Source organism: Tyto alba, unplaced genomic scaffold (genome assembly GCF_018691265.1).
Source record: "Tyto alba isolate M040663 unplaced genomic scaffold, T.alba_DEE_v4.0 Super-Scaffold_13, whole genome shotgun sequence".
In the NCBI taxonomy this organism is placed as follows: domain Eukaryota; kingdom Metazoa; phylum Chordata; class Aves; order Strigiformes; family Tytonidae; genus Tyto; species Tyto alba.
This window is the reverse complement of record NW_024881275.1, coordinates 8,261,106-8,395,658: the sequence shown is the minus strand read 5'-3', so window position 1 is coordinate 8,395,658 and position 134,553 is coordinate 8,261,106. Positions and strand designations below refer to the sequence as shown.

At 42.0% G+C, this 134,553-nt stretch overlaps 6 protein-coding genes across 22 annotated transcripts; 4 read left to right on the top strand and 2 right to left on the bottom strand.

Annotated features, from left to right (window-relative positions):
* Nucleotides 1-34,598: 34,598 nt before the first annotated feature.
* On the bottom strand, nt 34,599-52,446 carry RAD17 (RAD17 checkpoint clamp loader component). 6 transcript variants are annotated; one of them, XM_042787917.1, is made up of 17 exons: nt 52,223-52,446; nt 50,618-50,893; nt 49,789-49,830; nt 49,317-49,400; nt 48,477-48,633; nt 47,819-47,955; nt 46,649-46,701; nt 46,430-46,555; nt 46,273-46,342; nt 45,547-45,658; nt 43,049-43,243; nt 41,792-41,877; nt 41,073-41,219; nt 40,456-40,602; nt 38,635-38,755; nt 37,768-37,825; nt 34,599-35,402 (listed from the first exon to the last, which is right to left on the bottom strand). In XM_042787917.1, exons 1-17 carry the CDS (start codon nt 52,286-52,288, stop codon nt 35,135-35,137), a joined length of 2,145 nt encoding a protein of 714 aa, XP_042643851.1. In that variant the 5' UTR covers nt 52,289-52,446; the 3' UTR covers nt 34,599-35,134. The 6 variants fall into 6 exon arrangements, with proteins under 6 accessions (XP_042643851.1, XP_032851356.1, XP_032851359.1 ...); XM_032995465.2 differs by lacking the exon at nt 49,789-49,830; XM_032995468.2 differs by lacking the exon at nt 49,789-49,830 and having other exon boundaries at nt 52,326-52,446.
* A 52-nt stretch (nt 52,447-52,498) lies between these two features.
* On the top strand, nt 52,499-54,474 carry AK6 (adenylate kinase 6). 3 transcript variants are annotated; one of them, XM_042787560.1, is made up of 5 exons: nt 52,499-52,620; nt 53,164-53,256; nt 53,602-53,660; nt 53,773-53,918; nt 54,070-54,474. In XM_042787560.1, exons 1-5 carry the CDS (start codon nt 52,593-52,595, stop codon nt 54,257-54,259), a joined length of 516 nt encoding a protein of 171 aa, XP_042643494.1. In that variant the 5' UTR covers nt 52,499-52,592; the 3' UTR covers nt 54,260-54,474. The 3 variants fall into 3 exon arrangements, with proteins under 3 accessions (XP_042643494.1, XP_042643495.1, XP_032851383.1); XM_042787561.1 differs by having other exon boundaries at nt 52,587-52,688; nt 53,165-53,256; XM_032995492.2 differs by lacking the exon at nt 52,499-52,620 and adding an exon at nt 52,816-52,963.
* Nucleotides 54,475-55,433: 959 nt separating this feature from the next.
* CCDC125 (coiled-coil domain containing 125) lies at nt 55,434-68,692 on the top strand. 2 transcript variants are annotated; one of them, XM_042787559.1, is made up of 12 exons: nt 55,434-56,237; nt 56,464-56,861; nt 58,429-58,487; nt 59,841-59,927; nt 60,824-60,901; nt 61,627-61,712; nt 63,784-63,866; nt 64,765-64,880; nt 65,455-65,562; nt 66,571-66,742; nt 68,082-68,215; nt 68,345-68,692. In XM_042787559.1, exons 2-12 carry the CDS (start codon nt 56,603-56,605, stop codon nt 68,654-68,656), a joined length of 1,494 nt encoding a protein of 497 aa, XP_042643493.1. In that variant the 5' UTR covers nt 55,434-56,237; nt 56,464-56,602; the 3' UTR covers nt 68,657-68,692. The 2 variants fall into 2 exon arrangements, with proteins under 2 accessions (XP_042643493.1, XP_032851366.2); XM_032995475.2 differs by lacking the exon at nt 55,434-56,237 and having other exon boundaries at nt 56,248-56,861.
* A 511-nt stretch (nt 68,693-69,203) lies between these two features.
* ZFYVE16 (zinc finger FYVE-type containing 16) lies at nt 69,204-103,335 on the top strand. 4 transcript variants are annotated; one of them, XR_004407449.2, is made up of 19 exons: nt 69,204-69,367; nt 76,743-76,845; nt 77,033-79,206; nt 84,265-84,361; nt 85,242-85,349; nt 87,258-87,409; nt 89,434-89,812; nt 90,337-90,459; nt 90,554-90,709; nt 91,319-91,543; nt 94,127-94,209; nt 96,180-96,284; nt 97,129-97,279; nt 98,420-98,500; nt 99,049-99,211; nt 100,034-100,139; nt 100,521-100,685; nt 101,571-102,256; nt 102,979-103,335. XR_004407449.2 is itself a non-coding variant. In XM_032995470.2 (18 exons), exons 2-18 carry the CDS (start codon nt 76,776-76,778, stop codon nt 101,730-101,732), a joined length of 4,500 nt encoding a protein of 1,499 aa, XP_032851361.2. In that variant the 5' UTR covers nt 69,204-69,367; nt 76,743-76,775; the 3' UTR covers nt 101,733-103,335. The 4 variants fall into 4 exon arrangements, 3 of the variants coding, with proteins under 3 accessions (XP_032851361.2, XP_032851362.2, XP_032851363.2); XM_032995470.2 differs by having other exon boundaries at nt 101,571-103,335; XM_032995471.2 differs by having other exon boundaries at nt 69,204-69,368; nt 76,738-76,845; nt 101,571-103,335.
* Nucleotides 103,336-103,473: 138 nt separating this feature from the next.
* Nucleotides 103,474-117,427, top strand: FAM151B (family with sequence similarity 151 member B). Of its 5 annotated transcripts, XM_042787713.1 has the most exons (6): nt 103,476-103,700; nt 103,826-103,951; nt 105,697-105,862; nt 109,301-109,518; nt 111,243-111,378; nt 113,591-117,427. In XM_042787713.1, the coding sequence occupies exons 1-6, from the start codon at nt 103,682-103,684 to the stop codon at nt 113,739-113,741; spliced, it is 816 nt and encodes a 271-aa protein (XP_042643647.1). In that variant the 5' UTR covers nt 103,476-103,681; the 3' UTR covers nt 113,742-117,427. The 5 variants fall into 5 exon arrangements, with proteins under 5 accessions (XP_032851376.1, XP_032851377.1, XP_042643647.1 ...); XM_032995485.2 differs by lacking the exon at nt 113,591-117,427 and adding an exon at nt 112,847-113,548 and having other exon boundaries at nt 103,474-103,951; XM_032995486.2 differs by lacking the exon at nt 113,591-117,427 and adding an exon at nt 111,504-111,904 and having other exon boundaries at nt 103,474-103,951.
* A 4,260-nt stretch (nt 117,428-121,687) lies between these two features.
* ANKRD34B (ankyrin repeat domain 34B) lies at nt 121,688-131,515 on the bottom strand. Of its 2 annotated transcripts, XM_042787712.1 has the most exons (4): nt 131,359-131,515; nt 127,317-127,436; nt 126,895-126,948; nt 121,688-126,233 (listed from the first exon to the last, which is right to left on the bottom strand). In XM_042787712.1, the coding sequence occupies exon 4, from the start codon at nt 126,166-126,168 to the stop codon at nt 124,615-124,617; it is 1,554 nt and encodes a 517-aa protein (XP_042643646.1). In that variant the 5' UTR covers nt 126,169-126,233; nt 126,895-126,948; nt 127,317-127,436; nt 131,359-131,515; the 3' UTR covers nt 121,688-124,614. The 2 variants fall into 2 exon arrangements, with proteins under 2 accessions (XP_042643646.1, XP_042643645.1); XM_042787711.1 differs by lacking the exons at nt 127,317-127,436; nt 131,359-131,515 and having other exon boundaries at nt 126,895-127,016.
* Between the last annotated feature and the right edge of the window lie 3,038 nt (nt 131,516-134,553).

The following is a 134,553-nucleotide window of genomic DNA, read 5'->3' as shown; positions in this document are numbered from 1 at the left end:
ATAAAGACTAGTTTTTGTTTTAAAAACTTAAGAGGGTTTTGGTTTTGTTTTACTTTGGTTTGGGGTGTGTTGCTTTTTTCACTTTTCAAAACTATAATTCACATGATTGAATTCTCTCCTTGATTTCAGTTAAACCCTTGAAAGTGCTGAGCTGTTACGTGGTTGTTTTGGTTAAAATTGCTACCTTACACTTCCAACAGTCACTGATTTTTCTCCCATACAGCAGATTAAAAGTGTTTTACAATTCTTTGTGGTGAAAATAGCAATATAAAGAAATTTCTTAATTCCCTTGTTTCTGTTCAGTGAAAGAAACCCATTTTAATTACAGTGTGATTCATTCCAATACCCCGTGTGTGAAATGAAAAGGAAGATCAATGCCTCACAGTCAGATTTTATTGCTTGAATATTATACCGACAACACTCTAAAGAAGCACACTTTTGAAAGATTTTTTTAAGATTCGTACTAAAAGCAACAGCAGGAAAAGCAAAACAAAAAACCCCCCTACTTACAAGAGAACAAAGGGGTTTAAGTTAATCCTGTTTTCTATATTGGTTGTTCTATAGACAGGCTCTGTCACATGTGACAGTGATTGGAGATGACAAACACCTTAACGCTGAACTTCCTCCTTCTTCCCACAGCCTTTATTGCTGAGCACAACACCATATGGTCTGGGGTATCCACCTGGTCAGTTGGGGTCAGGTCTCTTGGCTCTGTCCTCTTGGCTCTGTCCTCTCCCACATTGCCGAGCACCCCCAGCCTCCTCGCTGGCTGGGTGGTGTGAGATGCAGAGAAGGCCTGGGCACTGTGCAAGCACCGCTCAGCAACAGCTAAAACATCCCTGTGGTATCCACACCGTTTTGGCCACACAGCCAAAGCATAGCACCATGCGAGCTACTGAGAAGAAAATTAACTCAGCCAAACCAGTGCACTCTGTTAGCACTGTTCCATCTTGAATAAAAAGGATCAGGTGAAGTGTTGTGTCTCTTTTCCGTATGTGTATCTTAACTTTATAACCTCCAAGACTGGTTAATCTAATGTGTTAATTTGCTCTTAGGGCATATGCGAAGGAGGTTTACAGTGGCTCAATTGCTAGATGAGGGCAGGTAAAATTCATACTTAGTCATGATCATACCAGGAGGATCAGGTGAATTTGCTAGTTATTTGAAATTAAACTTCTGTGAAGATTATATTTTACTTTTATTTCGTGCTCCAGTCATCCTCTTTACCAATGCATTTGCCTGGTGAAATGTTTACAGAAAAATGCAATTATGTACATGTTTTTCTACCATCAACAATGTCTGGTTATAAACATCACAGTCTGCAGGAACATTAAGAAGAATTAGAAGTGTTCCCTTTGAAGTAAATGGCTTTACGGTAGTTTGCCTGATTCAAACAGCTTGGCTAAACCTGATCAAAATCTCATTATAACTACTCATTATTTTAGTTAACAAAGATGCAGCCAACAGCTTTATTAAGGATACTAAAAACTCTTTTAGGATTTCTGTTTGCCTTTTACTGCCACTGTTTGATATGCTAAAAACATTATACTTCAGAGCTGACATTCAGACTTTTCATAGAGCGTACAAGCATCTGACAGCAATTTAATAAATAATAACTGACAAATGTGACAACAATAAACTTCATATATGAACAATGAGTAAACTAAAATACTATTTTAGAAATATGCTGGAACTGAAAAACTGATTTTCTTAATTTGATGCTTGTGTATACATGATGAAATAAGCCTCAGTAAATAGTGAGACAAGACTATATCTGAGAATATCTGTCAGCTGATAGAGTACACTACAAACTCATAACTATTTTATACTTAAAATTTACATGCATTTTCTGAGGAAACTGAAAGTTTCTTTAGAATTTAGCAACAAAATCAGGGCAAGTGTCGTGGTTTAGGCCTGATTGACAGCCAACCACAACGCAGCACCTCTCTCTCCCTTCCCCTCCGGCAATGAGAAGGGACAGAGAGCCAGGCTTGGGGTTCAAGATAGGACTGGGATGGGGGAAAATCCCCCTTTCATGATCACGAGCAAAAGGCAGACTCGTTAGGGGAAGAAAAAAGAACATTTATTATAGACACTAACAACACATAACAGAGTAGGACAGTGAGAAGCATTGCCACATCTTGAGAACACCTTCCCCCCACCCCTCCCTTCTTCCCGGGCTCAGCTCTGCTCCCGATATCTCTACCTCCTCCCCCAGTGGCGCAGGGGCAGGGAATGGGGGGTGCAGTCAGTGCTGCCACTTCCTTCATCTTTGGTGAGTTGAGTGTCCTAAACTTGTTCCCCCTGCTCCATCGTGGTCCCCCTCTCACAGGAGACAGTCCTCCACAAACTTTCTCTGACTTGAATTCCTCCCATGGGCCGCAGCGTTCCCCACACTGCTCCGTCATGGGTCACTAACTTCCTCCGACTGGATTCTCTCCCACGGCTGCAGCCCTTCCCGAGCTGCTCCGGCGTGGGACTCCCCCGCATGCTGCAATCCTCCCAGCACTGAATTACAGCAGCGGGGCTACCTTTTTCCATGAGACCCCGGCCTTCTTCGGGCACAGAACCTTGATCAGCCAAGCAGGAACAACAGGCTGTAAATCAATGTCTGCTCCACCGTAGATCTTCATGGGTGGCGGGGGGGGGGGGGCGCCCTGCCGTCTCACCACAGGATACAGGGGGGTCTCTGCTCCGGCACTCCTCCCCCCTCCTTTCTTCCTCCGTTCCTCCACTGACCTTGGTGTTCATGCAGCTGCAGCAACTCCTCCTCACAAGTCCGACTGCCCGTCACCACGTCCCTTCTTAAATACGTTGTCGCAGAGGCGCAGCCGATTGGCTCAATTTCCCAAACAGAAGTGGAGCTGACGTGGAGCTGGGGGAGCTTCGAGAAGCTTCTCACAGGGGGCCGCCCCGATAGCCCCCTCCCCTGCCACCAAAAAACTCCACCACTCACTCAACCCAGGACAGCAAGAAAAATAATTCAGGTGTCCAATAAACACTAAAATTGTACCTAAATGCTTGGGTCATCATTATTCGACAGGCAACAACTCCTACTTTAAAACATGGTAGTTCTTCAAAAACAAGTAGCATTTCAAGGAGATACTGAATCATAGCCGATCATCCTATAATCCGAAGGCCACCAGAGTGTTCAAGCCAGTTCCAAGGATGTCCACAAAGGACATTCTTTCAGAAAAGGAAAAAAATTAGATGGTCCTAAAACAACTGTTTGAAGTGAAATTGTCCAAGAGTCCAGAGAATCATGAAATCCAGGAGAGTCATTATCACTTGGAACTCCAAGTTTATATCTTCTCTGAAAAATACTGACTTCATCAGTATCATTAATGCAGGCCAGATCCGAAGGTGAATAGTAAATACTTTCAATCCAATGTTGTAAAGATTAATGCTTATGATGAATTTTATATTGTGAATAAGAAACCCCTGGCGGGTTCAGAGGAACCACTGTCAATTAATAAGCATAAACAGATACACTCATCGTATAAACTTTCTTTTCTGAAATGAAAAGATGGGTTTTTTAAACAGTTGAAGTTTTTCAAAACATTTCTCATTCATATACTAGCCCAATTTACATAATGGGTTTTTAGGATTTTAAGATAGATTGCATTATGGAATAAGTATGTTGATGACTTTTAGCTGTCGTTCATCCTACCATAAAAGGGATCTGAATTTGATCATGTTTTTCATACAGCAGCATTCTACAATCTTGATTTACTTTCCTGTTTAAAAAACTATATTGTAAATACACACTAAAGGAATGGAGAAAGAGTGCGGTAGCGATGAACAAAGAAACTTTTCTGCTTTCCCACTTATTCAAAGGTGAATTCAATTCAGTTTCCCTGTGTTTCACCTATGATTACCTGAAAAATAGAGTCGTAGAATTAGATTCATATGTCTCACATCAAAACATACTTTCTTAACCCAAAGGGCAAGTATACTTTCTATGCAAAGAGAGTGAGTTAGAATTATCTCCTTCTGATCGCATAGACACGGTGTCTCTCATTTTAAGCACATACTTGGGAGAAGCTTTATGTAGAATATACTCAGCTTAGACAGTCATCATGTGGCAGCAATTAGATGCAAAAAAATAGTTTTCAGATAAGTCAGACATTCTTCCTCATCGTATCATATGGTAGGATTTGAATGCCTAGGTGTGATCTGCTTTTATCTTTCTCTTTTAATTCTTTATGACAGAGGTACGGAAAATTTTTCTGGATGATTCACAACTATTTTTCTCATAAGTCAAAAGCGTTGGAGAATTTTCTTAGCAAAGTGGTTGTAGTGGCCACACTATGGGACTTTTTGCCTTTTTAGCTTATTTATTACACTACTGAACAAATAAAAGTGAGATTTGTAGTTGAAACTTTTCTCCACCAGCATGATATGTTGCCTTTTCTATGGAAGTGTGCATTGGCCGTCCTGGTATAATAATTTCCACTGTCTCCCTGTGTTGTGGTTTAACCCCGCGTGACAGATAAGCACCATACTGCTCCTAGACCTAATCAAGCTACTATGAAGAAATTATAATTCCATCCTGGCCAAAACCAGTACACCCTTGTACTTCTTCACTTTGCATTCAGTGCACAAACAGCTATTTATTTTTAAACAGACAAAGACACAAATATGTATACATATTGACCCAAGCTGCATAGTTCATGTGGTATCCCATTCATACAAGACTGTTCCTTCCCTTTGGCTTCAAAGTTTATCCACCTGACAACTGGCTTATTGCTTCGTCAAAGACTGCAGTGGCACTGTTACATTCACTTTATTTAACAGAATGAACGTTTAGTAAATTGTATGGGTTAGGTACACATAACATTACATTATACAAAATATCCAGTTTGTATTTGACATAACCATGTTAACCTTCCCTTTAAAAAGGTGTTTCCACGAGTGCAGCCCATAAAACCATTCATGAGGAAATTGAAATGTGACAATTGTTGGTAACTCTCTGTAAATACTTTTTTTCCGCTTCATTTTTTTTTAAAAAAAGACATGCAACACATTTCAATGCAGATATTATATTATTCGCCTCCACTACCCAAAACTGTAAATTTATGTCTGTGCATGATTTAGCTCTACATTCTAGCAGTTATTTTCAGTGATATCTCCCCAGCCTGCTCGTCAGAGCCAGCGGATAAAACTTGATTTCCTCTTGAAGCTGGATAGCTCGAAACATTCTCATAAAAACCCGTTATCTGTACCCACTACTTTAAACTTACTAAACTGCAGTACTGTCACTTGTTAAGTCTCAGGTTCTCTTTCTTTTGCCATCCGAAAACCCCAGCGGAAAAGTTCCAAAAAAACCCAGTGGAAACACCTTCACATGGACCATAAGGTAAGGGCTGAAGTGCATGGCAAGTCTACAGACCACCACGGGATGTGAGAGGAAAAGAGGAAGCCACTCTGCCTCCTAGGTCTTGTTTACAGACAAAAGATGCTGTCACTGAACCAGTATTACGTTTGGGCTGCCACATACTGTGTACACCATGCCACACTACCACTAATACTGTATTCATATTCCAATAACCGTGTTCACACCACTAAAACTGCATCCTCCTTCTTTGTTTCTGTTGTGTAAAATCTGCAAGTCACACATGTATAAATGCAGTTGTCCACTCAGACTTTCCAGTAAACAAACAACAAGACACAGACTACCCTGGAAAAGCCCGCAGACAAGAATTTTCACTCTGGAAAAAGGAAGCTGCACGTTTAATGGAAAGCTTACAACCGTGAGAAGTGGCAAAAAAAAAATGAGTACTGAGCTGCCTCTTCCAATCGCGGCAGTGCTGAAAGGAAGTGGTTGGCAGCTGCTGTTTAAAATGGTGCGCACTGAAAAAGGGCTGGGAAAAAAATCTCTGGAAAGAAAAACCCATAGGGCTGTGGGATCGTTTTTGGAGGACGATGGCAACGCTGGACAAGAGCAAGTCTTTGGCTACATCGCCAAAGGGACGCGAAAAGAGGAAGAAGAACTGAGCGCGCTGTACAGCTGGTGCATGATGAGGACATCTGGACCTTCGTCGGCCAGAAGCCTCGGGACTAGCAAACAGGAATGCAGAAAAACAAGACAAGGATGCCGAGCTTTGTCTGAGGAAAACATGCAAGGCGACGGTTAATGGAAAACATCTGGCCGTTTCTTAAACAGTGGAGAGTTTTCTACCTTGAGCTAAAGGTGCATAGAACATTGTGTTTGTGCGTGTGAGATTTAATGAACCAATAGGCCTAGGATAGCAGTAACGGACTTGTAGCCGATGAGCTGTCTGGTGTATTACGGACAGAGGGTAGTGACCAATCAGATGTTAGCCTTAGGCGCATGGACAGCGTGTGAAGAATGCATGTAACCCATCAAGCTTTTTGTTTATGTGTGATCAGTTGCTAGGAGGATATATAAACAGCGCGCTTGTATCGGCAACAAACGTCTTGGATTTATGACTCTTACAGAGTTGCCGGAGTCCATTATTCTCCTCACAGGGCACGGCTGGCAGAAAAAATCTCTCTTGCTCTGGGACAACCTGAACAGCAGGGCCCCACGTTGTCGGAGGGCATTCAGGGGACGGCTGTCATGCTCACTCAACTTACCATTTTTCCCAGGGGTGAGGTGTTGGTCACAGTGGGCAACAGGCCCCTGAGCTCACCTGTCTTTAACAGGACCCTGTTCAGCTGCTGCTTTCTCCCTGCGGAGTCACAAAGAGCAGGCAACTTGCGGCAGCTTCACGTTCTAACAAGGAGTTGGTAAAGCGACTGCTTCCCCCCACTTCCCTCAGAGCAAGCTTTCTGGATGTACAAATAGGAATTGGCAGTGGCGGAGAAGACCTTACGGATCTTACACTATCATACAGAACCAGGTGGCACTGGGACGGTATGCTATTTTCCAGCTTTCCGTTCTCCCTGAGACAGGTTAAAGGAATGCTGCGTATCTGATGACTACACCTATGTTTGGACACCTTTCCTCAAAGTATTTTAAAATCATGGAGAGGGTTAAATGCAATTGGTTAGGTACAAGCACTGCATATCTGTGGCTGAAAGGAAAAGGCTTCCTTCATTTGACTATTTTTTCTCCTTCATAAAAGTTCCTGCCTGCTCCCTACCAGTACTCCCTGCCCGAATGCTTCTTGCTCTCCAGAGGCTCTGGTTCATGATTTTCACATTTGCAGTCATTCGGTCTCTCCGCAGGCATGTGTTGTTTCCTCTTATAAGAGTCAAATTAAGGCAGCACAATGTGTGGGAGTTGGCTCGTGTGCAGGTCTTTATGGTACTGAAACCACTGACATACTGTACCACTGGATTGCCAGTTATGCATATGAACATAGCGATGAAGAAGTTGGTCTGTTTTGTTTTGGTTTGTTTTTCTTCTTTTTTCTAACTGTAAATGAATTGAAGCACTTTGGCAATGAGTGTAAATGATGCCAAGTTTTGGTTTTCTTCTTTTTTCTAACCGTAAATGAATTGAAGCACTTTGGCGATGAATGTAAATGATGCCAAGTTTCAAGCAAAGCTTTGGAAAAGTACCCAGCATTTTGTCAATATCCTAAAACATCACACCACAGCAAGGCAGAATAACGTTGACTTCCGACAATACATGTGCACTAAAAATGGTAATTTTCCTCTACCCTGAAGTGATCTAAGGATATCACTTTCATATTTTACCATGCATTAAAAACCTTCTTCATCCCTGAGAACGCAACAGGCCCTTAACTCAAGACTGAGATTTCACATGGCAAGCGAAAGATTTCTCTACACATCATCCATTAACTTAGAATTTTGCTTTGAATGTTCATTCTCATGACAAAGAAAGGGAAAGTCAAAGTTTTAAAAGAAAACGCTGGGTTTTCCTATAGAACTTCCTTGGTCTGTGCATTTTCTGGCCCCTGAGAAAACTGATGGGATTCTTCCCAACCAAACTCCAAAGTGAAAAAGGATGTACAGTTTATTGTAGTTTGTCGACAGACATTTTCTCCTAAACAGGCCTTTGTGCAACCTCAGCTTCCCTGGGAATTCCTAACAAAGTTTTGATGCAATATTACTTACACGCGTGTTCAGAAACAACTGGAGTTTCCCAGGACTCTCCCTCCAGTTCTTTGATTGCTCATTTTGTTGGCCACTAAGAGTCACAACTCCACGCATCTCAGCATCCTTAAAGCCTCAGCTCCCAAGGCAGAGCCCCATCCCACATCCAGGGAAAAGCAAGGAAACAGTCAATGATCAAATTAAGTAATGATTTCACTTGCTGAGTAAATGAATGTCTGAGTTTTGTGCTGCATGAGAAATACATCCAACACACACACACAGAGCTTTAAAAGACAGTTTGTCTCTCAGCATTTCCTATGAAAGTCTAATTCCCGGTAACATCCATTTACTTTCCCTGCTCAGATTTAAAGCTGTCTTGTGACCTAAAAGAGGAAGGTAAGGTAAGAACCAATGCAGAGGCAACACTCTTCAGCCCAAGCTAAAAAAGCTGAACTAGTTCCCCTGCATGTTATTTTGCTTTGTCTTGCCTGACTGGACACCAACTGTGACAAAATAAATTCTTCTATCATGTTTTTGCTTGGCTAAATCAAGCCAACTCAAGAACAAATTTATTAAAAGGGAAAAACCATGGGAATGATAGAAAGGAGGAAAATCTCCTTTCCGTTATCTGGGTAACTTGCAGTGCTTTATGTGTGAATGAACAAATCTTCTTTCAAGCTTGACAAGCTGCCAGCAATTTGGATTTGTTCTCATAATATACCTAAAAGAAAACTTCTTATTTCTGCTTCTAATTCATCTCTTCGGCCACAGACACGTATATGTGTAGTTTAATTCACAAGTTAGTATTCAATAAGTTTAGAAGAGCCATTTGCTGTGATTTGGAAGGCCTTAAACAAAACCTCAGGAATAGCTTCAAGACAAACAGGAAGTTATGTCCCTGCTAGCACTGCTGAGACAGATGAACAGCTCACATAATAGCGTAGAATATCTGAACTTTAAAAAGTTTCACTTTCTGCCAAGCTTCTGCGCAACACTCGGTAGTGAGGATCCCAGTTAAAAGACCCAATAAGGTAATGGTCCATAAAACAGAAGACAGCACAATACTGAAGGACCTCTTCAAGCTGGGCCAAGTATTAAAGTAGGTCTCGAAGGGGACTAGAACTGAAGCCCCTGTTGTTTTCTTCTGTGCAGATCACCTCCATGGAGTGTTGATGGAGAAAGTGAAATGCTGAGCCTTAAGCCAGTTTCAAACAGATTTAATAAGGATTTGGAATTGCTCTGCAAATGGCCTGACAGATGGTGAAAAAAGTTTAATGTTGACAAATGGACAGTAATACACAGCAGGTTCTAAAAACCCCAGACGTGCTGGGGTACACATGAATGAAACAGGATTCATTCTCAAGGCCTTAACAGTTGACTTCTTGTTAGCAAGCAAACCATGTATAATTATAAAGCTGCATAACCAAGCTGGTGTGAGGTGTTTAACAGCTCAAACTAAGAAGTCTGGAATACCAGCACACAAAGCTTCACTGCAGCAGCTTGTCATGAACAGAGCTCTCACATGCTTGGAATAGTTTGTTTAATCTGACATGCTGCAATCAATGCACCCAAGAAGAGACTCTTCTTGTGATCTCTCCTGTTGTGCAACCGCATAGCAAGAGCAGCCGCTCACGCTCTCTAGTGTAACAGGGCGAGGAAGGACTTTGCAGCTCTGTTGCTGCAACTCAGGCCAAGGTGCTGCAGAGGACTTTCACGTATAACTTCAACATAACTTCCAGGAGGATCTGTTCCATGATCTTACCAGGCACTGAGGTGAGGCTGAGTGCTCAGCAGTTCCCAGGGGCCTCCTTATTACCTCGTTTGAAAATGTGTGCAGTTTCCCTTTTTCCAGTCACCGGGGTCTTTGCCTGACTGCCGTGACATTTCAGAGGCTGGCGTGGAAATGACATCTGCCTGTTCGCTCAGGACCACGGGAGGCCTATTCCAGGGTCCCATGGACTTGTGCATACTCTATTCAATCCAGTCTACCGCTTCCTTCACGACACTCATCCCAACTTTCCAGCAATTCCGCTTGTGTTGTAGTTTTCTGAGGATGCCAGAAGACACATTTTGGAATTTGCTCCCTTTTGTGAGGTTGGTCTGAGCTCCAAAGAACATGCAGGCTGAATACTGCTAACACTGCAGTAGCAGCAGAGCACTTATACTGCTCAGTGCTCAGTACAAGGGTTCAGAGCGGCTGTTGCCAAGGCCTGAGCAAACAGTGGACAAATTGGGAGGCAAGAGTCACCTCATGTTCCAGACATGTCCGGCTTAGTTGCACATACTGCTCCTAGTGCTCTTTTACCCTTTCAAATCATGGTTTTCTCCTGTGTGCAGTGCTTTACCTGGCAAAAAAAGGGCTTTTTCAAAAGTTATGCTCCTTCCTAAATGAATAAACATTCTGCAAAGGTCATTGGACAGTTCTTGACGGTCAGCCAAGGGCTCATCTAAGGAGTGTAGCCCTTCAAGGAGCATCAGGCCCAACAGTTAGCCAAGGGCTCATCTAAGGAGTGTAGCCTTTCAAGGAGCATCAGGCCCACCATTTTCTTTTGGCAGTGTGAATCTGCTCTAAGAGTGATGTGACCAGCCACGGAGCTCTGGTCATCCATGAAAAGTGGTGTTTAGATGCAGAGAAGCTGTGCTCTGAAGACCTTGAGGCCCATGTCCTGGAAGGGACACCGCGCTCCTGGTCGCATGGCCTGTGGTGACCGGCTGGCAGGACCAGTCCTCTGGCCATTTGCCCAGAGACCCCTCCGAGCAGGGGGCTGCGGGGCCCCTCCCGTGCCCGTGGCCGCAGAGAAAGGCAAGGCAGGCAGCAGCACGGCCACGCTGGCTGGGCCCAGGCACCAGCAGCCTTAATTTGGCACGTTCCCCTTGGAAAGGCGCTCCTCGCCCCTGCCACCCGTTGATACAGGGCCTAGATAGGAACAGGGGATGTAAGGGTTAATATGGGAATAGCAAGAAGGGGATGACGAGGGAAATAGTCGAGATAAGAGTTTGCTTAGCTTGTGCGAGACAGATATTGCTGTGTTTGTGTTGCTCGACCACTATCTCCTGTTTAAGTACAAAGCCTCCTCCACCCCTGAGTAAGTGGGTGTCAGTAGAAGATTACCCCACAACCGGCACAAACCTGCTCTGCGGGTCCAGGGGTTGACAGAGACTGCGCAGGAATTCGGGGTGAAAAGTTCAGCACTGAGGAAGAGGAGATACTTCCTCCCACGACCACCGCCCAGTCCTTCACGACCCCTGCCCAGGACCAAAGGAACTCACTGCGCAGACTCAACTGGGAGGAGATCATGGAAATGCTAATTTTAATACGAAGCGGGGATAGGTGATGCATATGTATAGGCGTATTGCGAAATATTATGAATATGTAATCATTTGCTCTATAAATCTAAGGCAACGGTGCCACATGGCAGCACACACATTAGGAGGAGCGATCCCCTGTGTGCCCAGCGCTGAATAAACTTACCTACTTTACAATCTATCAGATTGTGGAATCTGTTTTCCACACGTCACCGTTGCTGGCAGCTCTCCGGCTGGAAAGGGTGGGCGCCGTGACAGCTCTTCGGGGCTGCTCGCAGCTCCTTGGCATGGCGGGCAGTCCCTGGGCCCTCCCGCGGCGCTCCAGCAGCCTCGTCTTCTCCCCTTGCTAAAGGACACAGCAGAAAAGGGCCTCAGCTCTGTGGCCGGGGAGAAGGGCCCCCAGCGCCCCAGCGCCGGGCTCAGGCCCGTAGCTCTCAGAGGAGCGGCCGAGCCCAGCCCGCTGCTCCGGGTGGCGTCTCGTGGGCCCTCGTGCCCCAACCAGTCTGCAGCGAGAAGAGCGCAGAGCAGCCGGGGGTGAAGCCGGGCAGGGCCGAGACCCGGGACAGGGCGGGCGCGGCAGCTGAGGGCTGGCTGCCTGCGAGTCACTGCGCGGCGAGGGCAAGCACGGGCTGCCGCCGTTGGGAAGGCAGAGCCCAGCCAGCCGAGCCAGCCTTTCGTGGCCAGCCCGGCCACCTCCAGCGCTGGGAGCTGCCCAAGGCTTTCCTCGGCCTCTGCAGGACCTGTCAGATTATCGTCCCTCTGAGTTACATACAAACTTGGGGTAGTATTTATCTGGATGTGTATGTGCGAGTGGGTGGGACTGTGGTCAATCCGTTGTTTCTGGAATAAAGATACAGCACATTCCTTGGCACAATGTGCACGCAGTTACGGTAGGAAAAGCGGAAGCATGGGAGAGAGTGTCTGCGGAGTTGTGCAAAACATTCCTTGAGAAAAGGGGAAGAGCAGGAGATAAACCTGTATAATTCTGTCAAATATTCCTTGAGAAAAGTGGGAGAATAGGACCACGTGGCCTCCAATTCACATTCTTCCGTGGCGCCATGACAACACAAAACACTGGATCTTCTCACTGTCCTGTGCTTGTTTGGGGCACCAAGTGTTAAGGAAATACGCATTTTACAGTTTTTTCACTCTTTCGCTTCTCCCACACTTCACAGCAATGCATGAAGAAAACCAATGCCCACAGGTGGCAGGAGCCAGGCTCTGCACTGGCAGGTGTTCAGAAATGCCGAAATTGGGATGTCTTGCTGTAATGTGAGAATTCCATCACAGGAACTGTATTTTTCCATTTACTGACAAGGCAAACACCGAACTGTGGTACGGACACGCGTGCTTTGCGAATACAAACTGTCACTTGGCACTCGCACTGACTCGGGATGTTTAGATAGAGAAAGCCCAGAAGAGCCTTTGCCGCATGAAAACAGCAATAATGATAACGATAAACCCTTCCACCCTTGTGATGCCTATGTCGCGTACCGATGCAGCCCAAACTCCCAATAGGCTTGGGCTAAAAGTAGTTCTGAGGTCATACGAAAAGCCCAGGAGACCGGGGCTAGCCTGGTACTTGGGCCGTCTGGATGTGCCTCCTCCTCTGGGGGCCCAGATCCCTCAAGGGGAACTGCGCTTATTCATGGCACAGAGTCCACTGTGCACGTCCACTGAACTGCTAGGAAAGCAGCGGCAAGACAGAAACAGGGATTACCTGGATCACTAAATCTCATCTCCTGCAGGCGCATCAGCCATGAAATGAGCACGTATTCCAGAAGGGCTCAGGGCACTTCCTCCAGCCACCACAGAGGGTGCCTTCGGCACTCAGTAGCAAATGGATGGCCTGTCATAAAGTACAAGCTGCCAGGTCTTAGTGAGCGTTCCCCAGGCAGCAGCCAAGAGGAGAACCCTCAGCAGATCTGAAACAAGGGTCAGTGTGAAATGGGATATTAGCCAAATTTGGTATCATGCTTGCACGAGACAAGACACATTGCTTGTATCGCTCTGCCTCTATTTCCTGTTCAAAACAGGGCCCCCCTTTCCTTTCCTTAAATAAGTGTGTATCAGCAAAATATCACCTCCCAACCGGCACAAACCCGCTCTGCGGTTTAGCCCGGGTCCAGGAGGCGACAGAGACTGCGCAGGAATTCAGGATGAAAAGTCCAGCAGTGAGGTAGAGGAGATACTTCCTGCCCCGACCACTGCCCAGCTCTTCACGACCCCTGCCCCGGACCAAAGGAGCTCACTGCGCAGCCGCAAGGAGGAGGAGACCTAATTATAATAAGAAGCGAGGGTAGGCGGGAATAGGTTATGAATATGTATACGCGTCTCATGAATACGCAACACACTGTAACATATAAGCAAGACTAGAACGGCAGGGGGGCGCGCACGCTTGTTGCGGGGGAGCGTTCCGCCGTGCGCCCGGCGCCGAATAAGCATACCTGCTTTACAACCCTGAGTTGCGAAGTCTTTCATCCGTAAATCAAGTGCTCGGAGAGAAAGGGGAAACAAGGGAATTCTGAAAGCCTCGGAGCCGTCACGCCCCCACAACTCGTGCACTCAGGTCACTGTTGGGCGCTGTGCTGGAAACAGCCGCCAGCGCCCCCGACATGAGCCCCCTCAGGGCACCCTGGGGCCGGCAGCCGCCGCCGCTCCGACCGGCGGGGCCCGCGCGCTCCGCAGCGCCGGCCGTACCGATCGGCCCGGCCGCCCGGGAGCCCCCTCAGGAGAAGGGGGACGTGACCGGCGCGCCCGCGGCTAATGGCCGCCTGCCCACAAGATGGCGCCCGCGGGCCGCGTCGCGGCGGTAACGGTCGCCCGAAGGCGGGTTTTGTCCCGCTTCCATCAGGGTCTAGTTCTCGTTCTCTCGACTGGTCTTCCCGGTTTCAACCCTGCGGTCTGAAATGAGGGTTACCTCTCGGTACCTGCCTCAACTGATGCCATGGCTGAGAGATCGCACTAAGAAGATGCAGCTTCCATTTGGGTACAAAAAATTCTGTTCCTGAACGTCTGTATTGGTTTTGTCCTTGGACAACACTGCAAGCATAAACTTTTCTTCCAGGACGAGGAGCGGAAAACTGTTCGAGGATGAGTCTTCCTGCATCACATTAGCGATCCCTGCCAATAGCGGACTGTATCTGCTAGGTTCCTGCATGAGAAAGGAGGTGTTCTGTGGCTTTGTACAGATGAACTCGCATGAACCTGTAATTCCTGGTTGCCTCAGCAGGGAGACGCGAAGAAATCCGAACAGCGTCGGAGTAAAGGAAGAGGGTATTGCAGGCTGGAATGCCTTTACCGGGGCTCAGTGTCAGATCAGTCACGCGACATGAACTACCCTATGGCCTAAGCCACAGCACTGCAGGGACAACCGGTCCCCGCAAACCAGAAGCCAACAACCTGACTAACTGCCAGTGGTTCAAATTTGCCGTACATTTATGACATAAATTGTGCCTCACGTGTTTGATTTTGCCACCTATTTTTCATGGCCTGTGTGAGTGGAAGAACGCTGTGTCCTTCACAAAATGATGTCACCTCTGTTTTCACAGTGGTTTCTCAAGGATGGGGGGGGGGTCATGTCCGTCAAACCGTGGGCCTCGTGCTTGCCTCTGCTCTGCAACCAAGACAAAGGCACGGGGGGCGTGCAGAAGCCGTTTCCTGAGATCCTGACACTCTGTTACTGTGGGCCAATCTGGAGCGTACCGCCTCAGCATCCACACAGTTTATAAGACTAATCTTATCAAGAGCTTTATTTTAGGTGGATGAGACATTTTATACTGAAAAAGACCCCAGCGTGATGGTGACTGAGGCTGAGATGACTTGGCAAAGGTACCCGCCGTGAGCTGGAGGTGTCTTGGGAAGGAATTAAGAGTATGGAAACAGTGACGCCCTGCAGCCCGTCATCGCTGTTCAGGTGCACGTGGGCAGTTAGGGGAGGTCGGTGCCTGCGCACAGAAGACACGGAGGCAAAGGGCAGGGTCGGGAGGTGGTCCTGTCCCACTGTGATGGGAGGGAGGTGGTGCAAGTGACAGCCCTGTGTGTGGCAAGCAGTGGGGAAAGGGCCGGTGTTCGTTGTGAAAATGTATCCCTAAGTCGTGTTTTGGGGAGCCAGGCAGTAATCTAGCCATCGCCTCTTTCCTCCCTGCCGCGGACACAGGTTCTGCTTATGCAGCTTAAGCCACAGCCGGTCCCGCGGACAGGGGAGGGCACCGGGGGCACTTTGCACCGGGAGCCTTCCCAAGACCCCGATGATGTGCATTTGTAACGGCACCTGGAGGCATTGCCAAAGCGACGGAGTTGGGCTTAAGGGCACACACACGGCTCCTTGTCCAACCTTGCTTGCTGGCACAGCCAGCACCCCCAGCGTGATAACTCTGACGAGACCCGTGTGCGTTCGTGTCCACTGCTGAGCTGCTCCGTGGCACAGAGACGCTGCAGCCGGGGCAGCCATCAGTTCCTCGGCTGGCAATGCGGAAGTGGGAGAGCTGTGGAAGAAGCTCTCACCCTCAGGTCTGGCCTTTGCTGAAACCAGTCCCCTGCATTCCCCAAAACACAGCAAGAAGTTGTTTCTCACGCAGTTCAGGGCACTGAGGGAGGTTGAGGCTGGGTTCAACGTTAAGAAAGTCCATCCCTGTCAGAACCAATGACCGTCCTCTGGATTCCAGGTCACCCCTCTCCTAAAGCAAAGCCTCCGGGAGAGACCCGGGCAGAAAGCTGACGAGGCATTTCCCAGGGCATAAGCACCAGTTCGCCTCAGGCACTGCTTCTCTGCGCCCTGCAGGGATGAGATCTGTCAAGAGGCACCTTCCGCATCTGTGTCTGTTCTCACGCCTCCCGTGACAGCAGCTGGGCTCCTCTGGATGCCAGGGCACAGCCAAGGGAGGCAGGAGCCTGTTGTTATAAAGCAGAGTTCCGAGGGCTCTTTTCTGGGGGAGAAGCAATGGGGCATCTACAAAGGAGCCCGCTGCCGTGATTCCTACTGCCACGCGACACGGCAGCTGCTGAAGCCAGCAGCAGAAAGATCAGGTCTCTGCACCCTCTTGTGAACGTTCTCCACAATTACAGCGGCGCAAATCCACGGGCCGTCTGCGGCAGGGAGAGCGGCTGTGACACTCGCTCCTCCAGCACACCAGCAGGCCAGATGCCGGCGCTGAAGCGCTGGTGCTGTCAGCAGCTGTTGAACAAGCCACGCGAGAAACAGCGGAACTCGGGGGATTATCCAGCCCCTTCGCTGGCGGGTCACTCCTTTCCACACCGGGCTGCCTCACCGACTCCAAAGACGCCTGAACCTGAGCTCTGCACGCACAGACCCGAAGCCCAAACCCCGGCGCAGGCGCAGACACCTCCAGCAGCACAGACATCAGCCCACCTGGAGAGCTTCCTGCTTCGTCACCCGCTGTGGGGTGCAGAGGCACGTGCTGGAGGGGGCAGGGTTGCAGCTCATCGCGACCGGTTCCACTGACCGCCAGCAGAGACCGGGGGTGATGCCCAGTTGGGTCCCCGTCGGCCCTGCGGCCAAGCCACCTTCCCCCCTGCCCGCTCTGCCCTGGGCCTCCGCTGCGCTGCGGGCGGGCGGCTGCAGCAGGGTTCCCAGCGGGAGGAGGCGCCGCCGACACGGCCCTGGGGCTGCGGGGGCCCACGGCCGTGCCCCCCAGCAGGCGGGCGCCACTGTCGTGGTTTAGGCCTGATTGACAGCCAACCACAATGCAGCACCTCTCTCTCACTTCCCCTCCGGCAATGAGAAGGGACAGGGAGCCAGGCTTGGGGTTCAAGATAGGACTGGGATGGGGGAAAATCCCCCTTTTATGATCATGAGCAAAAGGCAGACTCGTTAGGGGAAGAAAAAAAAGAACATACATTTATTACAGACACTAACAACACATAACAGAGTAGGACAGTGAGAAGCATTGCCACATCTTGAGAACACCTTCCCCCCACCCCTCCCTTCTTCCCGGGCTCAGCTCTGCTCCCGATATCTCTACCTCCTCCCCCAGTGGCGCAGGGGCAGGGAATGGGGGGGTGCAGTCAGTGCTGCCACTTTCTTCATCTTCGGTGAGGGGAGTGTCCAAAACTTGTTACCCCCTGCTCCATCGTGGTCCCCCTCTCACAGGAGACAGTCCTCCACAAACTTTCTCTGACTTGAATTCCTCCTATGGGCCGCAGCGTTCCCCACACTGCTCCGTCATGGGTCACTAACTTCCTCCGACTGGATTCTCTCCCACGGCTGCAGCCCTTCCCGAGCTGCTCCGGCGTGGGACTCCCCCGCATGCTGCAATCCTCCCAGCACTGAATTACAGCAGCGGGGCTACCTTTTTCCATGAGACCCCGGCCTTCTTCGGGCACAGAACCTTGATCAACCAAGCAGGAACAACAGGCTGTAAATCAATGTCTGCTCCACCGTAGATCTTCACGGGTGGCGGGGGGGGGGGGGCCGCCCTGCTGTCTCACCACAGGATACAGGGGGGTCTCTGCTCCGGCACTCCTCCCCCCTCCTTTCTTCCTCCGTTCCTCCACTGACCTTGGTGTTCATGCAGCTGCAGCAACTCCTCCTCACAAGTCCGACTGCCCGTCACCACGTCCCTTCTTAAATACGTTGTCGCACAGGCGCAGCCGATTGGCTCAATTTCCCAAACAGAAGTGGAGCTGACGTGGAGCTGGGGGAGCTTCGAGAAGCTTCTCACAGGGGGCCGCCCCGATAGCCCCCTCCCCTGCCACCAAAAAACTCCACCACTCACTCAACCCAGGACAGCCACCTTCGGTGGGGCGCGGGGGGCAGGAAGAAGCACTCAGAGACGGGGTCATGGAAAAAGGAGTTTATTTCCCCTTCCTGGGAAAGGGGACACGCGGCAGCCCTGCTCTCAGCGCCGGCGGGGCGGCCTCTTGCCGGGCTGGGGACCGTCCCGGGGGCCGGGGGCCCTCCTCTTCGGGGGGCGCCGGGGCCCCCCAGGCGAGCGGTCCCTGCCCCGGCCGGGAGCGGAGGGGCTGCGGCTGCAGCCCCGGGCAGAGGGACCTGCCGCCGCCGCCTCCCCCGGCTTCTGCCGGGGCGGGCGCGGCCGGGGGGCGGCCGGGAGCCCCGCGGAGGGCGGCCCCCGACGTGCCGCCTTCCTCCTCCCCGGCGGAGCCTGCAGGGCTGCTGGAGGCGGCCGGGCCGGGGCCGGGGCCGGGGCCGGGGCCGGGGCCGGGGCCGGGGCCGGGGCCGGGGCCGGGGGTGACCCCCGGGAGGCGCTGGGGCTGGGAGTTCCCGCCCTGGAGCTGGTGCTGCTGCAAGTGGTGGAGCTGGAGCTGCTGGCGCTGCTGGAGCTGGTGCAGCTGCAAGTGGTGGAGCTGGAGCTGGAGCTGGCCGCAGGGCTGTCTTCCCCCTGCCCCGCAGCCTCGGAGCGCAGCAGCCTCTCAGCCTCCTCGCTGCACAGGCCCACAATGATATTGATGATGCCATCGACCAGCGGTGCTGTATGTTCCTCAAGGACAGGCTGCAACAGCTGGACCATGACCACACGATCTGGACCACGGAGGCACAGGGCGTGCAGGATGCGGCTCTCGGCCCTGTGTGCCAGCCGCCACCGGGACCCATATATTGCCTGCAGCTCCCGGCGCAGCCAGGGCAGCACAGGGTCCAGGAGATGCTGTTCTCTTTGGAAGAGTTCTGCCCAGACCTGGGGCAGGAGGCCACCCACAGCTTCTGTCCCTGCAGACCCCTGCTCAGCTGGAGATGTCACAGCACGATGGGGGCTGTTTTCAGCCAGGTGGCTGGGAGCTGTGGCTGCCTGGCTGCTGTCACCTGATGACTCTTCAGGGTCTGTGACGACACACTGTAGATAGTCATTTTCTGCCCGCACAGAAAACCAGATAATATTTACTGGTCCTCTGCAGAGTGGACACACTGGTTTCACCCTTGCCCACCGCAGGATGCAGCCCAGGCAGAACTGGTGTTGGCAGGGCCTGACATATGCCACATCTGTATGAGTGTCGCGGCAGATGGGGCAGCACCACTCTGTCTCCGTGGCCATGTTTGCTTCGTGCGGCGGGCTGGGGAGAGCCAAGGACGGGGAGCTGCTCCCCTCCACTGGGGTCACACGCTGCAAAAGGGAGAGAGGCCGCGGTCACTCGCTGTGCCGGGGAGGGGAAGGGAGGCAGGAGCGGCCAGGCCCCTCGCGAAGGACGCCCTCCCGGCTCCCCGAGCCCCACGGCCGCCCCACGGCCGCCCCGTGGGGACGCTTCCCCCCACAGCTCACCTCCGCTGCCGCAAGCGCGCCCGGCGGTGCCCGGCTGCCTGAACCAGGCAGGGCCGGGGAAACGCAGGGGATGGCTCCGGGACGGGCACCGAGAGCTGCCGACGGCAGCCCCCAAAGCGCCGCCCAGCACCAGGAGCAGCCTCGCTCGACCCTCCAGACCTCGCAGGCACGCTCGGCAGGAGTCCAGGCACGAGCCAGGCTGGGCCAGCGGCTGCCGGCGCCTGAATATAAGCAGCGAGGGACGCGAGGTCACAGTCCATCGCTCGCTGACGTCACAGTCCACTGCTCGGCAATGTCACGCCAGGCCTTCCGACCCCATAGGCCCATGGCATCAAGAGAGGAAGGAAAATACCCTTTCTTGGGTTTGTCTTCTACGTTGCCGTGTGCGTGACTGCTGCACGGGACGCTGTTCTTGTTTAGCTACACGTCAGGTAACAACTGAAGGTTAAAGATCAGAGGAAGGAAGCAGCAAAACGGACCTCTACCCACGCTTACCCACGCTATGAAACTGGGCTGCATGCCACTAAGACCACAAGGGACATTGCTGGGTAGGCGATGCAGAGGAGGGAGGATGAAGTCACGACCTTCGAGGGGCCAAGACAACCACCTTTTCTGTTACAGCGCAAGCGCATGCGGTGCTTTGACAGTACACCAGTCAGGACGTGCTTTGCCCGCCTCCTGGCACGTCCTGGCCCTACGTGACGGGATGCAGAGGGTGTAGAATTCACCCGGAGCTGCGACACGGCGCGGCAACCAAGTCCGGCCAACGCTGTCGTCGCGGAGACGTCCGCTCAGTATTGGTGCCTTGCCGTCTCGAAGTCCGGACTCTGCTGCACCATGTGCTGCCACAGCTAGTGGGGCTGATGGCACGTGTGCAAGTGTGCTTTTGCTGTGCTAAGTCACAACTGGTTTCTGCTATTTTAGTATAACTAAGAAATCATTTATATATATATATATATAAAACAGTGTACATAGGTATATTTTTTCTACCGCACCTTATCCTTTACGAACCTGTAACGGGAACTATAGTGTCCACGTAGCCGCCGTTCATCTCCAGAGGGCTCCCTCCAGGCCGGAGACATGTGGCACCAGCGGCTGCTGCTTGGGGGTAGGCATGCAGCAAGTCCCCGCAAGCAGGAAACCCTTTGCTCCGGAGCTGGCCTGGCTGGTGCCTGGATTCCTGGAGTGAGGACTTCAATGCCTTTGGGCAAATGCGGGCATTTGCACTCATTCCAGTTCCTCTGCCAAAGCCTTTGAAATTCTTCGGGGTGGGGGGTGGTGTGGGGGGCGGGTGTGTGTGTGTGTGTGTGTGTGTGTGTGTGTGTGTAGGTATGGGGGGGTGGAGTGGGGAAGGGCTGTGGGATAGCAGTAATCCTTATGCAAATTAAAAGAAGTGGTTACAGCTCAGCAGAGCAGCACTTCTTAGATACCCAAGTTGTGCAGAGTAGCCAGAAATTGTGTATGTTCTCACTCTGGCAGCGGGCAAGGGGAAGGGTTTGCCTCCTGGTTCATCACTGGACTACTGACTTTCATTGACATAATGCCAGCGTTTCTCAGGAGCTCAGCAAGAAGTGGCTGGAAAGGACAACCCAGGGTCAGCCAGTTGTCCAGACAGGACAATGTTCGGACCGACCCCCCCACCACTGGAGAACCAGAGACACCAGGCTCATTCACCAAAGGAGGAGGAGCTGTGCTGTAGAAGTTTCCATTCATAGTGTGATAAGTAATATAAGAATTTTGCTTTCGCTAAAAAGTAATTAAACAATTACTTCTTAGGCTAAAGCTATTATTAGTACAATGATCCAAATTTTAAGAAAAGTAAAAGACTTTACTACTGGGAAAAGGGGGGAATTGATCTGAGGAAACACCAACCCAACAGCCCCCCCTCTTGGGATGCTCACCAAATGGTCCATATCAAAGGGTGGTAACTCCTTTGCAATGGATTGAGAAATAACAGAATGGGCCATCTCTGGTATCCCTTGTCCTTGAGATAAGAGGGGAACTGAAACCACTGAGCCATAAAAGACAAAGGAGCTGCAAATTGACCCAGACTTGAAGGACTAGGTGTACAGGACCACAGGACTGAAGAAAGAAGATAAGATTGTAGAAGAAGCCAGGAGGTGTGCCGAAGGTGAAGGTGTTGAAACCGGCAGCTGGGTGGATAAAAGGGGGTTTGAAACTTAAACAATTTGGTGAGCCTGGACGGAGCTGCGACTCCTCGGCCACCCCAGCGCTGCATTTGCTCTCTTACCTTAATAAAGATTCATTAATCCATATTTGGATGTGATTGGCCTTAATCTACCTATAACAATAGCGAGTAGGAACTGAGCCACTGCTCAGCCAGCGCTGATTGAGATCAGGTCTTTAGGGCTGAAGAAGGTGGGGTTGTTCAGACTCGTGTGATGTGCCCAGGGCTTTCTCCCTCGGAGATACTCCTGAGGAGATGGTAAAGGAGAGGTAGGGAAACCCTCCTGTTGCTTAAGAAGCCCCCTTCTCTGACACCCCAGTTTCAAGCTGTAGTTCTCCTGATCGCTTCCCACTAACTGCACTACAGCAACTCAAGGAGGCAGACAGTGCCCCGCCATGAGCCTGGCTGGAGAGATTTACAGCTCCCTGCAAACTGCAGGCAAAGCGCCTTCGGGAGCACGGCGAGAAGAGCAGATAGACTTGCCCTGGCTCGGGTGGCCCAGCCAGTGGCCCACACCAGCACAGAGGGGATGATTGCACCTGCCTGACAGGACGGGTTTGCTCTGCATTTCTCGTGGATCTGCCCAGGATTTTGCTCGTGCGCCTCTTCTTCCGCTGCCTGAGCAGCCTCAGCATTCCTTTGGAACGGGAGGGGAGCAGCAGAAGGCTTCAGTGAAGGCACCGAGCTACTGACTACACCATTAACATGTTGCTGTATAGGAACATACAGCTAATTCTGGAAAAGTTAAAGAACCTCAGCTAGGATTTCTTTTGCTTTTGACACAGTCCACAGGAATCTGGGATGTGTATAATTCATAGGCACTTTTATTAATTCAAATCGTTCTGTAGCTTGAACGATCCGGAAGCAGCTTCCATTTGGTCAGAAATGAAGGTGCAGACGACTGAAGCTGGCTAGCGCAGCACCCTTCGACTTCGTAAGTCTTCACATGCTTAGGACAACTTTTCAACAAAATGATGGGGGACAGAAGGCAAGTGTAGCTGCACACCCAGAACCAGGGGGACCGTTGGGAAATCTGCAGCTTTACTTTATTCGGGGGCCCGGATGCTGTAAATGTGTGCATGTCCTTGTCACTTGAGGCGTGTTCTCAGGACACAAGCCTGTCCTTGTAAACATGCAGATGAGAGAACCGCTGCAAAAAGAAACTGCAGAGAGAACTCCACCCCTCAGCACGAGATAGAAACAAGAGCACCATTTCAGTGGGCAAGCAATGCAGAAAACTCGTGCAGCCCTACAACTTGAACCAAAGCATCCTTGTGCCCATCACCCCCAATCCAGTGGGGCTGTGGAGAGGAAAAACTCTGATTTCTAAACCAACCTGGCAAAAAATCGGTGCAGAGGCTGGCCCGAGACACCTCCGTGAGTTTGCCTCTCCCACTGATGCAGACAAGAAGTACTGTGAATAGAAAGCAGGGGCCGCCGCCTCACGAGATTTTCACGGGCAGACCCACGTGGCTGACTTACACACAGCACCCTCCACTCTCACGCAGTCGAACTAACAGACGATGCTCGTCTAAAATACAAACCGAGTGCTTGGACTAATGACTCTAAATGATTGATTAATTAATTATAGAAGCCAGAGAGGCAGCAGTGGGGGGTGGGAATTGACGGCCCACGCAGTGATGGATCCTGGGCTCCCCGAACTCGGGAGCAGGGTGCCTGCGGCCCTTGCACCGTCCTCTGGAGGGACGGCACCTACGGCTGCTTCCCGCGTGTATGGGATCAGGCCCCACTACTGGCGCTTTTGAGCACCACCAACGCAGCGGTCGGCCAGGAGCACCAGCCAGCTTGGTGAGCGGAGAGGGCCCTGGCCCTGCGAGGCGTCAGGAGTGGGGATGAGACAGTCACGGGCACGTGCTGCCGGTGACCAAGCTGGACGAACACGGCAACGTAGAAGACAAACCCAAGAAAGGGTATTTTCCTTCCTCTCTTGATGCCATGGGCCTATGGGGTCGGAAGGCCTGGCGTGACATCGCCGAGCAGTGGACTGTGACGTCAGCGAGCGATGGACTGTGACCTCGCGTCCCTCGCTGCTTATATTCGGGCGCCGGCAGCCGCTGGCCCAGCCTGGCTCGTGCCTGGACTCCTGCCGAGCGTGCCTGCGAGGTCTGGAGGGTCGAGCGAGGCTGCTCCTGGTGCTGGGCGGCGCTTTGGGGGCTGCCGTCGGCAGCTCTCGGTGCCCGTCCCGGAGCCATCCCCTGCGTTTCCCCGGCCCTGCCTGGTTCAGGCAGCCGGGCACCGCCGGGCGCGCTTGCGGCAGCGGAGGTGAGCTGTGGGGGGAAGCGTCCCCACGGGGCGGCCGTGGGGCGGCCGTGGGGCTCGGGGAGCCGGGAGGGCGTCCTTCGCGAGGGGCCTGGCCGCTCCTGCCTCCCTTCCCCTCCCCGGCACAGCGAGTGACCGCGGCCTCTCTCCCTTTTGCAGCGTGTGACGCCAGTGGAGGGGAGCAGCTCCCCGTCCTTGGCTCTCCCCAGCCCGCCGCACGAAGCAAACATGGCCACGGAGACAGAGTGGTGCTGCCCCATCTGCCACGACGCTCACAGAGATGCGGTTTATGTCAGCCCCTGTGACCACCAGTTCTGCCTGGGCTGCATCCTGCGGTGGGCAGACGTGAAACCAGAGTGTCCAGTCTGCAGAGGACCATTAGATATTATCTGGTTTTCTGTGGGGGCAGGAAATGACTATCTACAGTGTATCGGCACACACCTCCTAGCAACAGCTCCCAGCCATCTGCCAGAAAACAGCCCCCTGGCTGAAAACAGCCCCCATCGTGCCGTGACATCTCCAGCTGAGCAGGGGTCTGCAGGGACAGAAGCTGTGGGTGGCCTCCTGCCCCAGGTCTGGGCAGAACTCTTCCAAAGAGAAGAGCATCTCCTGGACCCCGTGCTGCCCTGGCTGCGCCAGGAGCTGCAGGCAATATATGGGTCCCGGTGGTGGCTGGCACACAGGGCCGAGAGCCGCATCCTGCACGCCCTGTGCCTCCGTGGTCCAGATCGTGTGGTCATGGTCCAGCTGTTGCAGCCTGTCCTTGCGGAACATACAGCACCGCTGGTCGATGGCATCATCGATATCATTGTGGGCCAGTGCAGCGAGGAGGCCGAGAGGCTGCTGCGCTCCGAGGCTGCGGGGCAGGGGGAAGACAGCCCTGCGGCCAGCTCCAGCTCCAGCTCCACCACTTGCAGCAGCACCAGCTCCAGGGCGGGAACTCCCAGCCCCAGCGCCTCCCGGGGGTCACCCCCGGCCCCGGCCCCGGCCCCGGCCCCGGCCCCGGCCCCGGCCCCGGCCCGGCCGCCTCCAGCAGCCCTGCAGGCTCCGCCGGGGAGGAGGAAGGCGGCACGTCGGGGGCCGCCCTCCGCGGGGCTCCCGGCCGCCCCCCGGCCGCGCCCGCCCCGGCAGAAGCCGGGGGAGGCGGCGGCGGCAGGTCCCTCTGCCCGGGGCTGCAGCCGCAGCCCCTCCGCTCCCGGCCGGGGCAGGGACCGCTCGCCTGGGGGGCCCCGGCGCCCCCCGAAGAGGAGGGCCCCCGGCCCCCGGGACGGTCCCCAGCCCGGCAAGAGGCCGCCCCGCCGGCGCTGAGAGCAGGGCCGCCGCAACACCTTGCTGAGGAGATAGGAAATAAATTGTTATTTCCCTGAGACGATCTCTTGGTGCCCCAATGCCATGTTGGTAGCGCTTCCTCCCGCTGGGAAACCTGCTGCCGCCACGGCAATGGAAGATACTCTGAAAAAGCACTAGTGTGGTGCTTATAGGGGGGTACTGAGTGAAAGATTGACCAGACATTCCTCAAGCAAGAAGAGGAAAACTCTCACAGTGCCTAACACAATTTCTGCATAAAGCATTAGTGGAAAATGTAGTTTACTGATGTAGAATCAGAGGAAATATGAAGACCAATTAGTTAATTTAGAAAAGACCTACGCATTTATGTATTAGGAGGCCAGAAAGAAAGAGAAAGGTACAGCAAATTAGTGATAGGGAAAGGAGATAATACTAGAAGTAGTGTTCATATGAACACTAATAATGCATATGAGTCTTGCAGGTATGTTTAAAGTAACTGAATAAACAACAAAACAAAATCAAACCAACCAACCCAAAAAGAACAACAGAAAAAAATCCCAAACCCAGGAAAAAAATGAGGTGGTCTTTAAACATTTGGAAACTTTTCACGCACATCCAGTGTGTATTTTGGGTGATCCTTTTGTCAAAGATCAGGAAGAAATCACTAAAGGCAGTCAAAGAAGGAAGGAAAAAGTATTAACATTTAGCACATCACCTTTTTGTTTCTGATGTTTCTCTGAAATCTCTAATGCAGGTAATTCCAAACACAAAAGTTAGTTTATGGGATACAGTGGAAAAGTTGTAGCTTTGAGACCTATGTGTAGCAAGCAGCAAGCACAGTAACTAAACAGGTAGTCACTGTCCTGCCACCTGCTCCTGGCAGTAGACCCAGTGTTAGTGAAAAGACCTCTAATCTTGGTCTTGTAAAAATGAATTAGAAGCCCCTTCAAGAGGAATCAAATTAAGGTCAGCCCTTCTACTCTGGGGAATTGCCCACTGGAAACTGAAGCAGCATTTTTCCTGGAAGAATCCCCTTGTGTGACTTTTTCCTGGCAACTTACGTACCCACTCTTAGAGGATCAAAGTAGGTTTTCCATGCCAGTTCTTCATGTCCTCTCCTTGGTCACGGAGGTAAAAACACAGGGTACTCCATGGTGTGATCCTTCTATCTTCTCTCCCTTGAGCAGAGGCACGCTTACTCCTAATATTTGAGACACTGGTCCGTACATTTGGGGGCAGAACTTATCCTTGAATCACTGGAACTATTGGGATAAATTCTTGGTTAGTATGTCTGGCAGTTTCTCCACAGCCAAGAGAAGGGAGGAAGAGAGGCTGTGCTGTCATGGTTTGAGCCTGGTCAGCAGCCAATATCTCTTTATCAGTTGGAGTATAATGGACTTCGGACCCAGGACAGACTTTCTTTGTATTGCCTAAGCTGGCCAGCCAGTTCATGGCCAGCCAGTTCATCCACCATTTGTCGCTCTTCACATTTCCAGTCCATTACTGCCAATTTGTTGACACGCAATGATGGTGCACTCAGCACAAAATTCCACTGCGTAGGCCATGTATATTGGACTTTATCTGGTGCTGAGGGTAACTGCACATTGTCTGGGTCATAATAAACTATTTCCTGCACAGCTAATTCCTCCAAGTACCGGATACCTCTTTCCATGGTGGTCCACGTGCCTGGATGACATACAGCTGCTTCCTTGAAGGGATACCTTTCCCTCACACCTGACAGGAGTCGCCTCCAGAGGCTGAGGGCAATGCCCCCTTCCCTAGAAAGGGATCCCAGCAGCCTGGCTTCCTTACCCTCGAATTCCAAGGCACCAGCCCCGTTCTCCCAGCATCAGAGCAGCCAGGTGATAATATGCTCATCCTGACAATGGCTGAAATCTTTTTGCGTATCTCACGGGTGACTCAGGCATAGGGGTCAGGTGATTACCTCTGGTTCTGCCTCTTCCTCTTGTTCTCATGATGGCCATGGTTCACTGTCATCCCTTACCAAGCTATCCGATCTTTTCTGTATTTCTTCTGTATAGGGGCAACAGATAATGGCATGGGTTGGTTCTCTGGTTCAGCTGTGGCCCCTGACACTGGGGTTGGGAGTAGCTGCAGTGCCTCTCGGTCTGTTTTCCCTCCCTTCCCTCTGAGGCTGCTGCATAATACCAGCTGTGTTTAGCAGGTGCCGGCCAGGGCCCAGCACAGTGCAGTAAGTTGTGCCTCTTTGGAATAGCAACAGCAATTTCCTTTCAAATATTCTACCATTTTATCAGGGGCCTGTAGTTTTTGGGGAGTGAATTTCCAAACCACTGGAGGTGAGAAGCTGTCTAGCTACCTGCCCATATTGTCCCACATGCCATGCCACCCATGATTATCCAGCCTCGGGGCAGATCTCTGGGTGGTACCCTTAAAGAGTTCTTTAACCCCAAAACTTGAACCACAGTCAGGAACACGCTGGTTCCTAGTAATAGAGTTGTGCTGGTTTCACCATCCCAAAGGTATTCACAGTTCTCAATAGCTACTCTAACTAGCCTGGAGGAGAAGGGGAAGGTGAAGGAAGGTGTCTCCCCCATAGATCGGCTCTCTGAGGAGTAAAGGTAAAGAGTGTAATTATTAATAGTTTCTGAGAGATGGCTCCCAAAGTATGGAGATGACGGCAGTGCTGAGTACAAATACCAGATTAGTCCTGCGACCAATAATTTTATCATACCATAAACCAGAGTTACATAGTACAGCAAAGCAAAAAGCTTAATCCACCTCCCACAGGTGACAAGCAGCAGCACAGGGAATATATACGGCAGGTGAGGTGATATATAACAACTCTTAAGAATGAGCACCACAATTCTGAGATCCAATAAATCAACATTGTGACCAGCAAGTATTAAACTAATATAATGAATGCTTATAACAAATTTGTTTTAAGATGCTCTGGTCAGATCTGTCATTATCTCAACTCTTCAGGCCCCATGTTGGGTGTCAAAAGGGACTGTTGTGCTTTAACCCCAGCCGACAATTCAATACCACGCAGCTGCTTGCTCACCCCCCCTGCCCTGTCCTGTCAGTGGGGTGGGGGAGAGAATCGAAAACAAAAAGTAAAACTCATGGGTTGAGATAAAGACAGTTTAATAGGACAGAAAAGGAAGGGATGATGACAGTAATAATGATAATAACTGAAAGATACATTTTCTAAGAGAAAATAGACCATTCACACAGTTTCAAACAGTGTGCAATAAAATCAGGGAAGACAACGAAACGAGATTTTAACATGCTGACGGTGCATCAGAAAAGCCATTATACAAGATTTTCTTCGGCCAGAAGGAGGGCTCAAGGATGTTTAGAACGAATTGAATGTGTCTGAGGACCTAAAAATAATAAACTGCAGGTAAAGAAAAATATTCTTGTTAGCTTGCATAAGACACAGAAGGAACTGAAAAGGTTGATGCCTTCATTACTGGCTGTTCAGGACAATATTTCCTGTCTGGCTTATGACGATGAATGCTCATTCACCGCAGCTTCTACTTCAGTGGAGTAACTGATCTTATCAGTAGGGCTGTACTGGCACCAAAAGCTTCACGTACTGAAAGGATATATTTACTTGATAAATATGGTAGAAATTGTGTCTCAGGCCACCCAATTCCTTAAAGCTAAGTAGTCATATACAGTTAAAAAGCTGCTGCATTCCAGATACCAGTTACCTGACGCCTAATGTTAGACTCACTTCTTACAGCTCAGGAGGAACTGCGTGTCTCCATATGATAATACTTCATAGAAACTGAGACAGAAAGCCCCTTATTGAAAATGCTTAATCAAATTTCTCATCTTCAGGTTTTATCAGGAGAACATTTAGCATTCAAGAGTGCAAAATAAACATGGGTGTCTCCACCTCATTCCAACCTAAAAATTAAATTAACCCCCATTTACCTTGATATTACTGATTGTAGCAAAATGGCCTAACCATTTCACAGATTAAAAAGTTTTTTCTTCTGTTTCATTGAGTCAATCTTTCTTCTCCTGATCTCTCTAAACTTGGATAGAAATGGCATTTTCTTAGCTATATTATAATAACCATCCCATCAATTGGTGTGTGAAGGTATAAGTCCAGCTGGCTTACATCAGCTCAGAGCACCATGCAGTCTGATCCAGTATCTCTGACACAGCCAGTTGGAGATGCCTATGGAAGAAATTAATAAAGAGAACATATAGTAATATACTCCTCACCCCTCCCCAGCATTCTTCTATCTGCCAGGGATTTCAGTTTCATGGTTGTCCTGAGCAAGAAAAGTTATGCTGTGTCCAGTGATACCTGAGGTCATTTTTCCCGTGCATTTTTCTGGTTATCTTTTGAATCACTTTAACATCTGCACCATAGCATCTCCTGGCAAAGAATCTCAGAGCTGAACATTCTGCTGAGTGGAAATAAATAATTTAATGTGTTTTTCACTGAATGGCTTAAATGGAAGTGGCTACATTCTTACACAAAGAATCATTGAGTAACTGAACCCCATTCATTTTTCCACATTTACTGTTCTGCCCACACACCCTTTCATACCCTTCATACCCTTTCAGGAATTACTGGAAGCTGACAGAAATTAATGATCACTTAAAGTTATATTCTCTGCACTACAAGTAAGGTTTCTGAAGGCTTTTTAACCTTACTTTCCTATTTTCAAGATTTCTTTCTGTCTGAGATCAGCCAAGAAAACACGTCACGTATAGGTTCTGAAGCATCTAGATTTAATTGTTAAAACTGTGGACATTCAGTCCTCAGAACTGGGTCTAACAATTGAACCCAATCAGCCTGTGCCTGTACACCACAAAGAAAGTGCTCTTCTTCTTTTTTGCAAATACTGAGGAACAAACACAGTTCTCTGGAGTTCTCTGCTAAGAGCCATGAACAATGTACAAGACATGCCCAATCCTTTACTGCAGCGTGCTGAGAAGACAGCTCTACCCATCTACCTCATACACACTCTTGGCTAAGGTTGACACTGGCAGTGTGTGCTGAGCCCATTTATCTCCTCTGGATTTGAACTCTGTCCTTGAGCGTGAGCTTCACATTCTATTATCACAGCTGGTGAACGAGAGGCATGGATACTCTTCAGCCAGCTCCAGCCCGCCCTGGGTTTGAACGCCTGACCCCTGTGCTCCTTGCTGCAGCCAGTCGGCAGCTGGAAACATGTTACTGTACAGAGAAATAGATATATTAATGTCCTCCTTCAATAAAGGATATGTTCCTCAAAGGAGCCTCAAAGGCTGCTTCACGGAAGGAGGCATAACTCAAAGAATGCTTGCTGCTTTGCCTTATAACGAGCTAGTCACCTTTGGCAGCAATTTAAATACCTAACAGGCCAAAGATACTCATTATGCCTGAGCACATCTGACAAGTTACAGCTCCTGAAAGGTCCCATTCCTCTTTCCCTCTCTTCTGCCCGTCCCTGATCCAATCTCATGGTTCCTTCTCTTTCTATCCCCCCTCCTTGTTTCTCATTTAATTTTTTACTGAGGTGAATCAGCCGCTGTTCCCTAATTGTTGCTTTTGTTAGGTTAGTTTAGAGGGAATTTTATGACTTTTCTCAGACCAGCAAAGGATCCAAAGGCTACCAAAATCAGTGCAAGGCATACATGTGGCAGTGTCGTGGTTTAGGCCTGATTGACAGCCAACCACAATGCAGCACCTCTCTCTCCCTTCCCCTCCGGCAATGAGAAGGGACAGAGAGCCAGGCTTGGGGTTCAAGATAGGACTGGGATGGGGGAAAATCCCCCTTTTATGATCATGAGCAAAAGGCAGACTCGTTAGGGGAAGAAAAAAAGAACATACATTTATTACAGACACTAACAACACATAACAGAGTAGGACAGTGAGAAGCACTGCCACATTTTGAGAACACCTTCCCCCCACCCCTCCCTTCTTCCCGGGCTCAGCTCTGCTCCCGATATCTCTACCTCCTCCCCCAGTGGCGCAGGGGCAGGGAATGGGGGGTGCAGGCAGTGCTGCCACTTCCTTCATCTTCGGTGAGGGGAGTGTCCAAAACTTGTTACCCCCTGCTCCATCGTGGTCCCCCTCTCACAGCAGACAGTCCTCCACAAACTTTCTCTGACTTGAATTCCTCCCATGGGCCGCAGCGTTCCCCACACTGCTCCGTCATGGGTCACTAACTTCCTCCGACTGGATTCTCTCCCACGGCTGCAGCCCTTCCCGAGCTGCTCCGGCGTGGGACTCCCCCGCATGCTGCAATCCTCCCAGCACTGAATTACAGCAGCGGGGCTACCTTTTTCCATGAGACCCCGGCCTTCTTCGGGCACAGAACCTTGATCAGCCAAGCAGGAACAACAGGCTGTAAATCAATGTCTGCTCCACCGTAGATCTTCATGGGTGGCGGGGGGGGGGGGGCCGCCCTGCCGTCTCACCACAGGATACAGGGGGGTCTCTGCTCCGGCACTCCTCCCCCCTCCTTTCTTCCTCCGTTCCTCCACTGACCTTGGTGTTCATGCAGCTGCAGCAACTCCTCCTCACAAGTCCCCCTGCCCGTCACCACGTCCCTTCTTAAATACGTTGTCGCAGAGGCGCAGCCAATGGGCTCAGTTTCCCAAACAGAAGTGGAGCTGACGTGGAGCTGGGGGAGCTTCGAGAAGCTTCTCACAGGGGGCCGCCCCGATAGCCCCCTCCCCTGCCACCAAAAAACTCCACCACTCACTCAACCCAGGACAGGCAGAAGGAGGGGGAAAGAGAGAGAAGAGCCTCTTGCTTTTCAGCTGGTAGATTGTCTTCAGAATTACTAGTTACCCTCTCCATAAATGTCGTATCTAACATGTCAAATGCTAGATGTGGTTGTAACTGCAGCACCTACAAGTGTTGTGGCTGCTTAGAAGCAGCAAGGCTGCAATATCTGTTGTGAAGACTGAATTACCAGCTGTGGTGTGATACAACACACATTTTGTTGTACCACCACTTAACAACAAATGGGGTTTTCACAGTCTTCCTCTGTGCAATTTCCTGCCTGTGTTCCTTTGAGTATTCATCCTATTCTTGTTATTTTAAAATAGAACAAAAAGCGTGTATTTCTACAGACAGAACCTCCCCAGTTTATCATCCTGCATCTATAAGTAAAGCTCACGGCAAACCTCAAGCAATAATTTTAATCGTGTTACAGTACAATTATTTCTCTGAATATATGGTTAATTAAAAGAAAATTAAAAGAGGGTAACTCTTCATTAAACTACTTGCAGATGTTTTCTGGGATGGACAATTATTCACTGACTTTGTGTCTGCCTGCAACTCTGAGTTGCACTGTTGCTACCAAATTTGTGTGCAAGGATTTGAAGTATGCTGGAAGGAAAGAGTAAAGTTAGACAGCATGTTTTTTTTTTCTGTACCGTTCACACATTTTGCACGCCACTGCAATTTAGAGGCAATAGCATAGACATTCAAGCAGAAGAGATTACTAAGGAGAATAATGTTGGGAGGTTTTTTGTGATGTTTTCATGTAAAAGAGGTTTTGCACAGATTATTATGAACACTGTAATTGATAGTGAAAGGTGTCTACTATTACAAGTTATAATTAGCCAGGTGAGTATTGAATACTGCCCTAGTAAGGGCAAGGCCAACAGTAATGCAAAGTAGTTGATGTGAAAGGTACACTGTTATTGCTATTAAGGAAAGCTGCAAAGATATAAAGTAGCAGCTTGGAGTTCTGCTTGCAAAGTAAAAATCAGTATTTCCTGCCTTATTGTCATTTGCAGTAGAGGCTCCCACAGGAGCACAGGAGAGGTCAGGCGGTGTTTCAGTGACACGCAACTGCAGGAGGCCCAAGAGAAGTGAGCTACCACTTAAATCGAGCAAGGCTCACCACATCCAAAGCACCCTAGAGGAGAAAGGTGTTAAGGGGCACCAATGGCCAAAAACATTTAGACTTTGCTCTAGTGAGTATAGTTGTAACAGAATTTGAGAATTAAGGGAGACATTTTCCCCTTCAAAATTAAGCAATAGCTATAGATGGACAGACTACACATGTCCCTTGAGAGAGGACAAATTTGAATTTTTTAACAGTGGCATTAATTGCAAGGTTATGGTGGATGAACATGTATTTTCTTCTACTTAAACTCTGGATGTCAGCAATACAGAAATGCGGACATACATTACACCTTCAAAATTATTTGGTTTGATTTTTTTTCTTATACCTATTGGTGGTATCACTAACCACAATAACACATTAGATTTATTTTAATGGACCAATCCCAGCTGCAGAAAAGTACTGAAATCTTAAAACAGTCTATTCAGACAACCACAACACACTTCTTATTTGTCAGTTACCAACCACAGGATTGTTCTTGCCCTCGGCACAACTGTAATTTAGGGACAAGAGCTGCACACTGCACCATTAACTTCCTACAGAATATAAAGGACAAGAATCTTAGAATGGTTTGGGTTGGAAGGGACCTTAAAGCTCATCCAGTCCCCACCCCCCTGCCCCGGGCAGGGCCCCCTTCCCCCAGCCCAGGGGGCTCCCAGCCCCGTCCAACCTGGCCTTGAACCCTTCCAGGGAGGGGGCAGCCACAGCTGCTCTGGGCACCCTGGGCCAGCGCCTCACCCCCCACACAGGGAACAATTTCTGCCTTACATCTCATCTACATCTGCCCTCTTGCGGTTTAAAACCATTACCCCTCGTTCTATCCCCACACCCCCTGACCCAGAGTCCCCCCCCCACCTCTCCTGCCCCCCCTTTAAGCCCTGGGAGGCCACTCTCAGGGTCCCCCCGGAGCCTTCTCTTCTCCAGGCTGAACCCCCCCAACTCTCTCAGCCCGGCCCCCCAGGGGAGCTGCTCCAGCCCCCCCAGCATCTCCGTGGCCTCCTCTGGCCCCGCTCGAGCAGCTCCGTGTCCTTCTGCTGTTGGGGGCCCCCGAGCTGGCCCCAGCACTGCAGGGGGGTCTCCCCAGAGCGGAGCAGAGGGGGAGAATCCCCTCCCTGGCCCTGCTGCCCCCCCTGCTCTGGCTGCAGCCCAGGGCACGGGGGGGTTCTGGGCTGCCAGCGCACGGGGCTGCCTCACGGGCAGTTTTCCCCCCCCCAGCCCCCCCAGCCCCTCTCCTTGGGGCTGCTCTCCAGCCGCTCCTCGAGGGCCCAGCCTGGATGTGGCTAAGAAGCAAAAGGACATATGCCTGATTGTTATATTTTCCCCTCCATAAGTTATGAAAACATCTTTCAAAAAGGACTCTGGTGTTCAACACACGTTCAACTTGCAAACACACCAAAATCTGTGGCAGTGTACAAAACAGTATTAATAGAGTAGGAGTTTTATTTATATCATCAGTATGGGATATCAAACTTTTTACATATACACTTCAATTTCTTCTTTGAGAAGGGCCAACGTTCCAAACAGTAACTTTTTTTGAAGGTATGAATTTTAATAGAACCTTCAACTTATCAAATGTGTACTCAGGAAACACTGCAAAACTTCGAAGCAAATTAAAATGTGTAACAAAAAAAAAATAACTTAACAGTGGCACTACTTATCTACAGTCTCTTTTAAACTAATTTCAGTCATCATTTATTATTCTCTTTTTATCAATAAAGATTATTTCATGGCTCAGGAAAGGCAGGGAATAGCTTGTAGTTTAGTATTCAGTTCAGGTCTGATCCTGCAAAGTTAGGAGGAAGCTGAGGAAAGGTATCTCAATGCTGACACAGCATGTTTAGACTTGGTCTCCTAGCTCACCCACACAGCTGAAGCAGTACTTTTGTGCAGACCATACTCTCTTTAGCAAAGGCCTTTGTAGAGTATTAATCTATTCAGGCAAGTCAATTTTGTTCTACTCAGTCGCTATCATATTCCTCTATTTTTACTTCATCTTCCTCCATGATTGCTTGAGCTGCAACAGGCTGAGGCTGGCTGCAAGGTAGTTCACTTCCACTGCACTGGCTAGAAGACAGAGGGAATCCATCCAATTCATTTTCATTCGTTCCATTTTTCTCCGTTTGTGCATCTGTCTCCATAGCATGCACATTGGCACAGTCCCTCTCTGAGCTACCAAATAAGTCTGGTATCCCTGGATCTTCATCAGTAAGTGTTTCAAGCTTTAATCTGTAAAATTATCATTACAACAGTAAATTACCACAAAAAAAACCCATATGCTCACACAGAAGCTGCAATGGAAAAGACTGCTCATGTACCACGCAGGTCACCCTTCTCCACTGGTGCTTAACAGCTCTCACATTTTCTGACAGTAATGCCTTCCATCAATCACAGTTAATTCACACTATACACATTCTGTGCTTACATCACCTTCGGTATTATGTTTTTACAGCTCTGCACGTGTCTTCCAGGTATAGATACTTGTGTCCAGAACTCAACACCACACAGCTGACATGACGGCCTACAGAAGGCACAGGAGCTTCTCTCGGGGAAAGGACTGCCCTGCACAGCCTCAAACCACAGCAACTGCAGGATACCAGATTATGTCACTTTCCCAGTACCCACTGTTGCTTCAGCTTTCCTCCTTATGGTGACAGTGGTTTTGCTGAGCTTTCCTCACACGCATGAACTGCCAACAAGTTATTGACAACAGCCCATGGTACCTTAGACTCTCTCCAAGCAAAACCAAAATCCTTTACGACAGGAAGTAATTTAACTTGAAACAGGCAAATTAAAAAAGAGTGGAAAGGTAACATTTTATATTTTATAATTTATTATTTGGACTTCTCAATCTTTCTAGCATCCACGTATCAGTATGTTACCAATGTTCCTTTATTATTTTCCCACTCTACATGGGAATCATAAAAACTTAGTTACTGACAAAAAACTCATTCTGACACCAATTCCAGATGATCAAATACCATGCGCTCTCCGCGACGCCAGTTTTCTTACTACAATACCATTTCCACTCCATTAATACGTAATAGAAAATAAATAAAACGTTCTTATTTTCATTGAAACATCTGCACATAAGTTATTTTAAGGATAATAACTTAATAACTTAATTTTGTGCTTAATAACACAAAATAAAATATTTTCAATTAGGATTCCTGAAGGAAGCAAATGCTTGCTAAGATACCTACACTTCTCTATACTTCCTTCCCAAAATAGTAAAAAGATGAAAAAGGATTACCATGTTTTCAGCAGAAAGTTACTTCTGAGATAAAACTTTAAGTGACACACAGACAACTTATTAATGCAGATCCAAAACATTTATCAATATTTAAAAGTACACTGCATACAAAATTAATGGAATAAGTAAGTCTACAATTAAGTTGTAAAGTTATGAACATCTAGATGAGGGAGACTGCAAAGAAATACACCCACTAAGGACACTTCCCTTTCTTCCCAACTAGCAACTGAAGTGGCTTTTAATACAACCGTTGCAGAACAGGGTGGTTCTTGGGTAATACAGTCTTTACCTCAATGGCCAGTATTCCATAAAGTCAGACAGCAATACCACAGGGATAAACAAGATGCTTTGTCAGATGCCCTAACAAACTCTCAGGAGGAAAGAGTTAGTCTCATTCCAGCTGTGATGTTGATCCTTTATTAGATAGAGACCATCACAATTAAAACTCTTTTTAAATTTTGGAGCTATGAAAGTTATAGAAATGTAACTGAGTCTCTACTAGTATAAATGATGTCTATGATTCAGAAGGCTCACTAGAGTCACAATATAACATGTCATGCCATGTCACCCTGTAAGTACTACATGATCTGTAAGTAGAGCACTACAGTCTCTCTGTTGAAAAAAAAAAGTATTTTTTCAGTATTTAACATTTAAGACAGAGGAACTTCAGTAGCTATAGCTTTATTAAAAAAAAAAAAATATGCATTCTAAACAAAGGTTTACTCTAAGTAGTCCAGTAGGCAAATTTCCATAAAATAAAAACCAGTGCCAATAAATAATTTCAGAGGAAGCACTCATTAAAATATTTTATAATTCCACACATATACAACTGCTTCAAAGGAAATAAGAATGATTCCCCATTACACTTCCTTACACCTCCAACATGCATGTAACACAGAATGTCTTATCGAGCTTCCTGATTAATGTTTTATGTCATGACAAACAATAAGCAAAGAGCACTATACCCTTTGCATCAATTCAGTTTTATTCTCACATAAATGTTTTTGGTTGTAAAAAAATCATTTTGTTCAGATCATGTACTAGAGAAATACAGATGTGTCTAGGACAGAGATAATGTTTGATACAATGGAAAAGAAAGCTAAAAAAGGATCAAAAGCAGAACTATAGTAAAAATGTTGCTACTAACATTGTAGTGATAAATAGATTTGAACTAGAAAAAGTTTCAACAGGCAAAATACAAAATTATCATGCTGCAAGTGAGGGAAAATGTGACATCACAGATGTACAGTGAAGATGTTTGTCTATGAAAGGGTTCTTTTCCTCAATATATTAAGAAAGACAGAAAGTCTTACTTTAAGATAAGACAGAAGTCAAGTTTACCTTCCAAAATGTCTTTTCAGTGGTAGTCTCCCAATGTCTTGGATAAAAGCAATCTGAGCTAAGAACAAAGAATCACCCATATCATATTAGGGAGATCACAATGCACATACAGTTAAACATACTGGAAAATAAGTAATCCATAACTTTAGTCTAGTATTCCTTTTGCAGTATTTTTGATACCAAACCACTGCGCACACATGTATGTTTTGTTTGGTTTGTTGTTTTTTTTTTTTTTTTTTCAAACTGTTTACCATGTTACCATAATATATTTACAATTGTCTACACATTAAAAAAAATTCCCTGACATTCATCAACTGTGTATTTATCACATATGAGTTATTATTCCATAGCCTACAAAATTAATTCATCCTGATGTGAAGGCTGTGTGCAAGGACCTTAAGAGACTGAGTGAGAGGGCATCATGATGAAATACCAGAAATCCATGCAGTGAAAAAGGAAAAAATTATTTCACATACTCTAACATGAGGACCCCATCTTACACACTTATAAAGTATCATATATACCTCACTTCTGCCAAGAGAATCACAGAATGGTTTGGGTTAGAAGGGACCTTAAAGATCACCTAGTTCCAATCTTATTGGAAATATTTTTATATTCAACTTATTCTAATTCTTTCAGCTATGTAAGTTTTAAAAATGTTCTTGATGCTGTCTCAAACCCACCAGGACAACTTTAATTTTGGCTAAGTTACTAGAAATATTTTTGGTTATCAGCTATATGCATTTACCGTAAGCTTTTTTTTTTTCTACTGAGAAAGCACATAGTATTGACATTTTGGGTGACAAAATTTTTCAGTATGCTTTAATTAAAAAAAGAGTCCAAGATCAAGAGTTACACCCATCTTACCTTGGTTTCTCATTGGATTTGCTAACATAGCAAGATAAGGCAACAGCTCTGTCTGAAGACACTTGGGTGGTAAACAGAAGCTTGAAAAGAGAGATTTGGCAGCAAGGCAATTTTCTTGATACTGTAAGAGTTAGAGTAAAAAAAACAAACAGAAGTTAAAAACCTGGTAAATCATTATTAATGTACATATTCCATAATATGTACATATACATACATATATACAATATGTATGTAACTATATATATACACATATATATACTTTATATAGATACCATAAAAAACAGACTCTTTGCTTGCCTGCTGGATGACTACATGCAAGCTACTGAAGAATAAGACCAGAAAAAAAGATAAGATACTAGAGTTAACATATACAGATCATAAAATTCCTTCATTTTTGCCTTTTGCTGGGCATTAAAATTTCTAGAAAATATTTATCCCTTGATTATAGAATTCCCCACCTATCCAGGCCAATATTTTTTGCCAGATACAGCAAGAGAAGTATAAGTACAAATGTAAAAATTGCCAAGAGCTTTGGTATCTCATGAACAAGCTATTTCTGATAAACACATAAAACATAATTACAGCAATTTGTTTAACTTCCACAACAGTTTAACGTGACATAAATTGCACAAAAACTTAGTTCTACTTTTAGGAATACTTTACAGTATTTCAACACTAATTGTGTCTCCATTAATTTAGGATTAAGACTCCCCTAGCAGTATGCCAAATTGGACACAAGAATCAGACTCTGTCAGAGGCCTCCAATTTATTCTTCCATTAAAGGAATAATACAAATGTAACTATTAAAGCAAGTGCTTTTTAGAAGTAGTTTATATCAAAATAGGATATTTGACAAGTTTAGCACTGTGAGTAAATCACAGAATCACAGACTGGTTTGGGTTGGAAGGGACCTTAAAGCCCCCCCAGTCCCACCCCCCTGCCCCGGTCAGGGCCCCCTTCCCCCAGCCCAGGGGGCTCCCAGCCCCGTCCAACCTGGCCTTGAACCCTTCCAGGGAGGGGGCACCCACAGCTGCTCTGGGCACCCTGGGCCAGCGCCTCACCCCCCGCACAGGGGAGAATTTCTGCCTTATATATAACCTAAACCTACTCTCTTTCAGGTTAAACCCATCCCTCCCTCGTCCCATCCCCACACCCCCTGACGCAGAGTCCCCCCCCCCTCTCCTGTCCCCCCTTTAAGCCCTGGGAGGCCACTCTCAGGGTCTCCCCGGAGCCTTCTCTTCTCCAGGCTGAACCCCCCCAACTCTCTCAGCCCGGCCCCCCAGGGGAGCTGCTCCAGCCCCCCCAGCATCTCCGTGGCCTCCTCTGGCCCCGCTCGAGCAGCTCCGGGTCCTTCTGCTGTTGGGGGCCCCCGAGCTGGCCCCAGCACTGCAGGGGGGTCTCCCCAGAGCGGAGCAGAGGGGGAGAATCCCCTCCCTGGCCCTGCTGCCCCCCCTGCTCTGGCTGCAGCCCCGGGCACGGGTGGGTTCTGGGCTGCCAGCGCACGGGGCTGCCTCACGGGCAGTTTCCCCCCCCCAGCCCCCCCAGCCCCTCTCCTCGGGGCTGCTCTCCAGCCGCTCCTCGAGGGCCCAGCCTGGGTCTGTGCTGGGGATTGCCCCGACCCACGGGCAGGACCTTGCCCTTGGCCTTGTTGAACCCCATGAGGTTTCCACGGTCCCCCCGCTCCAGCCTGCCCAGGTCCCTCTGGATGCCATCCCTGCCCTCCAGCGTGTCACTGCACCACACAGCTTGTTGGTATCTCTACTACTCAACTGCCATTCCTTACAACAACAAAACTGAATAAATAAATAATCAAGCATTTACCTTTTTATTGATAAATAACCATTGGGGTTTATGTAAAGGCCGGAATCCCATCCCTCCTTGGTGGTGGGCAAAGGCTCTGGATGTATTTGAATGTATTACCCCTCGGGTTGCCACAGATGCACTGTATTTTTCCATCACAAGACGTATCTAAGAATGAAATTGGGCATTATGTGCCCTCAAGGACACATAACTCAAGGTCTCTGTACATTGTATATCATTTGAACTAAAGCACACTCTGTAATTGCAGTGACACAACAAGCCCAGACATGTTTAGATTTCTGTGAAACTTATAGCAGCTGAATAAAAAAGCTAGCTCAATTACTTCAGGAAAATGGCATACAGACTCCAATACATTTTAAGCATAAATATGTTTTACTTAAAAATATGGAATATTTTACAAACATTATAACCCACTATAATAAAATACTGACAGAATTTAGACAAAAAGTTGGGCCTCCATCTTTTCTGCAGTTGATGTACTTTAGCAATCATTAACAATTCACTGTCACCTACACTGTAGGTTTGAAGTAAACATTCATAAATACTTAAGAGAATAGTCTGGAAGCTCAGAGAATTTTTAAAAAAAAAGTATGTGTGTGTAAAAACACGACACTTACATTCCAATTACTACAGAGGACATCAGCTGTGCTCAGATATTCACTGGCTCTCACTACATCATCTATATCAGAAAAAAAGTCTACATAGTTCTGGTGAAGGTATAGATTAAACATGCTTCCAGACATATGCGACTTTTCCACAATAACCTATTAGGAAAAAAAAAAGAAAAAGTTTGTTTTACACAGTGTATAAGGAAAAGCATCCTATAAAAGTTATGATACATTTGGATGGTTATGGAACTGGCACACATGATCAACAGAGTGACACCTGTATACAAAAGGGAGCTCCGCTCCCAGAGAAGGCTAATGGTGGGGATGGAGCAGGTAGACGCTACTGCTGTTTTCAACTCTCTTAACGAGCGGTAACGGGAAGGTGAACTCAGACTCCTCGTGGCAATGCACAGCAAAAGGATCAGAGGTAACAATCACAGGCTGGAGCAACGGAAAGTGCACCTTCTACTACAAGTCCATCAGTGAGGTGAGAGAATTTCTGTTCCTGGAGATATTCAAAACTTGACAGATCAAGAGCCTGGGAACCTAATCTACTTTTGAAGTTAGCCTCCAAGGTCCCTTCCAGATTATTCTAATTTAGACAGACTGAACACACATATATTAAGATCAGTGACAAAACCACTGTGCTTGAGAATTAGCATCAGAGTTTGTTTTGGTTTGTTTTTTTTTCAAACCAAACTGGAATCAAATAGTTATTGCAGGTGTACCTCAGGCTGTATAAGCAATGTGTCTCGACGGTATTCTGATAAGTGAGCAGGCAGCTGTGGAAATTCTGATTCTGACACTGGTTCTCCTACAAAGGATTTTACAGTTTTTAGTCTTTTAGCATCAGAAATGTTGTTACATTTCTGCACATAATCAAAAAAGTCAGAAGACACACATTTCAGATTTAATATTCAAAATTAGAATAAAAATTAGACAGGAGCAAGAACAGGGTAACTGCATGAATAGTACTTTTTGCATATATTGAGCATCATTTTTAGCAACTGTCAACTCTACCAGCAACTAGATTACACCATTTTCAGTTCCCAGAAAGCTCCTGATTAAGTACTTAATTATATAGTCAATATTATATAGTCAACAATATGTAATAAATTATATTACACTTCACATAACAAGATTTAATTATTTTCATAATACCTCATCTCCCTATTTCTCCTCAGATGATTTTGGAACCGATATTGTGAATTTTTACCAAAATGTGGACAGCCAATGGCATTATGGATCCTGATTTAGCTGAGTACAGATGGTACTAGTTTAGTAAGTACCAAGTTCTTATGAATTATAGTTTTTAAACATTCAAAACCCAGTACTGTATTCACACACAGGGACCAGAGAGATTCTGTAAATTTACAGAACCTGAGTGTTTAAAAAGTAGAACTTTTAGTAATAGTAAGATAGAAAGTATTTGGAGAGCTGGAAAGAGAGAGGGTATGACAGAGAAGTGTAAGTTTTCACATCAGAAAGGAGAGAGCCCATATGTCTATTAAAGCGAAACACAGCGTTAAGATGAAAGGTAGGGAGGAAGAAACAGTCAATACACAAATAGGAGAGGCAGTAGCTATGAGGCTGCAGGGATGTTCTGTAACCTTCAGGAATACAGATGACTACAGAACATAACTGTACAACAATGTATAATTCTGCACAAAAGCAACAAATTCTGTAGAAAGCAACAAATGTGCTAACTATCTATATAGCTTTGTGTACGTGACAGCACATGGACATAATGCAACTAGAATTATGTAATTTTATTACATACATGTAGTACATCTTAATGAAACATTTTATTTACCTAATAGATACAGACAGCTGCAATCTCAGCTACCACAAACTTTTATTCCCGTTTTTATACTGTTATTAATGACCAGACATGCAAATGAGAGGTCACCCTAGGCCTTACTTTAGCAAATCTATCTATTAGCAGCTGACATGCTTTGCCCATTGAAAGGAAGAAGTTTTCTTACTTTTGCAGTAAATTATTTTCCCCAGAGCATGGAAAAGAAAGATGGAAGCATCTTTGCCACCAATAGCTTGTATCTCCTGGTCTTCTGAAGTATCAGATTTACTTTTCTTTCCTACTTTAGATACTGCCACTGCTTCATGTTTTAGTCTGGAACTCCTTTTCTTCTTTGACCAAAACTCTTTCTCCAGTGAGCAATCTATCAATAAAAGCAAAAATACAATCAGGAATTAAAAAAATTTTCTATTATATTGCTACTGTTAATGTTCTAAACAAACAAATAAAATAAAAAAAACCTTACAGGTTATATAAATAGGGGCACTAAGATAAAACACATTTATTAGGAAGACAACCCAGTCACCTAAGCTAGCATGTTTCATTCCACTTCTGCCCCTTAAGCCACAGCTGAGGTGCCAAGTACTTTCTTGAATAATAAGTATCTGTCTTTAAGAAAACCTAGCATTCTTGCTTATAGATTCTAGTTCTGATGCATCCCCAACTTGCCTTTCTTAAAAATGTATTGCTTTAAAGCACAAGTGCAAATATATTTAAATTATATTTCAGTTACGTTCTGTTCACTTATCAATTTACCTTCTATATGCATTATCTGTATAACACCCTCAGGCAGCAAAGAAAACCTTTTGTTTAGGTGATCCTTCCAATGGCCTACTAATTTCCATTATGTTTTGAGATCCAAGGAATAAAACCCTTCTACTCCAATTTAAAACTCAATTTTTCACCCACAATTTGATTAAGTGGCAGGTAAACGTTCTTTATTAAGCACTGAGAACTTACCCTTTAAATATTTGCCATTCTTTTCTCCCACAATTACCATGGTTCCATTTTACCCACTAATACTACTACAAAGTGAATGTATAGCTTGTGTTTACACAACTACACAAGTGAAGAAAAAAAATACAAATGTAAAAACTAATACTGCATTCTCAGATCAACAAGGAGGTGAGGTGCCTCCACAATTTACAAAATATCACTGGCTGACAGACATTTACCTAACAAATACCCGAACTAAGAAATGTCTATTCAACACGAAGGAGGCTCTTCTCGATCTGTTAGTGAAAATGCAAGAGATCATACAGTGTGGTATGACTTGAGTACATGATTCTGAGATGTCATGCGCAGAAGCTGTCAAGCCATGAGTTTGTCTTCTCCCAAGTCCTCTTTATAACTCTCATGTTTTTACATTTCCAAGTTTATTTATTCAAAATTATATAAACTGGTAATTTTAAAACTATTTAGTTTTTCTTAAGTATGTAGAAGCTACTCAGTGAGCCACTGCAAACCCTCCTCAGGTATCACCAACATATGATTTATTAACTTAATGGCATTGTTATCAAAATGGTTTTCTGAGAGGAATTTTTTATTTTTCTGATTAACAGAACAATACAAATTTAGCATACTACGAGACAACATCAGAATTTTGTTTCCACGTCTGCAAGTTAAACATAGAAACTTTACTCCTTCCCTCATGTAATTTAACACAAGTAAGTTAATTTCAGTATACTCTAAATAAACTCATCAAGCTACAACACTCCCTCTTACAAGAACCTGAAACTACATTTAATCCCGTATTCCATGAGCACATTTTCTGTTTGCAAGGTGGATGGGAGAGAAAATGAGTAAAAGCAACAAGATCATTGCTAGCTTAATGACTTACAGCAGAAGACAACTGTTTAATTCACTTCCTTATTTCTAGATCAAACATGAATGCTGGCACCATCTAACGGTTCTTAGAATGAACTACCATGCCAGAGTACTGCTTTTAGAAAATCATAATTATGTAACTCGCATACATTGGTTTCTTAACAATTATTGAGTTCCAATGCTTATAAAACACATGACAATAAGCCTCTTGTTTTCTTTTGATGTTGGAACATTTAAGATAATCCCAAACTAAGTCTGATTTGAGCATTGTCCAACCAAGTACTCTGAAGACTACTAAAACACTCAACTTTGAAGTTATTCTATAATAAACTCAGTAACTTCATAGTAGTTCATGCCACTTCACAGCTTTTCAGTTTACCAACAGCCGTAGGAATGCCAAAGCAAAAATCAATCATTACATAAATGCTGTCTACAAAGTCAATGGGCTATTTCAAAAATGGTTCAAGGGTAGAGATAGGGACATGGAGAAGTATAAGAACAAAGTAATGAAAATATCCCTTTCAAACTGAGGTTGTATCATTAAAGCTTTGAACAGTAAATACACACCAGTAGCAAAGATACCAAGAAGAGAGCATTTCATTAAATTACATCAACACATACATAGGAGATGTTACTCAGTTTTAAGACTACAGTTAACAGTCATGAAGAGGAACATTTTCAGCCTCAAGAAACAACCCCACAACTTTGTGCCTTTTATTCCTGCTCGAGCAGCATGTCAGAAATGTTCTGCACAGCTCACCTAGCTGTGCATGCAAGAGTAAACATATCTTTACAGCAGAAATGGTCAAATGTCATACACTTAAAATCACAGGTATTTACCTTTCATAGACAAAAACTGAAGACTGTTTATTGCACTTCTTATATCACCTGAACAACCTCTGCAGAGCAACTCCAGAGAAGTTTTATCAAGCGCATAGTTCTTTTCTCTGTTCTACAAGGAAAAGTAATATTCAAAGTAATAAGAAAAAGTAGAAAAATTAGTATTTGAATATTATTCTGGCTATGGGGACCTACCTCTGATACACACCACAGAGACTGCATGACCATCCACCATATGCTCAAACCATGTAATACTGCTAACTTCAAAACATTTAAACCATTTAAGCACGTTGCCATATTTTATATAGCAATATTAAAGAGAATAATGCACATAATTATTTGCAAGGTGTCACTCAATATTAGACTTGGTTGTAATCAGTTCAGGAATAATACAGGATTTAGGCCTTACTGCATACAACTAAAATTACTTCTATTCCTATTGTTTGTTTCATATATAGTTTCTGTAATAGGCAGGAGAATTTTCAGAAGTAACTTTGAAGACTTAGACCATAGATCAAGCGGAACTAATCTTAAAAAAAGACATCTTTCCAGTTTGTTCCCTGTTTTCTGTTGGGTAGGACTGGTGCTTTTTTTGGGTGGTGTGGGACTCTCCTATCAAAGATCAAACAAATACAGTAACAAGTATAAACAACATATTTCAGACATAAAAGTCTGGAAACTTTTGGTCCTAGCACTGCACAGAAGTTATCAGTTTTGACAACTTACCGTAAGAGCTTCTGCTGCAGCTATTCGATTAAGAACTTTCATCATATTTGTTGGTGCAACAGGCTTGAAACTGTTCAATTTCATTTAAAAAAAAAATTAGTTAGTTTCTGACTTCTCATTTATTTCACTCAAGTTTTAATGAGATAAAAGATCTTACCTAATATTGGATATACACAACTCCTCTAGAATTTCCACTGGGAATAGTGACCTCTGGTTGCTGTCTCCATGGAAGTTATCAGAGATTATAAATATAAGGGGACATCTACTTGTACGAACAAATCTCCTAAATTGAAAAATAAGCAAGTATGGTAAGAATCAAACTCCAGTTTACAGCAAGTGGCTAAAGCTAATCATTAAAAACTTATTTGCAACTGACCTGAGGATTTCATGTAGACTGCTAGGGTCTCGATAGAATTGGTTAGGTATGTCCTATTCAAAACAAACAAACTGCCATCATTACATTCAGATGTAAATATTCTCTCCCACAGACTGACTGTTATGGCACACTATGCTGCTACACATTTTTCCTTCTAGTTAGCTTGCTTTCAACTAAATTTGAATGCAGCTAACTCTTAATGTTACAAAGGTAAAGATAAAAAAAGACAAAGGTAAAAAACCACAGCATGTATTTCTTTCTTTCATTATGGAAAACAATTATCTAAAAAGAAAAATCTTCTTTATGTCCTTGCTTCCTAAGAAATAGCCTTGCGTGATTACACTGCCTGCCAGACAGATTTTTACTCAGAGGATAAATACTCAAAGTAGCAGCTCCACTGAGGAAGAGGGCAGGATATACTACCTGAGATATAAAAGGACCTACACAAGCAAGTGACTTTATGAAGGGAAGTCACAGAAGACTATGCTTCCTAAATTCTACAGTATGCCACATTACTCAGATCAGAATTTTTGTCTCGTTCTTTTTCTTGAAAGTTTACAGACAACTTGATTATCAAAACTTATAAAATTCCTCTCAGAAAAAAAGTGAAAAACTCAGAAAGAAAATGCTATTGAAACACACTCCTGAATAAGTAAAAATAAAGTCCCTATGGCTTACAAACCTTCACAGTTCACAACTATGCCCAAAATACTGTCCCCTGCTTAAGACCAAGGAATGAAAAATTTCAAACACCTTCCGATTGTGTTAATTCTCATGTGTCTTCTACACTCTCCTGCATCTTTAAGTAAGAGGAATAGTGTGTTCCCCTCTTCCTGTTTATACACATATATATTTCTAGAGAGCTAATCATACAGAAACATGGTTATGACTTTTCAATATTGTTTTGATCTACTTTCTGATATTCTATTACTTATTTCTGTACACAAACTAGTCTCAAATTTCTGCCTGACTATTAGCTTATATAGTTTAACTACAGGTAGAACTTGGTTCTAGACTGCTGTAGAGACTCAACAAGTAATAAAGAACTCACCTGCAGTAAAGCAGATTAACTTTTTGCAAAACCAATCTACTAGCTGAAGCTAGTTAGCATGTCAATATTATAATAAAAGGTATTGTTTTCAAAACAAGATTTCACGAGTTTTCACTTACTTCAATAAGAATAAGCTTTTTACCATTTTCTGAGGACTCCCCAAGCATCTGAAGTTTGTTATACTTATTTGCTCTTAATAGAAAATCTTGAAAGAGAGCTGCTTGGGCCTGACTCGGAAACGTATGAAAATCTGAGTCTGAAAAAGAAAACTAATTAAAAATATATATTCTATATTATATCAAGTAGAATACCACAAGATAAATACCACAAGAACTAATACCCACCCATGCTAATTTCTGACAGTAGCCATTGAACACCAGCAGCCAAGTCCTTTGGCAAACACATGACAAATACAAGAGAATTTTTCAAGGGTAGAATTCAATTGTGGACCCAGACTAAGACAGACTAACCTATTTTTATTTAATTGGCTCAAATGATATCCAGGCTATTATACAGCTCTCTATATTGATTTGAATTGAAAATTATTTTGAAGTAAACACTGTAAAAAAATTAAATCCCTTTTCAGATAAAAGGAAAACAAAGATTCCTACTAAACACTAAGGATCTGACTTACAGGGATGTGGATCTAACTTCATATGTGACAGACACAAAAGAATAAAAAGTGCAGAATACAAAAATCACAAAAGTGGAATTTAAAAAAGGAAAAAAAAAAGAAAAGAAAAAAAAAAAAAAAAGAAGAAAACCCGAGATATTTACCATGGCCAAACATATTTCTTAAGTCTTCTTTTGTAAAGTCTAAAGATATTGGATTGGTCCATTCTTGCACCTGAATGCCAAGATCTTTTGCTAATATTTGTATAGTCGCAGTCTTTCCACAACCAGAAGGACCAGTCAGCAGTAAAACAGAGCCACCCTGTCACAGGGAAAAAGAAAAAAATCCCAAACATTATATAGACAGACTGAAAGTTGGCTGAAGATGAATACTGGTTTAATTTCTTCTATGGTTTCTCTGGTAATGATTCTCTTTTCCCAATAAAAACTGAGTTAAATGTTTTGTACTATTAATTCACCTGTTGAATATTCAGATAGAGCTAGATCAGAACTCTGAAAGCCTTGCTCTCAGTTTTTAATGTATCTGTTTAACTGCACTGTAGACTACCAACATAATAGATACTGAACTGTAGACTCAGGTCTGAAAAACACTTGTTAAGACAGGTAAATTATGCATGTGTCTAAGAATGCATCTTATCAGTCAAAGGGTTAAAAACATCCTATTACATCAAGTCATACAAGTGGAAATTTGCCAAGATACTTAAAATTAATCTGTGGGAGATAAAGTTACAAGCACACATTGAAGAGGTATAAACTGACTGTGTGTTAGAAAATACGATTTCTGAGCAAAAACAGAATCCACCTCTTAGCAACATAAACCCAAAACAAATGTATAAGCTCTAAGCTATGTTCTTAACAGACTTCTTATAATAGATACATAATGACTACCTATAAGTTACAGTTTTTATCTGAAATTAAACTAAAATCGAATCCAGCTCATTTGTATGGTTTTACATCTCTAGCTGCTAATTTTAGCAAGATTACCTGCTTTGGCTGCCTTTGAAACATGCGCATTTTTAACCAGGTTTCAACTTCTTCAATTTTCTTCTTTTGCACAGCAAGGTCATTCTAAAACAAAATTAAAATACACGAAATGCATATTTACACCTGTTGGTTTCCAAGACTGTAATGATGAGATTCAAGAACAGAATATATGCTGACTAAAATATTAACAGACATGTATGTATGTGTATATTCCACTTACATATGTTTATGCTGTGTAGAAGTAGATGCAACAGTTAAGGATAATCATTTCAGCCTGTTCCCTCAAACAACCAATTTTCTACTGCTTGCAGTTGGGAAATAACAAATTATATATTATTTCTAAAGTAACATTACAATCTTAGTGTTTGTGTCAGTATGCTTTATAGCTACTGCTGGAGCTAGTATTTTTTAGGCTCTACCGACTAATACCGCATTGGTTTTTGGAACTTCTGAAAAATCTCATGCAGCTTACTTGTCTTCTAGACTTGTAACACAATTCCTCTCCAGAGATGAGCTATTAAATAAAAGTATAAATATATAGTAAAGTATATGTATATTTTAAATATATATTTAAAATAATATTATATATATTAAATATATATTTAAATATAAGTATTTGAATATAAATTATAAGTACTACACTAACTTATAAAAACAAGCACTGAAAATTCAGAGACAGTTAACACACATGCTGATACCTTTGAAACACACTGAAGAAGCTGTTCCATGATGAGAACAGACGGTGAAGACAGGTTTACTACAGGTTTGAGTCTTTTCTCCTAGAAGCCCTAAGGTACCACAGTACTTCCCCCACCCTCCTAAGATGCATCAAGAAAGCAAGAGTGCAAACTACAGTTAGTCAAGTACTGTGAACAACATTCTAACAGACCAACTAACTGCTGTTGAGTAACATGCAAAATAATTTCTGTTATCTTTCCCATAACCAGTGCACTAACTCAGTTCTCTCCCCTTTCTTTAGCTGTGGATTTTCCTAGTATTCAGAGCTGTCAGATCTGGCTGAAATTCAGTAACAGGTTCAAAAGTTTAGGTGTGAATGGATAGCAAACAGAATCTCATCAGCAGCTTTATCTCCTCAGAAAGCTCAGGGAAAAATGTGTCTCCTACGTATAAATAGCTCATTAAAATCCTAACTACAGACAGTAAATAGATCAAATTAGTACTTCACTGACCTAGTAACACAGGATATATTTACAACCTGACCAATACAGATAATGAACAGAAGTACAACACATTACACTATAACATTACTACTACATTAGCACTTTGAATAACTCTCACACCTGAGTTTCAGGTCTGTATCTATCTACCCACGGCTCATCTTGGGACTGGCTCCAGTTTTTCCTGGGCTTGTTACAAGGCAGATCTACTGAAGATGACTTTGTTCTTCTTCTGGGCAGAACTTTAGTTTTGCTACTTTCTGGCACAGAAGACAGGACTTTCTTCTGCTGAGGGTTTCTTCCAGAGTTGCCTTCCAGTGCCTTCACAGGAATGGCACTAGAAGAAGTATTTGTGTTGCCCAAGAAGTCATCAAATGAATGTGCCAACCAATCTGTTACCTGGTAAAATAAAAACATTTTGCTATTAATGTAGTACTCTCTTCCCCTTAACTGCGTACAGCTGTCTCTATAAAATTCATCAAGTATATGTAGGAGTCTCTCATAGACGTAAAGAGCTTCCTTAGCATTGAAAGGTATACTACTAGTTAGCAACAAACATGGGCACTTATGCTTTTTGAATGTGTTCATTACAAGCTTCTTCAGCATTAAAAATAAGCTACACCTTACATGTTATATTTTGCAGCAAATTGGAAATCCGAACAAGTTGAAAATCTGAACATACACTCAAACTAAAGAAGTAAAATTAAAACAGAGGTAAGAATGAAAAAATAGCATAAACTTATTTACACCATTTTTCTATTACGGTCAAGTTCATGTTGTCTCTGTATAGGTTTCAGTATGTGGCTCTTTTTTTATTTTCTTTTTTTATTTTTTAAGATTTACAATGCAGTCATTTGTGTTTAAAGGTTAGAAATAGGCAACAGAGAAAAATTATTTAAGCAACACAGTAAAATCAAGTATTATTACTTGTCTGCTGGGTGAGGAAACTTGATCTAGAATCAGCCTATCACGTATATCAGAGGTCTGTCTGACTGTGCCACTGCTAACAGTGTTGATATTTAATTTTGGATTTGAGAAACGCCTTGCTAGGTCAAGTGTAAAAATGTACACTCCAGAGCCACTTTTCAGCCTAAGGTCCCAAATAATATCACAGCAGTCACACTGCTGCTAACAACTGCACGATAACCTTCTAGCATAGGAATGTAACACGCTACATGCTGAGACACACTTTTGTGAAGACGCAGGTAACAGAATAGACACGCCAGCTCCAAAAAGGTCTGTGAATACTCCAGAGTTTACATGCCTTATAAATGAATGCAAGAGACAACTACCATACAAGAAATTATCTGAGAATAAGTGGCATTAGCAGCTGGGAAAGAGGATTTGTCCCTGTGCGGTTTGCTTTTAACGTTATTCTGACAAAAGCTATTTTTATGATTAATTTGCATATTTTTATGATTAATTGCAGCGGGCCTGATACCAGCATGCAAGGGGGTTTCCTTTTTACACACTACTCCAGCAAGAAAATTAACTTCATACAAATAGGGGGGGGGAAAGAAAATAAAAATAAAAAAACCCCACGCAACCGAAGAGGAACTGCCAACAAGACCAACGAGTAATTATCGGGCCTAGAAATACGCTAAAGGGAGATGCCGGCCCCTTCCCGAAAGCTGCGGAAGCCTTCCTCAGGGCACCCCAGCCTGTCCGGGATAGCGTGTGCGTGTCCGTCCGTCCGTCCGTCCGTTCCCCCACAGCTCCGCGGCCTACCTCCGCCGGCGCCGCCTGCCTTCCCGAGGCGCTTCCAGACATCCTCAGCCCATCCGCCGGGCCCATCCGCCGTGCAGGCTCAGGGAAGACACTCAGCACCCACCTCTCACCCCCGCTGCCGGGGCAGCCGGCGCTGAGGGAGCATCCAGGAGGTGCTGCCGGTGCGGCGACGGCGGAACCCGCCTGGCCCTGGCCCTGGCCCAGCCCCCGCACCGGGCCACGGGGCCCTGACGGCGCTTAGCTGCCCGCGGCGCGCCTGCGCGCCCGCCCGCCGGCGCAGCGGGCAGGGCGGGTGGCGCCATCGGCGGGCGGCCGAGGCCCCCGCGCGCGTGTCTCCTAGGCGACCCGCGGGCGCCGCCGGCGCGGCAGCATGAGGCGGCCCAACGTTTTGCTGACCGGTGCGGGACGGCGGTGGCGGCGGGACGGGCCCGTCCCACGGGCGGGAGAAGCGGGAGGGTGCCGGGGGGTATCCGAGACGCCGGGCCACGGCGGGGCTGACGGGGGTGCGGGCGGGGAGCACGGCCGGTGCCGGGCTGGGCCTGCGAGGCGGCAGGGGGGGAGGCCCCGGCCCCGTGCGCAGCCCGGGGGGATTCGGGGTTTGGGGTCCCTGCGGGGGCACCGCCGGGCTGCTCCGCATCAAAACTCGGGCCTTGTCCATATGAGCTGGGGCTTTTAAATGAAGCATGGTTTACTTTTGCATACTCCGGTTAGAATAACGCTTCTGCACAAAGTGAGCGTTTTGCAAGTAGTTTTGCGAGTTCTTTTAACCTCTAGACCCGGCTCTTGTTTTTCCCTTTTCACGCAGCATTTTGCAATCTTTCTCTTACACAAAATTACCGATATTGACAGGCAAAAGCTTCTTTTCTGACTGCTTAGAAGGTTATTTGCAGAGGATTTGCAATGCTCTTCTCCTACTGTTTTATACGGGGCTTTGTGTGTAGGTACTCCAGGCGTTGGGAAAACCACACTCGGAAAAGAACTCGCGTCAAGAACGGGGATGACCTATATTAATGTGGGTGACATGGCAAAAGAAGGTAGGCCATATTAACAAAGTAGGCCATCAAAATACTTTTGTTATTTTTATTTTGTGTAACTATGTGCTTGTAGTGCATGTATTGTATATTAAATGAAAAGGCAGTGAATTTGCTTTAAAAGAAATAATTTTGGTGGCCTGAGTTTAAAATGCATTTATGTAACAGTAGTGTACATTGTATTAAGTAATAAATAGCAAACTTATTCTTACATGGATTTGTAAATGAAGAGTTCCTTGTTCTGAACACGATTTTTTGTTTGCATCCTCCTGAAATAAACATAACACTATAAATAGTTTTAATAACTGTTGTTACTTCACAAACTTCCGCATATTATTTTTGCTGCAGGAGAACTGTATGAAGGCTTTGATGAGGAATATGATTGTCCTATTTTGGATGAAGACAGAGTAAGTCCAACCACAAAACTTAACATTTTTGTGTTTTGACTTTATGTAATTTCAAGTAACTTGACTGTTTCTGGTTTCTTTTTTTTTTTTTTTTTTTTTTTTTCCCCTGTAGGTAATTGATGAACTAGAAGACAAAATGAGTGAGGGTGGAGTTATTGTTGATTATCATGGCTGTGATTTTTTCCCTGAACGGTGGTTTCATATCGTTTTTGTCCTTCGTACAGAAAATTCATTTTTGTATGACAGACTTGAAAGCAGGTATGTCAGTGGAGTAAATAAGGAGTAAAGTACTGTTGTGTGACTTCATTGGAGATTTTTCTAGAGTATAAATTGCTGATTCTCTATAGAATCACTGCTTTATAGTTCTCTGCATATCTAAGACTGTCTCAGTATTGCTCTTGTTTTTTAGGGGCTACAAAGGGAAAAAGTTGCAAGACAACATTCAGTGTGAAATTTTTCAGACACTTTATGAGGAAGCTATGTTGTCATATAGAGAGGAAATTGTACACCAGTTACCCAGCAACACTCCAGAAGACTTAGAGAGAAATTTGGATCAGATTATGCAATGGATTGAGCAATGGATGAAGGACAACAATTGACATTTGGTGAAAAAGTAACTCTGGTAGATCACTTCTTGGAAGGGTTTAATAAGTTACATTGAAAATTTTTGTATGGTAAATTAAAACCAATTTTATTGTAATTTGATATCGTTGGGGACTAGAAGGTTCAGAATAGCCAGTTTGTCAGGCTTTGGAACCACTTCTGAGCACTCTGGGAGAGGCACACGGGAGAAGAGAACTGACACATGCAAAAATTCAGCAGTGAATGAAAGGACAAAAAAGACATGGTTGCCCTTAGTAGCAGGAACTAGGTTCAATAGTAGAGAATTTTTTTGAAGCTTACCATTAAAACCAAACCTTCACTCTGTCCCCAAGAAACCTGTAAAATCCTGATAACTAATGGTGGTTAAGAAGCATTTGATTTCTAGAGGTTAAAACAGTGTCCTGGGAAGGAGTTAGTCTGTTTCTGAATTGTTAGTCTAAAACCTGATATACCCCACTGTATTCTTGAATGTGTGGAGGATAATGTAAAGTGAGGGGTGTATGATATAGTTTAAGGAGGGTGCTTTATTTTGGAGGGAAGAGAAGTAACTTGGTAAGAGAGATATTTTAAAATTATTACACAGAACTTTGGGAATTACAGTGTAAGGAAACATCAGCTATATCTGCACTGGTGTGGAATATGAATAAGTTTTCTTCTTTCTGTATTCTCCATCACCCATCCCAATCATGGAACATATTTATCACTGCAGTTTTATCAAGGAAATGTATCATTTGGCCAGGTAACAATCTGGCAGTGATCCAGAACATGATTGTTATAAATTGAGACCACAATGGATCATAATCCAATTATAATTTTATTAATTATAGCAAGTAGAATATGAGCAAAGACAGCGCTGGACGACAGGGGAGTCTGCGCTCCGCCAACTGCCGTACTCATCAGTTCAAACAGTTCCTTTTTATACATTTTTACATTCGTGGTTGTCTTTGATCAGTACCCCTTCTGCTTGCACAAGTATCTGGTTTGTGTAAGCAATTGCGGTTATCTTGTCTCACGCAGTCATCTTGTCTCACAGGTTATCTTGTCTCACACAAGCGGTGTCTGGCAGCTATTTGCATAAGCAGTTTTTCTGTCTTTTGCCGCCTAACCTTTACATTGAGCTTAACATAAATTTCAATAAACAATACCCTTAGTTCATAGTTTCTTACATGATTACACTTTAAATGCTGGTAGCCATCTGTTCTAGTTGCTGATAAAGCCTGGGTTCCAGGAGAGCAGGGCAGTGCAAAGTAGAAATAACCCTTCTTCACTGAAGAAAGTGGCTTGTAAAGCCTTGTGAAAGATTCTGTAGAAAGTGCTTGCTAATAAACTTTTCATATATATGAGTTTGAAAAGTAAAGCTATTTGCTTTAAAATTTCTATTGTAAAGAGTACTATAGTTACATATTTAAGACTATTTTTTATTGCAAATTCGGTATAGATTTTTTTTGTGAGACTCATAGAGGAAGACTGCATCAGCAGTTTGACCCTTGTATAAACCAAAATGGTGAAAAATCTGGAGTTTCCTTGCAGAACTGGGACCAAATGCTGTGGAAGCACGTGCATATATGTATTGAACTGCTTTCAGGGATATGGCTTGAATAAATTGCTCAAATAAGCCTGGACACCAGGTGGAAAGTGAGCGCAGGGGTTTGCAAGTGTCTGGACAACACCAATTCTTGAGAACGCTCTGAATGACCACGTCTTTCAAAGGAAAATCTTGTTTCTAAAAGCCGCTTGGGGTTTTTGTCAAGGGCGGGGGGGAGGCTGGAGGCAGAATAGAGACCTCTCTTAAAATAAAAATAAATAAATAAAATAAAAGCAAACAAAGCGCAGTAACTCGCTGCCGTTGTGTCTCAGCCTCCCGGGGAGCTGTCGGCTCGCTTTCCGGGAGCGGGGCGTGGTGCTCCCGCCGCCCCCGCCGAGGCTCCAGCCCGCCCCGGGGCGGGACCGGCCGCGCCAGGGCCGGGCGGGCAGGTGGGTCCGGGGACCGGGAGGGGACCGGGAGGCAGCGGGTTCCCGTGGCGGGGTCACCGAGGCGCTCCCGGCCGCCGCCGGAGGTTTCAGCGTTTTACCGTGCGCGGGAGCGAAGATTTCTGGCGGCCCGAACCCGTCCCGGGGGCGGCCACGCACCGGCAGCTTCGGCTTTCTCACGTCAATGTCGTTCGGCTGCTTTAATGGTGTAGTTTTTCTGTCTTTCTAGATAAAAATCCTTGTTTTGCGGGACGCACTGTTCGCTTTGCCAGTAAGCGGAGTGCCCTCAATCAGGAAAAAAAAAAAAAAAAAAAAACACCAAAAAAAAATCCACAGCCAAACCCAACAAACAACCCCAGGAGGAGAAGATGGAGGAAGCAGAAGAGGATGACATGACACGTGGAGACTTGGGAAATGGACTTGGAGGTCTCTATGAAAGGGAAAAATTACAAAACTACAGTTCATTCAGATCTCAGAAGGGATCTGGGAAGGTTTACAACTCTCCCTTGTCAGCAAAGAGTGTGGAAGAAAGCGACGCTGTGGCTTCTCCCAGTTCAAAGCGAAACAATTTTTATGATGGATCACCCAAAAAGCCTGTCACTGGTTCCACAAGACAAAACAACTGTGGTAAGAATAATTCAGAAGTTAATTACTCAGAAGAGAAAAATCTCGTGTTAGCAAAGCTGAGCAGTTGAGCGGCTTCACAGGGTATCATCAAGCTTATTTGAAGCTGTTTGCCAAAACACTTCGAAGTCTCTGAAGAGGCCCAAAAAGTGTGTGTGCGCTGCGTGCCTGCAGGCACCCAGCGCAGCCACGCAGGTGAACTGGTGCAGCCTCGAAGTCTGCTGTTCACCTCCCAAAAGGAGAAGCTCAGTGCCTTCGGGGCAGCAGAGGAGCCTCTCTTCCTAGATCTTCCTCCCAAAACATCTAAGAGCAGCACTGCTTTTCAGTGAACGAGGCCATGGCCCTTTTCAGTGTAAAATGACAATTTTTAAAGTGTTCAGTTTTGCATGTGAAAGTGGCATTTAGCGAAGAGCATGCTGGGGTCGGGGGGGGGGGGAGGGAAACACGACACACGGCATTGTTTTTATCTAAATACATGCATGAAATTGAACAGAGCTGCTTTGGATTCCTGGTCTGTCTTCCTAGAGACTGTATCTAAAGCTTATAGCTAACTATTAAAAATCCTGTTTGCTATTTAGTTGAAAGTTGTGAATTGGCATACTTTTGAGGTTAAGAAGTTGTTCTTAGAACCTGTGGATCTCTGTTCTCACGGTGTTGGCATTAATTTTTTTGTGAAGACAACACTGCTGTAAATAAAAATCAAACACAGGTTATGCTATTCATTACACTTTAGCTGCTTTAATTTTTAGCTATTTTTAGTATTTTGACTGAAGTATTTCAGTATAACTTGCTTATTTCTCTCCTTCAGAACAAGTCCCCACTATCCTATCCACACACCTCAGTAAGCTAAGTCAAGTAATTATTCTTTATTGGTATCAGCATCTTCAGTGCAAAGATTTTACAGCAGCAGTGAAATTCCTATTGGTTTCACTGTCCTTCTGCAGGTCTCTGTGTGGTGATTGTCTTAGATCAGGTCTTTCACGCAGCAATATCCATGAAAGCATGACTAACGTCTAAATGAACCTGACTTTAATTTATTAGGAGGCTGCATCTTAACATACCTCTGCAATGCTCAGTTTAAGAAAAATGGTACCCGTAGTAGGTGCTTACCGGCTCTTGTGGGATATTCCACCACTGTACTTCACCTCTTGAAAACTGCTCCTGCTTCTAAATAGTGCTAGCTACTGTTGTGTTGAGTGTGGTTGTTGAAAAGTTACAATCTGAAAAGAATCTAAAAAATTAAGTTATTTTCTGAATCAAGATGACAATATTGTTGTGGGTTTTTTCTTTCTTTAAAAAAACAGGAAATTCTAAAATAATTTTCCTAATTTTAGGTTTCTTTAAAACTGACTTTTTTTTCCCATTTCACTTCTTTAGCTGTGAAATAATGTGTTTGAGCTCAGTACCTATTGTTTTTTTTTAATCTGTTTATTAGCTCCAGAAGAAAAAAAAACACAAAGGAACATTCACCTCTGCATGTTGCCTGCTTTGAGGGTCAAGCAAATTCTTACATTTTCTTTTGTAAATATCATAGTATCTCATTGTTTAGTATTTCCTATCAATCCTATAGAATCTAATACTGAAACATCAAATGAAGAACTAAAGCAACGACTTCAGGAAGCTCTAGAGGTTAGTAACTGTGCCAAGTGTGCTGCTCTTGAAATCTGTATTTCCTTTTAATGTAGCAAAGCAAAGCACAGTGTTTATCTGAAGATCCTGGCATGTCTAGTCTTGGATGGAGTCAATTGCTTGAAATTAGAGCTATAGTTGAAAGCATCATTAAATTTTATGCCTGGAAATCAGCATGTGAAGTGCAGTTAATACTCTTGATATTTTTTTTTTTTTGGTGGGGAGGGAGCAGGGGACAGGAGGGGGAAGTATTCTTCAAGATGTAGAGAATATTAAAATGATTGTACTCCTTTTCTAGCAGGTTTTCTTTTTTTATTAAGCTTTGGGGCCTGAAAATCTGCAGTGTAAACAGAACAGTCTTTGGGGTTTTAATTTGCATTTTTGTTGAAAGTTATTTAACTCCTGCAATTTAATTTTACTGTGGTTAAATGTGTTGACATGTTGGCATCAGTCCGGGCAGAAAGAGCAGGTTGATCTCAGCTGTAAAAATACACACTTCATCTGCACTGTGTTCTACAACTTCGCATGCAGAACGTTCAGTGCACAGCAAGTTAAAATGTCAGGGAACCTTACTCATTTTCAGTTAGACACAACTGATAAATTGCCACTGCTCCCAGATACAATTTCAGTATTACTTGTTGAAGTAATAGAACTGAAAGAACAATGAAAAAAAAGTTTTGTATGACCACAAGTGAACAACTGAGTGACCTACATAGAGGTTAAAGAAAGTTAGGTATACAAAGCAGTAAATTTTCCTTTAACTCTTGGAAATTTAAAAACTGCTTTCTTCTGAAGTGGGGAATGTGGCATAAAGATGTGATTGGTATGCACCTGGAACAGGAATCTGTCTTGTTTTGTTCTGGACAAGTAGTGGTTTAGATCTAACAATCCTAATATGATATTCATGCTACAAAGCATGGATATATTGTATAATGTATTTATATTATGTCATATTAATATAGCATTTATATTTTAGTATATATTTGTAATATTCACCGTTGCATATATAAGAAAATTTATTCTGTTCTGCTTACTTATTTTAAAGCTCCGGACCTATGTTGATAGATACAAATTCTTTAGCAAGGCAGAACTGCAGTGATTTATTTACCAAGTACACTGGAAGAGAAGAGAAGGAATAATAATTACAAGTATTATTCCTTAAGGATTTTTTGCTAGCATGCACTGTTAGCATTTCTTCATCACCAGCAAGATATTAGTCAGAAAAGAATCATATAGGGTAGAAACAGGAGAAGATTGTTTTTTGAAAAGGGCAAATATACATGGCTGTTACAGTCAAGTTTTAACAGGATTACCCTGGCTTTTACTCAGTGTACCTATTTTATTTTGCTTCAGGAAGTTGAGATTTTGAAAGCTGAGCTTGAAGCATCTCAAAGACAGCTTGAAGGAAAAGATGAAGCCCTAAGAATTCTGCAGAGCATGGTAGGAGTTTTTCAGAAATAATTTAGGTACTTAGTGGTAAAGCAAGGAAAACAAGAAATCTTCCTGCCACTCCTCATCAAAACCCTGGAACCTTAAGTTCTTCCCAGAGCTATAATTTAAAGCATTGAGTCTGCAAGTGTCTACTGACTTTGCTTCTATGATTTGCTGCTTTCTCTGCATGGAAGTATTGTGGTTATTCAAGAAGACTTTAGTGTTGTAGCAAATTTTCATAATTTTATCTTTTCTTGAGGATTTATCTATTTAATGTAAAGTATACAGCCTTCTTTCCAGTCCTTTAAGTTAGAGGTTTTGCCAGTGCTTGAAATTCTGCTGCAAAGAACAGATATTTTCAGATATAATGGTATAGTTACTCTATCTGTTGTCTTACAAGACAGTATACGTTAAATGTTAGGTCAGTCTTTTGCTCACAGTTTGTGATATTTTTATTTGCTATCACAATGAATTATGTTGTAATCAGTTCCTGTTTTTAAGCCTACTTGCATAACCCATTTATGGTTCTGCAGTTTCTACCCTCAGACATTCATAGTAAGTTACACTTGGATCAAAGTATAAGTATGTTGTAACCAGTTTTTTAAAAGCTGATCTTGTGGACAATCCCTAAAGAAAACATGATGTCATTTTAAATGATGCCACATTTTTTACTAGAAACGATAATGGGATTGAAACACAAGTTTCTTATGCAACATAGCTATTTAGTGACTTGAAATTAGAACCCACTGGGACTTACAGGCAAGTTGCTAGCGTTTGTAATTCTGCACACTTCTGTTTAACTAAGAACATGAACTTCTCTTGATGTAAAACTGAAAATTTGGCTAAAGCCAAATTAAGTAAACTTAGTTACAATATTTGAAAAAGTTGTGTGTTTTTTTTTTCAGGCAGTATTTAATAAAGCCACTAGTCATACAAAAGCAATACTTCAAAAAACTGAGGAAGAAAAGAGAACTTTAGAAAAGGTAAGGGTGCATGTTTCCTTCACACCTGTGCAAAAACATAGAAGTCAATTGTTATTAAGGGGTTATCAAACGTTTTATTTAAATCAATACAAATCTGTCATTAGTTCCAGGTTTTTTTCAAAGTATTCTGATTCCTTTTTAGTAGAAACGGAAAATGTTAATGTATCACTCTTTTGATCTAGATGTTTTCATGTTACGGAGTGTACAAATAAATTCTCAAAGTGACTAGAGTTCTTTCTGTACTTTCAGCTGGTCTTTGTTGTTTCACAGTCATTCATAGTGAGTTGCATTACTTCTTAGTTATTAAGCTGGAACTTCCCAATGAGTCTAAGAAATGGGTGCCCAATTTTCATAGGGGAGGTGGGGCGGAGAAGGAAGGTGGCATTGAGCTACCTTTTTAAACTGACTTTTATGCTTTGTTTCTTTTCCTGTGTGACTTTTCCACAGAACAGTAAGGTGAGAGAGAAATGTGGCAGCATGGGTTTGTTTTTGTCATAAGCCACTACAAGCATTAGTTCATGCAACATGGTCTGGAATCCACAGATCAGCTATGCAGAAACTTTTTGGTGTCTGGCACCAAATGTATTTTTAACAATATCATCAAATGTCATCATTGTTGGTCACCTAGATCGCTGCCGGTGCCAAACTCAGCACCAGCAGTTCCTCTTCTTCCTTTCGATGGGAGGCTTGTATTCAGCTGCTGCAGGTTTGCTTTGTTTCCACAGGAAATAAATATTTTGCAATGGGAAATTGAATTTGATCAGGATAGATTTAAAAACATAGAAGACACATGGACAGAAAAATATGACAGGTATTTGACTTACACTGTGTATCTTGGGTTTTTGTTTTTTAATTGCACTGAATGCTATATGACAACTTTCTTGTGTTCCAAGTTTGCTTCATCAGATTTTCTGGGGTTTTTGTCTTTTCCTCACTTCCCTCCAGTTTGGGAAGATTTATTTAATTTTCATTCTAGTCACATTTGTATTTTTCAATTAAAACTACTGAAATTATTAAGTGTCAATTCTTTAGTGTGTATATAGGCTAGCTTTGCTATGCTGAGATTTCATTTTCATCCTATTACATTATTATGTTAGCTAGCTTGGGCCAGACTATCCTTACTTACTTTAAATGTAAATGAGGCATAGAAAATAATGGTATGTGCATGCATGTGGAAATATCATTTGCTGGTTAATCATTGCTTTATTTTCTTGCATTGTAGGTATGAGCATACGTTCAGGTAAAATAGAATACTTTTGAGAGAGGCTGATCAACTGGTTCTTTGTTTAAATAAGACTTACTCTGGCCGGACAGCAGATGTGGTTAGGCAAGCAGAAGATGCCAGAGGCACTAAACTAATAACGCAGTAACAGACCTTGAAAATGGGACCAGCAGGCTCACTTATTTAAATGTAGAATTGATATCTCTGAAGTCTACCCATCAGAGTTACACAATTATTTCAGCGGAAATTTTTTATTTAAATTTTTAAAACTTTGGATCAAAGAATAAGCCAAAAGGTTACAAACTATTCATTTGTAAGAAGAGATTTGTTAAGATACTGTGTCTTGTTCACCTGTTAACTTAGTTACACTTGTCAAGGGGTACCTCTTGAAAACCCCTTTGGCTTTCATGTCTGAGGAGATTGGAAGTGTAGCTGGCTAGTTTGGAGCAACAAAACTAGTGTTAAATGTTGAAAGCTAGAAATGTAGCTTCAGAAAACTGCCAGCCAGGAGCTTGGTCCACTTTGCAGAAAGGTTTTCTGGTATCTGCGACAGCAGGATGAGGAGAATGTGTATTTCCCTTAGTTCATTCAAGTGAAATAATTCAGGCTACTATTTACAACAAAACCATGAATTTACAGTATTGTGCTTTTATTGACAGCTGAAGAGATACACCAAATATATTGTATTCCTTTAACATTTAGGACTTTAGACTGCCACTTTTCAAGAAAGAAATACTTAAATACTTCAAGGACAAATGCATTACAACTGCATATTGTATGTTCTCAGGTTGCAATGCTTGGAAGTACAACTGCTCTTGAGAACAGTATTAAGACTACAGGAAGTTTACTTTCTAAAATTCAGACCAGAGCCATGTTGTCACATGTCCAATAACAATTTTTTTCTTTCAAGGAAGTAAGAGATTTTTAGCAAGTGTTTCAGAGGTTCATAATTACAAATTTGGGTTTCTAATGGTAATGTGGTATTTAAACTCACCCTTTATTAAACTTTGAAGTTGTTGGCACCATCTACTTACATGTGAATGATTTTTTTTTAATTTTATTTTTTCAACATTCACTTGAACATACCTGGATCCATTGAAATTGGTTGTGTGAGGGTGTGGTTTCATGAACAAGGTGAGCCTGTTTGAACAGCGCATGCTATCTGGGTTGCAGAGAAACCTCTGTATGAGCGCAGAGATTCCTGGTTTTGCTCCCTGCAGAGCCACCTGCAGCCTGGATAAGGAAGAGTGACTCCACAGAAGTCAGCCTGGTGTGGCCTGCTTTCTTAGTCTTGGTTCAGTGCCAGTCAGACCAAGCCTACACACAGAACCTCCCTCAAAAAGTTAGTTAGGAGTAGTTTTAGGTTGCTAATTGGCTCCTGGATTGGATCTAACAACATACTACATACTACATATTACTGGTACAGTACATTTTACAAGTGAGGAAACAGCTTATTTAATGCTGCAGGGATAACTTGTTAAACCGAATACTCAACTCTTTTCAGTTTTGATTTTTTTCTTCAATCCTTTCAGTAATCCTAATTTAAATTTACAGAAATATTAGATACAATGTTTAACAGGCTAATAACTTATTTCATTTGAGTGCCAATTAAAAAAATTTTTTTTAAAAAGATAATGGAGCCTTTTTCAAACTTCTGCAGGATATATTGTGAAAATGCAGCTCTTAAGGAAGCAGTGAAACTGAGAACAGAAGAAGTTAAAACTCTTAAAGCTGAAAATGCAAGTACGTCACCAGCAGCTATTCCTCTTCACATACTGTTTCTCAGGGGTAATTCAGGATTCAGCTACAAAGGAAGCTTTCTGTTGGCATAGCTTTTACTGGTAGCTGGTATCAGTGGATATGTAGAAACCCTTTTTAATCACATAAGTGTTCGGTTTTCTTCTCACATTGTCACTTAAACTGAAAAAAAAAAAAAAGCAAACCAAAACAAACCAACATGAGATAGAAAAAGTCAGGTATGCATAACTTAAAAAGTAGATCAGGTGTGAAAGAAGTACACCTATCGTATCTCAGTGGTGTGGTGACACTCTGGGTGTGGAGGGACCCAATAGGTCCATGCTCCCGGTCCTGTCCTGGAAAGAGGCAACAGCAGCCGGGGGAGCCATCAAGTGCTCCTGCGACAGTGACAATCTGTGTCAGAGGCATTCACTTTTAACATACCCACACAAAGATTCCTATAGCACAAACTTTCAGCTTGATGGCTTTATCGTGGAGCTTTTCAGACTGCAGGTTGTGCAGGTACCTGGCTGGGTCAGATAGCTCAAGCCCGTCTCCTTTGTTTTTGGTTTCCAAAAAAGCTTTAAAATAGCTGACATACATAATTATTTTCCCAATATTGTGCTATTCTAAAAGAGCAGCTGCCTTAAAGTTTAGAAAGAGATGAGCCCTTAATACTGAGGCAGAGTAATATATGAGATGATCTCTGTAAGTGGGTCATTACCTATAGGAAAATACAGAAGGAAAGGCAACTGGGATCTGAGTTTGTAGATCTACATAGTCTCATTGCATTCCCAAACTTGTGCTTAAACTACAGAACGATTAATATAGGTGTGGTTAAACACAGAAATTAAGAAACCAGAGCAGCAGACTTTTTAATCACTTTCCTTGTTTTATTTCATAGTCCTGAATCAGCAGTGCTTGGAATTTCTTGCAATGCTAGATGTGAAACAACAGAAGGTTGTTCAGGAAAACATGTCCTTGAATACAAGCAGCATTACAGATTTTACAGGTCTTGAAGTAAGTATGACTTCCATGTTTTTCAAAATGGCTGGTTCAAAGCTATGTTTATATTCAAAGCATATAGATGAATTTTGCTTACTGATTATTTAACAGTCCATTTGGACCCATTCTTAGCTAATGACAATATGCCCTTGCATGCCTGTTAATCGGTTTGCTGATTTGTGGTGCATCGATTCCTATTTTGCAAAGCAAGAGCAGACAGAAGGAGCATCAGGCTATCTCTCACAAGCCAGCATGTTTTTGTTTGTTTGTTTGTTTTCTTTCTAGTATCTTAATTTTTAACTGCTATGCCTGCTGCTTTCCTTTAAATGAAAACAAAATTCTAATGAGGCCTCCAGGAAGTAGCGTATACAAGCTGACAATTTTTGCCTTCAGGTTATCTGGCAGAAGGTTTCATGCACATGGTTGTGAGTCAAAAGATATCATTCCTCAGTCTCTTGTAGCTCACTTCCCTGACCCTTACACTCCCTTTGTAGTTGCAGGATGTTTTTTTGTTAGTCATGTGGCATCTCTTGTACTGTGTTGTGTATGCAGATAGATACTTAACTGGTGGTTTGTTTTGGATTTTAAGCTGGCAGTTCTTGGAGCATGCACCTGCAATACTTCTGGAGGGCAGCCCTGTCCCTGTGCTAAAATGGCAGCTGTAACTCGAAAGCAACTTCTTCACCTCAAGCAAGAGGTAACACTGGTTGGTGCAGATATGTAACACTGCTTGGTGCAGATATGAATAAGCAGAGGGATGCTTCTGCTCAAAACCAAATAAAGCCAGGAACATTCTACTGTAGCTTACACAAACTAATGTGTCTTAAAACATGAATCCTTCTCAGAAAGATGTAATATTTGTTTGTAAAGCTTGTAAGGCCCTAACTTCTGCTGGCATAAAACTAAATATGATATCAATAAGCTCTTTCTCATTCTTTTCCTTCCACCCATACTTTTCAATCTAAAAAAAGGAAAAAACACTCAAGTGTTTGAACTCTAAAAATATATACACAGTGCAAGTGTGGACTACCACTGGTCCTTTCCCTTCCTTTCTGGCAGTGTATTCTACCTCTTCCTTGCTGACTTCAGCATTCACAGGCCTGCTCACCCAAGTAGATCAGGAAGCTGATCTTGATGAAAACTGTATATTTACATGATGCTTAAACTGGTAACATGATTTTCAAGCTCTTAAGGTTTTTAATTTTAAAAATTCAAAAACTATAGAATTTCACTTTCTGATTTGGTTTTGACTCTGCAAGTGTGGCAACCATCCTCGTGGTCCCACCGCAGAAGTTCCAGTTGACTTACTGGTATTAAGAATAAGTACTATTACATCCCTTTTGTACCAAAGCTATTATCCCTGACATAGATACCATTCCTTGGTACCTTTTCCACCTGCCCCAACTTGCATATGCCCTCCTCAAGCTCTTCTTCATGTGCAGAGACAAATAAGCAGTGCTGGCAGCTTGCCTGTGTAGGTGGGTGGTGGTGTGTGCATGCGTAGAAGAGGAAAGGTAAGGACTTCCATACACATTTCAAAGTGTATTAACATGGCAAGAAAGCACTTTGTTTTCTACTACCTTTCTGATTATAGTTATTTAAAGGTTGTCTGTATTAATAGTTTCTATCTGTCTCTGAATATATATTTTATATCCACTGTTGCTTCCAAACTGTTTAATATACATTTTCTCTGAATTAAAACCAGATTGAAAATCTGAAGAAGAGTAAAGATGAAGCTTACATAGTAGCAGATGCCTTCAGAATTGCATTTGAGCAACAGCTAATGCAGAGGAAGGACCAAGCCCTGAGGCTTGCAGAAGTGATAAAGATTAAGAAGGACACAAAATTTATGAACTGGAGACGTCTAAAGGATGATGGTAATGGCATGCTATAAATCTGCAATGGTTGACTAGAAAATAAGTTAGCTGATGAGTGGCACGGGGCACGGACAGACTTTCTTACTGTATTAAATGTATGGTCGTGGTTTAATTGCTGACTGAGGCTTCTGAAGCGTCAAAAAAGGAACAAAGTTCTGTCAAAACTATCAATATGTTAAATAGTGTGTCATGTAGTTGAAGAATTTCTACTGGAAGTTTCACATGTGCAGGGCAGGCTATCTGTGTGTAAGTGGAATGCATAAATACTACTGTAGGACGTTGAAGGTACCAGTCTAGGCTTTTAATGTAGCCCTTTTGCATTACACATTCATGAACTGTATCATCTGAGTAAAAACATGCCTCAATAAGTAAGCTGTTATCCAGGATGACAATAACATTCTGGCTATTAAAGATATTTATTATGAAAGCAGCACAACAAAGCTAACATCTGGCAAGTTTAGCCTGTCCATTATCAGCAATTTAATGTGTGGTGTTTTTTTCTCAAATGATCTCTATGTAAGAATTAGGGAAGGAGGAGAAACGCAAAAATATGCATACTGAGCTTTCACTGAAATACTGAATACAGTACTGTTTTTTATTATGTATGTGTATCTACATCAGTATTACTCTTCTTACACTTCACATGGTCATCTGTGAGTTACAAAGCACTGTGTAAAAGAAGTATTATTATTTTCTTCTTTAAGAAGAAGGATAAGGAGAGGTATTTAAGTTCTTATGCCACAGTCAAAACCATAGCAGAATTTAGGAACAGGACTTCAAGATATATTTGTGTTAGCCGTTGACCTGGACATCCCAAATTTAGAAGTGCTGTGGGTGTTCCAGATCCCTTGAATGCCCTCAGGAAAAGAGCATACATCTTGAATATGTTTCCCCCATACAGATACCATTGTTTCCAAGCCCTATATACTGATACATACATTTAATAATTTTAATGTATTTTAATATTTTTACAAATCTTAGAAACTTTTAAACTGCTTATGTGAAAGAACTTTTTTTTAGGCTGCCTACTACTTAAAAGACAATTTCCACAAATTGTTGTTTAACTAGAGTTTCAAAGTGTATTTTCCATACAGCAAAAAATAACTTTATTTTCAATTTACCCATATATATGATGAAAGGTCTATTTAGCCTTTAAGTAGTGGCACGTGTGGTGCCACATGCAAGTAATCTACTGCGTTACATGCAATGGGAGAGCTGTACCTTCCTTGGCCCTTTTAGAAGAGATGGTTTCAAATCCAGTTTTATGCATGCCCATTTTATTCTGAAGTAGTTTTTCTCCTAAGTAATTCCAAAAGTTTTGTGCTTCTGTTTTTCTTAGGACATGTCAAGTTACAAGGGGACAGGAACAGTCTGGGGCAAAAACTTTCCAGCCTGCTCTCATCAGACGTGGACTGCAGGAAGGTCGAAGAGCTAGACAACCCCCATGAAATCCTGAGGATGTTAATAGATTTGGTTAGTATTTTGTTAAACTATTCATTGTGAGTCCTTAAGGGAACAAATACAACTTTCAATTTATGTACACTGCCTTGTTCTTAGCTTATAAACTACTTTATTTTCTTTCTCTTTTAAACACACACTCAGGTAAATGACAAAGAGGAGGCTCTGGCTCATCAAAGAAAGGTTAGTTACATGCTAGCTCGTGCAATGGAGGCAAAAGAGGATGTTTTGGAACAGGACGGAGGAAATGTCATGCTGGGGTCACCAGGCCCCATACAGGCCTGCTGCCAAAACCTCCCATCACAAAACAGTGCCTCATCGGTTCCCAGTGCAAAAACATTTGAAAATCCTGTAAAAATGCTTCAGAAATCAAACTCCTGGCCATCTGAGGCTACACACTGGGAACAAATTAATCCACGTGGGAAAGCAGATGAAACTGTAGTGATCTCTATATAACCGTCTGCTGGAATAAATTTTTTTTTTTTAAAAGAAGTATCTTGTGGAAATGCCTAAAAGCGTCCTATGATTACATCACTGTGGGCCAAACTATGTGGTAACTACTGCTTTGGTGAAACAGCCAGATTTAATTACTACAACAGTAACTTCCAAACAGTATGAGGCAGCCATCAGTCGCCCGAACCCTGGCTTTTGCCTCCCCCTTCGCTGACGCCGCATTCCCTGGTGACGAAGCTGACGGAGTAAGAGTCGTGTCACCGCGGAGGGTGATGTCACGACAAAAGGCAGCGGGAGGTGGGGGGAGGGAGGACGGCACGAGCCACGCACGCCCGCGGCCTCGGGTACGGGGAGGGGTTGAGCGGGGGCGCGGCGGCGCGCGTGGAGGCACGGCGTCAGTCGCACGGGGCGCTTACGTCAGGCCGCCGGCTCCGCCCCCCCGTCAGCCTGAGACGCGGAGCGCTGCCCCCGCGCAGGCGCGGGGCCCGGGGAGGGGGGGGGGGCAGTGGGCGTATTCGCGCATGCGCTGAGGAGCGGCCAGTCGCACAAACAAGGGGCGCGGCCTTGGCCGTCCCGCAGGCGCCAGCGGGGCGAGGGGCGGCCTGGGAGGGGAGCGGCCGGCGCTGGCGGCAGGGGGGGCGGTGTCGGTGCCCACCCCAGGCGGAGCGCGGCGCGGCGCGGCGCGGGAGGGCAGCGCTGCCCTGTAGCCTGAGGGTGAGGACGCGGGTGCGGAGCCGGCGGGAGCCGCGGTGAGGCCGGGGCGCCGAGGGAGAGGCGGCGGCGGCGGGGGGAGGGCGAGACTCCGCGCGTCCCGACAGCGGTTGCGGGTGTTGTGCCGGCGGAGGGCCTGCCCGCAGCCGCGGCCTCCCGGGCCGCCCTCCCTGGCGGGGCGCACGGGGCGGCGGCAGGAGCCGCTGCGGGCTCGGCGCGGCTCTGGCCGGCCTGTGCCCCCTGCCCCCCCCCCGCCTGACGGGGCCTCGCCTTGGCGCTCCCCGTGCTGCGGTCGCTCGGGGCTGTAGGCGCCAGCTGCCTCCGCCTTACCTGATCCGGCCAGGGATGCCGATCTCGGCTGAGGAAAGCGTCAGAAAGCAGGCGTTCCGCTCGGAAGTTGTATTTCAGTCCTGGAGGAGGGTTGGCCTGCTTCAGAACTGCGAAGGCAGTCGTTAGTAAGAGAAACTTGTTACAGTAAGGCTTTTATGGTCTCTGTCGCGTCAGCGAATGCACTCTTTGGAAATAGAAGGTGGTAATGAAACAAAAACAAACCCTTGCAGATTTTAGCCGACAATTTGCTGCTGGCACACTAGCAGCTAACTGCATAGTACTTTTACAGCAGTTCGTGCCCTGTATGGTGTGTTAGATTGCTTAGGTGGTTTAATTGCGGTTAGAGGTTTAGAGAGATTAGTGATGTTTTTACTTACTTCTGTTACATTTATTTTAGACAGTGACGAGCGGAAAGACGACTTTACAACCAGTAAGGTTATAAAGTAGGTATGTTTATTCAGTGCTGGATGCACGGGGGATCGCTCCTCCACAGCGTGCATGCCCTGGAGCCAAAAGTGGCCCCCTTTTATGATGCCAAAGTTACGTATTCGTCAGTTCTAATACATATGCATTATAATTCTGGGAATAGGGAGGGAATATTACAATTAATTCTGAGAAATCATTAACATATTCCCTGCCCCAAGTCCCTCCCCATCATGCCTGCGCAGTGTCTCTTGGTGGTCGTGGGCAGGGGTCTTCTGATGAAGGCTCGTAGTCTTCTTCACCGTGTTCACTAGTTGACCCTTACTTTTGCGCAGACTCAGTTCTGTAGTTACACACATCTCGTCCTTTAGGCCTTGTTGGATACGGTTTGTTGCTAACTTGCAGCTCCTTTATCTTGGTGGCTCAGTAGTTCCTTAATTATTTCAAGGACAATGGTGGGCTCATCCTGTTTTTCTCTCATTCATTCTCAAGGTAGTTACCTAGTTAATGTTTTCTTGAGAAATCATCTGGTTAATGCCTCTTCATTCATACATCAACAGTAGGGGACAGAGTATAATGGCCATGCTTGCACCATACACTTAAAGGCATAAAGTGTTTTAACACATGCTTCTGGGTAAGCTGGGAAAAGTTCTCAGTCTGTATTTAAATATGAGCTATAGTGGCAGAGAACTGGTTATTAGTACATTCTGAAGAAGTTAGTAGAGCACAGAAAAAGATTCAGTTGACTGCTAGTACTAGATGCTGTTAGCATGAGGTTGTCCAGTATGAATATCTGGTTATTAATAATGTAAATCAGAGAAGATAGGAATATTGAGGGAACACTGGTTTCCACTGAGGAATAATCTTTCAGACCTGATGTAATAATCATGTTCTCATGACTCATTTTCTAATGCTGAGTGATAGATGCTGATAAAACTAATGATGGTGGCACTGTGGGCAGTATGTGAAATATGTGTTCTTTCAGCTGAGCAAGTGGATTCTTCAGCTGTGGGCCTGACTGCTGATGATACTACTGATGTGTTGGAGCACTGCTGAAAATCAGTAATTGTTGGCTGTTTTTTTCTTGGTGGTGTGAATGTTCAGAAAGCCTTCTGTTCGGAAGAGCAGTAAGAAAGCACTGTGGATGAATGAAAGAAAATCTTCGGAAGCTGAAGTTGATGTTGGGATAGAGTTGTCTGACTGGTGCTAGTGATAATACCATAATGCTGTTGATAGTTTTGTTCTGAAGAAGTTGTGCTGAACTAATGTTGCTCTTTAAGGTAGTTTATTTTTTTGCTGTGTGCCACACAAGCTTTTCTTTATGCATCTGAAAACTTCTGTAATTCTGTATCTTCAACCCCTGATTCAGCTAGTAAATTTGCAGTGTCAGCAGCCCCTGCAGGTTTTGGGTCAGAAAATGAATCGTCTTGCTCAGCAAGAATTTTAGTTTTTATTTGACAACATTTAAGTTTCTCACAAAGCATTTGCTCAGTTGTAAGGAACTTCCATGTTAAGTTGATTGCTGATGAATTCTATGTGTAGTTGTACCCTTCAGGTTGTTTTTTTTGTCTGTAGGGCCTCAAGCCTGTGGGTAGGTGTGTGGTGTAGCAGTACTGGAGGGGGTTGAGAAGGAGAAAGGTAATTAAATACCTTTAAGGAGGGGGAAGAGGTATACTGTGCTTCATGCAGCACTTCATTTCTGTAACACTGTGAACTTAGATAGTTCTTAATGGTTGTGTTTCTGTCTGAGGCTTTGTTCTAGTTATGGTAGCTTCTGGGTGGTAAGCTGGAAAAAACTACTTAAATCCTGTTGTGAGGATAAGAGCTTTGATACAGCTTTCTCCTCAGACTAAATATAATGATTAAACACAATGGTGGAGTTGAAATAATGTAACTTTACAGTGAGCAAAAAGACATTCCTCATAACCTAAAATTAAGATGCTACTGTGGTCAGGTTTCTGGAGTGAAGACCTGTGTGCATATATGTGTATGTGTGTTTCTTTATCTCTAAACCTGATCTTGTGTTGTTTTAGCATGCTCTGTATGAAAGCAGGCCTGGATTCTGCAGTGGTAGTTAGCTGTGACTAGCTGGAGATCTGATAATGTCTGTATATATAAACACTACAGAGTGTTTTTTCAGGGATTCTTAAACACCAAAAGGCGGCTTGTCATCAGACATTAAACTGGTCAGCTGGTAATAATTAACTCACCCATTTTATATTACAAGTTATCACCACTGAAAACTACTAACTACCTCTGAGGGAGACTGTATTTGAAACAAAATTTGGCAATCTGTACTGTAGCTTGGCCATTCTCTATCCTATTAGACTTGTGTTATCTTCTCCTTTAAATAAGTGTGAGAAGTTGCTTAGAGTAATGTTGGTTTTAAACTCTGGAATATGTGCCTGTTAGAATTGATTTATAAAGTATATAAGTGGTCTATAAAGTGTTTTTAAATGCACTGACACACTTGCACTCATTGCACAGTCATCTAGATCACTTCTGATATGCTTCCCTTAGGTAACAATTTTTATGTAATAGAATTACTGCCTCCATTTCTTAAGATACTGTCTTTATGCAATTTAAAGTGCAGTATCCAGGAGTTTGCCTCATCTGACTGGACAAATAATGTAAGCAAACCTTCACTATTCTCTTTTGCTCCATTTAAGCTTGCCTATTGGATGCCTCAGAACATAAAGAAGGGTGTTTGACCAGTTTTCAACGTGACCTAAATATTAACTGTTTGGAATCCTTTCTGAGATGGCCACAGAATAGCTCACTTCAGTACTGTTCACCTCCAGTGTTCCAGGTACAAGCTTCCTGGCTTCACCATGGTGACTACTGCCTGGCATAGCAATTGAATGTTGTTAGTTTTCCACTAAATAAACTTGAGTGAGATAATAAAGAACACTGGTCTTAGAGCACAAGTACAAGCTTTGAAAGATGAGAGCTGAGGTGAGTTTGTTTAGAAATGTACCAAACATACTTGCCATTTCTCTAGCTAAACTCTTAGTGTGCTTTTCTGTAATACATCAGAAAAAGGTGTTATTCTGTCTTGAAGCTGAAGAACACTCAGACAACAAAACCAAGATCTGACTTAACTGAGGAAACAAAAAAGGCTCTTTGCCAACAAATGTACTTGGTAATCCTTGTGATCGGTGTGTTCTACTCTTCAAGTGAACTTAGCTGCTGCTTAAGGAAGTGAGCTGTACATAAGGAATCATGGTGTGATGAGAATTGATGGACCTGTAATGGTGTAAAATGTTCAGTGTGACCTGTGTCTATCCATTAATATGTCCTCTTCGGTGTATTTCAGGCTGAAGAAGTAGTAGGTGAGCACCACAGCACTTCTCTAGGTATCAGGCCTTGTAATTTACTCGTACAGTAGACAGATGTCTTAACGAAACGATGGACCTAATTAGCTCAATTCAGCACTGTAATTTGTGAAAGTAAATCTCTAAAACTAAATACAAAAGAATTTTTATAACAGTTTCTGGTGTGATCAAGATACCTGAACAGAATTAGTTTCAGAGGATATCTTTAAGTCTAATTTATTGGTGACAGATGTTTGTTTCCTTCATTAACAATTAGGGGTTTTTAAAAAAGTTATTGGTGATTTTTAAAAAATAGTCAAAATTCTGCTTGCGGTGAATTGGGAGCTTAACATGCAGGGTTGTAACTCTGCAAAGAGTGTTTTATGTAGATAATTAGGGGTCAAGCAGCCAGATTTACAGATCTGTGCCAGGACCTTGTGCTAAGTTAAGTGTTTGTTTCACTTTGGAGACCTGTTTTGGTGGAGAAAGCAAAAAACCTGATTTTGTTCTCCCTGTAAAGTACACGGCTTTCTATTTTTGTAGCTCTTTGACTGGACTTCCTGTGGGCTAAGAGTGGGTACCAGTACAAAGAAAGGGAAATGTGTGGCTGGAAAGTGGTGAGGGGCCTGTGACCACTGCTCCTTTTGGTCACAGCTGTTAGTCTGCATATTAGTTATAACTTAAGTTGTACTAGAGTGGTAAGGTTGTAGAATATATCCCTACAGGGAATAAAAATCAGCATTATGTATTTCTTCATTCCCCAGTTTACCTCATAATCCTTCAGTATTTCTAGTTTATGCTATCTGATAAACTGATGGTCAGTTTTGTTGCTGTCCAGAAATACACGCATTAAAGATAGGATCTGTACTTTAATGTTTCTTAATGAATTGCCAGAAGCTATTAAGCTTGGACGGCTTTTAACTGAAATAACTTCCATTTCAAGTTGTAATCTCCCACTTGCCAGGAGGTTGTGAAGTGAGTTGATTGTTACAGGCAAGAGCTGTATTCAAATGAGTGAGAGAAATGGCATTAAGTATGTACTTGCTGATATTTGCTCATTAGATAGCTGTGTGAGACTTGCCTTACGGTGCAGCATGCTGAAGACAGTTGGAGTGACTAATTCATGGCCATGGATGTCTATACAGTGGTATATTCAGATTATTTATTTTTGCTTGTATGTGGGCACAACATACTTCATTAAGTTACGATGCACACTATTTGTTTCACCTTTCTTGTGCTTTGCAAGTCTCTATTTGAACTATGTATTAGCTTAAAGTTTTTTTTGTCACATGCACATTAATGTGGTGGTGGGTGAATGCACAATTCAGTGAGAGGAAACTTTATACCTCAGTGGAGTAAGACAGACATAGTATCCAGATCAGTAGATGCAGTGTGGTGTAAGTGATATGAGAGGATTTAAGTATTTCTTTGGGCTCTAAGCTTTGAGAAGAGACAGTACTAGATGGTCAGAGTGCATTGAATGGGGTAGGGTGTGAAGTTAGCCAATGCAGAGACTACATTCACTGAAAGGAGTGGATGGGAAACTGGGCAGGCCACCACAGATGTGGTTTAGGGATCAGAGCACCTTCAGTTTACTTAAGGGAGGTGTAAATAACATCTTGATTATATGTTATAAGTAATTGCCAATATGGATGTCCAGACATAAAAAAGATGTGAAATTAGAAAGCGCTTGAGTGATGAAAAAGTGATAATATTGAGTGGCTGGAAACCTTAATTAAACAAATGAAATGGGATGTTTTGCAATAGGGAATGTGATTAGTAAATAGCTTTCTGATGAGTTGGTAAGTCTCTAAAAGGATGTAAAAAAAAAGTATTGTTTGGGTCTCAGAGAAAGCTAGTTAATGGGTTTTGTGTTTTAAGTAGAATAGAGATTGTCCTGGTTTTGGCTGTGACAGAGTTAATTTTCTTCCTCAGAGCTGATACAGTGCTGTGTTTTGGATTTGGTGTGAGAATAATGTTGATAACAGACTGTTTTAGTTGTTGCTAAGTAGCCCTTATCCTAGGTTAAGGGTTTCTCAGTTTCCTGTGCTGTGCCAGTGAGGAGGTACACAGGAAGGACAGCTGACCCCAACTAGACAAAGGGATATTCCATACCACAGGATATCATGCCCAGTATATAAACTGGGGGGAGCTGGCTGGGGGGGTCGCTGCTTGGGCATTGGTCAGTGAATGATGAGCAATTCCATTGGGCATCACTTGTCTTTTCTTGGCTTTTATTTACCTTTTTTTTTTTGTTGGCCTCCTTTTCGTACTGTTTCACTTTAGTTATTAAACTGTTTGTGTCTCAACCTGTGAGTTTTACCTTTTTTTTTTTTTCCCCACATCTTCCCATCCTACCAGGAGAGGGGAGGAGTGAGTGAGCGGCTGCGTGGTGCTTAGCTGCTGGCTGGGGTTAAACCATGATAGACTCTGCAAGTTTTTTTTTCCTAGCCTTGGAGGAAGGTTTAAGAGGGGGATTTGAAGGCAGCCCACTGGTCATCATAGGGGGGAGTACTGACCTCAACCTGCTTAAACACATTGTGGCTCTGTGTTGACTGTGGTACTTCAGTGCTTTAGGTGGTTATCTGCTTTATAGTCCTGATATATTTTAGGTTTTGGCCTGTGTTTACTGTTATCTGAAGCATTTGGTCACAACTGAAACTAAATTGAGATTGATTAGTTGGATAGCTTGGGAACTAAGAATCTGTTTAAGTGTCATGTTCACATGCTCGGTGTTGAACTGCTTGTCAGGTTTGAACTACTAAAGGAGGTGCTTTTCTTGCTGGTGCTTCTGTCAACAGGATACTTTTTGTGCTTTCTACTGCAGTTTAAAGCATGAAATGTCTGCAATTATGTAGTCATCATTTATTTAAACAGCTCACTTGTGTTGCAGGGGTAATGATGGCCTGTTTTGGTTTTTTGCCTGTGAACTGCATGACATAAAATTTTTAGGGGGTCAGACTAGAAGATCCTAGTATCCATTCTGGTTTTGAACTTCCTGACATTATCATGCCGTGGTATGTGCTTTCAAATGCATTTGGCTTTAACAAGGCAGCCTCAATTTCCTGATTTAAGGTGGTGTTTTGAGCGTATTGTGCGTCATGTACTGAGTATACTGTGGAGTGTGTTCAGAGCACTTACAGGTTGACAGTCTGCAGCCCTGTTTTTGCTTAAATTTTGTTTACATGGAGAGAGAGTAAAGTGTTATTAAAAAGAAAAAAATACTTCATAGAAGTTACCTTCTAATAATAACGCTTTAACTTTGTAAACAGCAAAATGCTGTGAATCAAATACTGTATTTTTCTCTTTAGGAAAGCTAAAGCTTCACAACAACTGTAATTAGAATGGACAGCTACTTTAAAGCTGCAGTCTGTGACTTGGACAAGCTACTTGATGAATTCGAACAGAATACAGGTTAGTTACTGCACTGATTTGTTTTGATGCATAATAATATTGGTCAAATGACTGTTACTGGGATCTGAAAGTAACACATGCTAAATAAAAATGTGTATTGATGAATAGATGGGATTTAGAGGGAGTACACTGTAGAAAGAGAGCAGTTTTATAAACTTTGCTTTTGATCTATTTTTGTTTAAAATAGATGAATATGACTGCTACAGAACACCTCAAAATCCATATGACTCCAAACAGCATTCGCTTTCTTCAGTTCTGGATTGCTTACAACATGCATACCCAACACCAAAACTGCAAGAGGATGCTAACAATTACACTTCCTCAGAAGAAATCTCTCTAGCTAGCCATACTGAAACAAGTGAAGCATTTCTTAGTTACTCACCACAAAATGAGAAGAGTGTTGCTGGACCTGATCTTTTGTCCACTGTGGACAGTGGTTCCTTAAATGAAATTCAGTCTTCAGACCTGGGAAGGTGTAGTATACCTCTGTGTGATCTTGTTAATGACACAGGTAACTTAATCCATGCAGTGGCAGCTCATGAAGATACTCAGAAGTTGCAGCCGGATGAAAGCCAGTACAGTGAAGGTTTGATTGGCTTTGGCATATCTCGCATACATGTTCCTACTTGTGTCCCTTCAGCTGGTTGTAGTGATGTTTCAAGTACAGAGCAGAGTGATGGGGACTTGATGCCACGAGATTCACGACATCTTAAAACAGAGGAAATTAATCAAGTAGTTTTAAAATCAGACAGTTACGCTACAACAAAGATCTCGGATCCATGTGGTGACCAGCACAGGACAGAATCTGTAAAGTGCAGTGAAGTATTTGATCAGCTTGAACAAACTGCTCACTGTAATACTGCACAGGTCCCTGTAACATCACAGGATTTGAGTGCGTACAGTCCCAAAGATGAGAAAGTGTATGAAAAATTGCCTTGTGAACCACAGGATGAAAGTGTATGCTCTGCAGTAAGCAAAGAGATGTATGGAAGAAATGCCATAGAAAAGATACTCTCAAAAGATGAGAGTAATGTTGAATCCATGCCTTCAGATCTGCCACAGAGGCCTCAGTTTTACAAAAGCCATGCAGCATTATCTGGAAATTGTGTTTTTCCAGACTCCTCATGTCAAACAGGAGCTAAAGTAGAATTGGAAAAGAAAAACACAGACGAGGATGTAGGTAGCGAAGAGCTTAACAGCAATGAAATACTAAACAGTGTTTCAACTTCATGTATTTCGGTTGAGGATGTCCAGACCTCACTGTCATGTCTTCCCCTTCCTGTATCTATATGTGGTTCATTAGTTGTAACAGAAGAGAAAGTTAATGCTCTACCTGAAAATGAAATGGCAGAGGTTATTAGTGATATTTTAACTGTTCATGCTGGAAAGTCTAAAACTGATCGCTCCAGTAGGGAATCCTCTGAAAACACAGACTTGTGTGAACAGGAAGAATATATAGCTGAAAGCACTGTGGAAAAAAGTACAGATGGAGAGAAGTATGATACTGAGAATGTAACAGATGACAGTGATTCTCAGCAAATCAAAGCTTTTGCTTCTGCTTTTCTGGAATATGAAGCTGATCCATATGGTGTTGGTATAGATTCTTATTACAATGAAATTATGAGCTCAGATATGGCTTACTTTACTGTCGAAGAGAACATTATTAAAAGTGATACCCTAATAAGTGATGCTGAGCTTGATGATTTCTTGTATGGACAAAGTCTTCAGTCCAATGTGTTGAAGCCTTCAGACAATGATAGTAACTTAATGGAAGATGATACAGATGAAGGGAATTTAACAAATGTGAACAACCTGGATTTCACAGGGGTTACTGAAGAACATATGCAAGCAAAACTGGAGGAGATAACGAACATTAATAGTAACTGTAAAATATCTCTTACTGCCCATGAATCGGAATCTGCAACAGAAGAGAGTATGTCTTGTATTCAGGATGTGACTGAAAGTGGTAGTGAAGCACTAGTTTCTAATGTTTGTACTGAAGGTGCAAGACCGAAGCAGTTGCTTGGCCTTTCCCAAGGATCTGCTGGTCAGAGACCACTGAATAGAACAGATGTACTTGAGAGAGAAAACAATAAAGAGAGTTCTGTTACCCTAGAAGCAACACCCTCAGGCACCAGCATAAATGTTAGTAAAAATTCTGACCTTGCGCACTCTGGGGAAAGCAGCTCCGAAGCTGGAGGAAATCAAACATCTGAAAACATAGAATCATTTAAAATACCTACAACTCTCTCACAGAAACAGCCGGTGTGGGTTCCTGATTCAGAGGCACCCAACTGCATGAAATGCCAAGTCAAGTTCACGTTTACAAAAAGAAGACACCACTGTCGTGCATGTGGAAAGGTAAGTTATTAGAGAGAGGTCCTATTTTACTGAAAGCAAGTTAATTCTGATTTGAGGATAACCAAAGTATAGAAGAGAAAGAATACTGCCAGAATTTTTCTAGGCTCAAAGTATTTTGTTTTTTAAAAACATAATTTTATTTTTCCATCATAGAAGCAGACTTTGGAAAAGACTTATATTAATTATGAAACGTTTGACCTTTTTTTGTGAAAATAATTAAGGGAAGGTATGGAGAATGTTCTTATTTTATTTTCCAATACTGGCTAGACTAATGTGCGTTGCATAGAATGAGGAAGATGAGACAGTGGACTACTTCATCATAGTGAATCAGCGTTTTACTCAGCTTTTAAGTTAAGCTTAAGTATTTAAGCTTAAAAAACTGAGGTGGTGATGATACTGGAATTCAGGTAAGTGGTTATATTAGATGTAAAACACTGTCCATGAATCTGGAAGGATTGCATTCTTTCAGGAGCTGTAACAGCAGTACCAGTGCAAAGTATTTGTAGCCTAAATCTGTCTCCCTGTGTCTAGATGTATAATTTTCCAGGGGGGTCATCTCGGGAGAAAAGTATGCTACTTTTGTGGGATGAATGGTATTCACCATCTGAGCAAGTAATCTGTAGAATTTTTTCAGCCTGTGGTGGTCTGCAGTGAATAAAGAGTCAAAGTTTATTCTTAACCCAGAATTCTCTTGTGACCTGCTGTGGCTTACACTTGTACTAGTGTATAAATGGAAATACTAACAATGCTAATGAAATTAAAGCAAAAATTACTTACTAACTTTTTGCATCCCCACTGTTGAGAGGCATCTGGAGAAGCTTGGTAACTTTTTCCCATGATGCTTCTTCTAGAACTGTGTATTCAAACCACAGTACTCATTTACTTCAACTGCAGTAAGTGTGAACTAAAATGTGGGCCTGAATTTGGGTGCCAAAAAAGTGAAGAACTCGGTGACAACTTAAAGTCATTGAATTTAATAATTTAACAGAATATCCTATTGAAGTTTTGTACACAGTTCTGAGTGGGTTTCGTTTGGTCATAAGACTGACTGACTTCAAGTTCCTGTTTACAATCACAGTGAAATTTCTTGTACCTTATCTAGAGATGAGGATAAAAGCACCCTTCACTACACAGTCTGGCTTAGCAACCCTAACAGCTGATGATGGTAAACCTGTGTGTTAACAGAGGGGTTTTTGGCGGACTGGTGTAATTGGAGGGACCATCACAATGCATCTTCATTGAGAGAACAAGTGAAGGCAATAAAGTTTAGATAAACTTTACGGATACTGGAGTGCTATGCAGTTGTAACTCTCATAACTTTTCTGAATGTGCAATAGCTTAACTCTTTGCCTTGTAAGGCGTTTTTGTCTTTAAAAAAACCCAAAACATTCCTTGTGAACCTGTTTGTGGGTTGTGGTTTCAACCACTCGGACATAAGGAGAAACTGGTAGGAATTCACAGTTGTCTTCTGTGGACTATTCTGGATGACAATAGTATAGTTTCCATGTGGTCCTACAGCTTTTTTTATCAATGAAAATGCCAACAGTTGCAAATTCTGTCTTCTGTGCAGTGGAAAGTGTGAGGTTAGCGGTCCCTGCTTTCTCTTCCATCTGCAGCACTTGTAAGGCCCAAACAACTTTAATTTCTTTATTTAGGTGTTTGTCTCTCTTTTTGTGGTACCCTTTCTCTTTCTAGCTCAACCAGAATCAATTAATTTGCATAGCAGCCTCATCTTCATCTCCTTTCCCCTGTTACATTTCCTATCCCTTAGTTTGTGTTCACCTTTTGTCTCCTGTGCATTAGAATTAAGCTATCTCCTCTGTTGTGGGTCCCAGTGGTACCAGGTGTAAGAGGAGAATACCAATTGCGAAGGATTCTACTGCTTAGCCTTTGTTTTTTAAAAAAATAATTTTATTTTTCCATCATAGAAGCAGACTTTGGGAAAGACTTATATTAATTATGAAACGTTTGACCCTAAGGTGGATTGTAACTGATTAGCAATTAATCTTAACCAGTTACATTCTAAGCATCTTTACTGAGCATGTGCACTTTCAGTTGAGGTAAATTACCTGTGACACTAATGTAGAAGCAGTTGGAATAGTTCCTTTTTGTGAGCTCATATTACACCAATCAAGTATTACTGTTTTTATAGTAATTTTTCCTACTTAAAGGAGCTCATTTATAATAATTTTTTTTCTTTCCTATGTCACTACTGTTTGGTTTTGGTTTTGTTTTTTCCCCTTAATTCACTTTTTTTTTTTCCTGGAGATAATTAGAAGTATCACAAGACTTTACGTTCATTCCAGTTACTTGACTCTGATCAGCAGTACAAGGCTTCTTTCAGACCAAGGTTTCAAAAGATACGTTTTTTAAAGGCCATGTCCTGGTTTTCACTGGGAGAAAGCTAATTTTACTTAATAGCTAGGACAGCGCTGTGCTTTGGATTCAGTATGTGTTTTGGTATAGGAGCAATGTTGATAATATATTTATGTTTTTACTTGTTGCTAAGAAATCAAGGACTTTCAGCTTCCCATGTCCTGCTAGTGTGCAGGTGTACAAGAAGCTGGGAGGGAGCACAGCCAGAGCAACAGACCCAAGTTGGCCAATGGAATATACCATATCATACAGTGCCATGCTCAGTATATAGATGAGGGTTGGCTGGGAAGTTGGTAGGGCTCTCTTCCAGGATTTTGGTTTGGGAATCTTCTCTCCTCAGGGATAACTAGCCAGGAACAGGCTGGGCATCGGCAGGTGGGTGGTAATTTCATTGTCTATTTCTTGTTTGTATATTGTCCTAGTATAATTATTTTTATTCTATTTCAATTATTAAATTTTTCTTATCTCAACCTATGAGTCTCCTTACCTTTACCCCTCCAATTCTCTCCCCCATCCTCTGGGGCAGGGGAAGGTGAGTGAGTGGCCATGTGGTGTTTGGCTGCAATCAGGGTTTAAAACATAACAGGCCAATACTGACTCTAGAGTCTGCATATAGGTAAAAATAGTGGGATTATTTGAAAACTTACAAATCACCCTTGAAAAAACTTAAGGGAAAAGTGAGAAAAGCACCGGATATTTATAGGAACTCTTGTAGAAAACAGCTTTACTAGAGACATAATTGTTTCAATGGGATTGTGCAGGTGTAGTCCAGGCTAGAGATGCACCTTTCCTCACCTCTGCTTAAAAGCAGACAGGATATATATATCCTGTTGGAGTAGAACAACATACTTTGTTCTTTCAAAGCAGTCTTCAGCAAGCATTTAAAATACTTCACTGAAGGTAACTAGTAACGTGATAGCAACTATGCTTATTCTTTCTGACAGAGTTGGGGAACCTGCTTGACTAACATTGTTCCCGAACCATTAGTAAATAGCTTGGGAAGGAGTGAGCTCTGGCCTAGGTAGTTGTCTGAGGTAGAAGAAGCAGCTTGGGATTTCATGACAAACTGATAACACTTGTGGAGAGACTTGGTGCAGTGCACTGTGCTGCAAGATCAGTGGATAAGGAATGATTCGTAGCTGGTATGAGACTAGATCATTTTAACCATTACCTGAATCCTAATGGGAGATTCCAACAGTTATTGTCAGAGATAATACTAAAGCAGTAAAGCGAATCTGACGCAATTCTGTGGTTCGGTTTGTATCACTGTTGTTTAATGTGAAATAGTTATGGGGTTAGCAGAAGTAAGAGTGATTTTGGGAACATGTCGTGCAATCTGGAATTCTCATCACTTCTGATAAGCATTTTAATATAATATCACTTGTTGCTGTTCTTTGTTGTGTATGTATTGTGGGTTTTAGATTTTTTTTTTCCATGAAGGTTTCTTCATGAGAGATTAAAATACAGGCTTGAATACAGGCTGCAGAGGGTTTAGAATCAAATAAGTGTATTTCTTGGAAGGAGTTTTCTAATTGCTGTGCAGTTGTATACCAGCTGCTTCCAGCTATGATCTTAGGAAAAAAAAAAAAAATGTAAAAAATCCAATTTAAGCTATTTAGCGAGTACCTGGCCTTATTAGATCTGCTCACAGCAGGAAATTTTAGGTGCTGCTCTATTTCATAGCTGAATCTGAGGGAGTAGTGTCAAGAGCTGAGTGCCAAGCTGTGTAATGTGGACATTTCTGGCCATGTGCGGAGGGTTGGTTTGTAGACACCTAAGGATTGGTCCAACAGACATACCTGACAAATTTCAAAAGCCATTGGTATGGATAGGTTAGTGGTGCAGTTCTGAGCAACGGAATAGGAAGAAACCCTTAACAAAAGCAGACTTGATAGACTTTGTAGTTTGGCCCAAATTGTGGCGCTTTTGAGATTCTTAATCGTAGCATCATAGAATGGTTTGGTTTGGAAGAGACCTTTAAAAATCATCTAGTCAAACCTTCCTGCTGTGGGCAGGGACATCTTGCATTAGATCAGGTTGCTCAGAGCGCTGTCAACCTGACCTTGAACACTTCCAGTGATGAGATATTGCCAACTTCACTGGGCAACCAGTTCCTGTGTCTCACCACCCTCGTTGTAAAAAAATTTCTTCCTTCTGTGCAATGAAAATCTACCATCTTTCAGTTTAAAACTGTTGTCACTTGTCATGTCACTACAGGCCCTGATAGAAAGTCACTCTCCATCTGTCTTAGTGCCCTGTATATATTGAAAAGCCACAGAAAGGTCTGCCTGGAGCTTTCTCTTCTCCAGACTGAACAACTTTCAGCCTTTCTTCATGGGAGGGATGCTCCAGCCCTCTGACCATTTTTGTGGCCTGCCTCTGAACCCACTCTAACAGGTCCATGTCTGTCTTGTGCTGGGGACCCAGATTTGGATACTATAAAAGCCTTTGTAATAAAACCCTTTTTAGTCTAGTACTTCCCCTTCTCATCAAACAGTATAAATGTATTGTAAGATACATTTACTAAAGCTGCTTTTCTCTTTCCCTAGTTCCAAAAATGTATATGCATGCTTTATATAATGCAATCTGTTTTAGTAAAAGCAGTAAATAATAATACCAACTGAATTCAGGAGATACTGGGATCTTGTCTATAACATTTAATTCAGTCTTTTTCTGTTTCAGGTTTTTTGTGGTGGCTGTTGTAAAAGAAAATGTAAACTACAATACATGGAGAAGGAAGCAAGAGTCTGTACTGGCTGTTATGATGATATTAATAAAGGTAAAAAGTGTTTTTTTAGTAATTGCAGTAATAATTAAAGTACGGTAGGGCCAGCTAGCATCTCTTTAATCTTTGTTCTTTTGGGGGAGCTTCAGTATTTTAATTGGTTTGTGTTTTTCTATTTCTGAGATGGAGGGAAAAGATAATTGTACTCTTAGTTGGATTTCAGTTATTTTAAACATTGAGTAGTGAGCTGGTTATTTTTTTATTAAAAAAAAAAAAGTAGGTTTGAACTCCATAGTATAAAGTTATGCTATTGGGTCATGTGGCAGGAGTCTAGCAGGAGTGATCCTCCCTCCACAGTAGCCTTCTATGTGTTTAAAGGCCATACCCTTTCTTGTTCTCACATGTTATTTGCCCATTTTATGTAGCTTTCTGTCCTAATGTTTTTACAAACAGCTTAACGGTACTACAGTAATTGAATCATAAGATAACCTTTTCCTATCCGAAAGCTAAGTACGGATGCTTATGGAAACATCAGGAGAAAAAAAGTGAGGTTCTATTAATAAATACTTAAGTAACAGTTAAATTGAAAATATACCAGCTTTTTAATATGCCACCTGACTGGAATTTGACTTGATAAATGTGATATATGTATTTGCACCAAGGTACAGGTATCTTATGGTTCAATGTAGTCACTCTAACAGTAGCAAGATATACAAGCAGTTCTGTTTCTATGTTAGGAGTGAATTAGGCAAATGTCCAGGTAAAAAATTAAGAAATCTAAATTTTCTTCTGTACAATAGCTTGCGTGTTAATTTTTCATAAGTAGTTCACAAATTGTGCCCTGCTCTTCCAAAAATATCCACCCATAATACTGCACTACAAATGAACTTTAATCAATTGTGAGATCTTAAAAACTAACCACATTTTTTTTTAGCACAGGCATTTGAAAGGATGATGAATCCAACTGGTTGTGTCCCCAATTCTAGTATCTCCTCTGAGCACTATTCTGCTGTTCCACCTTTGGAGGAATCCCAGATATCTGGTAGTGCTAGCTCTCCTTCACCTTCTGCATTGTTACCTATATTAGTAGTTAACCTGGTATTGAAGATATGCTAAATACAATATAATATATATTTTATATATAGAATTTGCAGTATATATTATAATATATAATATATTGTATACGCTTTCAGGATCTCTTTGGAAAGAGTTGTTTGTTGCATCATGGATATATAACTGGTATAGTGGTATTTCTTGTGGGAAATGGAAACTCTGTGAACTGGGACACTGGAAAGTTACTTCTAGTTCCCAGTTTTGATGCCATGTATGAACTTTACCAAGTGTGTTTAAAGTCTCCATTTATGAAATGGATGTTATTTTTTTTTGTTGTTGTTTATTTATATCTTTTTTTATAGATATTACTGTCATCATTTTTATACAGCTTAGAATATATCTGGCTAGTATTGTGACTGCCAGTCTTACAGTAGAACCAAAAAGTAGTTGTTTAGGGAGAAATAGCTAGGGAGCAGTAGGGGCTCATTCTCCGTGTAAATATGAATAATTAGTGGTTAAGTGTGTCCTAAACATCTGACCTTCTTCAGTGAAAACAAATTTTTAAACAGCATTATAAACTAACTTTTTTTACAGTTGTGGTGGTTTGAGACCAGAGGGCAATTGAGCACCACCCAGCTGTTCTATCACCCTTTTCCCTCTCAGGAATGGGAATGAGAAAAATGAGGCAAAATTAATTAGCTATGGATAGGGAGGAGCGCTAACCCATAATGGGTCACAGGCAAAAGACAGACTCATTAGGGGAAGAAAAAGAATGTCACTTTAATTCAAATGGTAACAAAAAACAACACTTAACAGACAAAGGGGGACAGTGAGAATGCCACTATATCTAATAACACCTCCCCTGTCCCTCCGTTTTTCCTGGGCTCAGCTCTGCTCCCAATCTCTCCACCTCTCCCAGTGGTGCAGGGGACAGGGGATGGGGGTTGCAGTCATCTTGCTGCTCCTTCCTTCTCAGGAGGTGGGGTGAACACAGCACATTCCTCCCCTGCTCCACATGTCTCCCCTCTCACATGATACAGTCCTCCACAAACCTCTAGTGTGAGTCCTCCCAACAGGATGCAGCCATTACCATTCTGATCTGGCATGGGTCCCCCCGTGTGTTTCAGTCCTCCTAATGCCAAACTACAATGTGGGGGGCTGCTTCTACCCTCAGGGTCCTGGCTTCATTTAAGTGCAGCCACCTGTCCTGGTGTGGGCTCCTCCACAGGCTTCAGGTCGGTCTCTGCCCCACCGGTGACCTCCATGGGTGGCAGGGAAGGTGGCCCTGCCATCTCCCCACGGGATACAGGGGGCTCTGATCCAGCGCACCTCCCCTCTTCCTCCTCCTTCCTTCCACTGACTTGGGTGTCCATCCTTCTCGTAATCTCTCCTCACAAGTCCCAACCCCCTCTCAGGTTCCCCTTCTTAAATACATTATCACTGAGGCACAGCCACCGTTGCTAATTGGCTTGGTACTGGCCAGAGGTGGGTGCAACTTAGTTGAGAAGCTCCTCATAGTGGCAACTGCTGTAGTCCCTTTCCCCTGCTACCAAAAACCCAGCCACAGAGACCCAGCATAAGAGTGTATTTCATATTTTAGTTGTGGCGTGCACTTCATTCTTATCTTACTACAAAAGGATGATTGAGAAAGTAGGCTTCCTTATACAGGAATTGATAGATTTAACTATAGTATGGCAGCTTCCTCTGCAAATACGAGTTTTTTGCATGTATTTGCCTATCTGGAGACTGGCTGATGTCAAACTGTTTACCTGTGCTTGGTTCCAGTAAACAGATTCTCTATGTATTTGGGAGGGGAAGGGGCTTCATTTTTATCCCTTTCAGCTATTAGAACAGTACATTAATATGAAGTCAGTGTTGTTTTCTTAACCTGTCCTAGGGCTGTGCCCCAAAGAACAGAGGAGAGTTTGGTTTGCAGATGGTATTTTGCCAAATGGCGAAGTGGCAGATACGACAAAACTTTCATCTGGAGCAAAGAGATCGTCACAGGACTTAAGTCCAGTAAACCCTGACTTGCCAGAGATGCATATGGTATGAATCAAGAAGTGTGTGTAGGTGCATGAATTATCTCTTGAAATACCTTTGCTTGCTATCGATGGGGCCCCTTATGTAACATAATACGGCTTCTGCTTCACAGCTCTTGGAATCTGAGCCAATATTTGATTATTTTGGGGGCGTTGACTGTGAAGTGCTTGGATTGAAATACTCTGTAGACCATACTAAAAAGGAAACCATGTTTCCTTTGGGGTGTGTATGTGAACTTGAAAAATGGTATGGCAAAAAATTTTCCAAAACAAGTTATTTTTCTATGCAGCCTTTGATAAACTGCTTTTATGAAAGTAACCTCAGCCATAGTTCTGAAACCTGTAATTAACAACACACAGTAGAAATCTGTGGGTTTCTTCTAGTACTTTTTACAGCAAGCCACAGTTTCCAGTGGCTTGTAGTTTGCCTGTAGGATTAGACTAAGTAGAAGTCGCTTAATGCCCTAGACTACTACATTATAGTGTGCAACAAAATCTATGTATTGCTTCTAATGTGAACTAATATTGAACTGAGAGAGGGACTGGCTTTTTTATAATGGATTGCATTCAGGGTGTTGAACTAGTTGCACCTGACAAGAAGAGTCCGAAGAAGTGGTGCGAGTTCGTTGTGGAAAGATTTGGAGACATTCCTCAGCTGGAGCCTTTTTAAAATAAAACATAGCTCTGAAGCACTGTCTCAAGTGGTAAAATAAATTCTGTGATTCTAACAGCATTCAAAAGTTTTTTAAAGAAATTAGTAAAGCTAAGGACCAGACCAGATAATAATTATTTGTATATGGAGGATCTGAACAGTTACCAGCTCTATAGCATGTAAATCAGCCTTAATTCATGAAGAATAGATAATAGTAAATGTGACTTCATTTGAACAAGGATGGACTCCGATAAGTTTCAGTAATCAAAGGGTTTCGTCTGCCTTCCATTTTGAGGAGAGAGTAGGGTATTTGCACTTGAAAAAGATGAGCAATGTCTAAATGCAGCAGGGACAAAGTGAGTGGGAAGCAATTAGTTGATGATTCTTGTATGCAACTTTAGAAGTTCAAACAAAAGCCCTGTACTGCAGCTCTAAAGCAGAGGATGTACTTCACTAGGTAACACATAATCCTGAACATGCTGCCACAGGATGCTGTGAAGGTCAAAAGTATGAAGTGATATGAAACACCAGGAAGCCAATTTGTGGGGAAGAAGTCAAAAAGAGACCAATTTAATTGTCTTTTTGTCTGTGTGTTTGTGCGGTGTTATTTTGGGGGTTGGTATATTTTTAAATTTTTTTGGCATGTATATTCTCTAAACAGAGGATTTGCTGGACACTGGCATAGTAGGAGAACTGTTACAGGGCAAGCATATAGTTGTTAGGTTTTTTTCTTCTTGTAACACAGTCTTCCCTATTGAGTTAGGATGCAAATCTAACATACTTGAAAGATGGTAATGCACCTCTTGATTTTTTTTTTTTTTTTTTTTTCTTACTCGATAGCAGTTTATACCCTAATGCGCCTATGCTCATAGCTTGTCATACCCATTTTGCTGGGGGAGAAGCATAGGCTTGACTCCAAGCTAGAAATTAATCAGACTGTAAAATACTAGACTCAGCTATTAGTACATAGCATAGAAATAGAAATACACTTGCAGTACTAAACTGCTGATCCCAGTGATGGCAAATTACAATGATGATAATGTTCAGTAGCTATACTAAACAGATTCCTGGAGGGGTACTTGTTTATTGTCGATTGTGTTACATCTGATTGTTGTATGCTAAAATGACTGATCTGCAGCGCTCTGATAGGAATTTTGTGTTACCAAACAAATAAATTAATGATTCGTTTTCACCCAGTGTAATTCCTAAAGAAGGGGAGGGGGAAGATTCAGGAGAAATTTGGTGGCTTTCTTCTTGTTTAGAGGAAATACATTCTCAGTATTTATGGTAGATTTCTTTCTCTTTTTGCTTCTAGAATGCTAGTAATGAAAGTTTAGCTTACTGTGAGACAAGACTAGATTATTTTTTCTTCTTCGTAGGCTGCAAACCCAGAGGAAGATGACATATTAACTGATGTAAATCCAAAACTGAAGGAAGAAATTGATATTATTACAGCAATGGAGGAATTACATGCTTCTGTTTCTTCGGATGATGCACAACAGGCTGTTCCAGGCCAGAGTGCAGTGGTACATAGTTATAAATCTGTAACTCTAGAAACAAAAGAGTGTTCTCCTACTGCAGAAGCTGAGAAGACTAGTTCCAGTTCAGTTGATCAGACTGCAAGTGATATGCCTGTTAGTCCTTCAAGTTACAGAGCACTATGTGGTGTTGAAAACTGTGTTCGTAAAGATATCAGCCTTGTTCCTGATGGTGATAAACTGCCACCACTTCTGCTTGAAATGGGTGAAAAAGGAAAAGGTAAAATTTGAGGAAATTGTTAATGTTTAATCACCTGATGTGAGATTTTTAAATATGAACTTCTGCATATATAATTTGTATTTTAATACAATTCTAATATCTCACTTATTTGCTGCACGTTGGATTGTTGGATAATTGAACATGCATTACTAACAAGATCAATACATTATGAAGAGAATACTTCATCACTTAAATGCATTATAGTAGTGACTGTACTCACTTATGGTAACTAACAGTACCAGTAGATGGATGAGGAGACAGCATACACAACTAGTCAGTAATTACCAAAAGAATGGTAGCCATAGTTTCCACCTTTGTTACAAGTTACTGCTATATTTTTATATATTCCTTGAATATTCGGGTAACCTATTCATTGGTTGATCTGTAGCTATTCTAAGTTTGAGAATAATTACCACCCTCATAGGACAGGAGGATGGGACAGCCTTACATATGCTATCATCTGTAATTCTTGTTTTAGATAGTTGGCTGACATGTTGAACTAAATTGGGTGTTAATTTATTTAGATCCTCTAGTGGAAGAACATCCATCTCACCAACAGGTCACCCTGCTTCTTGTGGAAGGAGGTCCTAATCCGTTAACTTTTATCCTAAATGCGAACTTGCTTGTAAATGTCAAGCTAATAACTTGTGAGTAATACACATTTTCTTTTCTATTAAATCCAGCTTTCTTTTTCTTACTGTAAAATCAACATTACTGTGGTATCTGTCTTTTTAATTGAAGATTCTTCAGAAAAGTGCTGGTACTTCTCAACAAATGGATTACATGGTTTGGGTCAGGCAGAAATTATCATTCTGTTGCAGTGTTTGCCAGATGAAGAGATTTTTCCTAGTGAAATATTCAGATTATTTATTGACATCTATAAAGATGCAATGAAAGGTATGTAATTTTAATGTCTAACTTTTTATAGTATCTTCTTGTTGACCTTTAAAGTTGGAAGTTGATACATAATTTTTCTTGAAGCATTTGTATTTTTTTAGTGATTCTGTTGGGAAACCTTGCCATGTTAGCCATGGATTCTAAATAAAAAACAGGAAGAAAAATATTTTTCACATACTTCCATAAATATCCTGTTTGTAGGGGTTTTTGTTGTTCTTCAGTCGTATTGTGTTGGAGATTCTGGGTATAAGTCCTTCTCTGTGATGTAGGACATCTAGGATTTCATTTGTAGAAGGACAGTACTCTTATGTATATAAATACTTGAGGTCTGTTAATCGAAGTTCGTCAGTTGGTGTGTGCCAGAACATTGTACACTCCAGGGTTTTTGTTATTTGTTTGGAAGAACCTTGTTTCATATCTAAGTTCATTTAGTTCATAAATATAGAGCACTCAGTCTGTTGGTTTAGATGAATGTCAGACTTTCAGGAAGATTTGAGATATACTGTATGGTTCACAAGTCTGTAGGAGACCTCTGGTTAGAGTAGTTTTCTTAATACTAATGTATTACTTATCCAGATATATAAAGACTCTCTGTCTGTCTCTCTACAGGAAGATTAATAAGAAACATGGAAAACATTACATTTACTGCAACTTATCTCAGTAACAAAGAGCACGGAGGATTCCTGTTTGTTTCACCAACTCTTCAGAAACTTGATGATCAAATTCTGCCAGAAAACCCCTTTCTTTGTGGCATTCTCATCCATAAGCTGGAAATACCATGGGCAAAAGTTTTTCCAATCCGTTTAATGTTGAGACTGGCAGCAGAATATGGGGGTCAGTTACAACATTTTTAAGTATCTGTATAACTGTAAAATTCCCTTTGGGAAACAGAAGATTTTTAGACAAGGAAAATATTTCAAATCATATTTGTAGTATTTTATATTACACTTGTGTAAGACTGAAGTTTCACACATGGGAAAGCTACCTATTTGAAACACTTGGGAATTTACATTGTGCTGCTAGGCTCTCTTGATTATTTTTCTTTTTTTCTTCTTAGCTGCTGAGAAAGCTAAGGAACCAAAACTGATAGCAGTAAACTATCAAAATGTCTGACTTCTGTTGTCATAGGAGAAGGGTTTGAAGGGAGGTTCACAAGCTCAGTTTACAATTCCGACAGTTTAGGTTTTCTGACTAAATCACTGGAATTAGCAAAATATTACTGCTTCATAAAATGGGTAAAGGTATTCATTACTTCAAAGGATAACTTACTCATACATTTGAAATCTCTAGGCCTGTAAAAATGCAGGAGGCATTTTTTCAAAGTGAGGTGGTTGGAGAGCATGTAAACATGCATCCTCACAGGTTGGGCAGTGGCAGACCTCCACGCGGTAATTACTTTCCACAGTCTGTTGCAGGCTGATGCAAGCTTTTTCTGCTCTCCCAATGAGATTTGCATTGACTCTGCGCCAGCCTCACCAAAAGAAGGTGTTTGTACAGATTCCCATTGCCTTGAAGAACAGATAAGATAGTTTAAGCAAGACCTGAAAATAGTTAGATTCCTAAATGCCTTCTAGAGGTGTTTGTGTACTTGCTTGAATAGCACAGGCATTTGAGTAATGTAATTGCCTTTTTGTTTCCTGTTGCACTGCTGCTTAAGTCATTTAGAGGGACCTGGACAGGCTGGAGAGATGGGCCAATGCAAACCTCATGGAGTTCACCAAGGCCAAGTGCAAGGTCCTGCCTGTAGGTCAGGGCAACCCCCTGTATCAGTACAAGCTGGGGGATGAAGGGATTGAGAGCAGCCCTGCAGAGAAGGACTTGAGGGGGTTGGTGGATGGAAAACTGCCCGTGAGGCAGCCCCGTGCGCTGGCAGCCCAGAACCCACCCGTGCCCTGGGCTGCAGCCAGAGCAGGGGGGGCAGCAGGGCCAGGGAGGGGATTCTCCCCCTCTGCTCCGCTCTGGGGAGACCCCCCTGCAGTGCTGGGGCCAGCTCGGGGGCCCCCAACAGCAGAAGGACCCGGAGCTGCTCGAGCGGGGCCAGAGGAGGCCACGGAGATGCTGGGGGGGCTGGAGCAGCTCCCCTGGGGGGCCGGGCTGAGAGAGTTGGGGGGGTTCAGCCTGGAGAAGAGAAGGCTCCGGGGGGACCCTGAGAGTGGCCTCCCAGGGCTTAAAGGGGGGGCAGGAGAGGGGGGAGGGACTCTGGGTCAGGGGGTGTGGGAATAGGATAAGGGCTAACAGTTTTAAACTGAAAGAGGGCAGATTTAGGTGAGATGTAAGGCAGAAATTGTTCCCTGTGTGGGGGGTGAGGTGCTGGCCCAGGGTGCCCAGAGCAGCTGTGGGTGCCCCCTCCCTGGAAGGGTTCAAGGCCAGGTTGGACGGGGCTGGGAGCCCCCTGGGCTGGGGGAAGGGGGCCCTGCCCGGGGCAGGGGGGTGGGACTGGGTGGGCTTTAAGGTCCCTTCCAACCCAAACCTGTCTACGATTTAGAGAGCAGGAATTCAGATAAGATGCAGCAGTTCCTTAAGTGGTATGGATTTCAAAAATGTGTCATACACAGCTTTCTTCATCTGAGTACATTTTTGATAAACAAGCCTACCATTGTAGAAGCTGTAAGTCCATAAATATAAATTGCTCAGTTGTTTATGGATTTCTTGAGTGAATAGTGGATTTCTACTGGCCAGGCTTCTGTGCATGTTGACAAAGGTGGTAGTTTCTTTCTCATTATTCTTTCTCTTACCAAACTACTTGTCTAGTTTTATTTTTTTAACTAATTCTGCATCTTGCGACCTCACAATCCTGACTTTGCTGTGCTACTTGTTTTCAAATGGCTTCTTACTGTAGTCTCCTGTACCTCATTGACTTCCCTGGTTTCCATCTGCATGCTTGCCATTGTAGCCATGGGACTTCAAAGCATGTTACTTTGTATGAACATCATCACTTTATTCTTGCTTATCAACACTGAGTGGTACTTCACTTTGTATTATAGCATTAATATAATAGCAGGTGTTAATCTGTGTAGTATTCTTATTCAAGCAACTATGAAGCCTTGCAACCCCTCCTACAGCTGGTGACCCAAAGTCCTTGAACCCAAGGTGTTTCCATCCAGATCACCTATTGCAAGAAACATAGCTGACAAAGCATGTGAAAGCAGCAACAAGTCTCTGTGACAGAATTACTGCCACTAGGAGAGTGGCTCCACGCAATGATGCTGCAGGATTGAACTGTGGGTGGGGAATCCATGCAGTGTGCTGAAGTCCAGTCTGTGACAGAGAACTGGACAGGGGCTGTAGTTCCTTTGTCTGGTCAGATACTAAGATTAAGAAACATAGGCTATAGCTGAAAATAAATACTGCAATTAGCAAACTTTACAGTTGCTGATAGGTAAGCATGACCTTTTCTTTTTTCTTCCTTCACCCTAGCATATCCAACCCCTGTAGTAAGTTTCAGGCATCGGAAGCCACTCTTTGGAGAGATTGGGCACACAATTATGAATCTACTTGTTGTGAGTAAATGTTTTATTCACTTCCTTTGTTGTATTTACATAATTTAGATTATGTAAAATGTTCTCAAAACTCTGATTCTTGAGAGCAATGTTATTTTTGGCAAAGGGAAAGGGCAAGGGCAAGTATTTTTGTTCTTCATACCTGACTTGAAACTTTCTTGCTAATGAGTGTGAGTGAGAAAAGCCGTGTCTTTCACATTATATTGTTCCACATTAGTTCTGGTAGTAAGAAATGGCTTTAACTGAATAAGGAAAAAATGTTGACATTTACAGTGAAGCTGGTAGTAATCATTGTTCAGTTGCATTTTCCTCTTCCAGGTGTTGGTGTGGTGCAGGAATTCTAGTCTTAAGTCTGACATTTTTTAAATGTGAAAGATGACTTGACAGGCAGATGCTGTAGTCTAACTGTAATATTAATTACTTTGTCACACAAACTTAACCTTACCACAGTTAACCAGTCTGACTGTCTTATGTGAAGAAGTTTTTGGCAAAATCATCAGAGTAAGTCAAGTCTGTAATTTATGCTGTTCCCTGTGGAAGTTTTTCCTCTGTTATCCAAATAATCTGATTTAAACTGGTAGGCCTGTATTCCTGACTTAGTAACCTTCCTGTTCTAATTAATACTTACATAGAATCTATCCTTAATGCTGTCATCAAAAGTGCTGTAAGGCTATGGAAAGAATTGCATGTATTATTTAGGTGATCACTAAATCCTCTCCTAAGAGTCTAGAGACCATTAGAGCTGAGATGAATCTGTGGTCTTTGGCTCCTCTTTCCTTTTTTGACACTATTGATGTCCACGTCATTACATAAGGAATCAATCAGAGGTGTTGCACTATCTGAAAAATAGCGTGCTTTTTCTTAATGGAGAAACCTTACATTTTAATTCCATGAGCCAGCTCCCTGCCTGAATAGTAAAGTGCCAGTACCAATGTGGAATTGCATGTTCAGACTTTGAGGAATCTTAATGTTGTGTTGCTGATGAATGGGGCTTCTATGAAGTTTATTTTCAGCTGGATTAGAGTTACTTTGATTCTGGCTTCATAGCTGTGTTTGTAGCGTCAGCTTGAAGCAGACAGTGGGAATACGTACTTCTTGGCAGGATTACCTCTTTTGATGCAGCAGGAGTTTTAATTGTTAGATGACTGCAAAATGTTCTCTTGATGTTGCATTTTTAACTACCTGTGGTACAAATCCTTAGTTAAAGATCATATAAAAATCTCATACCACACAAGTGCCTGAGGTACTGGTAAATAATGGAGACATATAGATCACAGATGCTCTTTCCTTATTTTTGTAAAACCATACTAGCTTAATTGAAACTTCTAGTGAGCTGTTCATAAATACCCTTCTTGCTATAGCTGTGCTCACTGAGGAAGATACTGATGATCTGTCTCAGCGGGTGATATTTTTCAGCTGAACTAGTAAAGGCAAATGAGACCATCTTATACCTAATGTTGTTCTGGAATAAAACAGACTAGAGAGATTTTGCAAAAGTGGCTGAGATGATGGATGGTAACTTCTGTCAGAGAAAGGTATAAGAAGCACTCCAGTATTCAAGCTACAACTCTGCAAGTTAGATCTGTAGGGGACAGAGTGTAAACCTGGAAATGAACTAGAATAGTAGCTTCCATGCTTTGCTTTTCTGTCAGAGAAGAAGGACATTGAAGTATTTTTGTTATCTAAAACACTGTAAGATCCTAATGTGCATAAAGTAGTCATTGTCTAAATAACCCACTGGTAAATACAGGTATCTTGTCAGTGCTATAAATTTGTTAATATATTCAGTAAGGTACCCTTCACATACAGAACAGTTGGAAAAAATTAATCACTAATCTTTAACCGCCCTTAATGTCATTACTCTTTAGAAGTATTACAGATGTATGTAAAGTACTTTTATAACAAATATTAAAGATAAAAGGTAAGAAAATTATCCTTGTCTGCTAACGTAAAAGCTTTGTCTGTTATAGGACCTTAGAAATTATCAGTATACTTTGCATACCATAGACAACCTGTTTGTTCATGTGGAAATGGGTAGAAGCTGTATTAAAATACCCCTAAGGAAGTATAATGAGGTGAGTAAAATCATCCTGATTAGCTTTCTAATCAAAACTGCTTTAGTCTTTTCATATAATAAGTCACATCTTTTGTAATGAGCTCTTTTAAAGCCAACAAGAAAACAAAAAAAAAAAGCCCACACCAACAAAACAGAAGGTGGTTCTTAGAGGTTGTAATGTTTTTATTCTGTAGTTAGTTTCCAGGCAGTTCTGTAAGGGAATTCTCCACTTGGTAGCAGGTTGCTGTGCAGTAGACTCTGAACTTTGACCTGATGTAAGCGTGTGGTGGAGGGAGGCCATGAAATTATCTGAGCACAAATTTCCTTCTTCCTGGATGTCTTTGAAGGTGGATGATGATGAATGAAAAGCTGAGCTTTAGGATAACTGTTGAATGCTGAAAAACCATCAATTTCTTCAGAATCTTTTAGCATGTATTTTCAAGGATTATCTCCTGATGATGGTGTTTTACTTAAAAAAAAAAAAAAAAAATCAATCTTTCTTGCCAGTGTAGTTATTACAATTTGTTTACTTCACCTTTAATTGAAAAAAACCTACTGAATAGTAAATTGTGTGAGGCTTAATGCATGTTTTCAACTTCTGGCCTATAAAATCCTTACAAATGATACTCTGCATTGTCTAGTGGTACTGAGACGTACTCATCCCTTTCACCTGAAGTAGTACTTTTAATCATGCTTAGTGTTCCTCCAGCTAGTCACAGCAAACTGCATGGTTCAGATTCTCTGGAATTAACTAAGTGAATAATATTTGGCATTTGTTTTGAGAGTTGGATTTTTCTGATGTCTTATATTTGAGTACTGCAAAATGAGATGTGTTGGTTGAATGACCAGTTTTCTACTGACAGGTAATGAAGGTGATAAATTCTTCTAATGAACATGTGATTAGTATTGGAGCAAGTTTTAATACTGAAGCAGATTCTCACTTAGTGTGTGTGCAGAATAAGCATGGTCTCTATCACACACAAGCAATCAGTGCTACTGGACATCCAAGGAAAGGTAAGCTGCCTAGTTCAGTTTGTGGAAAAAAAAAAATCACATTTCTAAAGCAGAAATGTAAGTTGACTTTTAGGCTGCAAGGAAAATATGTATTCCCAGTAAATAGTTGAGATTAGAAGTTCAGCATTCAAGCAGACAAGTAATTTGATTGCAAAAAAATGTTGCTGTTTTATATCAACACTTAGTTACCTTTTACAAATGTTACATTAAATGGAGACTAATACTCTTTTCCTCTGTTTCCAGAATATTACTAATAAGAGTTTACATTTTCAGATATCATCAGATTCTTCACATATTTAGAAATTAAATTTAATATGGTGTGAATTAAGCAATATATTTACATATGTAAACAAAATACCTCAATAACTGAGTGTATGGAAATACGGTGAGTACTTCTATACAACACCTAGCAAAGTGATACAACAACCTATAGGGAGTGCAGAGGTATCTTTTAGGTTCTGAAAGTGTTACAGCTATGCACTGTGGCAGTGCATCTGGATGATGAGTCGTGTGTTTCAACAAGGCTCTTTAGTTGTGGGGGAACTCCAGATTGATAGGGCTGTGCTCTTACCATCTCTGCTGTCAACTTAAAATGTTGTTCTGCACTTCATTAAGCAAACCACTGTGTGTAACTAACAAATTTATGCAAATTTATGAATGGGAATTCACTTATGTCATCTTTCACTTGCTTTTAGTATGACTGAAAATGTTCTAAACTTCAGGAATATCATCTGTAAATAAATTAAATTTAAAAGTTGAGTGGCATTACTGTTTTAAAAGACAAAAAACAACAAAACAACCCCAAACACCCACACCACTATTTATTTAGCTGTGTCTCCTCTTTGTATATGAAGCTCCTCTGGCTTGCCTCTGTTGGCTTGCCACCAGTATCTTAAAAGGATACTGTATGGACTCAAAGTAAGTTAACAGAGCTGGTCTTTTTGCTCAGGTCTAAGCGGAAAAAATTCTTCTCTCTAAAGAAACTTATGTTTCATATCATCCTATCAGTAAAAGATGTCTACTTTCAGTATAGCAGTACCTTTTTTGCCTGCATTTTTAAAAAGGAATGCAAGTTCAGTGGTTGTGGTGACAAACTTGGGTGATATAAAGTGGTACTCATTTTGCTTCTGCATTTTATAGTTACAGGTGCATGTTTTGTGGTGTTTAATGGAGCCTTAAAAATGTCTTCAGGATTTCTAGCTAAATCCAGTATAGTTGAAGGTAAGAATTTTCCTCTATGGTTTCTTTTTAAGAGAACCTAAAAAAAAAAAAAACAAAACAGCAGTCTTGTGCAAGATCTTTATTCCTCAGTAAGCTAAACTCTTTCTTTTCATGATTTTTAACTTTGTAGAAAACCTACTGCAAATGCTGTATTAAAAAAACACATGCTAGTTCACCTATTTGTTTTAAAACATAGTAAGTTTTAACTCTTTTTGCTTTAGTCAATGCAGGCCTGTTATTTACGCTGCCAATACCTAGAACTATTTTCACTGCTGTATTGATGAAATACATATATACATAAATGCAAAAAACCTTCCAAGATAAGCCTAAGATTAATCTTTTAGTCTTACTTCTGTTGACAAAGTTTTTCATTACTGCCTCTCTTATGTAGTATTTAATGCTGTAGTTGGGGATGCAGTGAATTTGATATGCATTTATTAATGAGCTGTAGGAGAGGGTTGGTCCCACTGGAATTTAAGCCAAGATTCTACTAAAGCTGTGCTACTCTTTCTGTAGATAAGCTGGATTTTCAACTGTTTTTCTTCTAGATGGACTAATGGTACAGATAACGCCAGAAACGATGGAAAGTCTACGTCAGGCGTTAAGAGACAAGAAGGACTTTAAAATAACTTGTGGCAAAACAGATACAGGAGACATAAAAGAATATGTAGATATTTGCTGGGTAGAAAATGAAGAAAAAACAAACAAAGGGTAAATGTATTACCAAATAAAAACATCTTAGAGTTCTTGTTCACAACTTTCAAATATCCATCTTTAATTTCTTGAAATTAATCTAAAGTATTTTTATTGAAAGGAAGTACTTGATACTAAAACCTGAAAGGGGTTAGAATAGTAAACTACCTGCAGTCCTCTAGATGTCACTAACAGAACAATTTTGGTTGTAGTTCACCAAAATTTAATACTGTTCTCTCTGTTCAGAAAGCTGACAGGAAAAGTTTGTGAACCCTCAGTTTCCTTTGAAAGTCATCTATAAAATCAGTAATCAGTTTTTGTGAGGATGCAGTTAACCCCCCTTAAACTCACTTGTCTCGGGCAGGCTTGGAAGTACATAGTACTGCCCTTGGCCATTCACTGCACGGAATGCCAGTATTCAGCAAAGTGGAATGAGATCTAAGACATCTTTATTGGATGTGATTTGAATGCTTGTTCATGTATCTTCAAACTTTCATTATACATCCCTAACTCAAAACTTGTCTTAAGTTATTTCTCAGGCCACAGGTTTAACTTGGTATGCCTTTTTGTGTGGCTTCTCTGACCAGTTAGAACAAACAGTGTTTTACCTGAGTTGGTTTATAGCTTCTTAAACTTTAAGTTTTTATGAAGTATTGTTTGCTCCCTATTTAGAATATTTCTTTTTGTAGCATCTGTATTTTTGTGATGCATGTCCTGTATTACTTTTTGTTGTAAAGCTGTTTAAATAGACTTTAAGGATGGCTAAACATTACTTCATACATGTTAATCTAAGTCATTAAATGTTGTCTTAATTATTAACCATACTGTTATCTTCCGTAGAATTTTAAGCCCCATCGATGGAAAATCAATGGAAGGAACTCAGAGTGAAAAAATACTACAAGGCAGAGACATTGAAAGAGAGGGAAAAGTTATGAAGTGTACTGAAGTTAGTAAATTAAATTGCTCTTGAGCCTTTTTGCTATGTTTTACAATTGTTAAGTGGTAAAGTGATCATACTAAGGGATACTACTAAAGAAACAAACTGATTTCATGTATAGCCCTATTGATAGACAGAATGTTCTCCATAGCTCTTTAAATTTACATACTTATTTTTCTTCTCTGAAAAAAAGGCTGTTAGCATTGATAACTCTATATGTAATCTAGATATTCCCACAGTCACTTAATAGACAAAATACTAGAAAACTTTGCCAGCAAACAAGCATTATAGCTTGCTCTGTTCTGCATTTACATGTAAACTGAATTACTCTTTTCCTTACTTTTAATATAACCAAGCTGCTGATTGTCCTTATCCTTTCTATAATTTCAGGTGTACTATTTTCTAAAGGACCATGAACTATCCAGTCCTGTTCATCACCAGTTTGCTAAAGAAATTGCTACTGCCTGCAGTACTGCTCTTTGCCCACAGCTTAAAACCTTGAAAAATAATGGGATGAATAAAATAGGCCTAAGAGTTTCTATTGACTCAGATATGGTAATCTTTCAATTTTTATTGCAGACACTCTTCAACTGAAACCTTGTTCTTGTAAAGACCTTGGATCTCTTTCTGAATGTTTCTAGCTTTTTGCCCTACCTCAGATCCAGACTGAGGGTGAAATTTCATGAAGAAGCTGTTTTAATGACTAGTTTTTCTTGAAAGGAATTATTCTGCCCAAATTCCCTAATAGCTGCTTGCAGTAAGCTATCAGTCCTTCCGTAGTTCTAAGTCTCTCTGTCATTCATCTGCCTCCGAGGTCAGTCAATCTAGAGAATTGCAGAGCTAATTTTCTGATGTTTTTCCTAAAAGTGTGTAGTCTTCTGCTGGTTTTGCTCCCTAATGTAGTTCCGTAAGGGATATTTGTACCAAAATCTGTACAGCAGAGGACAGGTCTGCCCAGCTGAGGCTGGAAGAGAGGGAAGACAGGGCTATCCAGCATGCGATGTCCCTCAAAGATCACAACTTTTGAACAATTCAGTTCCTTGCCTTTGAAGGTGTTCTGTGTTACACTTCTTTACCTTTTTTGAGGGAAGCTGGAAATCAAGTCCTGAAAGTCTAGTTTTCAGTAGTATATTTTGAAATTAATCTAATAGTAACTGTGATACTAGGATGTGATCAGATCACTCTTGGATACCAGACCGAAGCAGTCTGGGATGCAGAGGAAGGGGATGTGTGGCCCTGTAAACCCATGGTGACTGCTGCCTGCTTCTCAATGGCAAACTTTATAGGTCATGATTGACTTCAAAACTCATCCAGTTGACAGTGTTCTAATGTTATTTTGTCATTTCATGCTATCTGAAATATTCTTTTACTGATACTACACTTTTGTGTTGACTTGTTAATTAAAGTGTTAATGTCAACATTAATATATTTTCCTTCTAGGTTGAGTACTTAGCTGGATCTGGAGATTCCCTTCTTCCACAGAACTATCTGAATGAACTGGACAATGCTCTGATTCCTGTGATTCATGGTGGGATGTCAGATCCTGCAAGTCTACCATTGAAAATGGAATTAATATTTTTTATTATAGAACATCTGTTTTAATGAGGCTGATTACAGGAAATATACTGATTTGCTAGATCTGAACACCAAAGTTTTAATTCTACAAACACTAAAAATGTTAAAGTTTCTAAACCTGTTATAATAGATTTTCAAACTTTTTTAAACCCTTAAATCCCTCTGGTTACTTTACTGCAAAAGAATTGTAGTTTGTAATGTTTCAGAAAGTTCTGAAAGTTTACACTTAATACAGGTGCGGAAGGGGGCAGGTTTTGTTACCTCTTAAACACAGTTGTAGCATTTACTATATGTAGTGTAACTTTAAGCCATACAATCTTGCCTCTTAGCCTGGGATAAATGTGTTACTAAAAGTTGCTATGGTTAGATCTAATCTCTGCAGCATGTGATTTCCATGTGCAATGAGCTAAACACTGAAGCTGGCACAAAACTGTTTTCTTGCCATTTGAGATTCAAATACGAGATCTTCTGTAGGTGACTGCAAACTTCATGTGTCTGTACAAAATACAAGTGACACTTGTTTATGGTCAGCATGAGGAAGAATTTTGCAGGTATGTTTATGACGACTTTGTTGAAGTCCTTAATATTAGGATATTATGCTGCTGCTTCAGGAACATATGCTCTGAATTAATTTTTTTACAGAGTAAGTTTTCTTTCTTGTATTTATAAGGATTTATTGAACTTAAATGGATGCTATTTTTATAAATACTGATGGGTTTGAGTTCAGAAGTCCTGATGCCATTTGACCTTTCAAGGATTAATAAAAAACCAGATTACCCATGACGTAATCTACATTTAGCAATAAATCAGACAAGAGTTCTGCAATATCTTTTCTGTTCCTGTCTACTGCTCTTGCCACCTCTTAGTAGCCACCTGTACTTTCAGGGAGAATTGATGTATTAAGTGTGAATTTTCACGAACAGATTGATTTTTAGTATACATGAGGTTCTTGTATAGTATGTATTTTTGATATTGGGTCATTAAAATCTATTTATGTATTTGTGATGCATGTGATTTGTACTGAGGTTCAGCAAACCATAGTTGGGGTTTTGTTAACTGTCACACAACTGTTTATCAAGAACAGAACCAAAACTAAATATATACAAAATCTGTATTGTTTTCAGTAAAAATGCTGGTACTATTTTATAATGAGACTATGAAAACTTCGATGCCTTCTTGATGCTAAATAGGGGATATCTTATGTTTTTGTATCAAAAACAATTTGTAACTTAATCTGATCTGCCGTGCTCCTACCTGTGCTTGAAAATACCAGTTCTAGAAGAGTTCAAGGCTTCAAGATCGTATCCTGGAGGAAACCGAGGCAGCGTTTGAGCTAATTAACGTAACGTCCTCAGAGAAACTGCAGTTCTGGAGGAGAGCTGAGGACTGCGCCTCGCGCAGGACGAACCAAACCTGTCGCTGCAGCCGGACCGTCAAGGGAACCGCAGCAGAAAGGTGACAGCAGCGAGGGGCTGCCCGGGGTGGCTGTACGCCCACCCCCCCGCGCCGCGCTGCCTGCGCGTGGGGATAACCGGAGCAACGGCTGGCTCTGCCCACTTACCCTGTACTAACTCCCTTTAACTGATGATCAGTAAAGAAAGTTAACTAAAATGCTTGACGCTTTACCTCAGCTTTGGTGGTGGTGTTTTTTGTTCTTTACGGTGGATGGGTCTTCGCTGCTTTTTTTTTTTTTTTTTTTTTTTTTTTTTTTGGGGGGGGGGGGGGGGGGTGGGGCGGGGCGTGATTATCCTCGCAGTCCGGTTTCCGCCGCCTTTGGCGCGGGGGTGGGGGGGCTGCCTTGGCTCCGCTCAGGCGGGCCGCCGATTCCGCTTCCTGCGGAAATACTCCCCGTCAGCGGCCCTTCCCCGGGCCGGAGGGCGGCTGCCCCGCGGGGCCCGGCCCGGCCGCCGCCCGCCTCAGCAGGCGGAGGATTCCCCTTCCCCCGCCGCAGCGGCGGGGCGGGCCCTGGCGAGGCGATGGCGCATGAGGCGCAGGGTAAGAGCGGCGGGGCCGCCGTCCCCTCCCCGGTCCCGCGGTGATGGGCGTGGGGGGGGGGCCCGGTGGCGGTCCCGCCGAGTGGGGGGTGCTGAGGCGGAGGTCTCCCCTTCGCGCCGCCGCAGGCGCCTGGAGCGAGGAGGCGGTGGAGCACTTTCTGAGGTCGCAGCGCATCCCAGCGAGAGACGGGGCGGCCATTCGGTGGTTCCACGCCGCCAACAGCAAGGCCCGAGCCGCGGAGGCCGCGAGAAGTAAGTGTGGGCGGCTTCCTCGGCTTAACGTTGAGGGTCGATGGAGAGTGGGGCCTGGTCGGGCGCTCCGGGTTTGTCTTCCAGGTGGGAGGCTCCTCGATGTCTGCCTGTCCCAGGACAGCTGTCCGTCCCAGTAAACCACCGGGCCGGCATCTCCAAGGACAAGGTTTGGAGGTGGTACCCTTTTATTAGACAAACTTGCTTAGTTGTGAAAAGACAACGCGCTTCGAGGTGTGCCCACCCTCGCTCAGGTCATACAGCCCTTCATCCTCTACCATCAGATCAGAGCCACGGTTAAGGGGCCTTCTGGTTTCACACTTTCGAACTAAGCTTACCTGGAGCGGTGTTCAGGTTGTGTGTTTGCGTAGAGGAACACAAAATCTGCTGCAGGTGAAACTGGTTTCTCTCATGTGGTCATACTGAGGTTAGACCGCAGCCCCGCGTTGTGCCCAGCCTGGGCAGCAGTGGTCCCGTTGTCCCCGTTCTTTCCTGGGTGTTCTCACAGTGGGTCCCCCTTCCCCACGTGCAGAGGCTTCTGTTCGTGCGTCTGCTCTAGCGAGCAGAAAACAGAAGTGACCTGATTAAATCCATCCATCCCTCCTTCCCGCTGTCCGCTGAGGTTTGGTATCAGTGCTGTTAAAAGGACAGCAGGCAGTGGAGCAAAACCTCATGGTGAAACTACTGTAACTGAAGCCAGCTTTGCCCCAGGGGCCTGCCCGCTGAGCAGCAGCTGAATTGCTGTGAGGATAGGTGCTTGTGACGGCCTTGTCGGGGCTATACTGCAAGCCCCATATTTCTGAAACAGTTAAGGACCCCAGGGTAGTTTTGACCCTATGTGGGTGGGTCTTCTGGATCTTTTTAGGATTGTTTGAAATTGTGTAGTGTTGTAACACTGGGTAATACTTCTTAGATTCTATGGGATGCTTTTATTACTGCTTTCCCCCCCTCATTTTCTTCAAGATCATTAAAGTGTTTCAGGTTGCGAGCAGTTTATTTTAGTGAATTTTAATTTAATTTACGTGAATACTGGGGAAATGTGGAATTTATTTATGTAATTTTAAAAGTAATTTGCTTTCTATTGACTGTAAAATCATTATTATCTTCTTTAGTATTATTTCAGTCTAAGTAACAGTATAAACTGAATTCTCTGCAAAGCTGGTAGTTCTGCCCAGACTCTGAGATGCTTCTCATTACAGAAAGGTGTTTTCAACAGCTTGTATCGTTCTTAAGATTGCCACTCACTTGTCTTGTGTTTCAGCTGCCATTTTCCTGGCAGATGCTTCTGGCTGGCTGACTTTTTAAAAAAATTTTGGCTGAGGTGGGTTGGTCAGTTTTGAGAATGAGACAAGGGGAGTACTCTGTCTCTGGCAGTGTTAAAATCTTCTGTTTACCTTTTCTCTAAAAGGCTCTGTCTGGGACCCTGTTTTAAGAGGAAAAGATTTGAAATTTCACAAGAGTGGATTTACATTTTTGATGTTCCTTTTGCCATTCCTGTGAAAAAAATGTGGTTACTTGTCCAAATGTATTTACAAAAACCAATTTTCACATGCATGTAGATTTCTAAAGAGTTCAGTGGCTAAATTATCCAAAGAAATGCATATCTCTTGGTCATACTGGGTGATCTTTGTGGAATAAGTGTGCATAGTCCAGTGTAGAAAGATGTGCTCTGTAATTGTTACTCTGAAGCGGACACTGGAACTATTGGGTTTGCTTCTGGTGGAGCATTCATTTTTTTAAATCAACAGGTGATGTTCATATGATAGAAGCAGATGTTGTTCTTCGTGGTGGCAAGGGAGGAAATGGCGACCCTATTATGGCTCATCCACCTGAAACAGACAGTGACAACACGTTGCAGGAATGGCTAAAAGAGATTGTCAACACAGATAAAGGCATCAAGCTGGATTTTAAGAGGTATCACAAGACAAAAAGATTTTTATATTGTTTCTTTCTTAAAAATTCATAATTTTACAGGTATTGCTATCTTTTGATGATATGAGACCAGGCTTTTTTTTACTGTGCAATTTAGTGTAATGCATTCCTTCCTGAACAGAAGATGAGGAAACACAAGCAGTATTACTAAATGCATTACAAGAATAAAATCTTTAAAAGTGTTTTAACTACAAATAATAATTTTATATTTAGTGGATTAGTTACTGAGTTGTTACTGAGCAAATTTTTCCCGTCAGGAAAAGCTGAAATGATAGTGCCTAACTGTAAAGCTCCTATCAGTTTTCTGCTTGTGCAAAGAAGTTGGGAAAGAGAACCTTCTGGCTGGGAAATAGACAGTGGCTCCGTGGCTGCAAATGGGGCTGAGCCCCCTGGGTCTCTGCCTGGCAGAAGACAGGTCTCTCCTGCTGTCACTCCACTTTCTTGATGTCATTCTCTATCGTCCATGGAAGGGGGAATAAAAGTGTTGAGGTTTTTCAAGGAGCTTCTGAAAAGACAATTCCTGTTCCAGGTCTGCTGAAGTTCATAATCATTTGGAAACATCATCCCATACCAGCATGAATATCTTTATTTTCCCAGAGTTTTTTGGTTTTCCCCCTGAAGGAGAGGAATTCTGTTTCCTGATCAGCTCCAATACTAACAATCTACTGGGGATGTCTCAATTCAAGAATTAGGTGTACTTCTTTGAATATATGATCTCATACGACATATGAGTTGGTGGTAGATTTCTTCAGCATGGTTTGTGATACAGAAAAGTTGTATTGCTTTTTGTGTGGTAAGGTGCATGTATACTGAAGTAAATTAAATTTCTTTGGCCCAGCTTATTAATTAAATTTCCAGATATTCATTCAGAATTTTAACCATTGGCTGTTTCATCATCTTTAATGAAAAATACACGTGAAAACCCCATGGGATTGCCTTGAAAAGTTTGAAATGAGGTTTAAAGAGAGCTGTGATTTTCAGACATATACCTCTGCGACTCCTAACTTTAGCTGTATCTTAGTTTGCATGTACAATGTCTATTTTTGCAGCAGATGGAGAATCCACCACCACATTAAAAATAACTTCATCAGTGTCTAAGCATGCTATAGAAATGCAAAAATAAAAAGCGAGATAGCTGTAAAATGTGATTTGCACCTCTTGTTCTGTGTAATGCAGTCACAGTTTTCATGTGAAAGTTCATGAAAATACAGAAGATGTGGGCAGGCTAAATGCTTTGTTACAGAATCTGCAAATGTCTGCCTGGACAGAGATGGGAAAGGAAAAGAGAAGTAGGCGTTTGGTTTTATTTGTTGAGTTTGAGGGGTTTTTCATTTTAATTATTGTTTAAATTAATTTTAAAACATCTACCTCTTATTTTTCCACAAGGAATTTTCAGCCAAGTGCAGTGATTTTAAAAAAGCTTTTAAAATTATGTTGCATTATAAAAGTCTAATTGTATAAAAGCATTTAAAAAATACAGGCACACAGTGCAGATACACTCAAATGAGTGATAACAAAATTTGATGTTCTTTTGGATAATATTTCTTTGGATACCATTGCTGAAGTTTTGAAGATTATTTCAACAGCACTTGAAAAGAAATATTTTGTATATTTCTAATATGTCAGCTTGATTGACCACATAGTCACATTTCCTGCTGGCTTTATCTACAGGAATGAATGTATTCTGCAAAAGGACTTCAGAGTCCCACTTCAAAAATGACAGAGTCATTCTACATGGATTCAGCATTACGTTTAAATTTTCCAGATGCTGTGCAGTAAAAACAGTGCTGTCTGGGGTTTTTTTGTTTATTTCAAGAGATGCTGCCTTGGGCTTTTTTTCTTTCTTTACATTATCTTGTACTTTGTAGTAAAAAGGAAGTCATCCCACTGGCTTTGACATGTCTTGTATATGGAAAAATGTGAACTATTCTGGCCTCAGACAATGAGAAATACTTGAGCCAATAATGTTAACCTAAGCCATCACTAGCTTTTCTCTAAGACTTGAGCTAATACTGACTGAAAGCATTAAGTGGAATTCCTGCCACTCTTCAGTTTTCTCAGCAATACAAAAGTTAAAATGTACAAAATGTCTCTTCACAGGAAACAACATGGGCAGGTCAGGGAACAGTTTTTGGCTTTAGAGCTAACCTTAGGTAACAACTGGCTGCCATTCCCATTTTTGGCTGCAAATCCTGACATGATTCACCTGACCTCATCATGAGCCAGGTTAGGGAATAACTTGGTACAGAGCCATCCTCCACAAAACAATGAGAATAGTTGTTTACTACTTTATGTCCCCAAAACTCACAGACTGATGCTGAGGTGACCATCAGCACTGGTGTAAAAGAGGCTGGAGACAAAATGGCCTTGGAACTGGGAAGATGTGGTAGCAGTTAGCCGTCATCTGTGTTGTTCAAACAGGCCCACAGAGCACGTAACCTGTGGTTTATATCCGTGTAGGCTGAAGCAGTTGTGATCCTCTCCTTGCTCTTCACAGTGCCTTCTCTTCCTCTTCCTTTTCATGGTGCTCCTTTGACACCCAGAGGGACCAGTTTAGGATATTGAACGGGGAAGCTAACCCTGCAGAACACCGGGAAGAATTTTCTCTTGTCTCAGTTCTTTGTCAGGTCACAGCAAGATTTTGAGGAAAAGCTAGATGATGGCTTATTCGGAGCTCACAGGAGAAAGCACAGGTCCTTACTATTAGTAAGGAAATCACAACTTGGAACATAATGATTTTAAATTTCTGAATGTTACATAGAAAGTTAATTAATTTGCTGTGAGAGAAAAAAATTGCATATTTTCTTGGCATTGATTCCTTTTCCCCAATATTCCACATTTCCTTTCCTTCCACAGCACTGCTGTTTTGAAAGTTTTGGTAGGATAGAAAAAGAATTATTGTTTGTCTTCTAGTTACGCTTTTGATTTGAGAGAACAGTGAGAATATGTGACTTTTGTTAAACGCTTACAATGGTGCTACATTGGTTGCTTAAGTGACTACATCTCATACTTAATAATTAGCTGTAGGATGAACATCTGCTGGGCAAACTCCTTTGTGCTGCCACTACTATGCCACACTTCTGAGCTGTGGGAACAACCACTTCAGAAGTGCTAGAGCCTGTAGGGGCTTAATTAAAAGGCTTCCTAAGAGTTCAATAGCATCCAAGTCTTAACGGGACAGGAGTTAGAAGACCCATGAGCTAAGAGTCATGAAGAAGTTCATATTGGGCAGCAGGGACACAAGAGGCTTAAGTTTATTTACACCAGCAGTAATAGTTACCTTATGGTAGAAAAGGTCCTCAGCATTCACTCTCTGGCTTACAGGCAGTTTCATTAGCATATCCACCTACATATGTACTGTACCTTTCCCATCTTCATTCAGAGTGAGGTGTCTCATCTCACCATGTGTCATTGGTACAGCCTAGAAGCCGTGCAGCCTTCCTTGGAGCTTCTTGAACATGTGAAGCAGCATTTGAGGCGACCTGTTTGGATCAATGCAGACATCCTACCAGGACCTAATGGAAATAGTGCTGTAGTGGATGCAAAAGGGTTCCTCAACACTGTCACTTCGTTTTTCCCAAACGTAACCTTGTCACTGGGATGGACAACAGGCTGGCACCCTGACAAGTACAATAAAGGTAAAGATAGAAAATTTAATGCTTACACTGTGTAGTCTGTTTTCTTCAAATTAATAATTGATTCAGAATAAGTTATATGCCACCTGATCAGTTTGAAAATAATAGTGAGTGTAAGAAGAATTATTTTCTTTATTGGTGTATATCCCATAGTGTTTTATAGCAACTCAGTGTTTCAGTTGCAGCAGAACTGTATGAAAAATCTAACATTTGTTGTTAAACAGTATTTTATTCTTCATTTGCACATATTGAGGAATTTTTGGGGACAAATTACTTACACCCTGTTCCAGGTAGTCTACTCTCTGAATCCTAGGAGGATTGGTTGGTAACTGGAATTCTGGCGCATTTCCTGAAGAAAAATAGATTAGCTGGAAATTTAAAATCCTATCAGTGTGTTTTTGCAGTAGATAACTGAAATCAAATTGTAGGTTAACACTGTGTTTAACATTTAATTTCTGTTGAATAATTGCATTTTTGCAGTAAATTTTCCAATTTGTTGATGTTAGTAACTTTTTAAAATCTCAGGTTTAAGAATCTAGTTGAAGTTTCATACTGTTAATCCCTAACATGAATTTAGATCATGAACATGTAACTTTTATCCTAGGGTCCTTTTCACAGGCTTCCTCTCATAATTCTCACAACTGCTTTTTTAGGGTGTTTTAATCTATGCACATGCATTTGTGTGCAGTAGTATAGTCTCCACCAACATTGCCTGTAACTACAATGGCAAAATTAGACACCTTTGCAAATTTCTCATTGTTCATTAGCAAGATTTAATACCGTTATAAGGATTTTGATGTGTGTTACACAGTAATTCTATTAAACTATAATATGTCGTCCAGAGTATTTTCAATGCAGTAGGAAGTTGCTGGAAGTAATGTACTTGGACGTACTGTTCTGAGTAATCTTTTTTAATAAATGTAACTTTATCTCCATTCTAAATTTCAGTTTATGATGAACCTAATTAAGTATATACTGTAAGAATTGAGAAAACCAGCTTATTTGACTGATTTCAATTACAAGTTGCTGTTTGCCCAACAAAATATGTTTTTTTAAGATTTGATGCTCAAAGTCTTTTCAGTCACCACACTGCATATGAGTACTTGAGAAAAAAAATATTAACCGTTGTTGAAGATTTTCATAGCCTGTAGAAATAAGAGTATTAAATACCATTTTAACCAGCTCCAGTGCTTGTAAAAATCTTGACAACAGGCACTTGAAGCGTTTTAGATTACTTGAGCTTAGCATTTTTTAAGTACAAAACATCTTACATGCTTCATTTCTTTATAATTTAATGTCTTCTATTGCATTCATTCAATTTTTTTTCTAAATTTTTCAAAATGTTTTTTTGTTTTAAGGATCACTATCAAGTTAAAGCTAATCTATGTTGAAGTCAATGGCAACATGGTTTTTGGAGAGAGAGCAAAGATACAATTTCATGGATGTTAGAAAATGTCACATTCTATAGCTATATGTAAAATAACACTGCAATTAATAGAAATAAATATTTTCAATGTAAGTTTATTTTTCCATATTAGTATTGCTTTTCTCCTCTGGGACAATGGCATTTTTTTATTTACAATTATTTAATTTTAGTTACGTCATTGTCATGAAACCTATGTTTGCTCTTGTACTATCTTGCAACATAACCATTCTAGAATTTGTTGTGTCCTTATAGAGATTTTATTTGCGAAGAATTATTTTTAATTAAATGTTCTTTATTGTAGGCTATGATTGGATGATGGTGAAGGAAATGGCTCAGATATGCAGTACACTTCCCCAGCCTGTAACTTTCCCTGTAAGAGCAGCATTAGTACAACAGTCAATATCTGAGCTCTGTTGGTTAATGCAACAGTCAGATAGGTAAGTTTGAGGGCCTATATTTTTAGCTGTCTTTATTACAAAGGCACATGCTTGTTTATATTAAGTATAGCACAGTTATGTGTACATACTTAACCCAATTACACTGATAATATTTTTTCTTCTAGGTTATCCATTCAGCTCTTTAATTTCTTCAGTTCTCAAATTGTGTTGTCATACAGAAGTGGTCACTATTAATTTCTTTAAAATAATAAAATTCCAGAAACCTATTTTAAAATTATTTACTGTAAGTAGTGAATCTTGTGTAGGCTTGTAATCCAGTTGCATCATAAACATTTCATAAGATGAGTGTAGTTAAATAGACTAAGTAGTTGGATGTTGCAATTTGGAATTAATTAAATTTAAATACTTACATTTTATAGACACTTTATTACTGTATTCAGTGTTTATATTTTCTGTAATAATGTGATGTAAAAACATTAAAGATGATTTTTAGGTTGGAAGATAATAAGTGCTACACAGCTGATTTTGCTTAGGTACTTGAAATACATACAGTGGTTTCCAAAAATTGACGTTGTATTTCTTTCTAAAAATAGTTTTTATGAACCCATAACAATCTCACAGAAAAAATGTATTTACATGTAATAGAATGAGACTAAAACCTGCTTTGTGCATATTGTCTTTTACTCATCTCTTTCACCTACTTTGCCTACCTATACTTTAATAAAGTTGTTCCTTTAGGCACCAACCAAAGTAAAAGCCCAAGACAGGAAAATCAGAACACTGACTTGTATGGAAAATTTCTAAGCCATTAGAGACAACAGGTTGTAAAAAAATAAAGTGCTTTTTTTTTTTTCTCATTTATGGTGATGAATCAAGAGAGAAATTAGAATTAAACATTTAAAACTGGGAAACTAATTTTAAAATATTGTTAAGAGTATGTCTTGTGAATTGTGCCATTCTCAAATATGTTGTCATCGGATACAAGCATTATTGCCACTTAAATAATAGGTTTTTCTCTTTTAGCTCAGCATAAAAATCCTGTTTTTTCTTAGTGGCATGATTACAAAACAGAAATTCCTGGGTCAGTTTGCTGACGTACAACTAAATTCCGATTTTCCTGTATTTTAGATTAGTAGTTTTAATAAACTAAGGGGGAAAATGAAGTATTTGTCATGTGAAGATTGTGGAGAGTAATGCCTTTAAATGATACTCTGAAGTTCTTCAGGTTTTTTTAAGAGTTAACAATAAAGTCTGTGCAATTAATGAGAAAAGTGTATGTGATAAAGTACAGACAATAACATCCAGTTAATTGGGTGGCATCACTACAAATCATGTAGATGACAAAACATAGAGTACGAAAATCACCTGTAACTGAAATTGCTTCGTTATTTTCTGTTACAATGCTGTGCTTGTAACTATTTATTACTTTGTCAAACTTTAAATGCTGAGCCTGGTAAATTTCTTTTCTGGTTATCTGACTAAGACTTCTTATTTTATTCCTTGCTAGGTTTGGCAGAACAGTTCATACAAGGACCAAGCTACAGATAAATTGTTCTGGGTGGTGTAGGATTGTCCATCTTAAAAATTTTTCAGTCCTGTTTGGGAAGTTCTAGCAAGATTAGCTTTAGGAGCAAGATCTTGAAGTTTGGAGCCAAATCGTGTGACTTACCTCTGTAATGAGGAAAAAAAAATGTGTCGAAAGAATAGACCTCTGCAAATTTTAGTTTGTGAGTGTCAAATAGAGGTTTATTTAAAGACTATCAGTTGTGCTCTTCAGCTAGTCTGTTTGTACCAAGCTTTACGTGTGCCCTGTATGCAGCCTAGGATGTGTTTGATTGTGCCTGTTTCTCCGGGTAGCGTTTTGATGCAGCAAGTGCTTTTCCCAGTAACTTGAAGTCACTGTGGTAACTGTGTGAAGGCTGGAGAGACTCAGTGCTGTCGGTTGTAGCACAAATGCAAGATAGAGAGTGATGACTTCCCTGGGTGTAGAGGGGTGAGGGGGACAGGGACATATAAAACTGTTAATTCTAATAGTGCATAAATTGTGGTTGCTTAACTTTGAAATGTGAAGGAGATTAAGTTTTCAGTATTTAGTTACATTCCTAAAATTAAGATATCATAGTCCTAAATATTTTTAGGAGCTTATTAGTGCAATGTCTTTCTGTCTTACATGCTTTATCTTAAGATAATAACATGGGGTTTTTTTCTCTTTCTTTTTTATTATTTTTTCTTTTAATTTTTCTTGATGTAGATACAGCCTCACTGTTTGGACAGGAAAGGAAGATGCATATTCCATAGAAGATTTGCTTTACGTCCGAGAAAACTTTGATAAAAGTAGAGTTTATTATGACATCTTAGAGCCACAAAATTCTGAATTCAAAAAAGCCATAGGAGTAGCATAGTAAATACCAAGCAGGCAATCTCTGACCTTACAATACTTAGCTTCTTTAAATGTGGAGATTTCTTGTTCAGGAAAATACAATGTCCATCCCAAAGAATTGTATAGAACACAGCGGTGGTTTTTGGAGGAGTTTTTGCATAACACTTTATTGAAAGGCTTCTCAAAGAGAAATTTAATGCCACCTTTAATAGGTCAGACTTGTTACTCATGATATGCATGTTCCCTCTCATTCATCCAGTGGCATGTAGTAAAGTTTACTCATGTTACCTACCTTAATATACTAGTACTTCTTCCCTGCAAGCATATAGAGGGGAGAATGTTCCCAGCTGATAGTTGTGGACCAGAATAGTTTGCTACTAACTGCTTTTGTGTAAGACAAAGTCTGTGAGACAGTCAGTCTCTACCAAAGCCTGGTTTTGCCTTTTATAGAGGAGGAGAGGAGTCAAGACTGTATTAAGTACAGAACTTGCAGTTCCCAAAGGGGTTGTTTTGTAGCTCGTCTTGATACACTCAATTTTTAATGCCACTGCAAGTAATAATGTTCTATCAACATCCTAGTCAACAGAAGATTCTATTTGCTAGATGTGAGGAGTGGGATCCAAGATGCTACACATTCCAGGGAAAAAGAATGGTTATTTTTACAGAGTTAAAACTAATCAGGTTTTCTGCAATGTAGTAATTGTGCATTCCCCACCACAGCTTGGTTCCATGCTTTCTGAGCCATTGGCAGTATAGTCCTTGAATTGTGAGAAGGCTGAGTTGGGGTTGTAGCTGCACTGCAGGAGGTGGTGGGGCAAACAGATCCACCCCAAATGAATAGTCCTGTCCTGTACATAGAGCACAAAGATGGATTAGAGTGAGGTACACATCAGAGACAGCATCAGAAGAGCCACAATATAAGAGGGGAGTGCTGGTGATTCTTCCAAGAGTTTGAAACTAAATTTAAACATACCAGGAGTTACATAGAATGTTCTGCTGCAGTCTTTTTGAAAGCCAGAGGCTCTAAGAGTGAAGTAGCTGCACAGTGATTAGTGCTTACAGCAAAAATTGCACGTCGCTGTGATAGCACAGTTATTTTCTACATTCTCCTGGGTTTTTTTAATCTTTTTAATACTTTGTATTCTACAAATTCACAAATTTTAAAAATTGAACTTCCCTTGGAAGCTAAAATCATTGCGACCCTGCTTATCACCCGTAGGAAAAGTCCAGCCCATTTAATTTCAATCATTTTTTGCCTCTTTTGCTTCTACATCCCTTAAAATGAATACAGATACTCAAATCTGCAGATTGAGACGCAAGCTGGGTGTTGTTGCCTTCTGCCAAACATTACAAAGGCTTTTTTCACAATGTCAGAGGAGATTTTGATTCCTAAATGAAAGCTGATTCTGTGAAGAGGCATTACCCTGTCACCCTCTTGTCCTGCTTTTCCTGTTCCTCTCACATGTTTCCTGCAGGTATTGTGTTAACTTTTATGTTTTACACAACACTGGACAGGCTGTTAGTACTGAAGAGTTAATTACAGCAATTTTTGGTTCTTACATAGCATTAGTACAAATGTGATAGAAAAGTTAGTTATATTTATTAATCCTAAATCTTGAAATACGGTGATTTTATTCAGTCATTAAAATTCAAGATTCTTGGTTGTTACCTATGCTTCTTCTCCATGTTTAACTATTTTATGTTCTTAAGGGGTAGAGCTTCTGTTATTTTTGTCACCTACTAAGATACAATATACTTGGATAAAATTAGGAAACATTTTCCAAAATAAGGAAAAAAACTATCTAGTTGGAATAGTTACTTAATTTAATTTGCACAGTCAGTGAGCATGAATGATGGTAACCACCAAAAGGTCACGTTTGGCAGTGTGATTCCTTTTAATGAACTGGGAGAAATTATTTGTTGTTTAGTTCACTGTGACGTGATATGATTTGAACAGATTTAACCTCTCAGTTCTTTACAGCATCTCTTTCTTTGAGCTTTGCATGCACATTTTGCTGTACCATGGGAATAAGAGAGATTGTTTCATAACTGATCATAACTATGGAGAATATTTTAAATACTTCAGAAAGACCTTTTTCTAACCCAGACTATTTTCACTAAAACAGTTTCAGGAGTTTCTGCATGAACAGATATGCTAGCAGATTTGATCATGCTGTACTCTTTTCTGGATAATGACCCTTTCACCTAACTCCTCTTCGGGGAGAACAGGATATGTGAATGCCCAAAGGTCCAGTTAACTCAAGTTATAGATATTTCTTTGAATTGTACATACAATAAACTGGTATGAAATAGTATAGTTCTGAGGTTTTTATGTTCTGGGATATACCATTGAAAAGGAACAAGGGGACACCGGCCAGCTTTTGGAATCAAATGCAACATAGCTGCATTAACCAAAATGAGTCAGGCAGGTGTCTGAATAACAGAATTTGCTTTTGTGAGACATAAAGGAAATCACTGTAGCCATGTTGATTTATTGAACGAAAGGTGCCATTAAAAAGCATTGAGTTTTTTGTATTATTCTTACTGAACACTACTAGTTCTAGGCTTAGTCGAGATTTCTTTTCAGGAAATTGCTGGTCGTTCAGGAGCAGCCATACCTTTATTTCTGATAGATTTAAAGAGAAGTGTATATGGTCATCCTTTTGTTCCATAATTTCTATAAACGTTTAGAACTAGAAGGAATTCCTAGAGCTTGTTTCATTTCCTTGTTGCAGGCAGTTACATTTACTGACTTAAGGAGTTTTGTCTTTCAGTTGATTAGGCCTTTTTGAGTACCCACTGGCAAACTTTTTTGTTACTTAGAAACCTTTTTTTCCCTTATCAGTTCCCACCTGAAGGTTTAGGACTTGTTAAAACTGGTTAAACTACCAAGTAAAAAAACATCAGCAATTGCCAGAAGTATTTTTAAGGGTGCCGACATTGTGGAAGAAGTATCACTGGGTAATATATGTGGATATGCATAAACGGGAATATTCAGGTAAAATTAAAAGGTGACATGATCTGGATTACCAGAAAAATTAATTAAGCTAACAAGACATGTAAAACTAGATTAAACAAAATACTAGAAATTAATTCTATGAAGCATTCTTGCAGTGACAGAAGAGTTTTCACTATATGGTGAATTCAGTTATTCTGTATGGATTATCCTATGTATCTGAATGTCTGCATGTATTTTTACTCATGGATCTTTGCTAGTTTCCCGTTAAGTTGTTTTGTTGTTTATGTCAGTCTGGTCTGACTTGCACATAAATAAATTCATTTGAGTTTGTTTCCCTGTTTTCATGCCAGTCTTCATACAAATGCTTTCCTTCTAAAATAAGATGTGTTAACTGTGGGCTGGCAATAAGATAATAAAGGTGAGATGAAAGCCGGTTATTTATTCTGTTGGAAGCAGGGACCTGTGGCAGCTCTCTATTACTCTAGCCGTTGCTGACTTGTCTTTGTTTTCTACCTTCTGTCAGGGATCTATTCCTTGAACTTAAAACTTTGTTAAGGAGTTATAAATTTTGCCACTTCTGTGTAATCATTTTCTCTATCAATTGCTTCATGTCTGTTGATATCTTTCAGCCAGGTTTTTAGACTTGTCCCTTTTACATGAAAAATCTGGTTGACTTTAATGGAATTAAGTATTGTTCAGAATGTCCATGTGAGTTAATTGATTAATAAAACATTTCTAATTTACTGCAAGTGTAGCTCAAGTTTTATTTTTTTCTATGAATGTGATGGAACTTATTAAACAGATACAATAACATGTTACAGAAGAGAATTGACATCATTAGTCCTGCACAGCTACTAAATACAATGTCAGTATACTGATGAAAGCAAAACAAAAGCTGATTTTCTGAGGTTTGTATTGTTTAAATGTGCAGTGGAATCAAAGAAAATGCCCTCAAAGACACATTTTTCAAAAGCACTTCTCACCATCTTCAGCATTCATTTGAAGAATTACTCAGTTTTGTCATGCTCTGACTGCAAAAAAAAAAAAACAGTGTTTTTCTTCAGATAAAACCTTCAAATTAAAGCCTTTTATGTTTTATCAGCCAGCTGGCTGTGGTCAGGCCATTTGCTAATGTTACTACAGACTTATTTCTGCACTGTCCATTAAACCCTACTTAATGTTTGAGTCCAAGCACTGTAAAGCTTTCACTTGTGATTTTTATTGTGCTTTGTTTGGATACTGAGGAATTTGATTTCAACACCTGGTACATGCTGTTTTTTGTGCAGCAGCCCCACTAAGCTGTATTTGAACCTTCCAAGTCCCTCTACTTCTGCAGCCCACCATCAGGAATTCATGTTATTAGTGATTAAGAAGACAAAGCTAGGGAATTACGCAGGAAGTCTTTATATCTGATTTAATAACTTGGTGATGAAATGGCCTTGTCCTTCCTTTAAGGAAAAAAATAAAGAAATTACAGTGTTGGGGAATTAAAAATGTTTGGGCTGGTTTGGCTTTTGTTTGTTTTTTTAAAGGTTAGGGAGAGACTATTAGAGTATTATGAATTGCACCCTGTGTTATATCCAAGAGTTCAGGGGAGCTTTACCATAAGTTCCAATGTTACAAAATTTCTTTTAATTGATTTAAAATTTCTTTCAATTATCAGAGTACTTGTTTTAATAAGGGTAAGTCTACTAATACAAGGAAAGATATTAGGAAATGTTTGGACAATTTTTTAATTAAACATTTTATTCCATAAGCTTTATGTTAATTAGAAAACTTCTACCACAAAGCTACTTCTTGAAATCTTAATTGAAAACCAGTTTTTTGTTACTGCTGTGTTTTGATGCTCACAGACATTTAGTTTGTTAAATTTTTGTTGCAGGAGTGGCTGTTTACCTATGCCGTGTGATTCCCTGATGCATATGCTTATCTTTTGTCTATTAGCTTGTTATATTTACTGTCAGTTTTACCAAGAGTTTTAACTATAATCTTATACTAACCTATATGTGAAAGTAAGTAAGGGCTGCTAGATAACATCCAAACCAGGGTGTTACATTAGTCTTTAGTTCTTTGCCTCTTTCAGGGCTTTGCTGGGTGAGGTCTGGCTTAGGTCTCTGCAGTGAAGTAAGATGTTACTACCTTCTTCTAGCTACAATTACTTCTGATATGTTTTCACTGCAAATTACTGTAATTATTGTATCATTACCCTTTTAGTAGCATGGCTGAAGAAAATACTCACTCCATGCTGCAGTTACTCCAAATTGTGCTGGGTCTGTGTTCCCTTAGAGAGGAGCAGTAACTTCTGGCAGATGGGTGCAATAAGCAGCTGATGATAACATCTTAGACTGTGCCACAGCAGAGCTTATTTATTAAAACCCACAACAAAGAAGCATTATTTTTTATTGTGCTTCCACTAAAATTCAAAGTATTGTACTCTATCATCTTAATTTTGAACATCTAAGTTCTTGGGGCAATTGTGTGGGGTTTTTAAAATATCCTTGTACGTTGGCTTGGTTCCCTTGAATTTTTCAGTAATCCTTCTGCTACTATAGCTGTTGCTGTCACTGCCTAACTGTGATTTCTGTTGTTGCAGGAAAAAAAAAAATGCAAATGCAGATTCATAGTCTCAATGGGCTTCTAAGCAGAATTAAAATTTGTCTCAAAAAGGTGTTCTTGTTACTGTCTTTTTAAAATGTATGTACAGATCAAGTTTATATTTTAAAATGGACTGGCTTTTGAGAGAGAAGGCTGTAACTTGTGCTATCTGTGGCAGCTCATGAATGCGTTCAAACTTGCTAGCTGATGCCTTCAGGAAAGAAATACAGGAATTAATTACATTTCATCAGCATGCATCTGCGTCTGGATTTCAAAAATTTGGAAATAAACTGGACTATATACAATTCTAAAAAAAAAAAAAAATCTTCACTGTTCAATTTAAGATCTTGGCATGTTTTTTAAATGATTGGACAAAAATTCATTTTTTTTCCTGCTTGGGACAAAACCTCTGAAATAACATTAGATTTACAGTGTGGTGCTAGCACAGGAGATGCCATCTTTATAGCTAAATTTAAAACAGTGGTTTTGACTCTTTGTTGATAACTCCGAGTTCTCTGGTGCTTCTGTAAGTGTTGAACTGTTGATCCATTGGCTTCCTGAATCTCACTTCAGATGAGCAGTATGGCAGAGGCAAGCCCTGCTTTGAGCTGGAGGTTGGATGAGACCTCCAGAGGTTCTTTTCAGCTTGGATTTTTTTACAGTTTAATGACACATTTCACCTGCTACATAGTACATACTCCTGTAGAGGATTAGTATGCATTCAGAAGTAATTTGAAGTAATTCTGTAATTCTATGGTTTTGTTATTACAAACTAACTTCTGTCATTTCTGATGTTTAAGAGATTGTGCATTTGTTGAAGAACAGGAATTTGGCTTACATATATTTTTTAAAATAAGGTTAACTTTTGTAAAGTAGTATACGACCAATTGTCTTTTAAAAAGGAGTAGTAGCTGGTATTTTATCAGAACAATTAGTCATAAAAATTGGAAATTTATCTCTTTCACTCTGAAAAAAAACCCAACCCAAAGTTTTCTTAAGATGTATCCTTATCAAACCTGATTGCCTTGAAGGTGTTACCATTCCAGTAATACATTAAGGTGGAAGTGTGTGGCTGGGAAATATTTTAAAACCAGCATTCCTCCCTCTATTTCTGATTTCAAAATTAATTATTTGTGACTAATGTTAGCCTTTCTATAACAAGTCATGCTCTTGTTACATGAACAAAATAGCCAACTAACAGAATAATGGTTTACTAATATAAGAATCCATTTCTTTATAAATACCTGATTTTATTTGGAAAATTAATTAGTTGTACTGCATAACAGATGCAGAAAGATGAAGGTCTTATTAAGGATTGATAAGGAAAAAAGGGACTTGAATGACTGCTTTTAGTTCGATATTTTTCTTGTGTAGCTGCGTCAAATAACGGCAGTATTCTTTTGGAAGTGCTGTATAATTGTAAAAGACAGAAATCAAACCAAAGCAACTCCAAATGCTTTTCTCCTTGAAGCAAAACCAAATAAAAAGTGTAGGGAAGGATATTTTGAAAACTACTTTGAACACCATGTCTTAAACAACCTTGAAAACTGCTTTTTTTATAGCATTCTTGTGTAGTAACTTCCTGTTTTTAAATTTCTTAAAGCAAAATACGAAGTTTTTTAGATGATCACTTTTTTAGGAGGCCACCACTATTTATCGAGAAATCACTTTCATTGTATGGTTTGTCAGTATTTTGCAAAGAAAATTAAAACCAAAAAGTAAAATAATGTTTTTTGCCTTTCTAAATTTACCATGTAGGTTAAAAATCAGTAATCTCATAGGTAGTGTGTTTTACTCTAACTTATGTTGACAAGAATGCTTGCTTATAGAAACATCACTTCCACTTTATATAGTTTAAATGTTTAAGGATTTCATGCTATTACCCTTTCTGTAAGTTACAGTGGATGAGCTTCACCAGTTTTTCACTGTAAAGTGTGAGAACTGGTCCAAATGTTCTGTCTGGATGGGAAGCCACAGCTCTTAGAAGAAACCTTGCAAGGAAGAAGTTTGTTTGTAGTGTTTTCTGTATCAGAATACGTAAAGGACAACTGAAAGGTATTTTGCTTCTTGTAAACTTTAATGGGGGGATGGGAGGTGGAATTTAACATTAGAAATTCAGGTCTTGCTCCCCGTTCTTTCCTTAAAAGACATTATGGATGGCTGGAAAATTATGAGGTTTAAGGCTTCAAAGGTGGCAGGAGTGTATTTCCACTGAAGTGGAACACCACAGTAAGCTACTGACAGATGGAAGAGCCTCTTTCACACAATACTTAGTACAAATCTAGCTATGTTGGATTAAATCTAATTAACTGTTCCAATTTTCCTGTATAGAGACAGCCCGAGAAACACTTACGAGAGAGTACCTTTGGTAGTGACTCAGTGTCTCCTAAGTGGTGAATAAAAGGAAGTGTCTATTTCCATATTCCCTGAATGGGGGGAAAAAATAACTTTTATTTATGCATCATAACAACATCAAGAGAACAAAGCTGAATTGTTTCTCCTTTGAAGGTCACTTGTAACATTGATGCAACAATAAATATTGATGTTTACCTTTCACATTACTTACTTCTGCATCAAAATTAAGCACAAAATACTAGCAACACCACAGAAGAACTTCTCAAGACATTTGCCATTTTCCTCCAATGTCTGACCACTTTGTAAAAACATTACTGTTTCAGTTGAGGGACCAGTAATCCGATACACTTAATTAATTTTAAAATCAATACAGCAGAAATTGGGCTTTGTACCATCAGCAAAGATACCAGTTAGAACATCTGATCTGTCAGTTGATTTTTTGTAAAAAATAATTGTGTTTTTTTAAAGATATATTTTTAGCTTCAAATGTTTAACTTCATTATGAGATGAATGGTCTACAAATTGCCATTTACATTTATAATAAAAACATTTAAAAAGTATATTGCATGTGGTGTTTGTAGGGACCAGTTTGTACCCATTTAACAGTACTGACGTGTGTTCCACATAAATATCTCTGCCATAAAGGGATTTCCATGTAATCCTTGTTTCTACCTGGTATACACAGATGCCGATCCAGCAACATCTCCTGAAGTAAGAGGCACAACCTGAATGGACCATATTTGGCTCTATCACCTTCACCATGTTTCTACCAGTATTTAATAGCTCTGAAGTATATGTAACTTCACTTTTGGAACCTCCTCATCTTGGTGATTTTTTTTTTTTTTTTAACATAGTGAATGCTTTTTGTTTTTATATGTGCAGAGACTAGAGCCTGACAGCCAATCCATAAATGACCAGGAGTCTTTCAGTGGATGAATAGTCCATCTCTAATTTAAAAACCAACATTTTTGTGACTGGTACTGACTCTTGAAGGGTAAGGAACTAAACAAGTGTGACAATCACATCCAAATAAGACAAACACAATAGTGTAGTACAGCTCACTGTGGGGAAGAATTAATTTTTAAGATTGCAATACAGATTTGCATCTTTGCTTATTCTAGCCACTTCTGAGAGCTTGACCAGAGAATCAACAGTAAGATCATCTGCCTTCTGTCAGTCATCACTAGAGATTGGAGAGATTTTGTCACAAAATTGATTTCAAGATTTAAATTTGTAATTTCATATCAGCATTTGACATGCACCTCTGCTGTGCAGAGATGTAAACCATACTCATTTACTTTCCAGATGTCAGATGTTCCCTTCTTCAAAATATGCATGATACAGACTTTAGGATATTTTTATATTTTTACATAAAAAGGTATTTACAGAGACTGTATCTTTATCATCTGTTTGAAATTGTCTTATACTAGGGCAAAGCTAAATAGCATTACAGTAATTTGTTAGGCAGTGTCAGGCTGAGTGAATCTTGACTGAAGCTGCAAGAATGCAGATAGTAGCCACTGTGTATTTTCAGAAAAAAAAAAGTATTTCAGTATACAGAAGTACATGTAATACAGACACAATTTCAATACAATTTCTGAAAATTATGACAGAACACATTCAATATTTCTCAGTCTTCAGAAGATGAATGCTAAAATGCTAAATGCAATACCTGAAATCAAGCATCTATGGAATATACACAAGACAAGGTATATGTTTGGAATCACAGAACACTAAATGGAAAAGAATACATTTTTAGAGATACTTAAAAATATGCAATAACTTGGATGCAAATGAGTGTATCTCATCTGTAAGAAACTCAGTCCTCTGCTTCAAATTGGGCAAAGTGAGGACTTAATCTACCAGATGAGTATCATAGCTGTTGGATTTCTTTTTTTTTTTTAGCTCTGAGCAGGACAGAGCTCTTGCTTGCTCTTAAGCATGTTTGTGAAGTGTCCTTGCTGATCAAGACATCTGGATGTGTCCCACCATTTGTATTATTCTTGAAAAGAAGCCCAGGCCTGTGACAGGGGAGAAGGAGATCCTGCATGATACAGTGATTTTTTTTTCCTGGGGGGGGGTGGGGTGGGAAGAGGGGAAGTCTAGAACTACAGAGAGTAATGCCTCCCCCCACCCTTATGCTTTTTAAATAAGCAGATTCCAGCAATCCAATAGTTTGAGAAGTGTGACTTGACTGACATGCCTAATGGACAGTGCAAGAGGGGTTTGGTCATTTTGCATGAGATTATTCAGGACTTCTTGCTGTGCTGGCTTCTCAACTCTGCAACTCTGCTCCTGGTCGCTGTGTGCTGAACTTGAGCTCTCCAGTGCTCTGTGTATCACACCGACCTCCAGTGGGCAGCAAGGTGTCTAAAACAGGCTCCCAGTCTTTACCTGTAATTCCCTGGGCATCGCTATGTATGTGATAGAGTTCTGCAACACAAATTTTATTGACTCTATATATTGTCTGTTTACATGCAGTAAAGCTACTGAAGCCAGAAGGCACTGCTTAGGTACACTTGCCACTGCCCACCCTTTTTGCACACTGGTTGTGTCTGGGATTTCTGGGTATTGCACAACGCAGTCAGTGTCAGTCTGGTGTCCAGCATTGCAGTCAAATGTTTCAGGTTCCCAAATTTTGCATGTATCACCTTTCTGGGTGCAGAAAGAGTAGGTGTTTGGGGAGGGTATTTCCAATCTAAAATGAGAACTGCAGTGCCTAAGACCCACTGTGGGTTCAGCCTGTCACAGACATGTCAGTGCTGAAGTCAAAAACATTCTGAAAACAATATAACAAATATTCCTCAGTTTGCAGAAAGCATCATCATTAGTTAAGTGTATCTTTCCATGTAGTCTCTAAACTATTTAACTCATTCCAAGGCAGAGCACTTTACATCACAGACCTTTTGTGGTATATATTATTACAATCGGGTAGCACAGTGAATATGTACACATCATAAATATTTTGTATCCCTTTAATCCCCTGTTAAAAGTTCACTAATTGCTTAATCTGCTCAGTCTGTAATGACTGCCTCCTTTGTAGCATTTTTGTATTTTCAGTCTCCCTAGGGAAGGCAGGTGCTGCTGGTACTAAGTATTTCTGTCCACAAGAAATCATGCCAGAAACCCTCTTTATGAAAGTAGTATCTGGAATTGGGGGGTGAGGATTCACATTTAGTGGTGGAAGAAAACCTGGTCTTGTCTGAGCAATATGATCCAACAATAAGGCTCCTGAACCCTGTCTTTCTAAAAAAGCTTGATTTCTCTTGGTCAGAGTAATAGGAGGCATGTTCTCCAGTACTTCTCTAGAACTTGATAACAAAGAGTGAGATGGAGAGAAAATCTTTTTCTTTCCTATGACTGGCTTGCTGTCTTCAGCAGCAGCAGGATTTAGACTAGTAGTTAACTGAGAATCAGAGCTGTAGTGATTTGCTCCTAAATTTCTTTTCTGGATAATACTGCAGAGGTTTGAAATAAAGCTGTTTTGTCCTGAAACGGCATCCTTACCTGTAGGAATCCCACTGGGATTATGTTTCTCTCCAACACAAGGAGTCTGAGATTTTATATCATCATATGATGATTTCCCTGATGCAGTTTGAGCGAAGGTTTTAAATAAAGGAGCAGTGTCTTTTATGTCAATACTTTGGTGCCTGGTGATGAATCTTTTCGAATAGTCAAGGCCATTGGTTTTAAAACAGAACTCTTCTTCTGGAGTAATATCCTGAAGTTCTTGTAAAGAGGTAATTTTATTCTGGTGAAATAGGGATGGGGAGCTCTTTATCCAAGGCTCAGACCGTAGCTGCTGCACTTGTCCCAGCCTGGACCCTACTTTTGTTGAGCTGGATTTTCTTGACAGTGAAACTGTTTGAGATGAGTTGTCCACGCATCGTGGATGATCCAGCTCTTTAAAGCTGAATAGTGCTTTTTTAGATTCATTCAAACTTGAAAGTGGGAGTGGAGACGTAGTCAGTTCTATTTCCGATGGGGAAGTGCAAGCAGTTGGGGAATGGCATTCCTCAAGGTCTGTAGGAGGCACGTTTAAGTACTGCTTAGTTTTCTGCCTTCCCGATGGGGACTTGTCCATTGTGATGATGATCACTTCCTTTCCTCGCGCCCTGCAGGCATTGAGAAGAATTTCCAGGGTCTCTTTGTCCTCAGCATTTATTGCATACACAAGTGCAGAGCAATTGGAGTGATCTTGTAGGCTTGGGTCAGCTCCACTTTTCAATAGCAGAGATACCACTTCAGGGCCTGCTTTTTCCAAACAAGCATGCATCAAGGCTGTCTTTCCAGATTTGTCCTGTATGTTTGGATCAGCCTTGTTGTCCAGTAGGTATTTAACCATCCTTGCCTTGCTGACACTCTGGGAGTCTGCATGTTTTGTCCTACAAGCAATCATTAAAGGAGTTTCACCTCTGTCATTGCTCTCATTGATGTAGGCACCACCCTCTAGGAGCAGTCTGGTGAGGCGAAGGCGGCTTTGATAGACAGCTCTTATCAGGAAATTCCCCTCCACTGGCAGCTCCACCATTTCTGTCATTGCACTGGTCTCACACCTTCCTACTGGCTGGAAAGAACACCTGCTTTTCGGAGAATACAAAGATGCTCCCCAGAAAAAAAGAAAATAGAAAACAACAACAACAACAAAAAGATTTAATTGTACGAATTGCTCCTGTAAATATGTAAACACCCACATACTTTGTGAAAAAGAGTATGAAAATAAGGGGGAGAAGGTATTCCCACCTCCTAGACTTCAATAAATACAGTCAAAACTTAAAGTAATATTTGGATATAACATTTATAGATGCTTAAAGCATGCCTGTCATTTTTTCTTCTGAGTGTTCTCCCTTTCTTATACTCTATCAAATAAACTGCAAAAAAAGTTTCATTCTCCACAGTCTGATGGCTTTGTATTGACTACACAAAAGTGGCTGTGCTACAGTTGTACCACTCCTGATTTTCATCAGTGCAAGAAACAAGAACTGAATGATTCCTGCAGCATTTTTTTGACTGATGTGAGACAGAATATGTGAATGTAACACTTCCTCATGACAACGCTAAAGAAAGTTTGTGGGTCTTAAGCAAATGTAATAAAATATTTTTTATCAGAGAAGAAACTGTTAAACAGCTGGAAAATAAACATGATTGTATTTTATAAAAGTAATTACATTTGTGGAAGTACACTACCTTTCTTATGATCCGTTGAAAACATACTAGTCTGAGTGAAACAGTGTGAATGAAGTGATGCACAACTTGTCCCACTCACCGTGGGCATCAGTGGGCTGAGAAGAGTCCTGTACCTGAGCAGACAGTATCAGATCTACAACAAAATAAACATTTGATAGCATCAAAGAAAATTTGGAGGTTTCATAACATAAAAATTAGTATCTTAATGTGGTATAAATAACAAAAGGTCTTGTATGAATGTATGCCTGCATACATACAACTAATACAATTGAATTACTTTTATTTATGTCTTTTATGTGCTTGCTTACCCATGTGTAGGGAAAATCTTTAGAGAAAAAAAAAATCAATATTTAACAGTTGGCAGAGCAATATAATTTGAAGACAAGATTAGACATGAATATGAAAATTACATTTGTTTATCTACAGTATATTTCCAGTGAAATAAAAATGTTTAATTAGTTCAACAGCAAAGGAAATTAACAGAGACTTATTTTTATTTACCATTGAAAGTACTGGTAATGTTCTGGTGAATAACTGAGGAGCAGTAATTTCATCCTGGTTTTCTTTAATATTGGAGTTTTGAGTCCCAAAATCAAAGGGTGATATCAATGTAGTTTGTTCCTAAAGTCCAACAAACAAACAAAAAAGTCAGTTGAAATACACATGACATTTTTATCACAGATATCCACCCCCCCTGTTTATTTCATTCCATAGCATCATGCTCTGCAGCTACAGCTGCTTTTGCTAAGCAGTGACGTTCAATGGCTTATCAATCACAAGGAGAACAGTTAGCTCAGGGGCCTCATACTTGCAACATGTTAATTAAGTATTTAACTATTAATATAGTTGTTGTTTGGTGACATGGTGTAATAATGGTCACATGTAGGATTTGTTTGGGTAAGAGAACTTACAATACTTGCTATGTCAGGAAAAAAAAAAAAAAAAAAACAAGACGAGTCAAACACGTGAGATGAACCCGTTCGCCTTTGGTAGCATTTATTTCTGGGCACATGGCCCTGACAAAGACTGTTCATTGCACATGTATGACTGCAGTCCTGTTCTGAGAAATTAAAGAGGATAAAAGGGAGCCAGAACTTCTCTGTCCATCCTCATGAGAGTAAACATTCCACTTCTGGTCACTGCTGAGAACAGGAGCACCACTGTGGTACTATCATCTTTCGACTGGTTGGTTTTTTTCCCCTCCGTCTTGATAAAACATTTTTAAAAATTGTGTTAAAATTACTTTAATTACATTATACTGAAAGTACATGACTCAGCAGTGTCTATCTATCTCAGCTTTCACTGATGTGCAAATCATTATTACAAAATGCACATTTTTGACAAGTAATATATTCAAGATTATTATCAAGCCTTTTATAAAAGTAACCAGTTAATTTGTGCATTTAGGTTTCCAGAAACAAACTAAAGAGGAATAACTTTTAGTTAGCACAGATGCTGGAGTCCTGATTGTGTTCTCCCTTGGTTTTGACCTACCTGAAGTCATCGGTGATTTTACATTTCTTTCGTATTTATCTAAAGCTCTTCTGATACTTAACTGCTTGCTTTACTGAAGTGGTGTCATATAGCACTTCTTACACAAGACTTTTCATCTGTAGAAATACTTTTTATGGCCAAAAGAACATTAAGTTTTAAATAGGCACAGAGAGAGAATAATGCTACTTGAAGTCATGCGGCAGGTCAATGCTAAAAATCAGATTGTTTTTCCTGACGTTCGGTCTATTGCCTCCAATTGCTTAAACTCACTGTCTCCATAGACTTTACCAGGACTGCTAATGCGAGTGAGAGCAGAGGAAGGCTAGTCTAAGCCAACAGTTAAAGTTTGAAAGTTTGGAGTAGATTGTGTTGCCAGGATGTCATATGAACCTTGTCTGAAGAAAGCCCAAGATGTTTTTGTGCAGGCAAGTGAGCTGTTCCAGTGTGTCTGGGATCTCACCAGGCCCTGTAGGTACTACTAATTAATTTAATTTCAGACACCCAACTAATTATATACACAGGCTGGGACTGTCAGGTCAGCAAAGCAGGCTGGCCAGTCCCTGAAAGAAGGAGCACAGGCTGCTAAAATCCATCCATGTTATTTATAGGTTGACCTACGCTTTGCATTGCAGAGGAAGAGAGGGCAGCGTGGGGAAATAAATATAAAATGGGGAATAAAAATCCACAAATAGTTCAGTTTCAGATACTATGTATCATTAAAAGGAAGTGTTACAAATTTACAACTGGAACAATATAATGCAGAATACATTCCTGAATGCTGGATGAAGATAACCATGATTCCATCTGGAGAATCTATTAACTACAGGAGAACACACTTGGGCCTGCATCATCCTAAAATTGCCATTGTGGGAACAAAGTGCAGCTGGACATTTGTAAGACCCACACTGACAGTGGCTCGGTGGAAATACATGTGCCACATCTGGACTGGGTACAACCCGCTCCAAAAAAACCACAGCTAGTTATTTTGAAGTGAATGACCACAGTTCAAGCAGATTCCCTAAAAGAGTAATTTATGTGAAAATTCATCACCAACTGATGCTGAACAGATTGGTATTCTGAAACATTCCTAAACCTAATCAACTGCGATGTCAGAAACACTACATGTGTTACTGAGATGTCAGGACTGACACAGCTGCTTTTCAACTGTAGAAGTAAACTCGTGCCAAGGTAACAGTTTAAAGAATGAGGAACTATGCAACCTAGTGTATGACATTCAATCATGAATTGGTCTTTCAGATCATCCACAAATTTCTGGTGTTCTTCTACAATAATATTCCTGGAACACTCTTTCTGTCTAGGAAGAGCTTAATTATATTTTCAAAAAGTAGTATTATCCTGGAAAGTGCTCTGAGATGAAGTAGCACAAAGCACCTCATAGTTTGAAAGTCAATTTTTGAAGTTGATGATTTGTTTCCAAGAAGTAGGTAGCCGCCACTGGGGATTTGTGCTGGGTCTTATCCTGAGGTCAGGCTGGCAAATGTTAGAGTAATAACCCAGAGTCCTATTCTGATACAGGTCCTGCTGCCATCATAGTGGGAAAAAACACTAAAACTTAAAAGTTTTAGCACTTCTTCCTCCAACCCTTGCTTCTTGATTTGTAAACAGCATTTAATTACCAGGAAAAACTCTCACAGTATTTTGTTACATCTAACAGCATAAATAATCACAAAATTTAGGAGGGAAGAAGCTCACTGATGTTCTAATGTATAAACAAATGTAAACATAACTAACATTTTCACGAAGTAAAGGAGTGCTATGAATAAATGTTCTTGCAAGGTATTCCTTGTTTTTTCAGTGTGAAAGCCAAGTTTTTTGCCCTCTGCGCCTCAGCACTCCGAGTCACACAAACAAGCTTTCACAGTAGTGTTTCAAGAGTCTAGAATCATTCCAGTAAAATTAAGTCATCGATTCTCATCTCTCAGAAGAGATGTGCTTACACACTTAGGAGCATAAGCTTTTAAATATTTTTGTGATTCTTTATATCCACATTAACCCTGTAAATTCTGTCAGTGTGACTAGAACTCTGATTTCCTACACTGTTGTAAACACACTGAAATTTATCACATATGAGAGTACTTTTGATTAGAAGATTACTATTCTAACACAGCCAAAACTACACCACCACTGCTACACCACACCCCCCCACACACCCACACACCCCCCCCCCCCCCCCGCCAAAGTTGACAGAATCAAGCCCAGTTTTGGAAACCTAGCCTGTAAAGCTCAACTTTTCATAATGAAGCACCTGTCTCTTCAGCCTTGCTGTTTTGCAAGGTTAATTGCAGAATGTTTCTCAGCCGTCTTCTCACTTAGAATCTCCTGTGTTCGTACTTCTAAAGAAAGTTTGGGGAGGTCCACCCTGCTCATTAAATTCCCTTTTCTTGTGACAGCATTTATTAGCTTTCCAAGTAGTCTCTCTCATTTGGAGGTGTTTCCTATTCCTGCCTAATTACCACCAGAGAGTAATTGGAGCAAGGCGGAGAGCACTAGGAGAGAAAAGTTTTCACTGGGGCTCTACATTGTCAATGTTGTTCCTCACACCTGTTTCACAGCATCCTGACTTGTAACCTAATGGTTCTAAAGTTTTTCCTGAGGGAGATCTGAAAAAAAAAAAAAAAAAACAAAACAAAACCAAAAAGCAAAAAACAAAACAAAACAAAAAAAAAGACAGGCAACTTTTCTACAAAGAATTTACAAAGAACACACATGAAAAATATAAACGCAGGCTAGAAGAGTAAGTATGTTAAAGGCTTTTCCCTTCAAAATTCACCAAGAAGGGAGGGACTGGTGTCTGAACTGAGAGGAGCCTGAGGGAACCGCTTTGCGGTGGGTACATCCCACGTACAGACCTTCCGTCACCGACCTGAACCCTTCCTCAGCATTCTGGCCACCCTAACCTGCTATTAAAAAAAAAAAAAAAAGTTTAAAAAATCCGTGCCGTCTCCTTCGTGTGGAGAAAGGCAGAGGCCAGGCGACCCCGCACCGGGCAGAGGTGTCGGGGGGAGGGCGAGGAGGGGAGCGTTTTTACCTGTCGCCGTCGGCAGCGCCTGCTCCTCCCGCTTGACGGCCCGCCGGGCGGGCAGGGACGCGCCCGCAGCTCCCCGGGCCAGCCCGCACGGCTCCCCGCGCCGACACCGCAGGCAGCGCGCCCGAGCCCGGCCGGTGCCGCCCGCTTACCGGCAACGGCCCCGGCCGCTCCGCCCGGGAGGCACCGCAGCGCGCGCCCTGAGGGAGGCGGCGGGGAGAAGCGGGCTCCGCGGCAGCCGCCGTCCCGCCCCGAGCGGCGCTGAGGGGAGGCGCGGGGCGGCCGCCGCCCTCAGCTCACCTGCGGGGCGGGGAGGGGCCTCCCCGCCCGGGGCGGAGCGGGCAGCGCCCCCCAGCGCCCGCGGCCGGCGGGAGCGGGGCCGGGCGGCGGCCGCTCCCCCTCACAGCGCCCTCACAGCCCCCCCCCCCCCCCCCCCCGCTCACACACCGGCCTTAAACCCCTCACAGCCATCCCCCCGCCCCACACGCACCCCCTTCAACCTCGCACCCCCTCAAGCCCGCTCCCACACACCCCTCACACTATCCCCACGGCCCCCTCGCGCATACTCCTATACCCCTTCTCGCACCCCCCGAAATCCATGCTTACACCCGCACCTCCTCACACCTATACACCCCCGTATTTACACACCCTTATGCCCACCCACCACCCTCACACCTCTGCACTGCCGCACGTACCCTTACACATCCTCACACCCACACCCCATCATCTCCGTTCCCCCCCGACCTCCCCTACCCCTACACATCCCCACGCACACACACTCCTCCCTCTCGCATCCCCCTCCCACAGCACCTCCAGTCATTTCCTTCCTGGCGAAGAGCGTGGCCATCACCCCTCATGACAGAGATAACACTAAGATGTGTTCGGCTGTACTTACTGGTTTTCTTTTCGTGTAGTGAACAGTACGAACAACCTAAGACCGTTCTTCACCACCTCACCGATTCCTACAGCCCAGGGGCATGAATTTAATCTCATTAATAGGAATTAGAGAAAGGTGAGCCCAAAGAGATTCTTCCTTCAATTGTACTCAAGTTTTAGTCTGTAATAGTCCCCAGATGCTTCGGACATCAAAACAGACAAAAGGAAAAAAAAGGGGTTGGGTCCTATCTGCTTGTAGGAGGACTAAGACGTCCCAGTTCTCTCACAATGCTTCTTCATTACTAAACAATACTAAATCAATTCAGCTGGTTAATTTTTTTTTGTTACGAGGGTTTTTTTCTTCAGCAGAAGTACTCATGGACCCTGTTGTAGATGAAGGCCCCCATGTCACTGTGGGATTACCTGATCTCATCGATTGTCCTCTGCTGCTTGTTCTCTGACAGAAGCAATATGGTCAAATTTCCTGCCAGGAAAGACATTTTCTTCTTTCTTGCTATTTGACATTGCCCACCACCAGACAAATCTGACAGCAAGTCGCAGTTATTGGGATTTTCTTGCGTGGCAGGCACATGAAAAGTTTATCTGCAAAAACCGCTTTAATACAACATCAGTTTATACAGACTTTTTTCCTGAGAAGTAGGTTGCATTATGTTTTCCAGAGTGGCTTGGAATCAGCTTCAGGACCTAACAAGCTTCAACAAGAAAAATTTATTACAACAAAGACAAAGTGTTGGTTCTTTACCATGAAATTGGAAAAAAATTGCAAAATAAAAAATTCCTGTCAAATACTAAAATCAATCTCTTCTCACAGCTAGCTGTCACATAGTATTTCTCCAGGATTATCTCCTTGGGACCCATTTTCCTAAACTCATTGTCTCATAAGACTTCTGTTCCTACTCAGGCCTTTCAGTTTGCTGCTAAAATTCTATGAAATTTTGAAGCATGGTGAAAGAACCTTCTTTATTTTCATGTAAGTTTAAGACACCTTCACAGAATCACGGAACAGTTGAGGTTGGAAGTGACCTCTGGAGATCATCTGTTTTAACCCTCCCTGATCAACCAGGGTCACCTAGAGCAACTTGCCCAGGACCATGTCCACTTTTTTAATGTCTCCAAGGATGGAGTCTCCACCGCCTCTGTGGGCAATCTGCGCCAGTGCTTGGTCACCCTCCCAGTGAAAAACTGTTTCCTCACGCACGGAGGGAATCTCTTATTTCAGTTTGTGTCCATTGCCTCTTGTTCTGTTGTGGAGCACTACCAGAAGGAGCCTGGCTCTGTCTTCTTTGCATCCTCCTTTCAGATACTTGTATACATTGATAAGATCCCCCTGAGCCTTTTCTTCTCCTGGCTAATCAGTCCCAGCTCTCTCAGCCTCTCCTCATAGGAGAGGAGCTCCAATCCCTTAATCATCCTTGTGGCCCTTTGCTGGAGTGTCTCCAGTATGTCCATGTCTCTCTTGTACTGGGTAGCCCAGGACTGGACACAGGACTCCAGATCTGGCCTCACCTCTGCTGAGCAGAAGAGAAAGGGTCACCTCCCTCAACTTGCTGACAGTACTTTGCCCAATGCAGCCCAGGCTATTTTTAGCCTTCTTTATGGCAAGGTCACATTGCTGTCTCATGTTTATCTTGCTATCCACCAAGACACACAGGTCCTTTTCCATAAAGTTGCTTTCCAACTGGGTGGCCCCAGCACGTCCTGACACCTGGGGTTGTTCTTTCTCAGGTGCAGGACTTGGCACTTCCTGCCTGCTGAACTGTTGAGGTTCCCATCAGCCCATTCTCCAGCTTGTCCAGGTCCCTCTGGATGGCTCCAAGACCCTCCAATGTGTCAGCCAGTCCTTCCAGTTTTGGTATCATCCCCTAGGGAACATTGCTCATTACTGACCTCCAACTAGACTTCGTGCCAACGATCACCATTCTCTAGGCCCGGTTGTTCAGCCAGTTTTCAACCCACCTTTCTGTCTGCTTATCCAGCCCATAAGTCAGCATCTCTATGAGGATCTTCTGGGAGACAGTGTCAAAGGCCCTACTGAAGTCCAGGTAGACGATATTCACTGCTCTCTCCTCATCTAACGGTCCAGTCATTTCATCATAGAAAGTCATCAGGTTGCTCAAGCGTGACTTCCCCTTGGTGAAGACAAGCCAACTACTTCAAATCACCTCACTGTGCTACAGTCTTGTTTATCTGCTTGGCACCTCTCATGATGTTTCTGGAGTATCCTTAAGCACACCTGCAAATGACAGGACTTCCTGCTGCTATCCCTGATATTCCAAGAATATTTTCTTGAAACTCTGATAC

Coding starts and splice junctions, on each gene's coding strand:
- RAD17 (XM_042787917.1), bottom strand. CDS start 52,288: ATGGGCCCGGCGGATGGGCTGAGGATGTCTGGAAGCGCCTCGGGAAGG. Junction 46,556..46,648: donor AGTCTACATGAAATCCTCAG/GTCAGTTGCAAA, acceptor TTTTCAATTTAG/GAGATTTGTTCGTACAAGTA. Junction 46,343..46,429: donor TTGTGTATATCCAATATTAG/GTAAGATCTTTT, acceptor GAAATTGAACAG/TTTCAAGCCTGTTGCACCAA.
- AK6 (XM_042787560.1), top strand. CDS start 52,593: ATGAGGCGGCCCAACGTTTTGCTGACCG. Junction 53,661..53,772: donor CTATTTTGGATGAAGACAGA/GTAAGTCCAACC, acceptor TTTCCCCTGTAG/GTAATTGATGAACTAGAAGA. Junction 53,919..54,069: donor TATGACAGACTTGAAAGCAG/GTATGTCAGTGG, acceptor CTTGTTTTTTAG/GGGCTACAAAGGGAAAAAGT.
- CCDC125 (XM_042787559.1), top strand. CDS start 56,603: ATGGAGGAAGCAGAAGAGGATGACATGACACGTGGAGACTTGGGAAAT. Junction 63,867..64,764: donor TCTTAAAGCTGAAAATGCAA/GTACGTCACCAG, acceptor TTTATTTCATAG/TCCTGAATCAGCAGTGCTTG. Junction 68,216..68,344: donor TGAGGATGTTAATAGATTTG/GTTAGTATTTTG, acceptor ACACACACTCAG/GTAAATGACAAAGAGGAGGC.
- ZFYVE16 (XM_032995470.2), top strand. CDS start 76,776: ATGGACAGCTACTTTAAAGCTGCAGTCTGTGACTTGGACAAGCTACTT. Junction 85,350..87,257: donor GGAGGAATCCCAGATATCTG/GTAGTGCTAGCT, acceptor AACCTGTCCTAG/GGCTGTGCCCCAAAGAACAG. Junction 100,140..100,520: donor AAGTTATGAAGTGTACTGAA/GTTAGTAAATTA, acceptor CTATAATTTCAG/GTGTACTATTTTCTAAAGGA.
- FAM151B (XM_032995484.2), top strand. CDS start 103,744: ATGGGCGTGGGGGGGGGGCCCGGTGGCGGTCCCGCCGAGTGGGGGGTG. Junction 105,863..109,300: donor ATCAAGCTGGATTTTAAGAG/GTATCACAAGAC, acceptor TCATTGGTACAG/CCTAGAAGCCGTGCAGCCTT. Junction 109,519..111,242: donor CCCTGACAAGTACAATAAAG/GTAAAGATAGAA, acceptor TCTTTATTGTAG/GCTATGATTGGATGATGGTG.
- ANKRD34B (XM_042787711.1), bottom strand. CDS start 126,976: ATGCTATCAAATGTTTATTTTGTTGTAGATCTGATACTGTCTGCTCAG. Junction 126,234..126,894: donor TCAGCCCACTGATGCCCACG/GTGAGTGGGACA, acceptor TTTTCTGGGGAG/CATCTTTGTATTCTCCGAAA.